We start from the raw sequence: 144,179 nt of genomic DNA, 5'->3' as shown, positions 1-144,179 counted from the left end.
TCACTTTCGCTTGTGGCCCGGCGAGGGTTGTCTGCCACCTAATCCCTCAGGTATATGGCCCGGTGACTGTCAGCTTGTAGGACTGGACGCTCCTGCACCCTTCTCGTCAGGTGGCACGCTGACGCTCCCCTTCTTGCAGATAGCCGATGATCTCTTGCTTTTGCTCCAGCTGGCCTCTGCATTGCCACAATCCCGTCATCTGCACAGTTCTGACAAAAATCTTATGCCTAACTTTTCCCCATGACCTTCTATGTTATAATAAATTTACATAACGATACATTAATGGTCTGTCATTTCAGACACTCTTATTTTAATTTTATAGTTATCAATCTATGGCTATCAATATAACAAAATATTGGTGTATCTAATCTAGACATGGAAATAATTTATCTTAATATTTGTGTAGAGACCGACCTCAGTACTGTACATGGTGTGTGACGCTATATTGGATGAACAACTAAATGTGCGGGCCCACACTAATATTGCTATTACTTATATAGATGGACAGTAGACATGCTCAAGAATTAACTACCATTTGCCAACGATCTACATTCTATGTCTTTTGAATAAATTATGTTTTTATGCAGGTTGAAGTTTTACTGAGCTATAAAGAACAAGCAACTATTCTACTTTCGCTCGCCCGTCCTCCCTCCATCTTGGGTCTGTGGTTTGGTGACCTGAAAAATAGCATCCCAACAGGCGCGCGCCAAACACTTGTGGTAGAAAACCCCCACAATATTAAGGATCTAGTTATTGTTAAATCCTAAAATTTAACTTATCCTAGTATATGGTACTCTCCTTTTTTTCCTTATACAATACTCTTACATAATTCCTGTTACGCTGAGATGTCTCGCTGCTCGCCGCTATTGACGACGACAGTGATGTGCGCGCCGTACGACACGGCCTCCGACTTCTCACTACGCCTCACTGAAACTCCAGAGACTGGGTTAGCCATGGCTATACAAGACAATAATTTACAGTTGCAACTTCTTTTTCTATGTGACGCTGTTTTTAGCGATCAAAGGGCACCTTTCCAGAGGCAATGTAATATGACCCAGCCAGGACTGGTTCCTGTTGAGGATTCAATCGCCCACCACATGCCAGCTACACGGTATGTCACGAATCTCCAAGTATAATTCCTTGGCTATTCATCTGTTACACTCACGAGCAGCACGCTAAATCCCCAACCAGCACATTGGCGTGGTGGGGTTTATGCCCGCATTTCTACCGTCTACCATTGGAGTCAAACGCTCACAGGTTCACCCCGACTTGCAAGACAACGATGCTGGCGCATCACTGTAACAACTATACTGCCCATATTCATCCTCGAAATCACGCAATATACCACAATCTTGCAGTGCACTGACGCGTGTCTGCAAGCATTGGTATGAACGTCTCACGAACTGGTTGTGGCCACTATGGAGCGTATCACGACTTCTCAGAACGCTTCTAAGAGCACGTTCTTGTATGCGCCCGTTTGTGCGACATCTCCTCACTCATCATTATCCCTCAACATGGATACCAGACAGGAAAGGACAAAAACATTGCTCATGGAAAGGTTGTGTCTCCTACTCCATCGACATCGTAAGTTGCGAACATAAACCAAAAAAAAAAGTTAGCAGTAGTAAATTCTTATGCGAGAAAACGCAGCGTGTTAATACTTTAACAGTCTTAATCTATTAATGCAACGATTATTGTTCCCCGAAGAAAGGTTCATATATTAGCCCATTCTACTATGGACACCACTTAAACTACTATTATTCCACGAACTTCTTTGTGTGAGAGATGTGGTGGAGTCCTATGGACTAGCGCCAATCCCTTGATAGACTCCCCCTCCTCTGACGTGCATTAGGATTTGCAGGTCTAATTTCAATCTCCCGGTTCTCCTGTTGTCCTTGGTTTCGCTCTCTCCAATTACGGTCGCTTTGCCGTTCGTTATTCCTCCTGTCCCAGATTCCTTGTCTAGATTGACCCTGTTCCCTGACGTTCTGGTTTCCGTGTCTCTGGTTTCCATAACCTTGAATAGCGTAACCTTGATTTCCGTAACCCTGGTTTCCTAACTGACCAGTGCGATTATGCGATCTGTTGTCGTCTTCCCTTGCTGGCCCGTGGTATTTGTTATTTTGCGCCTTCTTCCTGTCCTTTGCGTCTTGTTTATCAAAGACTACTTCGAGTACGCGCAATAGACTCTTGAATGTTTCTATGTCAGATCTACACTTCCCGACAGGTTTCTGTTGATACCTAAACGGCAATTTGGAAAAGAAAAATTTAATGATTTCTTCGTTGCTATATGGACTATCTGAAAACTGATTCTTCTTGAGTAAATCATCAAAAAATTTGGTTGCGCTCCTATGCCCGGACACTTCCAGTTCAGGACAAAATATTATTTCCTCTTTAATCCTGTCTTGCGTTTCCTTTGACCAGTAGGTCCGCAGGAATGCACCAACAAATTCCTGATAAGTCCAACATGTCGCTGCCACACCCCGCATCTTTTCCACAGCTTGCCCTTCGATGTGTCCACACATGAATTCTAATTTTGCCTGGGTTGGCCATGACGACGGTAATGAATTTGTACACTGCATCACCCAGCTCTTCGGATGCATCGACCCTCCATTGTCTTGGAACTTCTGGAATTTTAGTATCGACAGGAAGTTATTCTGATCAAAATCCTGTCCGATCCTCGCACTGGTGTTGTCACTCGTTTCCGATACTTGCACGTCTGCTGAGTGTCCTGATCTATCTTGCTGATAACTGTGATGTGCTACCTCTGTATCAAAGTGGAAGTGGCACTCCGAATTCACTCTCCTAAGTGGGCTACAATTATTGGAGCTATTACTCGCTGTTTCTGCGTGTGCATTGTTAGTTCCCTACTCTGTCACTGGGCTAGTGCACGGCGGGCTTTTCCTCGGAGACACAATTCTGTGTACTCCATCATTGGTATTCGAACGTGCAGTGCTCGTGTGCCCGTTTCGCTCTAGTTTTGCTATCCGACTCTCTACTTCTTTAATTCGTTTCGTGATGTTCGTAACCGCAATATTACCTTGAGTTTTTAAGACCGTTAGGGATTTTGAGTGGGCTTGTGTCGCACGTCGCTAGCGCCTTGCGAGAAGTTACTTTTGCGATTTTCATTGCCCCTGTTGTTGCCGTTTTGGCTAGGCCTGCTACTTTTTGTGCTACTATTGACATTTGTTATGCTTCTCCACATTCTTTCTTTATTGTTAGTAATTCCCCACGAATTTCCCCTATATGCGAAATTATAGTCTGAGTGTCCTTCTTACGCTGTTCGTCCGCTTCTTCCTTCTCCTTCTTACATTGTTCGTCAGCTTCTTCTTTCACTGATCGTATGAAGCTCAGTATTGGGTTAATATCATCTTTTTGATCCTCGTCACACATGGGCGATGTAACTCTGGACACCTGGGCGCTAGAGCTCTGACGTGACCGAATTGGCCTCTGTCTGCCCTCGTCCGTTTGACTATAAGCTTCTGCTACCGTTTCTACCTGTGTACCTGTCTCTATTTCATCCTCTAGCTCACTATCATAAACACGGCCGCGACGTTGCTCTAAGATCTCGTCCAAATCACCTTCCTCATCAATTAACCTGCCACCCTGTCCCGCTAAAAATGTGCCCATCTCATCTCCGAACCTATCACCGGCAATAACTAGCCCCTTATCCATTATGCTATCCACTTTTGTTTTAGTTTCGCTCGCTAATAGTCGTGCCTTACTTCTCGTGATCATGCCACCTCTCAACCTACAACGTGCTGGCATGACGAAAGTTTCCAACCGATTTCTCATACACAAACAGCAGCTGACCAGCGTTGCCTGGTGAAACGTTGTGATGCCTCGTGTAAGGAGGAGAACTGCGTACCATCACGTTTCCGACTTCGATAAACGTCGGATTGTAGCCTATCGCCATTGCGGTTTATCGTATCGCGACATTGCTGCTCGCGTTGGTCGAGATCCAATGACTGTTAGCAGAATATGAAATCGGTGGCTTCAGGAGGATAATACGGAACGCCGTGCCGGATCCCAACGGCCTCGTATCACTAGCAGTCGAGATGGCAGGCATTTTATCCACGTGGCTGTAACGGATCGTGCAGCCACGTCTCGATCCCTGCGTCAACAGATGGGAACGTTTGCAAGACGACAACCATCTGCACGAACACTTCGACGTCGTTTGCAGCAGCATGGACTATCAGCTCGGAGACCATGGCTGCGGTTACTCTTGACGCTGCATCACAGACAGGAGCGCCTGCGATGGTGTACCCAACGACGAATCTGGGTGCACGAATGGCAAAAAGTCATTTTTTTTCGTATGAATCCAGGTTCTGTTTACAGCATCATGATAGTCACATCCGTGTTTGGCGACATCGCGGTGAATGCACATTGGAAGCGTGTATTCGTCATCGCCATACTGGCGTATAACCCGGCGTGATTGTATGGGGTGCCTTTGGTTACACGTCTCGGTCATCTCTTGTTCGCACTGACGGCAGTTTGAACAGTAAACGTTACATTTCAGATGTGTTACGATCCGTGGCTCTACACTTCATTCGATCCCTGTGAAACCCTACATTTCAGCAGGATAATGCACGACCGCAACTTGAAGGTCCTGTACGGGCCTTTCTGTATACAGGAAATGTTTGACTGCTGCCCTGGCCAGCACATTCTCCAGATCTCTCACCAATTGAAAACGTCTGGTCAATGGTGGCCGAGCAACTGGCTCGTCACAATACGCCAGTCTCTACTCTTGATGGACTGTGGTATCGTGTTGAAGCAGCTGTACCAGTACACGCCATCCAAGCTCTGTTTGACTCAAAGCCCAGGTGTATCAAGGCCATTATTACGGCCAGAGTTGATTCTTCTGGTTACTGATTTCTCAGGATTTATGCACCCAAATTTCGTAAAATGTAATCACATGTCAGTTCTAGTATAATATATTTGTCCAATGACTACCCGTTTATCATCTGCATTTCTTCTTGGTGTAGCAATTTTAAGGCCAGTAGTGTATTTAGAAGTGAATCTGATCTGAAATACTATGAGTGATATATGGACGTACGTAACTCTTATTTGGGTAAACACCCATTCGACTTTTCCTGCCGAGTAGTGAGGCCACTTCTCGTGATCGGACGCATTGTCGGCATCATTGGTTCACAGGCGAAACTATCAACTCGAAAGAAGCAACAAGGAACTACAATCAGAGGCAAATAGACGTTGTTTAAACATTCATAAGATAAAAATCATAGCCCTACATACGAATGAGGCACCAAGAATAATGTAAATAACTTAAATCAGACGACTGAAAATCAGAAAAGGTTTTACTTTAAAACTCACTGACAACAATGACGGTATATATTAGAAGTAGTCACACCACTTCTTGGCAGGTAACACCACTGTTCAGGGGAACAAATATGCATTGACAACTTTTCCCGCCCTGGTCATTTTACCTCACCTTCTTCTGCTTGTGTAGTAGAAGGACACGGTGCGGTTGTTAACAGGATAGTTTGACTGCAGAGCGAGTGTAACAGAAATGTAGAAAAAATATTAAATGGCAGAACTCAAAACACGCCGCCTTGATACATACACAAAAAACGTGCTGTGAGAGAGGAAGTATGGGCGATGTTTCGTTGACTTGAGAATGGGGCAGCTGCAGGGGCAGGAGGAGGAGGCGACCCCATTCTTGAAACTTACTCTGGGGCCCCCATGAGTGTCGTTACGATCCTGGCTATGCGGGAGATCGTCCTAGGATGGGGCCCCCAGGCTAGTGGCGTTGTCTAAGGGCGCCTTGCCACGGTTCGCGCCGCTTCTCCCGTCGGAGGTTCAAGTCCTCCCTCGGGCATGGGTATGAGTGCTGTCCTCAGTGGAAGTTAGTTTGGTTTAAATTACGTAGTGTGTAAGCCTAGGGACCGATGACCTCAGCAGTTTGGTCCGCTAGCAACTTACAACAAATTTACAAGTCGGCTTCGGGAGAGCAAAGTACATACTTCGAGGTGAGACTCGATAGTAGAGACTTCACTTCACTATTGTAATTAATAATGAGCATACTGTTATTTCATTCAATTATAAATGATGTTCTGTAAAGTATTTAATAGTGTGGCATTTATTTAATAAATGAAGAGTGGAAGTCCGCAGCTCGTGGTCGTGCGGTAGCGTTCTCGTTTCCCACGCCCGGGTTCCCGGGTTCGATTCCCGGCGGGGTCAGAGATTTTCTCTGCCTCGTAATGACTGGGTGTTGTGAGATGTCCTTAGGTTAGTTAGGCTTAAGTAGTTCTAAGTTCTAGGGGACTGATGACCATAGATGTTAAGTCCCATAGTGCTCAGAGCCATTTGAACCATTTTTTGAAGAGTGGAAATGGAAAGCATTTGTCAGTGAAATTATGAGGAAGGTCAGCGTTGGCCGCAAATTTGATGATTTGTTAACAACAAAATTGATTTTCGATCACATAATGATCATCTTCAGTGCTTTAGCGTACAAATTAAAACTCGTAGGCACTGGTGTCTAGTTATTAGCAGTAACAGAAGCTATGAAAAGATTATTGTGATCGTTTCATAGCTTCTGTTACTGCTAATAACTAGACACCAGTGCCTACGAGCTTTAGTTTGTACGCTAAAGCACTGAAGATGATCATTATGTGATCGAAAATCGATTTTGCTGTTCATAAATCATCAAAATTATTGCTAATGCTGACCGTCCTTCTAATTTTATTTATCGTATGGTCGTTGTGCACTCAGCACTCTATGGAGTCGCCAATCAGTTTGTCAGTGACATTTTTTTAAAAACGCGATTTCAGTTCTATTTTGTTCTTGGTACTCCGATGCATGTCCCTAGGCTCGATTCAGGTTCCAAACCACGAAGGAAGGCTTTCAAACATACGTTAGAGGGTCGTGCGCGGTCTTTGTGTCAAGTTGTGGTCCCCTCTGGAGTTCAAAAATTTAAAACGTGTGAGAAGTGGTTTTTATTGACTACAGTTCTAATAGCTAAAAATCTAATGCTGTACTTCTGTGCTTCTATTATCGTTACACAAACGTAGTGTCTCATTTTGATATTTGTAACTTCTTCCTTATATTTTGTCGAAAACTGCATTTTGAGACCATGGATGCGAAAAAAATACCAGTTGATTCTTGCAAAGTACGAGGGCTGTTCAGAAAGTAAGCTCCGATTGATCGCGAAATGGGAACCACAGTGAAAATTAGAAATGTTTTATTTTTAACAGTTAGCTACACCATCCAGCTACTTCTCTACGTAGTTGCCGTTCTGACTAAGACATTTGTCGTAGCGTTGTACCAACTTTCCAATACCCTCATCATAAAAGACAGCCGCCAGTGCTTTCCGCCAATTCTCTACGCTGGCCTACAGCTCGTTTTCTGTGCCAAAATGTTGTATTCATAGCCAGCGGTTCATGTGAGCAGAAATTAAACGCTGGGGGAGTCAATTACTGGCTGTATTGTGGGTAGTCAAACATTTCCAACTGAAAACGATGCAGGAGCATCTTCATTGCCCCTTCAGAATGCGGCTGAGAATATTGCCTTGTAGAAGAAACTGCACGACAGTTATGTAATGTTGGCTGTATAGCTTCAGGCGAAATTTCTCACCAGGTCCTCGTACTTGGCGGGAGACACTATTCTCTAGCCAACTTTACGCGATCACTGTGAGCTCAGAAATGAGAGGAGTGACGTGATGCTATCTAGGGTCATACTAGAGACACTGCCCAACACATCTGTGCAAAGCTTTATCTGATTATCATAGTCGTTTCCATTTCGCGGTCAATCGGAGCTTACTTTCTGAACAGCCCTCGTAGAAAACAGCAACCAGTCACTGTTAATAAAGCTATTTACTGTATTTACATTAGTAGCGCCATTACCGATTTCAAACCGACATGAACATCTTCAGACGTCTGCCCACGTTTATATTACGTTTCTTGTTGTGTACATCAGTTGTTGGAACAAAAACTGAGAGCAGCTGACGTAACCTACAACTCAAGTAATATAAACGTGGATAGCCGTCTCAAGATGAGTTCGTCGGTTTGAAACCGGTGCCGGAACTATTAATGTAAATTAGTGGCATTGTTAACAGTGGATGATTCTCTTTGTAAGACTCAGTTTCTAAGAATTTTCTCATTGGCACCCAGAACCAGTCAGTTTCTTGGTCTAGCACTTAGGATCTTCTTAATAAATTATTTGTTTCCTAATTTGTCTCATAATTCTTTTGCGGTGGTGCGGTGAGCAACATAAGCCAGTCGTATCAGAATACCTTCTCAATGTTTTTTTTTATTATTATTATTAAGGAAATTGTTTTCCGTCCTTCTGACATTTGTGAGATTTGTCACTTACAGCCTTTTCACTGTCCGCTCTTCGTATATTTCCGTGATTCTACTTACATTCTTGTGGCGGGCACTCCCAGCCCCTATCTTTCGTACGCAAATACCGCCCCCACGTGGAAATAAAAGAAATGGTTCAAATGGCTCTGAGCACTATGGGACTTAACATCTGAGGTCATCAGTCCCATAGAACTTAGAACTACTTAAACCTAACTAACCTAAGGACAGCACACACATCCATGCCCGAGGCAGGATTCGAACCTGCGACCGTAGTGGTCTCGCGGATCCAGACTGAAGCGCCTAGAACCGTGGAAATAGAATTAAATAATAATTAATAAATGTCAATAACTCAAACTCAAGTTAGTCGCTACAATCTTTACGACGAAGACTGCTTTGAAATTCACAGTGCTTTAATAGGCACGTTTAGTTGGAAGCTGTAAGCCCTAGCCTTCAATCCATCAACTGAGGACCACGAACAGTGCGGAAAGTTGGCGTTTCTCACATTAACAGATCATTACCGGGGGTGAAAGAAGCAACACATGAGAGAAACGTTCCTAATAGAAACAGATGATTGAACCCAGAAAGCCGGCCGCTGTGGCCTAGCGGTGCTAGGCGCTTCAGTCCGGAACCGCGCTGCTGCTATTGTCGCAGGTTCGAATTCTGCTTCGGGCATGGATGTGTGTGTTGTCCTTAGGTTAGCTACGTTTAAGTAGTTCTAAGTCTAGGGGACTGATGACCTCAGATGTTAAGTCCCATAGTGCTTGGAACCATTTGAACCATTTTTTGAACCCAGAACGTCTGAATTCATATACACCACGTTTGCACTGAGTCATACACAGTAGCGGAAATATTTTAATGAAATAGGAAAATTTTGAGGAGTGTGTCAAACCAGTAAGAAGATTGATAATTTAAAAAAAAAGTATAGCCGCTGTACGGTTAAGTATAGTTTTAATAAAACTGTTCTATAATAGAATCACATTCATTCTCTTTATCTTCTGCCACTCACGTCTTCTGTCGGTGTTCTTCAATTAAGAAAAAACAATATTTCATATATGTTAAGTTTGTTTGCACGCAATCATCGCAATCATTTTTATATGAACGTGGTAATCCCTAACAACAATGATATATCACGTTATTTTAGCTTTACTCTAGAGAGATGGAAATCAATTTGCAGGAACATCAACAATTTTTATTCAATAACACTGTCCTGTCACATTAATGTGACCTCTTGCCAAAAGCCTGAATAACCACCTTTTGCAGAGTGAGACATGTACGAAGGAGGTGAATCAGGTTCTGAAAGGTATCGACAGGGATGAGAAGCCATGCCGACTGCATGCCGTGGCCTGCTGCATTAGGTTTCTTGGGTAAGGATCCATGGCACAAACAGCCTGATCGAGGTGATCCCACAGATACGTGACTGGATTTAAATCCAGAGAGTTTGATAGCCAAGTGTATGAACTAAACTCAGCTCTTCGAACTACGCATGTACAATGTGAGCTGTGTGGCACATAGGACTAAAATAAATGGCTCTGAGCACTATGGGACTTAACATCTGAGGTCATCAGTCCCCTAGACTTAGAACTACTTAAACCTAACTAACCTAAGGACATCACACACATCCATGCCGGAGGCAGGATTCGAACCTGCGACCGTAGCAACAGCGCGGTTCCAGACTGAAGCGCCTAGAACCACACGTAGGACTGTTCTGCTGGTAGATGCATTCTTACCGAGGAAAAGAAATAGCGTGTAGGGGAGGACGTGGTCACCAAAGACAGATGCACACTTGTGCTGATCCACTCTGTCTTCCAGATAACCCACGGAATGCCACGAAAACATAATCAGACCATAATGTTCTCTCCTGGTTGCAAGGTGTTTGGTTTCAGACGTTTCACGCCGTCCACTCTAATGGTCATCTGTCCAATGGCAATCGTGTGAGAGTTGCGTTTGCGTGAGTGTGTGTGTGTGTGTGTGTGTGTGTGTGTGTGTGTGTGTGTGTGTGTGACCGTATGTCTATTGTTGACGAAGGCCTTAAAGGCCGAAAGCTACAGTATAATTGTGAGAGTGCGACTCAGCATCTCCGTCATATGGTGAGTAGCAATTTCCCTTCTCATAATATTGGAGCACAAAACGTGATGCACAGGACAATGCCGCCTGTCGCCACTCAGTTGTGGTACTGGTGTGTACATTCTAGTTCAAATGGCTCAAATGGCTCTGAGCACTATGGGACTTAACAGCTATGGTCATCAGTCCCCTAGACCTTAGAACTACTTAAACCTAACTAACCAAAGACGTCACACCATATCCAGTAATCACGAGCCAGAGAAAATCCTGACTCTGCTGGGAATCAAACACAGGAACCCGGGCGCGGGAAGCGAGAACGGTACCGCACGACCACGAGCTGCGGACCGTGTGTGTGTGTGTGTGTGTGTGTGTGTGTGTGTGTGTGTGTGTGTGTCGTCTCTTTTTCACATAGGCCTTGCTGTCCGAAAGCTTAACTTATTTTCTGACAGTCTTTTTTTTTGTACCTATCTACGACTCAGCATCTCCACTATTTGGTGAGTAGCAGTTAATAAACTTACGGTTTTCAGAAATGGTTCCACTCTTGGCCTAAATCCATCCATCATGCCCGTCTGAATGTCAGATAAATTGCTCCATTTCTGCACTCTGACAATGACTACACTGTTTTCCGCGTCTCCCCCCCCCCCCTGCCGCCCGTGTCACGCTTTATAAATCCTCCACTGATAGTGCCACTACCTGCCATCTGCAAATGGTTACTCCACGATGACGTCGCTCCTAGCCGGTGGTCACATTAATGTGACTGGATCGTAAACTGAGATGGTAAGACTATAGCTGTGCGAAACTTCAGGGTTTAAATTAAAAACTAAACTGTTAATATTGGTATTTTTAGGGATAAACAGTACCGTTACACGTCCCGAACTCGAAGCTGCTTCCTCGGACAGCTGGTCGCATTTGAAATTACATTTTGATTTACATGCATTAGCTGACTGTGGTGGAATTCTCTGAGGTTGGTGTCGCTCTACAACAATACCTGGTCACGTACAAGCGGAGCTCGCGCACTTATGGTTCACTTAAAACTTAATTATGTACACTCCTGGAAATGGAAAAAAGAACACATTGACACCGGTGTGTCAGACCCACCATACTTGCTCCGGACACTGCGAGAGGGCTGTACAAGCAATGATCACACGCACGGCACAGCGGACACACCAGGAACCGCGGTGTTGGCCGTCGAATGGCGCTAGCTGCGCAGCATTTGTGCACCGCCGCCGTCAGTGTCAGCCAGTTTGCCGTGGCATACGGAGCTCCATCGCAGTCTTTAACACTGGTAGCATGCCGCGACAGCGTGGACGTGAACCGTATGTGCAGTTGACGGACTTTGAGCGAGGGCGTATAGTGGGCATGCGGGAGGCCGGGTGGACGTACCGCCGAATTGCTCAACACGTGGGGCGTGAGGTCTCCACAGTACATTGATGTTGTCGCCAGTGGTCGGCGGAAGGTGCACGTGCCCGTCGACCTGGGACCGGACCGCAGCGACGCACGGATGCACGCCAAGACCGCAGGATCCTATGCAGTGCCGTAGCGGACCCCACCGCCACTTCCCAGCAAATTAGGGACACTGTTGCTCCTGGGGTATCGGCGAGGACCATTCGCAACCGTCTCCATGAAGCTGGGCTACGGTCCCGCACACCGTTAGGCCGTCTTCCGCTCACGCCCCAACATCGTGCAGCCCGCCTCCAGTGGTGTCGCGACAGGCGTGAATGGAGGGACGAATGGAGACGTGTCGTCTTCAGCGATGAGAGTCGCTTCTGCCTTGGTGCCAATGATGGTCGTATGCGTGTTTGGCGCCGTGCAGGTGAGCGCCACAATCAGGACTGCATACGACCGAGGCACACAGGGCCAACACCCGGCATCATGGTGTGGGGAGCGATCTCCTACACTGGCCGTACACCACTGGTGATCGTTGAGGGGACACTGAATAGTGCACGGTACATCCAAACCGTCATCGAACCCATCGTTCTACCATTCCTAGAGCGGCAAGGGAACTTGCTGTTCCAACAGGACAATGCACGTCCGCATGTATCCCGTGCCACCCAACGTGCTCTAGAAGGTGTAAGTCAACTACCCTGGCCAGCAAGATCTCCGGATCTGTCCCCCATTGAGCATGTTTGGGACTGGATGAAGCGTCGTCTCACGCGGTCTGCACGTCCAGCACGAACGCTGGTCCAACTGAGGCGCCAGGTGGAAATAGCATGGCAAGCCGTTCCACAGGACTACATCCAGGTTCTCTACGATCGTCTCCATGGGAGAATAGCAGCCTGCATTGCTGCGTAAGGTGGATATACACTGTACTAGTGCCGACATTGTGCATGCTCTGTTGCCTGTGTCTATGTGCCTGTGGTTCTGTCAGTGTGATCATGTGATGTATCTGACCCCAGGAATGTGTCAATAAAGTTTCCCCTTCCTGGGACAATGAATTCACGGTGTTCTTATTTCAATTTCCAGGAGTGTATATAGATTGTTCATCCACCCCGGGAATCGAGAATTGCCTATTACGATTTTGCCTATTACTAGTACCGACACTGGCAAAATATGGGTTCAGGGAACCCCAAGAGTGAATCAAAATCTCTACAGTATTCCCTGATAGAAACCTGAACTTGTAAAAAGAAGCGAGCAGGGGACTTCATTTTATATATGTAGAATGGGAAGAGTTGATAAAATATTTTTCTTTACTTACTAAAATACGACAGCAACTTACATTTTACGCTTCCATGCTGTAATAATTTTCCCTTATGCTTTTGATGGATGATGACTGCAATGTAAGCTCTAATGGAAAACAGATATTTTTACGTATACAATTATAATTTAAGAATTTTAAGTTATCTTCCGCTTACTTGCACAGTAAAACTTAGCTTTCTGCTAAATTTTTTGATTGTAGATCAGTGGGAAGTACCCTACATATTTTGATGAGTGGGTCTGCGAGTATCAAGATATGTGACGTAAATGGCTGTATCTTTTAATAGCATTGACTGAGAAGGTTAAATTTTTTACACAGTCAAGGGACCGTAGACTTTTTGACATACTAAATTTCAATTCGATACAGTACAACCGGCCGCTGTGGCGGAGCGGTTCTAGTCGCTTTAGTCCGGAACCGCGCTGCTGCTACGGTCGCAGGTTCGAATCCTGCCTCGAGCATGGATGTGTGCGATGTCCTTAGGTTAGTTATTTGTAAGTAGTTCTAAGTCTAGGGGACAGATGACCTCAGATGTTAAGTCCCATACTGCTCAGAGCCATCTGAACCATTTATGATACCGTACCCGTTACTGAGAAAAAGGAATCTTAGCAGTCGGACATACAGACAGGCAGACATACGGACGACTAAGCGATCATATAAAGGTTCCGTTTTTATTGGTTGAGTAAGGTACGGAACTCAGAAGGAGCCATTTTCTTGTGAACTCCTTCTAACAACTTATTATAATAAGAGGCACAATTTCCTAAAGTAGGAACTGAAATTGTATACGTTACCACAACTTATTTGAGATCTGTTTGCACGGAATTATTTTTTTGTTCCATCGTTTTGCTACAGAGTGCTACCACACCAAGACAAATTCGCAAAATCAGCGAACGTCACATGCACGTCTTAACACAATCTAACTGTGATCAGCCATCTGGAGAGGAACCGTCAGATCAAAACTGTTAAAGACGCTGTTTCGTCTTGATAAAGCAAATTATTAACAGTGACTGGTTATTGTTTGTATTTTATTATAAGGATTAACGTGTACCATACCTGAACCTGTGTTCGTTGTTCGGTCCTATCCTACGGACATAAACACGCGGTTGTATTTGGACGGATGTCGTTAACTGTGCAGCAAGATAACTGACGATAGCCAAAGACGAGACAAAATAAAATGTCGCCTGTGGAGGAGGAGGATATTGGTGTTCAACGTCCCGTCGACAACGAGGTCATTAGAGACGGAGCACAAGCTTGGATTAGGGAAGGATGGGGAAGGAACCATTCCGGCATTTGCCTGGAATGATCTAGGGAAATCACGGAAAACCTAAATCAGGGTGGCCGGACGCGGGATTAAACCGTCGTCCTGCCGACTGCGAGTCCAGTGTGCTAACCACTGCGCCATCTCGCTCGGTGTCACCTGTAACGAGAAATACCTTACAATTTAACATCAACTTAAATGTCAGGCAGCCTTTTCAGAAGAATTTATCTGGAATGCAGCCTTGTATGAAAGTGAAACGTGGACGACAAACAGTTCAGATAAAAAGAAAACAGAAGCTTTTCAGGTGTGGTGCTACACACAAATACTAAAGATTACATGAGTAGATTGAGTAAGTGATGAAGAGGCACTTAGTCTAAGTGGGAAAAAAAGAGATTTGTGTAATTTTTTAACTCTTCCTATGCAATTTTGTAAAATGTAACAGCTTGTAACAGTAGCTATAGATTTCTACAAAATCTGGGAAGCTACAGTTTCAATATCTCTATAAAAAGTCTGTGCTTCAGCCAAGCACAGACCTACTCTGCTGGCACTCACCAGGATTGGTGGAAGTGGAAACGAGCTCAGGGCAGGACGCAGTGACTTGCAAAGCTCACCTTTTATTGCACTTCATCACACACTGCTCTTTTTCTGGTGGTACAGTTTTTCACTGAAAGAAAACTGATGGGTCAGTGTAGAGGTTTGCTAGTCTATTAGTAAGTACCACCTACGTTGTTTAAAAGAAAAAAACTATAGTGTTAAGACCTTGTATTCTTCAGTGAAGTTGGTTAGTGTAAATTTCCCATTTCGATCAAGGTAATTCGTCCTTAAAACTAGAATCCAATGAACTTTCACTGAAATGATTTCTTTTTCTTTTTTCTAGACTATTCACGTATCATCCTGTGGTTATTCTGGATTTGCCAATGTTAGTGGTAGAGATTGTCGGGATGCAATTGCTAACGCCACCCCATCCACCCCCCCCCCCCCCCCCCCAGGATGGTAATTGTGTACCCCGTCTGTTTTCGTGTAGTAGCCAGTGCAAATGTGAGAACTTTTTCGAGATGATTGTGAATCGTGCAAATGAAGCGGGACTTGGCTGCCAGCCTGGCGTTCATCTAGTTGTAAATCGCCTAAAAACCAGATCCAAGCTGGCTGGCGCACTTTGCCCTCATCGCTAACCCGCCGAGAATATTCGATCCAGCGCCTCCCTGAATCCCGCAAACGGCGTCCTAATGTGTGCAACTATCTGTGCTGGTCTCTCACTGAAGTCTTTATTTCAGAGCAATAGTCGTATCATGTATCGATACCAACCCACAGGCGTCATAGAAAAGTAATTATAAGTTTCCATGAGATGCCGATAGCGGTCGCGCGGGATCTGGTGGACCCAGTGGAGCTCGCCCGCTTCGCCATAGCACGAGTGGCTCTGTACCAGGAGCGCCCTCTGCCGCCGCAATATAGAAGGCCCGGCGGCAAAGACGCGGGCCACTGGCGCTTGTAATCAGTTCACTACGGGAGGCCACACTGACGCCGCATATCGGGGCTCTCACATCATCGTTTTTGCTATTGTACTATATAGACTCTCTCTCTCTCTCTCTCTCTCTCTCTCTCTCTCTCTCTCTCTCTCTTGCTGCAATATTAGTTGTGTCTTCGTTCGCTTGGAGAAACACAAGTTAAGTAAATCTTCTGTTTCCTGTGATTGCTTGTCCGCTGATCATTTCTACTCCTGTCCAACTTTCTTGCGATGACAGCTGCTCCAACACTCTGTAGCCCACCTCTCCTTACTGTTCTGTACGAATTCGTACGCAACAGTAATCGTCTTCGCAACGTACTCTCCGAGTACCCATGAAACCCGCAGAAAACATACAGGTTGCTACAGTCGCCTGTTACAATATTCTTGCCACCTTGGACTTTACTCATAAAATACGATGATATTGAAACACTGCTTCGCCAACATGGCAGTACTAAATTCTGCTGCTGAGAATTTTTCCGGGTTTTATGGTCGTGGTCCGTGGAACTCTTCAGTTCCTGACGTTTCGTCCAGGGCTGCCTTGGACAGCTTCGGAGGTGCTCCTGGTTGTGCTGAGTCTTGCCGACTCGGAAGGACTCAGCACCTCCGAAGATGTCCAAGGCAGCCCTGGACGAAACGTCAGGGATTGAAGAGTTACATTGACCACTGCCTCACAACCCGGAAAAATTCTCAGCAGCTGAAAAATACGGTAGTGAAAGCCTTCATTGTATGAATACTAAATTCTCCCCATTTGTGATGTCTTATACCCACATTCGCAACCAGTAAATATCTACATAGCACTGAGAAAATCGTGCATCAAACTAGCGAGCATAGCCCAACTTACCATCACAGTAGTGAGAAAATACGCAGATGCATGGAGTAGTAATCATTGTCTACTGACGTCCAAGTCTGGAAGTAATATCATTATGAATGCCAAACATTTCTTCACAAGGTCAAATGCCTTTTCCTCAATGATTCAAGATATTTCATTCTTCAGACACAATCAAACTTCTATGACAAGTTACTACGCCATCCACAAGTGGACCGAGCCTACTCGTCATCGCTGATTTCGTCCATATTTATGGCATATACTGGGTTTGGCCAAAAAAAAAAAAAAAAGTGACGAGATGGCCAAGCGGTTAGAAAACAATAACATTTTTGCCTGAGCGAGACATGAGGCATTTATTTTAGCGTAGTTCCGAGGCAGAGGTTTACGCAAACGGGAAGACTATACAACGGTGAACCGAGGCTCGTCAGTTGGCGTACCCACGTCATTTTTTTATATTCAATTTTTGTCTTATTTACACGCAAATAAACGGAAATAATGGTCAAAATATTATATTCAGTTATATTTTCATAAAATGGAAAAAATGAAACGCAAAGAAAATTTGGGAATGGAAATAAATTTCGAGGAATGGATTCTAAGGCGTAAAAAAGACCTTCCTGTATAAAAATTTATAGTTTTATTATTTTACTTTTGATGATTCACTCATACTGGTGTAATATTCAGCGCAAAAACAGGAGAAGCAATAATTTTGCGGCATCTTGCACACATTATAAACGCTGCCAATTTACAATTACATGGTTGTTTTAAGGTTTCTATAAAACGCAAACTTCGTTCGCATCATTAAAAGGTTCTCTATTATCGCAAGTTTTGCCAGAAAACCACGCCTAACGTATCAAGTCGCCGAATATTGGCGAGGCTAGTTGGTGATGTACAGTGGAACGTACTTTTATGCAGTCTTCTCGGGGTGTGATTCTCTCTCTCGATGAAATAAGAGCAGGTTTGAAGGTTATCGATCAAATTCTTTAGCTGGCGATAAAGACAGATATCAAAGTGTTGCTCTGGGGTTTTGCGTTTGGGGAGAACGATGGCAATTTGGGTGGTTTGTTTTGGGGGAGGGGATCAAACAGCGAGGTCGTCCGTCCAATCGGATTAGGGAAGGGCGGGGAAGGAAATCCGCCGCGCTCTTTCAGAGTAAACATCCCTGCATTTGCCTGCAGCGATTTAGGGAAATTACGGAAAACCTAAATCATGATGACAGGACGAGGGTTTGAATCGTCATCTTCCCGAACGCGAATCCAGTGTGTTTACCACAGCGCCACATCGCTCGGTCGATGGCAATTCTTCTTCATCTTGGAGAATCTCCGTATAATTGTGGATTTGTTTGCCATTACTACAAGTCAGTTAACAGAAGTAATTTGTTCTTCTGGATACAGGGTTTGCTCACATCATGTGCAATACACTGAGCATCAGCTCTGTTTAATTGAAAACAGAAGAAAGGTCTACAAATAGGGAATCGAACCTACAAGCTTCATATTGCCGTTCTGTACTCTTCCCGTTGCGCTAAATGGTGCATGGAAACTACGTTAAGATAAATGACTCATGCCTCGCCCGACGACGCCAAGTATTCTGTTTTCACTCTCTCTAACGCTTGGAGCTCATACTTCAGTCTCTTTCATTTCTGAATAAGCCTTCCATATACCATAAATTTGGACGAAACAGGTGATGACATATAGTCGTGGTTCCCTTGTCGAATCGGACCGGCACCGGCGACATTACCTGCTCTCTATCGATCGCTTTCACGATCTCATCTGAACAAGCGCTGCTACTACTGCACGTTAATTGTATTTAACGTCCGTGCTGTCATACATGGCAGTTTTCTTTGCTTACACAACCTGAACATTTTTACTACTACAAATTGTAACGAATGTTTACTCCCACTCGATCAGCGATTAGGAAAATTTTATTATGTCTGCTTGCCTTTCAAATATTACGTTCCTTGAACGCACTATCCTGTATCATTGCCTCTTCGAGGAAATAGGCGAGTCAATCTGCCCCGACCCAAAGACTTTCCCTTTACTTGTGCTGCGTTTTATAACCTTTAAACCAAACTGTACACATACGTCAAATATCTAGAAGATTCTAGGAGACATTTTGGTACCGCCATGTGGAACTTCATCCTGCAAACAATTTACGCAATCCTGTACGCCATCACCTCTGCTCGCCACGTAGGTCTTCTCGCTACCCTTCCGAACGCTGGAAAATATGGCTCTCGTGTTCGTATCTGAATTTTGCTTCTTTGCTACCGATCAAATAGACTAGGTATTATTGGGATATGGATTGGAGATATTCAGCTAAATATTATTAAACAACAGCATCAGTTACCTTTCGAACAATCTTAAGTATTACGAATATATACATTCTAGAATGAACGTGGCCAAGGAAATAGCAAGCAGTCGTAAGCTTTGTAATGGAGTTCAGTGTGTGAGTGTGTGTGCGGGGGGGGGGGGGGGGGGGGGCCATCAGTCCCTAAGCTTACACACTACTGAATCTAACTTAAACTAACTTACGCTAAGGACGACACACACACCCATGCCCGAGGGAGGACTCGAACCTCTGACGGGGGGAACCACGCGGACCGTGGAGGTGGAGGGGGTAGGCGGTGATTGCAGAGGGAGGCACAGGCTTGATCGTAGTAAGCGGGATGGAATGGATGTACGTAGCAATCGTTATGCACAGTTCAATAGTCTTGCACGGGATAGCCTTGTGTACGGAGCTGCATCATACCGTCACTGAAGTACACAACATTTCTAACATGGGTGGGAAATGAAATGAAGCAGTACCATAGTCGATACTGAGCCGTGTCGGCTCGTCCTACAGTTTTACATCTTTGCCTACTGGTGCTATCCGTCCCTGTCCAGACGCCGGGTGGCACTTCGGTCGCCTGTTAGTTGCGTGTTTGGTTCAAATGGTTCAAATGGCTCTGAGCACCATGGGACTTAAACATCTACGGTCATCAGTCCCCTAGAACTTATAACTACTTAAACCTAACTAATCTAAGGACATCACACAACACCCAGCCATCACGAGGTAGAGAAAATTCCTGACCCCGCCGGGAATCGAACCCGGGAACCCGGTCGTGGGAAGCGAGAACGCTACCGCACGACCACGAGCTGCGGGCAGTTGGGTGTTTGTTTTTTAGTTTCTTGGAGCGGGTTGTTTACCACATGAGCAGGCAGTCGGTCCCTGTTAGGGCGAGAGAGAAAAGAGGAAAATGTGACGTACAGTGAGGTGTTCGCGGAGCTTACGGGTGCGCGATTATCTAAGGAGCCGCTGGTCGGTAGAGTTGTGTTGGTCGGCAATACGTGAGCCTAATGTCGACGCAGCCGGTTTACTCTGGATTAAGGAGGCATAATAGCTGATGTGGGTGTTGGAGTGCCGTTCACTTTCTGGTACCGTCTGTTTTGGCCTGTGGGGGTAAACTATTATTTACTCGACAGATACGCTCCCGTGTTGAAGTTGCTCTCGCTACGCTGGATTGCCTATGGTTCTCTGTCACTCTGTCCCAAGTATTAAATTTACCTATTTCATCCTCTGTTTGGGATTGTCTGAATGTCATATTTGCTGTGTTGTAAAATTTCTTTTCACTGCAAAAAAAATGGCTCTGAGCACTATGGTACTTAATATCTGAGGTCATCAGTCCCCTAGAACTTAGAACTACTTAAACCTAACTAACCTAAGGACATCACACACATCCATGCCCGAGGCAGGATTCGAACCTGCGACCGTAGCGGTCGCGCGGTTCCAGACTGAAGCGCCTAGAACGCTCTTCCACAACGGCCGGCTTTTAACTGCAACTTGTTTAATATTTCTTTATCTTGTAACTCGGACCTGAAATAAATTGTCATATGTCCTAGGCCACCACGTGTATTAGTGACCAGTGAGGTCGTAATTGCGTCGTATTTGTACTGGACGTTGTTGCTTCACTGACTAATGGAACAACTACAATATTGTCTACGACCTTGGTAAGCAAAGGCTAGCAGCACAGTGAATCTTGGCTCACGTGGATTAAGTTCCATTACTCTGGTGAGATTTTGCCCCTTTAAAAAAAATAATAATAGTATTTGTTGTTCTAAATGTAATTATTATTGAAGCTGTTTGAATGCTAACCCACAGGCTTTGCTTGTTACCTTTTAAGGGATTTAAGTTAACGTGTTTGAGTACTTTGTGAGTTCTTGGTTATTACAGTAAATTGTTCTCGTATTTAATTGTAAGCTTAACTGGTTAATCCTCTTAGCAGTTTTTATTGTAATATTCTTGTTGTAATACATAAGAATATCCTAAGAAATTTTGGTCTTATGTCAAAGCAGTAGGTGGATCAAAACAAAATGTCCAGACACTCTGTGACCAAAATGGTGCTGAAACAGAGAATGACAGACTAATGGCCGGAATACTAAATGTCTTTTTCCAAAGCTGTTTCACAGAGGAAGACAGCACTGTAGTTCCTTCTCTAGATTGTCGTACAGATGACAAAATGGTAGATATAGAAATAGACGACAGAGGGATAGAGAAACGATTAAAGTTGGTCAAAAGAGGAAAGGCCGCTGTACCTGATGGGATACCAGTTCGATTTTACACAGAGTACGCGAAGGAACTTGCCCCCCTTCTTGCAGCGGTGTACCGTAGGTGTCTAGAAGAGCGTAGCGTTCCAAAGGATTGGAAAAGGGCACAGGTCATCCCCGTTTTCAAGAAGGGACGTCGAACAGATGTGCAGAACTATTGACCTATATCTCTAACGTCGATCAGTTGTAGAATTTTGGAACACGTATTATGTTCGAGTATAATGACTTTTCTGGAGATTAGAAATCTACTCTGTAGGAATCAGCATGGGTTTCGAAAAAGACGGTCGTGTGAAACCCAGCTCGCGCTATTCGTCCACGAGACTCAGATGGCCATAGACACGGGTTCACAGGTAGATGCCGTGTTTCTTGACTTCCGCAAGGCGTTCGATATAGTTCCTACAGTCGTTTAATGAACAAAGTAAGAGCATATGCACTATCAGACCAATTGTGTGATTGGATTGAAAAGTTCCTAGATAACAGAACGCAGCATGTCATTCTCAATGGAGAGAAGTCTTCCGAAGTAAGAGTGATTTCAGGTGTGCCGCAGGGGAGTGTCTTAGGACCGTTGCTATTCACAGTATACATAAATGATCTTGTGGATGACATCGGAAGTTCACTGAGGCTTTTTGCGGATGATGCTGTGGTGTATCGAGAGGTTGTAACAATGGAAAATTGTACTGAAGTACAGGAGGATCTGCAGCGAATTGACGCATGGTGCAGGGAATGGCAATTGAATCTCAATGTAGACAAGTGTAATGTGCTGCGAATACATAGAAAGATAGATCCCTTATCATTTAGCTACAAAATAGCAGGTCAGCAACTGGAAGCAGTTAATTCCATAAATTATCTGGGAGTACGCATTAGGAGTGATTTAAAATGGAATGATCATATAAAGTTGATTGTCGGTAAAACAGATGCCAGACTGAGATTCATTGGAAGAATCCTAAGGAAATGCAATCCGAAAACAAAGGATGTAGGTTACAGTACGCTTGTTCGCCCACTGCTTGAATACTGCTCAGCAGTGTGGGATCCGTACCAGATAGGGTTGATAGAAGAGATAGAGAAGATCCAACGGAGAGCAGCGCGCTTCGTTACAGGCGAAAGCGTTACGGAGATGATAGATAAACTCCAGTGGAAGACTCTGCAGGAGAGACGCTCAGTAGCTCGGTACGGGCTTTTGTTAAAGTTTCGAGAACATACCTTCCCCGAACAGTCAAGCAGTATATTGCTCCCTCCTACGTATATCTCGCAAAGAGACCAAGAGGATAAAATCAGAGAGATTAGAGCCCACACAGAAGCATACCGACAATCCTTCTTTCCACGAACAATACGAGACTGGAATAGAAGGGAGAACCGATAGAGGTACTCAGGGTACCTTCCGCCACACACCGTCAGGTGGCTTGCGGAGTATGGATGTAGATGTAGATGTAGATGAAGGTTTGGTTGGGGCTTGGGGGCACGCTCACAATGAGTTTCTTGCCTTGATCTGAGAATTTTCGTATGTTCTATGATTATTATGCATGAAATATATGTTTGTTTGTTTGCTCTCGGCTTTCCGGGTTGTTCGTAGCGTCCCTATATGTTACGTTACCCACCGGTTCATTGGGCGCAGCCTGTTCGCTTCGGCTGTGTACGCGCGGGCGGCGCGCCTCTTCCCGTCTCACTGTAGCCTCTGAGACGTTGCGGCCTACTGACTTGCTACGGCATCCCTCAAGAGTTGAGTTGCTACCTCTTAACAGTCGAGCGTCAGTTTAACCAGAAGTTTCCGTTATTCTACACCATCTTACACAGACCTGGCCGGGCATTTGAAGTTTGGTATTAAGATATAGTTTTAATATTCGTGTAACGCTCAATTTGTTAAATGATACTTCACTTTTCCACGTCAGTATCTTGATACTGCGCAACGGGCTTCTCTGATTGATCAAATACTGGATATTTGTGCTGAGAAATGTTCTGTGCTCGTTGCACGAAACATTAGTTGTCAACGGGCCTCAGCGCGCCGGATACCAGACTTGTGTAATTTTATGCTACTACACTTCTTGTAAATTATATTCATTAATGTCAGGCACCTCCTTTGGTCAGCCAAATGTTGGAATTGCTTGCCCTGCGTTAAGCTCCTGTTTGAGTTATAATTGATTTTACTACTTGCTCGTTAATCGTTACTAAGTCCGCAGCTCGTGGTCTTGTGGTAGCGTTTTCGCGTCCCGCGCAGGGGGTTCCGGGTTCGATTCCCGGCGGGGTAAGGGATTTTTCATGTCTCGAGGTGACTGTGTGTTATTGCGTCATCTTCATCATCATCATTCATCCCAATTACGGTCGGAGGAAGGCAATGACAAATCACCCCCACAAGGATCTTGCCTAGTACTGCGGTGCGGGTCTCCCGCATCGTCCTCTACGCTCCTCGGAGTATGGGACTTCGTCATCAATCGTTCCTAAATTGGGCATTTTATTCGTTTAAATTAATCATAAATTGGTTTAATTGAAGAAATTTTGGAGTGAATGCCTGAATTATTTATATGTTATTAGTGTGTTTGGTATCTGTGCAATAAGATTGTTGGATTCTCGTGAAGTAACAAATGTGAAAAATTGCCTGCACCTTTCCCAATGTCCGCTCAGTTGTTTCGTTATCCTGGGGCGTCACCTGACATTGCAGATACAGTTTTTGAATTGCATGTATATTCCTATCGCTCATTGTTTTAGCTTGTTTACCTGTATGTATTGGTTTTTCTGATGACGTTGAAGGACTTCGCCTCACAGTATCACTACTGCAGTCGTATCACATTGTTATACATTATCAGATGCCACGTGGACTAGGCACCTTGGCCCCCCCTCACCGGAGGTTTGAGTCCTCCTTCGGGCATAGGTGTGTGTGTTTTCCTCAGAGTAAGTTAGTATAAGTTACATTAAGCAGTGCATAGGTCTAGGCACCAATGATCTCAGCAGTTTGATCCCATAGTACCTTACCATAAATTTCCAAATTTCCATTATCAGATGAAAAGCATCCCGACCACCATTGCTGGACATAAATATGGGGTGTTTCGCCCTTCGCCCTTGTGACGTCTTCAGCTCTGCTGGGCACCCTTTCAATGAGGTTTCTGAATGTCTGTGTAGACAGCCCATTCCTATTCCAAAGCCGAAACCAGAGAAAGTACTGACGTTCAATTTTGGGGAATGAAGCGAAGTCAGCGTTCTAATTCGATCCAAAATACACTACTGGCCATTAAAATTGCTACACCACGAAGATGACTTGCTACAGACGCGAAATTTAACCGACGGAAAGAAGACGCTGTGAAATGCAAATGATTAGCTTATCAGGGCATTCACACAAGGTTGGCGCCGGTGGCGACACCTACAAGGCCCTGACAGCAGTAAAGTTACCAACCAATTTCTCATACACGAACAGCAGTTGACCGGCGTTCCCTGGTGAAACATTGTTGTGATGCCTCATGTAAGGAGGAGAAATACGTAACATCACGTTTCCGACTTTGATAACGGTCGGATTATAGCCTATCCCGAATGCGGTTTATCGTATCGCGACATTGCTGCTTGCGTTGGTCGACATCCAATGACTGTTGGCAGAATATGGAATCGGTGGGTTCAGGAGGGTAATACGGAACACCGTGCTGGATCCCAATGGCCTCGTATCACTAGCAGTCGTGATGACAGGCATCTTATCCACACGGCTGTAACGGATCGTGCAGCTACGTCTCGATCCCTGAGTCAACAGACGGGGACGTTTGCAAGACAACAACCATCTGCACGAACAGTTCGACGACGTTTGCAGCAGCATGGACTATCAGCTCGGAGACCATGGCTGTGGTTACCCTTGACGCTGCATCACAGACAGGAGCGCCTGCGATTGTGTACTTAACGACGAACCTGGGTGCACGAATGGCAAAACGTCATTTTTTCGGGTGAATCCAAGTTCTGTTTACAGCATCATGATGGTCGCATCCGTGTTTGGCACATCGCAGTGAACGCACATTGGAAGCGTGTATTATCATCGCCATACTGTTGTATCACCCGGCGTGATGGTATGGGGTGCCATTGGTTACACGTCTCGGGTCACCTCTTGTTCGCATTGACGGCACTTTGAACAGTGGACGTTACATTACAGATGTGTTACGACTCGTGAGTCTACCCTTCATTCGATCCCAGCGAAACCCTACATTTCAGCAGGATAATGTATGACCACATGTTGCAGGTCCTGTACAGGCCTTTCTGGATACAGAAAATGTTCGACTGCTGCCCTGGCCAGTACATTATCCAGATCTCTTACCAATTGTAAACGTCTGGTCAATGGTGCCCGAGAAACTGGCTCGTCTCAATACGCCAGTCACTACTCTTGATGAACTGTGGTATCGTGTTGAAGCTGCATGGGCAGGTGTACTTGTACACGTCATCCAAGCTCTGTTTGACTCAATGCCGAGGCGTATCAAGGCCGTTATTACAGTCAGAGGGTACTGCTTTCTCAGGATCTATGTACCCAAATTGCGTGAAAATGTAATCACATGTCAGTTCTAGTATAATATATCTGTCCAATGAATACCCATTTATTATCTGCATTTCTTCTTGGTGAAGCAATTTTAATGGGCAGTAGTGTAGTTCCAATGGGTGCAGGTCGGTGATCCGGGCAGGCAAGTCCGTTTCAGAAGTGTTATTATCTACAAAGCATTACCTTACAGACGCTGCTTTATGACAGAGTGTATAGTGATCCTCATACAAACGACCGTCTTCTCCGAGCTGTTTCTCTGCTGGACACAGAAGGCAATGCTGTAAAATGTTGCGAAATAGATTCGCATTTTGCGATGATGCATTAATCACAACTGTTTGTGACACATGCCACTTTGTGCCGGAACGGGACTCGAACCCGGATTTCCCACTTATTGCTAGTGGTCGTCTTAACCAGTCGCCTATCTGTGCACGTTTCCAGACCAAACCAAACTTAAATATGATACCTAGTCACAACCCTTATGCTCCCTCAATTCGTTATTCCCACACAGGGAGAAAATTATTACATTGTCGTTTAACCGTTCGAGGCATGAACATATCGTTGATAATTACAATGTACCCATGCCTCGACAGGTTGAAATGGAAATATATTTGTGTCCCTGTGTGGGAATCAAGAAGTGTACCAGCATAAGGATTGTGACTACCTGTCATATGTAAGTCCTCCTGATCAGTTCTGGAAGCGTGCTTGGATAACAGAGCTTGTTAACGCGACCGCTCGCTATAAGCAGGAAATAAAGGCTCAAATCCCGGTCCTGCACAAAATTTACTTGTGCCGCAAACAGCTGACATCAATGCACAATCACGGAATGCGGGTCTATTTCGTAATGTTGACGTCAATTGTAAACGTTAGTGACAGTGTCATCCCTTCAGACACGGATGCCAGCCCGAAGAACATGTATTTTGGAGGTACAGACTGTATAAACACACACTGTAACCATGAATGCTGCAAAATTTTGTTATATACTTCGGAATTAAGATTTTTCTAAGTGCAATAATGGGAACAGATCCTACGCACGAAAAATAAGCTGATACTATAACACCACCTTCTCTGTATTTCATGGGTGGCATTACTTATGATGGACGGTAGTCTTCTCCAGCCATTTGTCAAACCAAAATCGATCTATCGAAATGTCACAGTGTACAGCGTGATTAGTCACTCCAAAACACTTGTTTCCAGTAACACTGTTCAATAGCGTTGCCTTTTACACCACCTCAAGCGTCGCTTAGCACAGACCACAAAAATGTTTGGCTTATGAGAAGCTGCTATACAATTGCACGCTACAGATCTTTATTTATGGAAATACAAAGTACAATCAGTTACAAATTTTACATATTCTCATACACCTTTACCTTTAACCCAAATAAATACAGACTCATTTTGATTAATTTTTCTTTTGCTACGAGTATACAAGACAAGTGGAGAGGTTGAGTCATAAGCTGATTTACCAAAATCTTTACTACCAATTTCAAACATATGATAGGTACGATAGGCAATTACATCTCTATCATTAAAACTTTCAAGACCAGGTACACTAGGAACTCCGCTAGCACCTCTTACTATGGCAACGGTGAACCATCCATTCCCATGAGAGAAAGTATCGTTCATATCCAAGCTAAAATTAAGAGAACATCCAAGAAATACACAGGGTCCACCGACGAGGGCGTTGACTGCAACACTCTTCACTGGAATGCGATTCTTCTTGGCTCCTGATGTTGTAAGTTCAATGTTTTCTATGGTTTTATAGACTGTAGTGCGAGTACGACGATACGTCCTGTAGGGCAGTCTATAAAACCATACAAAACATTGAACTTACAACAACATCAGGAGACAAGAAGGATCGCATTCCAGTGAAGAGTGTTGCAGCCAACGTCCTCGTCGATGGACCCTGTGTATTTCTTGGATGTTCTCTTAATTTTAGCTTGGATATAAACGATTCTTTCTCTCATGGGAATGGATGGTTCACCGTTGCCATAGTAAGAGGTGGTAGCGGAGTTCCTAGTGTACCTGGTCTTGAAAGTTTTAATGATAGAGTAACTCTGCTAGTTTGAATGCTGCTAGCAATTTGGAACACACAGTGATTCCTCCGATTGATTTCGTGACGTTTTTTGCGACCACCGTCACTGCTCGATCATGACCTATCCGTCAGTAAGTGAGGTCTGTCTGGTCTTTGTTCAACTGTGATTGTTCGTTCGAGATTCCACTTCACAATCACATCACAAACAACCGACTTCAGCAGCTTTGCAAGATGAGAAATTTGCCTGATAGATACACTATGCGATCAAAAGTATCCGGATACCCCCCAAAACATACGGTTTTCATATTATGTGCATTGTGCTATCACCCATTGCCAGGTACTCCATATCAGCGAATCAGCGACCTCAGCATTCATTAGACATCGTGAGAGAACAGAATGGGGGGCACCACGAAACCCACGGACTTCGAACGTGTCAGGTGAGTGGGTGTCACTTGTATCATACGTCTGTACGCTAGATTTCCACAATCCTAAACATCCCTAGGTCCACTGTTTAAGATGTGATACTGAAGTGGAAACGTGAAGGGACACGTGCAGCACGAAAGCGTACAGGCCGACCTCGTCTATTGAGTGACAGAGGCCGCCGACAGTTGAAGAGGGTCGTAATGTGTAATAGGCACACATCTATCCAGACCGTCCGCCGCTCGTGGTCTCGCGGTAGCGTTCTCGCTTCCCGAGCACGGGGTCCCGGGTTCGATTCCCGGCGGGGTCAGGGATTTTCACCTGCCTCGAGATGACTGGGTGTTTGTGTTGTCCTTATCATTTCATCATCATCCAGGAAAGTGGCGAAATTGGACTGAGCAAAGGTTGGGAAATTGTACGGGCGCTGATAACCACGCAGTTGAGCGCCCCACAAACCAAACATCATCCTCATCTATCCAGACCACCACACAGGAACTCCAAACTGCATCAGGATCTACTGCAAGTACTATGACAGTCAGGCAGGAAGTGACAAAACTTGGATTTCATGGTCGAGCGGCTGCTGATAAGCCACACATCATGCCGGTAAATGCCGCCCTGCTTGGTGTAAGGGGCGTAAACATTGGACGGCTGAACAGTGCAGAAACCTTGTGTGGAGTGACAAATCACGGTACACAGTGTGGCGATTCGATGGCAGGGTGTGGGTCTGGCGAATTCCCGGTGAACGTCATCTCCCAGCGTGTGTAGTGCCAACAGTAAAATCCCGAGGTGGTGGTGTTATGGTGTGGTCGTGTTTTTCATGAAGGGGGCTTGCACCCCTTGTTGTTTCGCGTGGTACTATCACCGCACAGGCCTACATAGATGTTTGAAGCACAATCTTCCCACTATTGAAGTGCATTTCGGTGATGGCGATTACATCTTCCAACACTATCGAGCACCTGTTCATAATGCACGGCCTGTGGCGGAGTGGTTACAGGACAACAACATCCCTGTAATTGACTGGCCTGCACAGAGTCCTCACCTGAATTCTACAGAACACCTTTGGGATGTTTTGGAACGCCGACTTCGCGCCAGGCCTCACCGACCGTCATCGATACCTCTCCTCATTGCAGCACTCCGTGAAGAATGGTCTGCCATTCTCCAAGAAATCTTCTAGCACCTGACTGGGCGTATGCCTGCGAGAGTGGAAGCTGTCAACATGGCTGAGGGTGGGCCAACACCATATTGAGTTCCAGCATTACAGAGGGAGGGCGACAAGAACTTGTAAGTCATTTTCAGCCAGGTGTCCGGATACTTTTGACCACTTAGTGTATGTTGCTCAGGTGACATCCAGTGCCTATACTGAGCTCCACGACCGACCCAATCTGATGTTACTTCTCCTCTGTTGACAATACAATTCTCCCTGACCATTTTTATACTGGTGGGTCAGCCCCTCGTGCATCTAGGGGACAGATCCGCGTTATATAGGGGTGTCCGGATACTTCTCATCACATAGCGTAGACTCCTCTCTTGTTTAGCTTGTATCTATACATGTACTGTGCCGTAATTGATATTTTTTCTTCACACTGGAGACAGTTGAAAACTGACGCAAAATATGAAACATGCCCTATACTTTGAATTAAAAATAGAAGTAGGAATGTTTTGTCACTTCAAGGCGTGGAACGTGCTAGAGATTCGAGTTACCAATGTGAAGGTCTGTTTATTGAAGCAATACTTTCTCGCTTTCTGGGCCCACTAACGAGAGTAGCGACCAAGTGAGCTCCCCAGCCCAGCCGGACGGCACGCCACTTGTCTCACTGAGCTACGGTGTGACGTGTGCTCCGAGAGCTCCCGTGGGCCACGTTCTTGCCAAAGTAATTTGCGCTGGTGGCTGCACTCTTAGCCGCGCTAAGGGTGATTTGTACGCGTGCCCTACAGTTTCCCACGTCGTAAATCTACTCTTGACGTTATACGTCTCTCCTACAAACATGCTATTTCCAGTATCTCAAGATGTGTAGCCGCCAGCCTTATTTAGAAAGGGATGTCGCTTGTCTTCGGAAACCTTGGTGGAAATTGAAACTGTTGCACGATGAAGCACGAGTCCAGTATTTATCATACTTTCTGGAGATATCACATAACGAGTATTATATGATTAAGCCCTTTATTGTTTTATTTTATTTGATTTCAGGCGCAGCCTATTATATCAGATACAATTATTGTCCATAATGATACAAGCAGAACATTGCACCGGTTTCATTACAAAATATAAAACATAATTAAACGAGGTATGGAATCAACAAAGTACGTTAATGTGACTGCTCCGTAACAATAAAAGCAACGAAATTTTGTCATAAAATCCAATTGTATACATACGTAATGGAATATAAAAGATGTTCTTAAATTTTAAAATTTCCTTTTACATCCACGTCTACGTCTACGTGATTACTGTGCAATTCACACATGAGTGCGTGGTTGAGGATTCATCGAATCACTTTCACACTCTTTCTCTACCGTTCCACTCTCGAACAGCTGGCGGGAAAAGCAAGCAGTTTGATATTTTCATGCAAGCTCTGATTTCTCTTATTTTATTACAGTGATCGTTTCCCCATATGTAGGTTGGTGTCAACAAAATATTTTCGCATTCGGAGGAGAAGGTTGCAGATTAAAATTTCGTGAAAATATCTCGCCGCAAATGGTTGTTATTCCAACTCGCGTTTCATATGCATGATACTCTCTCCTCTTTTTCGCGATAACGCAAAACGAGCTGCCGTCCTTCGAATTTTTCGATGTCCTCTATTAATCCAATCTTGTAAGGATCCCATACCGCACAGCAGTACTCTAGCGGAGGATGGACAAGCATAGTGTAGGCAGTCTCTTTAGTAGACCTGGCTGGCGCGTCTTCTAAGTGTTCTGCCAATAAAAGGAAGACTTTGGTTTGCCTTCCCCACAACATTATCTATGTGATCTTCCCAGTTTAAGTTGTTCGTTTACCAAATTCCTTGATACTGAGTTTAACTAAAAGATTTGTGTGATTTATCACGTAGCTGAAATCCGACGCCCTCCTTTTAGTACGCATGTGGATGACTTTCCACTTTTCATCACGTAGGGACACTTGCCACTTTTCACTTGTCTGTATTATTCTGCAGTTGGTTTTCATCTACGAATGACTTTGCTAGGTGGTAAATGGCAGCAACTTGTGCAAGCATCAAAGACTGCTGCTCAGATTGACTACTAAAACGTTTATATAGATTGGATACAGCAGATGGCCTATAACACTGCCTTGCTGAACACCGGATATCAATTCCGTTTTACTCGTTGATTTTTCCGTCGTTTGTTACGAAATGCGATATTTCCTACAAGAAATCACGATTCCAATCGCACAACTGAGGCAATACTCCGTAGTTACGCTGTCTGACTACAAGCCATTTGTGAGGAACAGTGTCAAAACCCGTCAGGAAATTTAGAAACATGAAACCAATTTGAGATCCCCTGTCGATGTCACTCATTACTTCGTGACAATAAAGATGGGGCTGTGTTTCGATATTGCCTGATTCCGTGATGACTGTGTGTCAACAGATGATTGTCCTCGATGTAATTCATAATAAAATCAGTGAAAAAATAGTCTTGATCGCGATAGTTATTTTATTAAAATGACCAGTTTCGGCCTAGGCTCAGGCCATCTTGGGACAGCACCATCAGCTGAAGTTGACGATGCGTGGAACAATCAGTTAGCCTCAGTCGCTGAAACTGACACAGTATACACTCCTGGAAATTGAAATAAGAACACCGTGAATTCATTGTCCCAGGAAGGGGAAACTTTATTGACACATTCCTGGGGTCAGATACATCACATGATCACACTGACAGAACCACAGGCACATAGACACAAGCAACAGAGCATGCACAATGTCGGCACTAGTACAGTGTATATCCACATTTCGCAGCAATGCAGGCTGCTATTCTCACATGGAGACGATCGTAGAGATGCTGGATGTAGTCCTGTGGAACGGCTTGCATGCCATTTCCACCTGGCGCCTCAGTTGGACCAGCGTTCGTGCTGGACGTGCAGACCGCGTGAGACGACGCTTCATCCAATCCCAAACATGCTCAATGGGGGACAGATCCGGAGATCTTGCTGGCCAGGGTAGTTGACTTACACCTTCTAGAGCACGTTGGGTGGCACGGGATACATGCGGACGTGCATTGTCCTGTTGGAACAGCAAGTTCCCTTGCCGGTCTAGGAATGGTAGAACGATGGGTTCGATGACGGTTTGGATGTACCGTGCACTATTCAGTGTCCCCTCGACGATCACCAGTGGTGTACGGCCAGTGTAGGAGATCGCTCCCCACACCATGATGCCGGGTGTTGGCCCTGTGTGCCTCGGTCGTATGCAGTCCTGATTGTGGCGCTCACCTGCACGGCGCCAAACACGCATACGACCATCATTGGCACCAAGGCAGAAGCGACTCTCATCGCTGAAGACGACACGTCTCCATTCGTCCCTCCATTCACGCCTGTCGCGACACCACTGGAGGCGGGCTGCACGATGTTGGGGCGTGAGCGGAAGACGACCTAACGGTGTGCGGGACCGTAGCCCAGCTTCATGGAGACGGTTGCGAATGGTCCTCGCCGATACCCCAGGAGCAACAGTGTCCCTAATTTGCTGGGAAGTGGCGGTGCGGTCCCCTACGGCACTGCGTAGGATCCTACGGTCTTGGCGTGCATCCGTGCGTCGCTGCGGTCCGGTCCCAGGTCGACGGGCACGTGCACCTTCCGCCGACCACTGGCGACAACATCGATGTACTGTGGAGACCTCACGCCCCACGTGTTGAGCAATTCGGCGGTACGTCCACCCGGCCTCCCGCATGCCACTATACGCCCTCGCTCAAAGTCCGTCAACTGCACATACGGTTCACGTCCACGCTGTCGCGGCATGCTACCAGTGTTAAAGACTGCGATGGAGCTCCGTATGCCACGGCAAACTGGTTGACACTGACGGCGGCGGTGCACAAATGCTGCGCAGCTAGCGCCATTCGACGGCCAACACCGCGGTTCCTGGTGTGTCCGCTGTGCCGTGCATGTGATCATTGCTTGTACAGCCCTCTCGCAGTGTCCGGAGCAAGTATGGTGGGTCTGACACACCGGTGTCAATGTGTTCTTTTTTCCATTTCCAGGAGTGTATATTCTATAATCCTACTGAAAATCGACTTCAGCTATATGGGTTTAGAATTCATCGCGTTACTTCTGGTTCCTTTCTTGACTATTGGTTTTATCTGTGCTACTTTTCAATCTTCCGGTAAGAATCTCTTGGCGATCGAGCGGCTGTATATGGTAATTAAGTATGGAGCTATTACATCTGCATTATTTGAAAGGAATCTAATTAGTATACAATCTGGACTGCAGAACTTGCCTTTTTTAAGTGATTGCTTTGCTACACCGAGAAAATCTGCTTCTATATTACTCATTTTGCCAGCAGTTGTTCCGAATTCTGGACATTTGCTGCTTCTTCTTCTTTGGTGACGGAATTTCGGAAAACTGTGCTTACTAACTCCGTTTTGTGCCACTGTCATCGGTAACATTACCTTCGCTGTCGCAAAAGTGAAAGTATTGCCTTTTTGCTGGTGTACTTCACATACTGTTACAATATCTTTCGATTTTCTCCCAGATCTCAAGAGAAAGTTCCGTTGTACAAACTATTTAAAGCATCTCGCAATTAACTACGCTCTAAATTTCAAGCTTCTGTTAAACTTCGCTATCTTGTTGATTTTGCGTTATTTTGAATTTGGCATGCTCTTTTCGTTGCTTCTGCAACAGTGTTCTGACCTATTTTGTGTACCATAGTGTCAGTTTCGTCTGATATTACTTGGTCGAAATCTCTCCATTACTATCGATACTATTTCTCTGAGTTCAACTCACATCTGGTCTACACTTCCATACTTATTGTGGAAGGAATGGGGACTGTCTCTCCAGAAGGCGTCAAGCAAACGTTTTTATCAGCTTTTTTGAACCGATGCATTTTTCGCTTATTTTTGGTGGGTTCGGGTGTCGCTGTATTCAGTCTTGTTACAACGACCTTGCCGTCATTAATCCCTGAATCCATCATAACGATTCCCATTTGTCCGGCGGTTATTTGTTACTGAGAGGTCGAGTAAGTTTTTGCAACCATTTTACACTTCGAATGGAATCCTGAATCAACTGTTTAAAATAAATTTCGGAGAAAGCATTTGTTACGATTTCGGACGATGTTTTATACCTACCGCCGACTTTAAACCTGTAATTTCGCCAACATATCGAGGGTAGATTGAAGGCAGCACCATGTATAGTTGTAGGAATGAGGTACATATTTGAAATGAGACTCAATTCATCTTTTAACTGTCGAACAACTGTATCGTCTGAATCTGGAGGCCTGTAAAAAGAAGGTCTGTCAAATATAATCTCTACCCAGACTAACTCACTGGAACTCTCTACTTCAATTTCGTTACCGTACAGATTATTCTTATACGCCACCAACTGTATTTAATGTAGCCTTTCTGTACGCCGTCAGGTCCTTTGGAAAAATTTCGGCTGGACTTATCTCCGTTTTAGCCACCTTTCAGTACCAATAACGATATGTGCTTCAGAGCTTTCTATTAGCGACTGGGGCTCTATTTCTTTCCCAAAGCAGCTACGAAAATTTACTACTGTAATGCTTATGGTTCCTACATCAACCCTTGTCCTGTATTTGACCAGTACCCTTTGAGACTGAAATTATGTTCCTTCTTGAGGCACTCTAACCTAAAAGCCCGCCTGTCTACTCCACACAGCCCCCGCTGACTTTTAAGCAGGACCTGAAACGCCACCACCCTATGATAGAAGTCGATTAATCTGCAGATTACACGGTCGCAGAACCATCCGAGCCTCTGATTCATACCCTCCACTCGACTCTGTACCAAAGTTCCACAATCGGTCGTGTCGAAGATGCTACAGATGGTGAACTCTGCCTTCATCTCGCAAGCAAGACTGGCAGTCTTTTACCAGTTCATCTCTCCGCCCGAAATCAGAGAGAATCTCTTCCGACAGAAAGCAGCCGACGTCATTAGAACCTATATGAACCACTATATACAGTTGGCTGCACCCTGTGTGACCATGGCAACCGGAAGGATGCGTTCCACGTCCTGGCTGAGAAACATTCAGTTTGATAGAGATGATCCCGCCATTAATGGATTCCTTACCGAGAGCTCAGTTGTTCAGGTTTCCAGAAACAACAGCTATTGAAAACACCACTACTGTTTTGGTCTCTACTCCCTGGAGCGTACACAGCCTTCCTTTCTTGGGTTACGAAATGGCCACCTCCTCTCCAGTGAGTCTAACTAAATTCAAGAATATCCAGTTCATTCGCTCCCATTTCTCTTTCATCGTTTATTTTAAAAATGTGCAGCCTCCGTCCATCCGAATGTCCATTAGAGTACAGTATACAAATGTGAAGCAAATCGGTCAAGTCCATTTCGAAATGTTTGGTACCATTGTCGATGGACTGTGATAAATCTTACAAATAAAAAACTGGATGATGTCACGGTTACAGTATTGGAAAAAAGTTTAAACTTTGCACCCAGGCCTAGAAGTGTTCCCGCCATACAATTCATTGAGTAAACAATGTCACGTTTTCCAGAAAAACGGGCGGAAGAGATCAGACAGGATGTTTCTCACCTTTTGTGTCGGGCTCGGCCTCCACTGAGTAACGTTTCCTCTGCTGAACGGATAGCTATTCGGTCTATTATAGAAGATCCTGAATTATTAATTTTACCAACAGACAAAGGCAAGGCTATTGTTTTAATCGCAAAGATCGCTTATGTGAATAAGATGTATGATTTACTTAAGGATCAGTTGTGTCGCATATTACAGGAGGATCCCACGGATCGCATAAAACGGACGACGATTTCACTTCTGAAGAAGAGCTTGTTACCTGAGAACACTATTAAAAAACTTCATTCTAATGCGGCCGGTTCCCACATAGATTATATGGACTGCCGAAGGTCCAAAAAAGATGGAGTCCCGTTACGTCCGACTGTCAGTAATTTGGGTGCGCCGACTTACAACTTGGCAAAATATTTAGCGTCGGGCCTCAGCCCTCATATGGGTAAATGTGAACACCATATTTCCAATTTCATGGATTTTATTCAGTGTTTAAAGTCGCTTCGTTTTGGTCCCTCTCCTTTACTTGTCAGTTTCGATGTGGTGTCTCATTTTACTCGGGTCTTCCTTGAAGTCATTGATTTTAATTAATCGAGGAGGTTTTGAGTTTTGACAATTGCCTAAACCAGCTCTGTGGCTTTCCTTCTACGTGCTGAAAACATGTCTGCCAAGATAGGCAGATATGGAAATGACAAGGCTCTGCCACCCATGTACTTACGCCCACCTATTTTTTATTCAATGATAAATATTTTGAACAGACTTTCGGTGTGGGTATGGGGACTCCTATATTCCCCTTAAACGCCAGACGTTTTATGGAAGACTTTGAGGATACATCCTGGAAAGGTCTGTTTCAAGTCTAATTCCTTTTTGAGGTATGCGGAAGATATGATTCTTGTTTGGCCACATGGAGTAGATTCTTTGCATCGAATCTTTTTAATTGTCTTCATCCTAACATCAGATTCAGGCTGTAAATTGAAAAGGAGGGGAAGTTACCGTTTTTGGATGTACTGGTTTATAACAAAGATGTCGGAACTCCTGGACACAGAGTTTATAGGAAACCGGCATATGATAGACATTTACATGTTATCAGCCGTCATCCACCATTTCAACGTACAAGAGACCTACGGACCTTGGTCAAAAGAGTATACGCTATCTCGGTGCTGACAATTTACCTCAAGAGCTGCTACAATTTAAGGTCGTGTTTAATCATAATAGCTATATGGACAGACTGATTCGATGTGCTTTTGAGTTTTCCATTGTCTAAACCAACTCAGAGCTTTTGGCTCTGTAGCTTTCCTTCTAGATGCTGGTAACGTGTCCGCCAAGATAGGTAGGGTTTTGAAGAAACATGAAATCAGATATGAATTTCGTCCGCCAGCTAACATTAGAATACTTCTTAGCTCCGTTACGGACGATATAGGTTCGAGGAAGTGTGTCGTTTACCAAATAGCATTTGAGTGCGTTAAAATATATATTGGCCAGACTACTCGTACCATCTGACAGATGTGTTGATCATAATTGTCATGTGTGATTATTACAACTTGACAAATCTGCGGAGGCTGAGCACTGTCTTGCAGAGGAACATAGGATACAATACAATGAGACAAGTGGCTGGAAACGCCTCGCGTTACTGCGATTGTGTTTTGAAAGAATCTGTCGAAATCAGACTGACAGATAATATCGCTAACGGTAATAATGGATACCTGTTATGTAAAACTTAGAATCCTGTTTTATGAGATATGCAGAAACAGCGGCATCTGAATCGGCCGGCTATGAGTAAATAATCTTTAACGATATATCGTTTTTCGATAGTATTCACCACTGAAGGATCTCCAAGTCTTCTTGGGCCAGGGGCCAGCAGTAGCGATTATCCGCTTGCACATTTTACCTTAGCGCATGCGCTTTCGTATTTTTGCTGCATATAAAGGCTCCGTTGTTCACGGTTTGAATCAATGATCCGCGAGAGCGCCTTAGCTTTTCTCACCTGATGATGGCGGCCAGGTGGACTGCGGAAATATTGTGTGCAGATGAGGGTTTGATCCGGTTGATGACCCGACAAGACTCTGATCTGTTTGGTAACAACGTTAGAAAACGACTTGTCTTTATACAGTAATAAAGAAGTAGGGGTCTATATTTCTTAAATATATTAGAAATAGGTAGCCTACGTTCTTCCGAATATTATGTACATCATTTGTAAAATTCGAAGGAAATCGGTTAGGTACTTTTCGAGATTTTTGATAAGAACATTAAACAACTACTTGCAGTATATAAGACGTGCATTTTAGTTAGTACACTCCTGGAAATTGAAATAAGAACACCGTGAATTCATTGTCCCAGGAAGGGGAAACTTTATTGACACATTCCTGGGGTCAGATACATCACATGATCACACTGACAGAACCACAGGTACATAGACACAGGCAACAGAGCATGCACAATGTCGGCACTAGTACAGTGTATATCCACCTTTCGCAGCAATGCAGGCTGCTATTCTCCCATGGAGACGATCGTAGAGATGCTGGATGTAGTCCTGTGGAACGGCTTGCATGCCATTTCCACCTGGCGCCTCAGTTGGACCAGCGTTCGTGCTGGACGTGCAGACCGCGTGAGACGACGCTTCATCCAATCCCAAACATGCTCAATGGGGGACAGATCCGGAGATCTTGCTGGCCAGGGTAGTTGACTTACACCTTCTAGAGCACGTTGGGTGGCACGGGATACATGCGGACGTGCATTGTCCTGTTGGAACAGCAAGTTCCCTTGCCGGTCTAGGAATGGTAGAACGATGGGTTCGATGACGGTTTGGATGTACCGTGCACTATTCAGTGTCCCCTCGACGATCACCAGTGGTGTACGGCCAGTGTAGGAGATCGCTCCCCACACCATGATGCCGGGTGTTGGCCCTGTGTGCCTCGGTCGTATGCAGTCCTGATTGTGGCGCTCACCTGCACGGCGCCAAACACGCATACGACCATCATTGGCAGGCACCAAGGCAGAAGCGACTCTCATCGCTGAAGACGACACGTCTCCATTCGTCCCTCCATTCACGCCTGTCGCGACACCACTGGAGGCGGGCTGCACGATGTTGGGGCGTGAGCGGAAGACGGCCTAACGGTGTGCGGGACCGTAGCCCAGCTTCATGGAGACGGTTGCGAATGGTCCTCGCCGATACCCCAGGAGCAACAGTGTCCCTAATTTGCTGGGAAGTGGCGGTGCGGTCCCCTACGGCACTGCGTAGGATCCTACGGTCTTGGCGTGCATCCGTGCGTCGCTGCGGTCCGGTCCCAGGTCGACGGGCACGTGCACCTTCCGCCGACCACTGGCGACAACATCGATGTACTGTGGAGACCTCCCGCCCCACGTGTTGAGCAATTCGGCGGTACGTCCACCCGGCCTCCCGCATGCCCACTATACGCCCTCGCTCAAAGTCCGTCAACTGCACATACGGTTCACGTCCACGCTGTCGCGGCATGCTACCAGTGTTAAAGACTGCGATGGAGCTCCGTATGCCACGGCAAACTGGCTGACACTGACGGCGGCGGTGCACAAATGCTGCGCAGCTAGCGCCATTCGACGGCCAACACCGCGGTTCCTGGTGTGTCCACTGTGCCGTGCGTGTGATCATTGCTTGTACAGCCCTCTCGCAGTGTCCGGAGCTAGTATGGTGGGTCTGACACACCGGTGTCAATGTGTTCTTTTTTCCATTTCCAGGAGTGTATTTTAATGTTGACAAAGTTGAAAATGTTACATTCTTCATCTTTAATAGTTATTGGGTTGGTGATTGTGATTGAAAACTAGAGACAGTGATTGGAAGTTAAAACTAAATTGTAGTTTATGCCCTTGCAGTTTTTACTAGCCATGTACGTCTCTGTTTTAGCAAAGGCGATAATAACCTCGTTACAAGTAGCCGTTTCGAGTCGTGTGGTGAAACAAAGCAGTACTTGGCCGGAAAGGGGATGAGAGATGGCCCTGTACAGTTCCTGATTACCAGACTTGGCTTCAATGTCCCGCAATGTCGTCCCTGGGGTTCGTCATGATGTCAAGCCTTGTTGATGATGATCCGTACGTCGGATCAGGACGTCGAATGGTGTCAACCTTGATGCTACTGAAGAGCTGTAGGTTACGTTACGGCACCGACTTTCACTCTTGCCCTTCTCTCATCATACAACACAAACATGACACCTCACCCAGTACAGTCACCTACACGCGTCATATAGTATAGTTACGACACAACTCACGCACCGAGTGAAAAGTGGCCATTGCGCTCGCAGCTCGCTGGTGTGTGTGTGGAGGGGAGGGGGGGGGGGGAGGATACTTTCCCGATTAGGTGCCTGAGGCTACCCCTCGGAGTATCTCATCAACAATGCTTATCAGAAACGTTTAGTGACATATCGTTTTACATCGTCAGAAGCAGTGAACTACACGGAATGGAACTCAGTGACAACTGCCCAAATTTTACAACACGTCATACAGATTCAAATTTGTTCCCTGTCTGTTGACATTAGAAGACAACCTTCTGATTCCTGTTTAGCTTATAAGAAAGGAACCATTGTTAATTCCATGTCACTCCGAGTTGTTAGTTACCTTCATTTCTTTTGTGTTTGCGAGTGCAATTCTGAAAAATGTACACACGTGCACGTGACGCGAGGAGATGTACAACACGTTAAAAACAAGTGTTACTCGTTTTGAGAGGTTGTAGTACCATCTAAGTCGGCCGAAGTGCTAATCAGATGGCGACATGGATATTATGCCCCTTAGAGAGCACAGTCTCACGAGCTGCTCCTATTTGTTAAACTGTAGTAAATAATATATATGAAGGTAGTATCTGTTCCCGAAAGAGCAGATACAATTGATGACAGAATGAGATGATAATTAAACCGACACCCTAGCTGCAAAGAGGCGTTGTATACATCATTGGGGACATGTTGAAAATGTGTGCCCCGACCAGGACTCGAACCTGGGATCTCCTGCTTACATGGAGACGCCTAATAGATGTTTGTTCATCACACTCATTACTCGTGACACCACTGACCTTCTTGTGCGAACGCGCACACCATGCCCCAACTCTTATTAATGTGCCACGAGTAATGAGTGTGATGGGCAAACATCTATTAGCAGCGGTACGAATGTAGTGGTGTTGACATGTTGGGAATGTGGATCTCAAGGGGAGCGTGCAAGGGATAAGTCCCTGCAGGCGCACTATCCTCTGTGCCCTCGGTGGCTCAGATAGATAGAGCGTCTGCCCTGTAAGCAGGAGATCCCGGCTTCGAGTCCCGCTCGGGCCACACATTTTCAACGTGTCCCCAATGATATATATCAACGCCTCTTTGAAGCTAGGGTGTCGATTTAATTATCGTCTCATATAGTAAATAAATTTCACTTGTGGAGATGTAGCGAAAATAAGAAAACAAAATGTGCTGAACCATACGTATGTGCAAGTAGCTCAGTAACAGTACAGACAAAAGTAACGTCATTTTTATGTAAGAAGATAGTATACTACGGTACATAAACCAGATTTACGTGTAATTTTGTGTAAAATAAAACGCACTAACACTGCTGAAAGTACAGTACGACTCAAACCGCATAAGAGTTCAGACATCTTAACACATACACTAATGTGTACTAATAGTTCTGTGATAAAGACATCCAAACATTGATTGTGTTCACAGGTCGCAAATAAAGCGACTGTGATCATATCAGCAACCAGACGACTTTCAGTGCCGATGATGCCAGCTGGGCTGCCTGTCCTAAGGTGTGTGGAATATTTTCCTGGTCAGTTTTGTCTTCCACACCGTATATAATTACAGAGCCCGGCGCCATAGCCGAGTCAGGGCCCTTGTCTTTTAATATTAGCTACTTTCGCCAGTGTTTTTACGAAAAATTCCGACGTCAACAATAACAAGCGTTATCACTTTCAAGAGCTTTCGAAAAGCGCTTTGGTTTGTTTATATCTTATAAAGTATGTGGGAGTCGCCATCGACGTAAAAGTGCCTGTGTCACTTGATATTTAACGATACGGGTAAGCACACATTATGTTTTCCAGAGCAGTGCCTGCCACAAGAAGAAAAAAAAAGCACGACCCCCACAATAGTACAAACTAAATTGTATCATCTGATGATGAATCGCCAGACGATTCGAATTCGGTCATGAATAAATAAAAGTTGAAGAAAAAACGGCGATTTGTTGCAGTAATTCCTGAAACCCTTAACAAGACAGTCGCAATGTTCCAAATCAAGAATGGACAAAAGTTTTATTTATTTCAAATATCATTTGTCACAAGAGTTGAAAGGACTAACATGAAACAACATCTTGCGCCCTTCTGCACACGATCAGCTAATGTCGTTTCGATATCTTGAGCTGTTCACGAAGTAAAATAGGTGTTATATCTCACGCGAGACGCGCCTTATAAATCCCGTAGAGGAGGGGTGAACGACAGAGCTGAGCATGCGCGAGGTATCACTGCCGCTCGTCGAATCCTAAGAGCTGTGGCACGAGTTTACGAAGTCTGAGCAGAAACGAATGGATCCCGAATGTGGTCGGCATTGTCGTGAAACCACTGACCGAAAACAGAGTAATGCCACTGCTGAGATGAGACTATGGCAGTCGCGTGACGCGGAGAGCGCCAGCAGTCGTTAACACGGCAGTTGCCTGTGTAATGTGACGTCAGTGGGGGATAATAAACACCTCATAACATGGCGGACACGGGCTGTAGAGCGCCATCTTTAGAGAGCGGACACGGTGATGAAGCTCCATCTGCGTAGCTCTCACGCAGTGCGGTTGGTGGTGGTTAAGTGACTTTTAACGTCACTGCTAATACCAGTAGGTCTTCGGTTTTGTTATTTTATACATGGTGATTCCGTGATTATGTTAAAAGCTTTCAGGGATTTTAGAGAAGGGTAAATGTATCCGTTTGAGATAAGGTACCCTGATCCGGAAATGACCGAGTCGAGCGTTATAAGCGAAAATCTTTCTGATATCTCTCCCTCTCCCGAGGTGGCTTCCGCCAGCTCCCCCTCCCTGATGATGTCCTCCTCCCCTCCATCTACCCCTCCTACCAAATTTGATCCTCCCTCCCTCTTCCTGTATCTATTCCTTTGGGCACCCTCCATCCCTCTCCCCCCTCCTCCCCACTTCTCCCCCGGGCCTCCCCTCCCCTCCCCTCCCCTGTCCTTCTACTCCTCCTCCCCTCTCCTCAGCCACTGGCATCTCTGTTCTCCTCTCTCCTCCCTCTCCACCCACCCTCACCCTGCTTCCCCTCTTGGCAGGTCCCCGGACTCGCACACGCTACGTGGACTTTCGCGCCATCTGTGTCTCGTGTGTGTGTGACGTCGTTTCGTGTTTTTAGTGTCCGCCGTCACGCTTCTCCGTTCACTTGTGCCATCGGATTCGTCAGTGTTCTGTGCGCCGTGTCAACGTGTTTTCAGTGTCTTTCTCGTCGAGTGTGTACGGCTCCGTGTTTTTTGTGTGACTGTGACCACTGTTTTTTGCCCGTCACTATGTTCATTTCATTCTCCATTTTTTGTACTGTGATTGTCAACTCTCTGGCTAAAGAGCGGCGTAGCATGCCGCTGTCAGCCTACCTGTTTTGTTCAGGTGTTAAAATAACAATAAAGTAAAAAAAAAATGATATCTCTAGGAGTGGAATATCGGTACCGTCACTGCTAACATTGTAGGGTAACCAACTTTCAGATGTGGTAGTATGAACCAAAACAAGACAAAAATTTCTGGTAAACATGAATTCTCAGCCAGAAACTATGAGCATTTGTTAATCTTCGATACTGTTAAAAACATCTCTTGGATTACAAGCTCTTTGGTCTCCATGTTTTTGGAGAAGGTAATATGGACCGAAACAAAAAAGGTCACTAAATATTGGATCAAATATGTGTGGTGTCACCGCCAGACACCACACTTGCTAGGTGGTAGCCTTTAAATCGGCCGCGGTCCGTTAGTATACGTCGGACCCGCCTGTCGCCACTATCAGTGATTGCAGACCGAGCGTGTAGAGAGATTCCCTAGCACTCGCCCCAGTTGTACAGCCGATTTTGCTAGCGATGGTTCACTGACTACATACGCTCTCATTTGCAGAGACGACAGTTTAGCATAGCCTTCAGCTACGTCATTTGCTACGACCTAGCAAGGCGCCATATTCAGTTAGTAATGATAGTATCTTCAAGAATGTATTCTGAACAGTTAATATTGTGAACCATGTACCGTCAAGAGCGACTTTCATCATTAATGGATTAAAGTTAGGTATCAAACTAATTACACCCGCTTTCCGAATTCTCATTCTCTCACGTCAGTATAGTTCTTCCCTCCTCATGCCAGCCTGCGTGAGGTAAAACGCGTGCACTTCGGCCTCCACTCGTAACACTGTGTTGGCTCGTCTGCCAACACAACAATATGCATACCTTAAGAGCTATGAGCTACCTCCACTATTGTGAAACGTATCAGTTTTAGTGAACAAGCTCTTAAAGTATGCGTTAGCCCATATTTGCTGCACTTTTTTTTCTCGTTTTGATCCATACTGCTTCCTCTCATATATGGAAAGCAATGAGCTTCCAGCAGAAGAGGTCCGCTGTCAGAGGTATCGGAACGATTTTCGCTTATAACTTCCGAATCGATCGCTTTGGGGCCAAGGTACCTTCCTTCAAATTGGTGTATTTATTCTTCTCCATCACTCCCAAAGTTTGTAACATCACGGAATCACCTTGTGTAGCAACACTGATTTAGTTTGCAGACATCACATTGAAACGTCCCCTTAGAACAATTTGTACATATGAAACGTCCACTTATAACAATTGTACAAGACTGTGCTTAACCTGGCACACAATAATTTTTAGCGCAACGCAATCTGACTTTCAATAACCCCTACAAAACAATGGCCCTGACTAACTTTAACCTATACCTTTTACAAATCACTTACCTCACAAAAATCTTGGTTGCTCGAACTACTGCAATACAGCGAGCGCCACTACTGCCAGCTAAATAAAAGATTCAAACTACTGAAGGTACTAACTACTGATAGGGATAGTTAGCAAATGAAAGATATTAATAGAGAACAAACACTGTATTTACCTTAATAGTCATCAATAGTCATAATATATACAGCAGCTCATGACATCAATTTTTACAAATTTCAAACTCCGCCATCTCTGTCCTCACATCCGCCACTGCTGGCGGCTCCCCTCCAACTGCCCGACGCTACGCGCTGTTCGCATCCAGCTATAGCAGTTCATGACAACAATGGCAGACAACAATTCAAACTTTTCATATAGAGAGTGCTACGTAACGTTGCCAATAAAAAAACATAAACAGCAAACTTACATAAAGAAAACATAAACAGCCTACTTACATAAAAACATAAACAGCAAACTTACATAGCCCCCATGCTCCCCACAAAAAATTTTTACAAATGGTGTTGGGCACTGGCCAATACAGATTTGAAAAAATTTTTCATAATTACAATCACAAAGATATCAAATGCACACACTTATTAATACAATGTTGGTCAACAGCTAAAATTTTCTCACAGTCCATAAAGACAGTCCAGATTGTTCATCATAATAGTAATTACAGTTTCTCATTAGTAAAAGAAATTGCACACAGAAGTAGTGGATTTCCATGTAGTATTGAAGAAGTAGTGTTGTCCTTCCAACGGAAAGACAGTGCTGACTCCTGAAATGCTGACAGGTAATGGGCCACAATGGAGCAAACCCACAGCAGAGTCATTCGAAGTTCTGACGAATATTGGTAGATAGGTCATCACAGAGCAGACCAACTGCAGTCCTGGTAGAGAGTATGGTATTGGTGGGCCACCAGAGGTGCAGACCCACTGCAGTCCTTGTAGAAACTGTGGTACTGGTGAGTCAGCAAAGGTGTAGACCCACTGTAGTCCTTGTAGAAACTGTGGTACTGGTGAGTCAGCAAAGGTGTAGACCCACTGTAGTCCTGGTAGAGATGGCCAGCAGCCATCTGCTGCGACTGTGCAGGTGCACAATCACCATCGAAGAGTCTTGCAGAGAAGATAGCAAGTCCATAAACCACCACTTGTGCACGCACAAAGTTTTTGGGAATTGTCCTTAGAACCAGCAATGCTGTTATCCAGTCCCTTGCTGAATTAGTAACACACGTGCAAACACTAACAGTCCCTACTTCTCACATATTGTCCATATACTATGACCAACAGAATGTGTGCAGTGAAATGAATGCTGACAAGTTAATAATATGATGAACTGGTGTCAATTACAATTATATAACATAAGAATACAATTACAAAGATACAAAATACATCATTAAAAACATAACAATACAGATAATATTTGTAGTAATAGGGGCTTTACAAAAGAATAGAAATAAACATATACATCAGTGTTACAGGAATGATGACATGAGTACATACATAAAAGATCAGAATAACTTTTGAAACGTCAACTTCACACATGAGCATTAAAACAAAGCAGAATAAATAAAGTCTAAGCATCTTTACAAAGAAAATAACAGAGTATTAGAAAAATTCTACAACATAGCTCTCATCAGCTAAACACATAAAGACAGGAAAAACACAAATACACACGGGTACCCAAACACATAGTGGGATAACACCAAAAGGAAAGGACAACACACAATTACATATTGGGAAAAAGCAGCAAAGAGGAAAGGACAGGGTTTGTTTTACTGCAGTATTTTGCTTGGAGATCTCCCTTCATTCCATAGATCGTTCGTCTTATTTCAACCTTTGCTTCCACCAAAAAAATCCTATCTAAGCATGCTTTCTGTATTTATATGTTCACATATTGCTTACCCCATCATTTATTTACAAGAAAATCCTACCTATACCTCGTTCCTGTATTCTATTCATATTTCTTTCAAAATAATTATTTCTGATTGTACAATACTCATTGGGGCCCAAATCTTCCTTCGCAATGCATTCTTTACCTTTTCTCCATAGTCAGTTTCTTATATAGTCTACCCCCTCTTAAGCTAACTTAAATCTACTGAGCTCAGATATATATACCAAGGGACGAGGCAATGCAGCAAAAAAAAAATAATTAACACAAACATCAATGACAAAAAATAGAAATGGCAAAGCAAGCAGCATAAATTAGCAAAGCAAGTGCAATATCACAACTAATATAAGGCAATGCAGGAAACAAGAAAAACTAGCTTAGAAGAGTAACACAAAGTCAAATTCAGTAACACTATGCCTGACAAACAGCAGCAACTTATACCTAAACATGACATAGCGCAAGCAGAAAAAATATTACAGTAAAAACAACAATGCAGACAAGGGAAATGCATATTCACATCTTAATGTCTATGTAATTAAAGTGGTCATCTTAATGTCTATGTAATTAAAGTGGTGCACCATAACAACTTATTGTAAAAAAAATATTACCATGTACCTGAAAAGAAAATTAAGTGTTACTGTTACGAGTTACTTCTTATTGTTCTTTCCTTTCCAAGTGCTCCTTTTTTAAAGAATGTGGATTACAAAATTATCATTTAATAGATCTGTTGACAGAAAGAGTTCACATTAGCAAATGCATCTCATTTTATAAAAGCAATGCTGCAACACAGCTGGAAACCAGACATCAAATGAAATAAGCAATTACACAAACCAAAGCATAAAAATGTCATTCAGTAGTCATGTGACATTTCATTTCATAAGTTAATTGCTCTCAACTCTCGTACAAAGACTCTTGTCATAATCAGGTGTGCAGATGTAAAAAATATTTCTTGTCATTTTGTTAGGCATTTCAGTAAATATCATAAATTTTTAAGTAACGAGGGTGTCGCATTAGCGATGAAAGGCACATCCTAATGGTTTATTCTCCAGGTGTTTGACACAGCTGTGTGCCCACAACGCATTACAAAAATCATATGTTTTCAAGTAACGAGCGTGTCGCATTAGCGATGAAAGGCACATCCTAATGGCTTTCTTTTCTACCTGAGCGTCTGAAAAGGCTTGTTCTCCAGGTGTCTGACACACCTGGGTGCCCCCGTCGCATTATGTGCAGGTGGTCACTTAACTTTCTTACGGAAATATTTACGACAGCAGTTTCTGCTACAGTGACAGTCTCATATAAAAATATTTCACAGGTCAAGAATTTGCGTTACAAATCTGTAGAAACAAAATGCTATTGATATGACAGTGTCCAAAAAATTTTCGCTTGCATTGTGATACATTCACGCATTTACACACACATTTCATAACTCTCAAAGTACGATTCTTGGTTTCCAACATCCTTTTTCACAAGTCAAGAGTCCCTAACCACTATTCATTACTCCTTACCTAATTCGTCGACACTTTTTTTTATATTTCATCATAACAGATACATAGCATAATCAAATAACTCATATAGCATTAGCTTATTGATCATAAACATACATCAGCAGCATAATACACATCGTCGTCGTAAAAATAACATCATAAAACCTCAGTCAAATCTCAAAATCGTCGTAGCTTCCTCCAATAATTTCAAAACCTAACAAAATTCTCTGTTCATGTCAAAGGTGTCATCTGCCTCAAACGTACTTTAAAATCATACTCCCTTACCAAATACATCATTCAAAGTTCTCATAGTATCACAATGGTTCCAAAAAAATATGAACAGTGCACAAAGTACAGACAAAGTACAATTTCTTAAGTGTGAAGTTATCCAACGGTGTAATCACGTAAACATCTGTCACTGACGAAATAAACAAGTTTGCCTCTCTCAGTTAAATGATCAGATAGCTGTGTAATTTATGTGTTAGAGAAATATGGTACCGATGTGTTAAATTGTATAAGCAAATACCATATTAGCTAGGGCTCCTTGTGCTTGCCAAACACATAGTACACAAAGTAGGCGTGTACCCCCCTGAGGTTTATTGTAATTATACCCTCAGGTGTTACAGATTACAGCAATGGAATGAAATGTATTGCGAAAAACTTTCTTTGTAATTCAAAAATCTGTAAAAATAAATGTTTTAAGTACAAAATTAATCACTCAAATACGTGTCCTGTAGCGCTAAATGTGCGTCTTGCTGTAAGATAATCTCTGGGAAGTGTCGTAGTTATTGTCCTCCGAAAGCTAAGTTCTGCAGAAGTCAATGTACTTACCTCATGATAAACAAAGTGAAATGCTTTCCGTATAGATAACTTAGTTATTACGCTTATTGCCGTGATGAGGAAAGTACTGTGCTGTAACGTATTGTTGTCCTACGGAAAAGGCTGTCTCCTTGTAGCAATAGCACAAAAGTCACCACTAAAACATGTCTCACTTTATAGAAGAATTCAGAAAAACTGTGCAGATATCAAACAGATACACCGCAAAAGCAACATTGTAAATTGTAACTCATTAGTAACGTCGTGATATAATCGTGTAGCTGTCACACAAACCAACCACTGTGTCATCTGGCATTTCACAGAAAGCACCTCAAATCCAGAATCCACTCGTAAGCAAACCAAAATGTTGCATGTTAACAGTTTCTTAACTCTGACAAATTGTACAAGTAGCGTGAAGTGAAAATTGCAAAGACTAAGTTAAAAAGCAGATTATCTGTCAATAAATGGTTTTACATGAGAAATGTGGTGTAAACCTTTACTCTTCCTAGTACGCAGAGTTTCAACTTCAACGCAATTATCATGTGGCATACGTCGGATTCTGTAAGGTCCATTGTAAACTAGAAAGAATTTGTGACTCAAGTGTTTCTTCTTATGTGACAATGAATGAGCTTTAATGAGAACTTTCTGACCAATATATAATTTCTTTGCATTTGCTTTACCATGTAGTTTTCTCCTTTTGTCTGCTGCAGATTTTATATTTTTTAGAGCCAAATCAATTATGTCTTTGTGTCGAAGTTTACGTGTATTCGGGAAAGGTACAAGCTCTCTGATTCTGTTCGGAGGTTCTACATTCTTCAGTACAAGAGTAGGTGGTAAAGCAGTGGAATCATGAGGCATTTCATTCAGCACATTTTGAAATAAGTGTAAATATCTGTCCCAATGCTGATGCTTTCTGTGACAATAAAGTCTGCAAAGCTTATTGATTTCTTTCATAATCCGTTCAGACGGGTTACAATGTGGTGAATACAATGAAATAAAAACAGGTTTGATTTTATGATTCCGAAGCATGCGTGACCAAACAGCAGATCTGAATTGCGGTCCGTTATCTGAAATGACTTTACTAACGTGTCCCACTTCACGTAAGAAATTTTTAACAAAGGCGTTGGATACAGACCGTCCAGTGGCTTTACGTAACGGAGTGAAAGAAACAAATTTTGAAGTAAGTTCAACAGCGACTAGAACGTACGAAAATCCATTCGATGTTCTGACAAGGGGTCCCAAGAGATCAACAGCAGCAAATTCTTTTAATTTAGAAGGAATAATAGGAAACAACGGAGCACGATGTGAGATAGTAGATGGTTTCGCCTTTTGACAAAGTTTACAAATAGACAAGACTCTTCGAATTCGCTTTTCCATATTGTTAAAATAACAAGTCGTTCGAAGAATATGATAACATTTTCGTGGGCCAAAATGTGCGTAGCTGAAATGAATGTACCAGATGAGCTTATTAACAAAATCGTCTGGAATGCAAAGTACCCATAGCTTGTCATCAACAGTGCAGCGTTTGAAGAGTATGTTGTTTCTAACCAGGTAATAATGCCGAATCTGAGTGTGTGTCTTTTCATGCCATTTACTTTTGATGTCTTTCCAAATCGGATCTTTATCTTGTTCATGAGCAATGTCCTTTAAAGATGTGGTGATGAAGTTTTCAAAGGCGACTTTCTGAATGTAAAGAATACTGAAATTTTTCTCGAGGTTGCCTTCTGTGTTACTTTTCTCAAGCCCAGCCGGTGCGCGTGACAGCGCGTCCGCAACAATGTTCTCCTTGCCGGGAATGTAGACTATTGTGAAGCGGAATTCTTGCAGAAACAATGCCCAACGTTTTAACCTATCATGATTTAATTTTGAAGACATAAGAAATTGTAATGCACGGTGATCACTGTATACTTTTACGTGCTTACCAGAAAGAAAGAAACGGAATTTGTTAAATGCCCAAACGATAGCTAAAGCTTCTAATTCAGTAACGGAATAATTTTTTTCAGATTTTGTTAGCACTCGGCTAGCAAAAGCAATGGTTTTCTGAACAGTAATGTCATCTTCTATGGCTTCTTGAAATAAATGGGCACCAAGACCAACTTTGGAAGAATCAGTGCTAAGGCAGAAATCTTGTGACAGATCTGGATGAGCTAGTATTGGCGCGTGAAGTAACGCTTCTTTCAAAGAATTGAATTCCAACTGTGCTTGTTCGTCCCAGTTCCAAATAGTATTTTTTCCAGTGAGAGAACAAAGTTTTGGTGTAACTAGAATTTGCATATTCAGAAAACGACGGTAAAAATTTACGAGACCTAGAAAACTGCGGACTTGTTTTTTTGTGGATGGAACTGGAATGGCTCTGATTGCTTCTAACTTTTCTGGATCCGGCTGAATGCCTTCAGAAGAAATAATATGTCCCAAAAACTTCACCTTTGACCTACCGAATTCTGACTTTTCCAAGTTAACTGTAATTCCAGATTCTGCAAAAATACGTAACAAACTGTTGAGGATGCGGTTATGTTGTTCCCATGAAGCTTCTGCTATTAGAATATCGTCCACATATAAAGTGATGTGACGTTTTAAGAACTCAGGTAATATGGAATTTAGCCCCCGAATGAATGCCGCTGAAGAAATGTTCAAACCAAAAGGAAGTTTCCGAAACTGATAACAAACGCCGAAACAAAGGAAAGCTGTGTATTTTCTGCATTCTGGATGAAGTTCGATCTGATAAAAGCTGGATCTGAGATCAATGGAAGATAACACTTTTACACCATTAAAATTTTGAAGAAGTTCTTCCATCGTCTGCGGCCTGTCTGTTTCAGGAATGATGATAGTATTGATTTGTCTCGAATCTAAAACAAGCCTGATCGATCCATTCTTCTTCTCAACAACATGTAATGGGTTGTTGTATGAGCTTACTGCAGGCTCAATAATGCCCTCGACAAGCATAGATTGTATTTCTGTTCTAACACGGTCCCTATAATGCGCCGGAATTACGTATGGTCTAACACAAAATTTAGTATGCTCACGAACACGAAATTGGTATTGAAATCCCTTGATTGTTCCTGTTTTGTGAGTAAAAACTGTGGAATGTGCTTGTAAAATCTCAAAAAGGTCCTGCCTATCAGTGTCATTACAATTCTCAATTGTCTGAATTTTATTCTGAATTAACTCATTAATTTCAAATATGCCGTCGATGTCATCCCTGTCAGTACTTGCAGAGTGATTGTTGGTGTCTAGTTCCGTAGAAAATTCCGAACTGTTGTCTAACAGAACGTAAAGCCGATTAATTTCCTCATCATGGTTTGAGAGCCAGTCTTCAAATTTCAAAGCTATTGACTTACCTTCTTTCTCTAAACTTATTTCAGCATCGTGAAACCTTAAGATTGCTTTATATTCATTCAAAAAGTCTACTCCCAGTATAATTTCCGTCGACAATAATGGAACAATAAGGAAGTTCATAGAGAAGCTGTGGCTTTGACAAAAGAATTCTAAATTGGTTTGTTGGCGTACATCTACACTTTTTCCAAAGATTGCACCTTGTAATTTAATCTTACGTAACGGAAGTGTGGGGCAATCGTTCGCTTTGTTGCATTTGCTAAAAGCTGTTTCGCTAATTACTGAAATGGGACTGCCAGAGTCAAGTACTGCCGTAAATTTTACGTCATTTACAGTAATGTGAATCACAGGATATGCAATGGTGTTACGTGTTACGTCGTGTTCCTGGAGTAAGATGTCCCTAATGTCTTCCATTTTTACGTAATTACTAGCTACGGCAGCTGCGTCATCAGTTTCATAAGTACGTCTTGTGGCTGCCAGTGGTGTGAGTCATCGCCTATTGTCTCTTTGTTGGCGCGCGTCGTTATTGGGATTTGGAGACCTAACTTCTACAAATTCATCGTGACGAGAGTGCTCTGCTCTGTTTAAATCTCGCCAGTTCTGATGCAATTCAGGTCTGTCGTTACGATCATATCGTCTGTCGTCATGTCGGTAGTTTCCATAGTTTCTTTCTTGTCGGTCACATGGTGGAGAATTTCTCCTTGAATCGTAACTACGCGCTGGACCGTTGCGTCTAAAGTTATTCTGTCTCCCTTGATAATAGTTATTTTGGTTCCCATATTGTCTGTTTCTCTGATTGTCTCTGTGATAGTCATTACCGCGGAAAGGTGATCTTTCCCTGTAGCTATTACTCTGCCAGTGGTTATCATATGGGTGGTGTCTGTTTTGGTCACGATTTACGTTGTAAGAATAGGTTTGTCGTGGCCATTTATTGTTTCTGTCGTCACGGAATTGAGACGGATGTGACCTGTAGTGATTGTTTTCCTGTTTTCGCATTCCGCGACTGTCTGTGTCAATTTCCAGTTCTTGTAACAGTCCCTGAAAAGCTTCAATGTCATCTTTGCAACGTCCTGCTAAAATAATATGTCTCAAATGTTCAGGCAGTTTGATTAAGCAAATGCGGATGAGTTCTGAGGGGCTGTATGGGTTTGACAGGTATTGATTCTTGTGCAACATGTCTTCAAAATATTTGACAAGACTGGAAAATTCAGATTGTTCAAAGTGTTTCATCATCATGATGCTATGTTTTACGCGGTCTTGTGTGGCTTGAGACCAATATGCTGAGAGGAAGGCATGATAAAAATCTCCTTCACTGTGACAATCGTGAATGACCGATCGCATTCTTACAGCTGGTTCATTCTCCAAATAGCCACACATAAATTCTAATTTGTGTTCTAATGACCAGTTGGGAGGAAAACAATGAGAGAATTGATGGAGCCATGCTTGTGGATGAATGTCGTTGCCAGAATTCTTAAATGTTTTGAATTTACGTGTAGTAATGAACAGCTTATAATCAAAATCATCGTGTCGGCGAGTAGCATATCGGTCATTGTTACGTCGTGTCGGCGGTTCCATCTCAAAATTCGGTGCACCTTGCCAGTTCCTTTCATAATTACCGAAATGCTCTGTGTTATTATTTTGTGGCTTTTCCGTATTTATATGTCCCTCTTCCCTTATTGGGGCGCGAGTGTCCTCTGAAATACGTAATTCTTGTATTACCTGTGTCAGCTGATCTTGTACTTCCCGCATTTCTCTTTTGTATTGCGTATTAATTTGATTCTGATTTTGTTTGAATTTTCTTATTTGTTCATACTCTTCTGTGTCCGTGAAGGCTACGGGTCTTGTGTCATTCAGATCATCATCTACCTTTGTAGATAAGTTAGTGACCTGATCCGAAAGTTCAGCTACTTTCTCCGATAGTGAACACATTTCCTCAGTGTGTTTTTCTGAACCAAGTTTCAGAGTGTCCATTTGTGTTGCAATCGAATCTACTGTGTTCTTTAAGTTGTCCTGAGTTTTTGCCAGTTGCGTAACCGAATCGGTAGATGCAACTGAGTCAATTTTAGCCCACAAGGTCTCATGATTTTCATGAACAATGGTTTGCAGCTCTTTTATGGCTGCTTCGTGATTCTGTAATGCATTTTCATGCCGCGAAAAAATAGGCTGAAAATGCTCACAAATTTGTGTTTTTACGTCATTACAGACTTTTTGACATTTCGATTCAATGTTATGTAAGTCAGTAGTTAAATCTTCACGTGTTTGTTCAAGTGTGGTGTCTAACTTCCGAAGATTTTGTTCCATTGTGTCTAACTTTTGCTGTGTTTGTCTCTGGTGTTGTTCCATTGTGTCTAACTTTTGAAGATTTTGTTCCACTGTGTCTAATTTTTTAAGATTTTGTTCCATTGTGTCTAACTTTTGAAGATTTTGTCCCATCTGTCTCTGATTTTGTTCCATTTGTTGCATTAATTGCAATAATAATGTATTAGTGTCTGGAATCTGTTTCTCTATGCTTTTTAGCAGTGCATTTTGACCGGCAACATTCACATTTTGACAAGCAGAAAATGTGTCTTGACTCATTTGAGAAAAAGGTGAGGACCCAAAACCTGAATCTACAGTATTTGCAAAATTGTGTCCTATCATTTCGGATTCCTGAGGCGAGCTGTTGCCGACCGATCGATCGATAATGCTTCCCTGTTCACTACCTGTTTGACTGTCTACGCCATTGTTTGACGCCCGCTCCATTTCCCTATGCACAGTTACCAAATTACTACTTTGAACATTAGTTAACTCATTACACAGTGGCGCTAACACATTGCTTTCGTCTTCACTGTCGTTTCTTAGTTTACTTTGGAGCCGAGTGTTACGTTTTTCACACGCCATTATTGAGACAATATTTCACACGATAACACACGAAAACACAATTTGAAGAGCAAAAATAAGAGAACACATTAACATAGCACTGAAAATAATATGTAGTTAATTACAAGCGCAGCTGCGAAATACTTGTTGCAAATCTACATGCATGCCACAACTGTTTTACATTACAACAATGAAAGACTGCAACTACAAAGGAGATTCTCTCTACAATTACGCGCTAGCAATAAACAAAAGCTACACTAAATACACAAACTACAAGAAAAAATCAGAAGATTCCAGTGAGGTATCCTAGGCTAAGGGTCGACATATGAAACGTCCCCTTAGAACAATTTGTACATATGAAACGTCCACTTATAACAATTGTACAAGACTGTGCTTAACCTGGCACACAATAATTTTTAGCGCAACGCAATCTGACTTTCAATAACCCCTACAAAACAATGGCCCTGACTAACTTTAACCTATACCTTTTACAAATCACTTACCTCACAAAAATCTTGGTTGCTCGAACTACTGCAATACAGCGAGCGCCACTACTGCCAGCTAAATAAAAGATTCAAACTACTGAAGGTACTAACTACTGATAGGGATAGTTAGCAAATGAAAGATATTAATAGAGAACAAACACTGTATTTACCTTAATAGTCATCAATAGTCATAATATATACAGCAGCTCATGACATCAATTTTTACAAATTTCAAACTCCGCCATCTCTGTCCTCACATCCGCCACTGCTGGCGGCTCCCCTCCAACTGCCCGACGCTACGCGCTGTTCGCATCCAGCTATAGCAGTTCATGACAACAATGGCAGACAACAATTCAAACTTTTCATATAGAGAGTGCTACGTAACGTTGCCAATAAAAAAACATAAACAGCAAACTTACATAAAGAAAACATAAACAGCCTACTTACATAAAAACATAAACAGCAAACTTACAACATTCCCAGTCTTGTGATTATGATTTATATGAATTGACCACCTCACACAGTCATCAAGGAATCGGGTCGCTAAGAACCTTTCACCAGGCCTGGCCTAGACCTCATGATCGACAGCTTAAGGCAGAAGAATGTAATGATTCTGCTATTTTTCAAAATAATATTTCTTCCGTCAAAATTTACCCTGTATCGTTCAGTAGTGTTGATGGTACAAAGTTGGGCGCCTTTGGATCTTTTGCACAGCAGACAAAGAGATAATGAGATGAGCGTTACTAAGATCAGAAGAGAACAAAGTCATTGGCGGAAAACATGAGAGATTAATTCGAACAAAAACATTTTCTCTTATTTTAAAATTACCATAAACAGTTTCGACCGCAAGAAACCTTTATTCTTGTGGTTACCATGTTGGTAGGCGGTGGCGGGGAACGGAACTGTTGCAGTTGACGTTCGTGGAGCTCGTAGCACCTGCTCCGTTCACCGCAACCGCCTACAAATATGAAATGAGGTCTGAAAATGGTTAGTAACTGACCGAAACCGGTAACCGCAAAAATAAAAATTTCTTGCGGTCGAGAATGTTCACAGTTCAAATGGCTCTAAACACTATGAGACTTAACATCTGAGGTCATCGGTCCCCTAGACTTAGAACTACTTAAACCTAACTAACCTAAGGACACCACACACATCCATGACCGATGCAGGATTCGAACCACCAGCGCGGTTCCGGACTGAAGCACCTAGAACCGCTCGGTCACAACGGCCGGCATGAATTGTTTATTTTCATTTTAAAGTGATAAGAAAAACCTCTGTTCTCCACGAGAAATGTTCTCAAAAATTACATTTTCTCTTAGGTGTATAACCTATTATAGTATAATATGTATTGTTATATAAGATAGTAACGGTTTATTTCGGCCAGTGAGAATAAGTACTGAATGATTGTACACTACTGACCATTAAAATTACTACACCACGAAGATGACGTGCTACAGACGCGAAATTCAACCGACAGGAATAAGATGCTGTGATATGCAAATGATTAGCTTTTCAGAGCATTCACACAAGGTTGGCGCCGGTGGCGACACCTACAACGTGCTGACATGGGAAAAGTTTCCAACCGATTTCTCATACACAAATAGCAGCTGACCGGCGTTTCCTGGTGAAACGTTGTTGTGATGCCTCGTGTAAGGAGGAGAAATGCGTACCATCACGTTTCCGACTTTGATAAAGGTCGGATTGTAGCCTATCGCGATTGCGGTTTATCGTATCGCAACATTGCTGCTCGCGTTGGTCGAGATCCAATGACTGTTAGCAGAATATGGAATCGGTGGGTTCAGGAGGATAATACGGAACACCGTGCTGGATCTCAATGGCCTCGTATCACTAGCAGTCGAGATGACAGGCATCTTATCCGCATGGCTGTAACGGATCGTGCAGCCACGACTCAATCCCTGAGTCAACAGATGGGGACGTATGCAAGACAACTACCATCTGCACGAACAGTTCGTCGACGTTTGCAGCAGCAGGGATTATCAGCTCGGAGACCATGGTTGCGGTTACCCTTGACGCTGCATCACAGACAGGAGCGCCTGCGATGGTGTACTGAACGACGAAACTGGGTGCACGAATGGCAAAACGTCATTTTTTTCTTGGATGAATACAGTTTCTGTTTACAGCATCATGATGGTGGCATCCGTGTTTGGTGACATCGCAGTGAACGCACATTGGAAGCGTGTATTTATCATCGCCATACTGTCATATCACCCGGCGTGATAGTATGGGGTGCCATTGGTTACACGTCTCGGTCACCTCTTGTTCGCCTTGACGGCACTTCGAACAGTGGACGTTACATTTCAGATGTGTTACGACCAGTGGCTCTACCGTTCATTCGATCCCTGTGAAACCCTACATTTCAGCAGGATAGTGCACGACCGCATGTTGCAGGTCCTGTACGGGCCTTTCTGGATACAGAAAATGTTCGACTGCTGTCCTGGCCAGTGCATTCTCCAGATCTCTCACCAATGGAAAACGTCTGGTCAATGGTGGCCGAGCAACTGGCTCGTCTCAATACGCCAGTCACTACTCTTGTTGAACTGTGGTATCGTGTTGAAGCTGCATGGGTAGCTGTACTTGTACAACCCATCCAAGCTCTGTTTGACTCAATGCCCAGGGGTATCAAGGCCATTATTACGGCTAGAGGTGGTTGTTCTGGGCACTGATTTCTCATGATCTATGCACCCAAATTGCGTGAAAATGTAATCATGTGTCAATTCTAGTATAATATATTTGTCCAATGAATACCCGTTTATTATCTGCATTTCTTCTTGGTCCAGGAATTTTAATGGCCAGTAGTGTATTATTCTAAATTCTGCAATAGCTTAATATACAAAAGTAGGACTGATGACGAGGAACGAGGGCGTTTCTTGGTAAGGATAACGAGTGGTGGAAGATACACGAGAATGAGACAGAAGCATGTGGGACGTTGGCCACTGTGCGTGGGCGAAACAACGGACGGGTGTGGTGGCCAACAACGTTTCTTCGGCAAAGGTCGGCGAAGAGTGGCGCGGAATCCATTTCTGCTTGATTCTGCCATCGTAGAAGACACGTCCGTCGCTCTTTTGGAAACTCCATCGTGAGTTACAGGCTAATTTAGCTCGTAACTCCTAGGCTCTAAAGACTGTATGGATACTAGCCTCGAAAGTAAAGGTTGCCCTCATTTGGTGCACCATATAAGGGAAAGGGACCATCGCCGTCTTGTGTAACGACCCCTCTAGGTTCAAAGACTGGGTAGAATAAATATGTTAGTAACTGATCTTAACGCTGTAGCGATGATTCAGAATTGAATTAGCATAACCTATAATGTTTACTTAAATACGTCATTCACAAAAGATATTTGCAACAGTGAGTTATTACATCCCTAGTTCATTGTAAATTACTGACTCTGACTCCATTGCAAACCTGCTTTCAGAAGTTTTAGCGGGAACGATATCAGGACAAATAGGGAGCAGCCTGGAATCTTCTTGTAGAAATCATTGCTATGAACGCATGGGAAATGAGTGAACATTCCGAGTACTTGGAAGTGTGACCAGAATAATTTCAAACATACCTAACTCCTGAATTACCTTGGGCTAAATTAATTGTCACTGTTGTAGCTTATTGCTGGAACGGTAATTACAATTTTACTTCGTTAAAATCTCTGCAGTAACATTAATAAGATACTTTCATATCATCCATGTACAGTCGTGCTCAAATGTATCTAAATATTCTGAAATGCATATCGCCTGAGTCACATGCAACCCGCATAACGCAGCTGTCTAGCAGGTCATCTAATCGCTCATCGGTACAATCGTGTTACTATTGAAAATGGTTCCAACAAGTCACCACTAGAAAACACTGCTCTGTATCGCAATAACCCAAGATGGAAAGTAATACCACGATACTACAAATATCAGGGAACACCTTATCACAGATAAGACTGTCCTTAAGCCTTATAAGCTCACATTTATTACAATAACTGATATACCTGAAATGTTACCACTCTCATTATTACGTCAGATAAGTAATGCATGTAGTAAGTTCGTCGTATTCATGATTTCCTCTTCAAAATAACATACCGTACTTATTAATTAACACAAAATGACATTAAAAATTTACGTTATTCACGAGCATCTGGTTGAAAATACGTATGAACTTCAAATTACACGACGAATCCTCTCCTTCTGCATGTGGATTCAAACCTAGGTCATGCAGACTGAGCAAACATTTCGTGACTGACGGAAACTAGCAGTCATTCCTTATTAGGCATACAGAGAGTGATATACCTCGATTTTAGACAGTATCAGTTAGCAAATATCAACTTTAAATTACATAACATAAACATTTTTAACGCACGGGAATTCCTACCCAGCATGTATTGTCCCTGTTAACGAACTACAAGAAATATTAAATATTGCTTCTTCACAAGTAACTTACTTCAAATGCCTTGAGGTAAAACTTTGTGTTGGACAGGGATTCTAGCCCAGAACCTAATCGGACTGATATCGAAGCACAATCAACTGTGACATATCGGATTTTTCGGCAGTAGCTACATGTTTTAACTGAAATGACGAGACTAAACATTAATTTTTTTCCTTCCCATGACTCCAAGCCGGCCCCGATCACTTTTATATTCTAGAGAAAACGAACGTTAAATATGGGTTTGTTACACCAGCAGCGGCATGAGAGCATGTCTGAACTAGAAATAATATGGCAAAGAGTTCAGTTCTGACTGGAATCGAACCCCACACTTGTCGTTGTTGACTATACAGAAAGAGACGTCAGCTACCGGATTTTTCTCCACCAGCAGCTCGGAATAACATCCATGAACTTACAGTGATCTCGCAAATAGTTCTGTGTCTCACTGGGAGTCAAGAACGTAAGATATCGTTAGTGTTGACAACGAATGAAAATACATTAAAACTCAAAATTATTATCCATCAGCAGATAGGTGTTCTCATGCTAGAGCTTCATAATACATAATGAAAACTTCAGTGCCGGGCCCGGATTGGGACCCATTCACGCGCGATATGTGGGGGATGTTGAGGAATCTGCAGTTTTGAGGAAACAACAAATTGAAGTCGAGCGTAAAGGGCGGTCTGAGTTGCATTCCCAGTTCAGAACCAATTTTCTCGACATACAGAAGCTCAAATAAAAGATAGAATAAGGGTCCTGTGACTGAACATAGCGTTTGATTCGTCACTAGAAATAAATAATTAGTATAAGAAAGGTTACTGGTGATAGAGTTTCTGACTTTATTGCGGTTCAACCTAATGTCTACTTGGGATAGAAGGAATATATTGTTTAATGTGAATTTCAGACCACAGTGCCATTATACCTTCTTCAATTGGCGTAGCCAGAAGAGAATAGATCTGTCTCTCCCTATCAAAAATCATCGGGAGAAGTTGGAATCAAACCCAGACCATAAGTATATGAACCTATCAATCCAACAGACCACCAAATCCTCGGCTCTGTGAGTCAATTTTCTTTGGTAACGCCGTTGCGCCAAACTGCATGAGAATTCTGACACACAGGCTCCCTGTAGTGGTTTGCAGCATGTTCAGTACATTCATTCACTTGCTTGACCGTATCGCCATGAACTAGCTGCCTCGGCTACCCAGTACATATATTCGACTCAGTTTTGTAATCACCTAAATAAAATCACGTAACTGTCACCTACACAGAACTGCCAAGAGTGTAGGATGCAGAAATTTAAATAGGAAGTGTTCCTTTCCACTTGACCTACTGTATTGCGCTATCTGTGTTTTGAAAACAGTGCAAAAGAAAAGCTGTAACTGTCTGTCTCTCAGAAGTCTAGATACGGCCATATGCATTATCTCACAGCACTGTTTTCTGGAGCTGCTGTAATTGTGTGTCAGTTAGTAGCGTAACGATAAGCGTCCCGCACCATGGATAAGACGTCGCGAGTTTGAGTACATTAACTGCTACATTTTATAAAACGCAGTTCTGCTGTCTGCAGAAGTTATCAATCTAATAGAACTTTAAACGTAATTCCCTTCACTTCTCAACCCAAAATAATCGCATGTGGAAGAAGGGCTAATTTCTGCGACATTTTGTTCCTTTCAGATTTAATAGATGACCAGGCAGCAGATGTTCTCGAAACTTTTGTGTTATATATGGGGAGAGCGCATCGAGTTAAAATACGTCAGAAAAGTATTTTCTACATTAGCTGTCGTGTGGTAGTGGCATTTTATTCTTCTCCAAACCTTGTTTGACAGCTTTAACTCAGAACAAGTTTTCTACATGCATGTAATCAATAAACTGCATGTGCATTGTCAGACTGTCATAGATAACATCAGAGAATTCGCATATATCGTTGATGATCAATTTCTCTCTCATGTTTACTATTGTTTTAACAACACTAAAAGAAACCTTACGAAAATTGTGCACTGTATTATAATAAATGAAATAAAACTACCCACGATAACCTTACGACGAAAGTCTGTTTAAATAAAACTAAGTATCTGTACACAAGCGTGCTTCAGTCAGCACAAATTAGTCACATACTACTCACTTAGGTTTCGATCGGGTCTGTGTTTAACTGGTATGCTGTGTCATATTCAAGAGGTATGCAAATGTGGCTTTTCATAAATAAAGTTATGCGTTCCTAGAAACCCAAAGTTTGCTTGTCAACAGCGGAAAGATTCGTTACCTGTTGGGAAGCGTAGTAAGATTTTTATCATTACCTATATGATGTAAGTATTTTCTAGCGATTTCCTTCTCGATGTTTGATCTGATTGCATCTAGCTCTTTCAAAGAAGGGATAAAAACGTTATAGTCAGCAAGACTGGAACCGCGAACGATAACAGATGCTTTTTAACAGGTTACCACAGAGCTAGCAAAGAGATGTGTATTTTGGCTTCCTCTTACGAGATCAATAGTTGCTAGAACTCGTCAATCGCATACTTAAAGGACGAAATTAGTTGCGTTTTCCACATGCAACGACTATCCTGGGCTTATCCTGGGCTGAAAACCGTAAATTTACAATCTTTTGTTACACCTCAAGCGAAAATAACTCAGATTATTCAATGGAAATGACAGGAAAAATCAAGTGAACTTTGAGGCTTATTCCATGCACACCAGAAAGCAACTCGTCGATCACAGAGCTGCCAAACATACCCTGCCTTGTTGCCAAATCTCAGTTACAGTACCAGCAGGAAGAAGACGAACCGATGTGATCCTACAGTGGGCTGGGAAGTGATCATAGCTGGTGTCTCAAAGAGGAGGCTGCTACAACCGGGAATACGTAATGCGTCTGATGCGCATTTCTGCAACTAGGTTTAGGGACTGGAGCATAGTTCCTAACAATACTCAAAACCGACTGCAAACCAAGCATCATAAATCAGTAACTCCCATAGTTGTTTTTATATTTCTTTCGTAAGTGTACATAAAACTAAGAAACTCATTCACGGACGTTTTCATGGCTCGCGGATAGTCGAGCAGAAGAAATAATTCAAAATAAAAAAGAATGTGTGTGTGTGTGTGTGTGTGTGTGTGTGTGTGTGTGTGTGTGTGTGTGTGAGAGAGAGAGAGAGAGAGAGAGAGAGAGAGAGAGAAATAATAAAGGATGAGAGAGAGAGTAACAAAGTGTGCATACATTTAAAGATGAAGCCCATGATGTGAAGTTCTGTGACGGAGATACGAACCCAACACGTAATCGGATTGTTAACTAATTAAAATCAAATGTTATGTATCGGCTTTTCTTACTAGCTGATAGGTTCTGAATCTAAAATAAGGATACAAATTTTTGTGCCTGAGCGACAATCGAACCGCACACCTACCGTCCTTCTTTATCACCCACGAATATGGCTTAAGTATCAATTGCTTATTCACCAACAGTAAGATATGTACGTGTTTGATCAGAAATATTGCGATTGTTGGCAACACATGAACAGACATTAAAAACGCACGTTAATTTTCACTAACAGGTCAGTGAGCACGTGATAAGGCTTGAAATGAAATTATGAATATTTTTCCACTGGATCAGGATTCGGACCCACATACTTACCTTTGGAGATAAGTATACAATATGCCTGAGCTAAACGGACCCTTTATTTTTCTACATTCTCGTGCAATTCATGAAATTCTACTTGAATGACTGCACATAGATGCAATCAGTTTCGAGGTGCAAAGTGTTTGTTATCTTACTTTTCGTGACAGGTGGGCAAAGTTGATTTCCAAAGACTTTTTATTGTACTGAAATAATATTTTGCCACAAAGTAACAGGGTAAGTGTTTTATATGTATATACTTTGTGGTAAACTGTAATCGTGATGGAAGATTATACACCTGAATGTTTGACACAACTGGTAGGAGAAAACGCTGCATATTAACCAAATCCCGCGCCTTCCCTCCGTTTCCTCCTATGACTCGAGCACGGGATTCTCCTCGCATACCTCTACAGAGCTGTTCCTAGCACAGCTGAGAATTGGCAACATCGTCACAAACATTTGGCAACACTGTGACAGTGTAATCACATCCACTTATGGTACTGAATTGACTCTCTAAATTCACTTGATATTCCCTTTCCATTAGAATGACTCGTGCTATATAATCCTGATGTAAACTAAGACACTGAGACAGAAAATTCAATTTTTTGGCTAAAGAAATACTGTTCTTCACCTAAGTGACAACTTTTATTATCTTTCACGATGCGCTATGAGGCTGGGCGACCAATACCATGATGAGAGTGGCGTGTTAGCAGCAGTGTGTCCGTAGCCCCATGGTACCGCCCGTATCTCATGTCGCAATGGCTCAATGAGTCGTCAGATCTAACCGTTATAGGGGTCAACGAGTGTGAGCTTTTTATACCGATTTATTTTTGGAGCTCCGAATTTCCAGAAAAAATTCTGTAACGAAATCGGAAGAAAACTTTTACACATCAACTCCTCTTGGTAGCTCAACGCAGTGAGTTGTGTTAATGGTCATAGATCTCGGCTTTCCGACTGCCAAGGTGCTTCACAATACAAGTGTCTCTCAAGAAATTCGAATCGACCGTCAACGATACGAATTTCAATATTGTTCTTCACTTAAGACTTACATGCCAGGGTGATAAGTATGAAGGACATGAATCTCTTGATTACTACATTTCCACAATAGCAATTAGGAACTCTCTGTAGACATTTGCTAACAGTGGCTCTAGCAACTTACTTTTTCTCTGGGTAGCTTCAAATATGGGCACTTTTCTCGCCTTAAATCAAATTGAATATTTTAAATATCACTTTTGAACAGTGTTCACTTCCCCATTAATTAATGTATGGACCTCGAAACAAGCAAATTGCATGAGTAGCTATAGAGCAGGTTCTGAAAGGTATTGACACAATGTTTCGCATCCATTTACCATAGAGAATTAAAGAAAAAAACCAAACACATTACGTTGCATTTTCTTTTTGTGCCTTGGCTAACACCTATGAATCCATGACAAAAATAAATTATTTGAAGAATCTCCTTTGAAAGAAAAAAGAACAAGATGTGAGCCTTTAATTATAGCACACTGGATCAGAAACAATGAAATTAATTCTGTACCACATTGATGTATTGCACACTAGTGTAATAAAATACTCATCAAATAAAAACGATTTTGTGCCTCCATTGCTGTCGAGTGTGAAACACAAATTGTAGACAGATTTTATGGGTCACCACTCAACAACATTAAAGCATTTTACACCATCGAGAGTGAGGAGTGTAGCAGACGTTGTCGGCAGAAGGCGAGGCAGCGCAGTGCCTCAGCCCCCGCCGGTAGGCAGCAAACGGGTCCCAGAGAACTCAGACGCATGCGGTGTTCAGAGGCAGATGGTCGGCCAAGAAATCTCTTGCTAAAATATTGTTGAACCAAACCGGTAATACCAATGTGACAGAAAGCGAAATATATTGTAGATTAGCTTGAATTACACTAATAGCTTCAGCACCGAGAGGAAAGGGGCGATAAAAATTTTGTTGACATGTGCTTTCGGTTGCCAGACGTCGTATTAACTAGTCTCGCGTTTTAACTCAAGACTATGGTCATAGTCAAGAGTGATGCACTGAGACTGCAGTCAAGATCTCCTCTGGGAAGTGCCACAGTCTACAATGTTGCCAGATCGAGCATATTGCTGGACATAGAATTCTGAGGGGAGCACGACTGTATTGTCCACCTTAAGTGAACGACTCGGCGGTCAATTTTTTTGTCTAAGACTGAATCTACAACACATATTGCGCGCTGAAGACCCAGAAGATTTAAAAAAATTAGTTTATGATAGCAACGTTAACTATAGTGTTCGAAGTATTCATAGTATTGTAAACGTGTGTGTAAACGCCTTCCAATGCCCACTCAAGGACGACAAGGATACACAGTCTAGCATCAATATTATAAATACGCCTCAGTTTGTGGATGAACTCAAACTTAAGGTCTATAATCGTTTTGAATATTTACCAGTACTGTACTCATTGGATTTAAGAAGAAACTAAATTCCTTTAGCTATGCCAATGTTTAAAGAAATCGTCTTAACGGCACTAAATCGTGGTTTGAGAATCGTTTACCGGCCATATTCTGCCGTATTTTGCTGGTTGGAAGGCAAAAAAGCTTACTGACAAATTTCATAGAAGAAAAAGGGGACGAAATGTGTCCCACTGGAAGGTCATGTTGTTTTATTTAAATGATTACAAAATCAGGTAAAACGAACAATGAGGTTGTCAGTATAAGCACGTTACTGTTGTCAGTATGATGTGCACTGCCCATGGCCTGTAATGATAAAGGGACCGTTTACGTCAGGCATATTGTATACAGAAGTGGAAGAGAGAGCACCACTAAATTCTACAATCCGTATGCATTGCATACAGACAGCAATTACTGTTACAGTCGGCTTATGGAGCCCAATGAGTGAATGTCGTATTTTCCGGTGAGAAAGAGCACTGGCAAACAGTCTTCGCTACATTAGGATACTGGTGTCACTCTGAGCTAGAATATATGGTCAGCGACGAAGTGCAAGGTCAATGAGTCGGATGCGAGTTTCGCAACTGTGAAATACTTTCCTATATTATAGAAGCGAATATTAAATTTGAACTAATATTGCGAAAATTTTGAACTTGGATAGCTTAGAATGAAAATCTTTCTGTTTTTTGCAAAGGAAAACAATTGAATTTCTAAAACATTCTCTGTCATACACAATTTGAAACGGGTCACGTCGACCAAATCATATGGAAGAAGTGACAGCAACGTGTATCGAAAGGCAGTAAGATCGCTTGGCTTTTGGTTTGGCAGTATTAGACAGCCATTTCTAGGCGCAAACAAATGAAGAAAGGCAGCGCGCTTTTGTTATCGGGTACTATGTTCATCAGTTACTTTAGTTTTAATGTAATCTGCGAGTAATCGCTGATGTTTTATATTAACATGACAAGGATTCCGTAGACAGGGAAAGAACCTGTTCTTGGGCAACTACTTCTATAATGACCAAAAGGCCCACTCCGCCATCTCGCCCAAGTACGTCTTACCAACGGACTCTGGCGTCATGAGTGCCGCCGAGACGTCCTCCGCTCCTACGGATGACGTGGAACAAATGAACGACATAACGACAGCGCCCTCAATGCCGTGGAGTGACGGTGTCGACGATGACCAGAACCACACTATGGGGACGGAGTTACCCCACACGCCAAAGCCATCAGCTTGTGTAAGGCACGGCCTGCGCCGCTGCCTCGCCCTTCCTCATGTCTCCCCCCCCCCTCTTCCGCTGATGGAGTTCCCCTCCACGCTGGGGCTCCAAATCTACCAAACAGCAACAATCAGCACTATTAGCATAAACAACATTAGCTCCCATGTGAAAATTCAACTGCTGCAAGAGAAGATATGAGCATCGGACGTCGACATCGCACTACCGCAGGAAGCGCATTTGGCCACGCTTCCAGCCATCTACGACCGTGGGGGGCATCCCAGTAGCTGACGTCACATACCTTCCGTTCAACAGAGGTGTGGAGATCGCCATCATAGATAAGCGAATTGTCAAAATCTATGCCCCATCAGGCCCCACTCGTAGACATGACAGCGCACGATTCTGGTCAGAAGATAACGCCCCTTTATTTCTCGGGCGCTGTGACCATCACTTGCTAGGGGGTGGTTTTAATTGCGTTTTGCACCTTAAGGATCAAATACCTCACTAAAGTACCTGTCAAGAACTGCGCCCTGTCTTTCGTGATCTGCAACTCTTGGGAAGTTAGGCACAGCGACGCACTTGGGCATTCTTAGCAGGCAGGTCACTCCACTAGCCACCTTGACAGGATTTTCTCCTCTCGGAAATCCACACCTGCGCAGAACGTTCGCCATTGGCAGTTCTGGACCACTGTGCCTATACTTGCAATATTCTCCTCTCACAACCAGTGGTCTGGCGCAGTCGTGCACCATGAAAGTGAAACACCTCCCAACTCCACGATCCCGAACGTCTTCAACGCGTTACCATGATATGGGCCACCTGCGATCGTCGCTTGCCTAAGTATTGACTTGGTGGCTGCCATATGCCAAACCTGCCATTCGACATACCATGATTCAACGAGGCAAGAGGTAGCTGCATGGCGGGGGCACACCACCGACTAAGCTGTTCTCCATGACCCAGACGCCCAGCCGCCCATCCCTGAAACTCAGAGGAAATGCTGGAGGTTTAGGGCTCAAATCGTGACATTGACACGGCACAGAATGCAGGTGGTGGTGGTGGTGGTGGTGACGTCAAGATTCAGCGGAACAGGTACGCTGCATCAGGCATCATATCGCCTCCAACGGGAACAAACATGACAACCACTCATCACTGAGATCCTCAGCTGTCGTGCACAGCACGTCACTTGATAGGCCGAAATCGTCTGTCGATCACTACCTCACAATGCCCCAGGAGGAGCCTTCGAACACCAGTGCTGAGGTGATTATGTTACGACACGTCACACGCGCCCACGCCGCGACGAGGCAGATGAGATGATGAAAGCGGCTATATGTCAGGAGGTGCACGATGCAATCAACTAAGGTGCTTTGAATAAGTTGCATGGCGTCCACGGACTACCAATAGCATTTTATCGCACCTCCCTTGCGCTAATGGCGCCGTGGTGGACGGCAATGTTTCATGAATTGTTGACGACGGACAACGCCGTACCACCAGCCTTTGTCACGGGAATTGTTACATCCATCCACAAACCGACGCCGGGAGCGTCGACTGCACATTACTGCCCCTAACCCTGCTTAACTTCATGAATGGCGACGCGTTGCCGCAAAACATTCTCTTGCATTCTATCGCTGGACCAGACAACTCAGGGTGACCCAGATATTATACAACCGACCACATGGGAAGGTCGCGATTTAATCGCACTGGCAGCAGCGTGTAGACTCTGCGCCACGGTGATTTCCTTTGAATTTGATGGTGCATTCGACAAGGTGCAGCATCGTTTTCTATTCTCTGTAATGGGCTAAATGGGTTATCCACCCCCCTTTTGCTGCTATCATCCGGCGCCTGCGTGGTAACGCCGAATCCCTGATTCAGGTCAATGGCCGTGGGGCGGTACCAGTCACCATCTGCCACTCCATATGGCAAGGTAGCCCAGTTTTGACACTACTGTATGCCATAAACCTGCAGCCACACATTGGGACCCTGACGACCCACCCTTCTGGTCTCATGTTGCGACTTTGTGTTCTCGTGCATATGATCTCCTCCTCTCAGTCCACTCACAGACCGAAACACAGAGGGTACTCGATTTGGTGTCAACAAATGGAACAGCAGAGGGCTCTCCATGAATGTGGCTAAATCCTAGGCGATCACAACTGGGTGCGGCCTCTCACACGACGACTTAGCACGCCTCCAGTGCGTATAGAACTTACCATACCCTGGTATCATTTTCGCCTGCACCATGCGCCGCTCTACTCTCATTAATTTTCGAAGTACGCTACAACTCATCCGCATGGCGGTGTGACAAAATCTGCCGGCCGCGGTGGCCGTGCGGTTCTGGCGCTGCAGTCCGGAACCGCGGGACTGTTACGGTCGCAGGTTCGAATCCTGCCTCGGGCATGGGTGTGTGTGATGTCCTTAGGTTAGTTAGGTTTAAGTAGTTCTAAGTTCTAGGGGACTTATGACCTAAGATGTTGAGTCCCATAGTGCTCAGAGCCATTTGAACCATTTTGTGACAAAATCTCGTGTGCCGACTCGATTCTTTACAGTGTGTTGAATACCTTAATCAACATGTGGCGTCCAAAATGATCCACTTAGAATAAATGCTCCCACTGCCCTCAACTATTGGACACAACATTCAGCACGCATTCAGATACTGTCTTACGGCCAGTACGCTGTTGAAGGTCCGTTAGAAAACGCTCGGCCTCCCGTCGCCCTCCAGGTGACGGTTCCAGATTATAAGTAGTGCGGTAGGCGTGTTTACCAACTAAGCTCCCTGGAATTGTCTTCCAGGTCGCATTTGTTACTCTGCGACTCCAAGACATCTCATTTGTAGGCAACAAATGTCAACTGCAAGGGACACATCCCTGGGAAGGAGTTCGTAACACAAAACACCTTCTTTGTGCCTTCGGATGTGTATCAGTAGCTATAAATTTTTTGGGCGTATACAGGTCATCGTTTGAGATAATGTTTGGTATGGCTTACCCACTATTTTCTCCTTATAAATCTCTAATCTCGTCTTTGATGAGACGTTGCGCCGTAATCCTCCTTCCTTTCTCTCTTTGACCACAGTAGTAAATCGCAGAAACGTCCTTCCTCAACACTTGCTTGCCTTCCTGAGTGTGGTGATTAATTTATCTCAAAACGACCGTACTTGAAATGATACAAATTGACTTTCTCATCAGCTCTCACTTCGTATTGGGAACAGGTGTTTTGAATTGCCTCCACAGCTTTCATCCTTAACATATTGTCACAAATTTTATACAGTAGTCGCTTTTAGACTCCGTTTTCTGATACATAAACGACGCTCATCATAAAGTCAAAAATTAGAAATATTCAAGTTGTCGAGGCACGAACTATACTGCAAACATGAACAAAATAAGACCTTAGTTAAATACACTTATAGCAACATGCTATAAAAATCGTCACAGAGAATGCTGAAACATATTATACCATAACAATCCTACATAATCTTATATCTGCTAATTCAAGCACTGAAAAATCTGCTAGCGATCACAGGTTCTAAGCCCGATGCGTTGTGATCAGTAAGACGGACGCTGGTCTTTGTCAAGCGCCCGCTGACTGATGGCCTTGAAACTGGTCTTACCATGACAGACACCCACGAGCCCTTTCATATACATATTTCTGCAACCTTTTTTCTATTACTGGGACCGAGCGAGGTGGCGCAGTGGTTAGACACTGGACTCGCATTCGGGAGGACGACGGTTCAATCCCGCGTCCGGTCATCCTGATTTAGGTTTTCCGTGATTTCCCTAAACCGCTCCAGGCAAATTTCGGGATGGTTCCTTTGAAATGGCACGGCCGACTTCCTTCCCCATCCTTCCCTAATCTGATGAGACCGATGACCTCGCTGTCTGGTCTCCTTCCCCAAACAAACCAACCCTCTATTACTGGATGGTTACAAAATGAACGAAACTGTCTCTGACCTTCTGTCAGCCTGATGCTCTTAGCAGAGAGACGGGATGTGGCTTTAAAAAAAAAGGAGATGGATGGATATCATAGCTTTGGGTTCGCATTGCATACGTTGACTACTAGACCACGAATACGTTATTAACAACAACAGCTCAAGTGTAAGTCAACACTTCTCGTAAAAAAATGCTGCGTACGCCATCGTGACAAAAACAAGATGCTAACACGTGAAATTCGCTGGAATTAGGCTAGCTTGTATTGGTAATATATGAGTACCAGTTTTTAACAGCCACAAACATACTGTCTTCACCCCCAGTAACGAAAAGTAAAGAATTTAAGATTGTGCCATGGTTCCAAATGAACATTAAACATGTCCATTCGCTAGTGACTGGAGCACAGTCGTCAGAGGTGGAAGTCGCTGCTTGCAGAACCTCTGTCTCTAGTAAGCTTTCTTACAGTAGTAATGCTATTTTAGTTCACGAATCAGTCATCATGTAAGGTCATAGGACCTTCATATTTTATTCTAAGTGACTTTGACATCTTGAGAATATTGGCAATGAACTGGGGTTCAAGCTCCGGTTGCAGTTCTTCTCTGGATCTAAACCGTTCACGATGATACTGTCCGATCATTTCGTTGTTTCCTCACAATGCCATCTCCCCCAGGTCTCTACGAACGGCGCGATCCTAGCTACTAGTGAAAGAGATTATGATAGCTGAGACTTCTTCATGGGGGGGGAGGGGGGGGGGGAATCAATCTCAGTCAGCACAGAACTACTCATTGCTTTACCTCTAGCCGAACGTGTTCACGTCTCGCTACTGGTGAAAAAAAAATTATAAATATTTCAGATCTATTCGTAGCTATAGGACAATAGCGAGTGACGTGAGGTTAGAATCCCAGCCAGATAAAAGTCATTTGTATCATCGTTTAAAGTTCCAGTATTGAGGAAAGTATTTTATATCTGACAATTCATATAGGTACTGAGCTCTACTCTCCGTCTATCAACACACTTTTACTTCATGGCGTTTCACACTTGCGAATTGCACTTTATTATATACAATTCGTGGTTACTTCTCGGGGGCAATATAAGCTTCTTGGTGTTCCTGGTTCAGTGCTAAACGAATCGACATTTGTTTTCAGGTTTGGACATTTGTTCTTATAAACTGGTATTGGTGAACACTTCGATATTTTACGTGTCTTTATGCCTAGTCGTGTCCCGATCAGACACCAAGCCTTGTTTGATTAACGGTGGGTTCAAATTCGGACAACGAACAACAACTCGCCATTTAATGAGTGTCACTTATTGTAATGAAGTTTAATTGACAAGCGTTAAGGACAGTCTCATCTCTAATAACGTGTTTTCTAGTCTTTGCTATATGATGTTATTGGTTTACATCTGGACTGACTGCGATAATGAGCGGTGTTCTCTAGTAGTCTCTTGTGGTATCCATAGTATGTAGTCAGGATTTAGAGGACCTGCGACACAGCTGCGCTATGTTGGTTGCATACAGTCAGGTTCAAAATGGTTCAAATGGCTCTGAGCACTATGGGACTTAACATCTGAGGTCATCAGTCCCCTAGAACTTAGAACTACTTAAACCTAACTAACCTAAGGACATCACACACATCCATGCCCGAGACAGAATTCGAACTTACGACCGTAGCGGTCACGCGGTTTCAGACTGAAGCGCCTAGAACCGTACGGCCACTCCGGCCGGCAGTCAGGTGCAGCCTACAAACTGGAATTCAGGGGTGGCCCAGTTTTTGTGCTGTCGAGTGTACATTTCTCAGCTTTGTCTTACGCTGCATTCTTATGCCATAAATCTAATGATGAAGTAATACGAAACGCGTTATGAAAGAAAGGAAAATTTGGCGAAAGGATATGTGAATAATCATTGATCTCATGAAAATTGAGTATTAGTGTTACTGAATAAGCCAGTGTTTTAGACACAGAAATTTGTAGTTGTTTCATAAGTTGAAATATTTATGTGCAAGCGTGCCTGATACTGTTTGTCGAGAGCACCACCCCTGCTCCCGCAGGTCTATCGGCATCACGTTGTACACTGTTGTCAAAGTGCGGAAGTCACAGTAGCCACACCGATTGTCGACAAAGTGAAGTTATAAAAATTCTTGACATATAAACTTCTTAATATAACACTTTTTTGAAACGAACTGAAAAGTATAAAATGATATCTGGTTGCCCCATACAGATTCCTAACCCCATATAGATAGCCAATGAAACTTTCCCTAGTATCTGTTTGTGATTAGGAATCTGCATGCGGCTAGGGAAATTGTTTTATACTTTTTAGTTCGTGTAAGGAACGTAATTTATCAAAAAGTCTTTTTATGTAAATAATTGTTTCCTGATTTTTATTCCTGTGTGTGTGAAGCTTTTGAATCGATTTCAGACACTTCCATGAGACTAAAACACAGGCATCTGATAAATTTCAGGTTTATTTCAGTTTCTCTTCTCCTAAGGCAGCCAATATATTGCTTCCTCCTACGCATATACGGTTCAAAAAGTCTCTCCGTAGTGCCGTATGATTGTTAATCGCGCGTGCCGCATGCCGCAGTGAATATACCGAAATGTAACTCAGTGAAATGCAAGTTATTAATTTCATGAATATTCATTTTTACTTGCAGATTTTCACATTAAATGTTGAAAGTGTCCCCCCTGTTGTTGAATACGCAATTCAATTCGTCTAATCATGTATCCAAACACAAGCTGTAACATTTCTTCTGTCACAGAAGAAGTGAAACTAGATATTTCAGTTTTCAGTTCATCGATAGATTTTGGACGGTTTTTATAGACAGTTGCTTTCGCTGCACCCCAGAAGAAAAAGTCAGGCGGTGTTAGGTCAGGCGATCGTGGAAGCCAAAGTCCTTGTGAAATCATGCGATCACCAAAAACATCAGTAAGCAGTGACGTTGCAACGCGATCTGTATGCGCGGTTGCACCATTTCCTATGAATGGGTACAGAATATCACTGCAGTATCGTTGTGGGTTTATTGTTTCGTTGAAAAATATGGGACCCACAATCCGACGTCTAGAAATTGCAATCCAGACTCCTACTTTCACAGAATGAAGTGGTTCCTCATGAATACACAATGGATTTGCAGTACTCCACATACGAGAATTTTGCGAGTTCATGTACCCGGATAAATGGAACCATGCCTCATCAGTGTAAAGCGTTTCATTAGGAATATCCCTTCCATTTTGTTGAACGAAATTTTTGAACCATTGACAATAAAGCAGTCTCTTACCATGATCAGTATTTTTCAGTTCTTGCACGACTGTCACTTTGTATGGGAAAAGTTCTAATTTTTACCTTACAGCTGTGTGGGCCGTTCCGACACTAACATCGATTTCCTGGGCGAGTTTTCTTACTGACTAGTTCGGAGTCATGGACATTTTATCGGAAATATCGAGGAGTTTATCCTCGGACAATACGCTAGGCCGACCACTTCTCGGTGCATCTGTCACTGAACCCGTACTTCGAAATTTGTTAAAAAAAAAAATCTCGCACAGTATCGCGATATGGGAATGTTGTCTCCGGGAAAACTGAATTAAATGTTTGACGAAATGAAACTGTGTATTTACCGCCAGCTTCGAACACTTGTTCGACTAAAAACACACGTTCTTCAATGGTTAGCATTTGAACGGTGACAAAAACGAAACAAACGGACATAGGAACTAAACTTAAACGTTCACGTCAAACAGTGGAATGTTGGGAGAGTCCACTTGAAGGGAAATAACCCATGCAGGCGAACAATCATACGGCACGCGCGGCTAACAATCATACGGCACTGCGGAGAGACTTTTTGAACACCCAGTATCTCACGTGAAGATAAAAATTTAAAGTGAATCGAGCTGATACGGAGGCTGAACAACGATCATTTTTGCCGCGAAACGTTCGCGACTAGAACAGGAAAAGGGGTAAGTATCAGTGGTACTCAAAGTATTCTTCGCCACTCATCAGACATAAAAGCGAGTTAATATTGTATTTTCATTCAGTTCTGAGCTCTGTTGAAAGTTTAAAGTCTATCTCATCTGTACCCTAGTTTGAAATCAGTTGCAAAATTTCTACTGAACTGACAAACAGCAACCTAATGGTCAGCAGTGTATTTTGTCCTTAGTTAAGTTGATGAATAAAGGTTTTGTCTCGCTAGCATCTGAGACAATAAATAAGTAAGCCACTAATTCCCATGTACTGCTGCGCCTTGTTGCCGCCAGCTACTATCCTTTGCAACCATCGCATTCGCCTTTTCTCCCCGCCTGTCGGAATTCGTGTGTCCTTGTCTCGCGAGAGCTCTCCATCGTCGCAGCACACACAGCGTCTCTGTCCGGCTGAAGAGGAAACGTCCAAAAGCGACTTCCGCGCCGTTAGCCTTCTGCGGTGAACGGCACAGTGCCGCAGCGTCGGATGTTTCCCTCTGGCCGCCAGCCTCTAGACAAAAGACTCCCACAAATGAATTTAGCACAGACCGTGATCAAGCGCTTTGTCTTCGGACAGACTGTGCATATTACTTCAGTGATTCGGAGTGTACACATCTTGTCGCAATTATTCCACGATGTTAACGATTGCAGAGAGGGTCGATATCATTTCCGCGTACTTTGAGCCTCATAGAAATGTTGACGAAGCTCGTCGAAGGCATGCTACTCTGATCCCCGACATAAATGTTCCGTCTGCAAAGACGTTTCGCAGTATTGTTCACTTGTTTACTGAAACGGAAGCTGTTAAACCTAGAGAAAGAGTCCGGCCGTGGCCTGTGACAAACGAAAATAACACAGTGAATGTTTTAGCTGCGGTTGCTGCAGATCCTCACATTAGTTCTCGGCAAATTTTGCGAGATTCAGGAATTTAGCAAAGAAGTGTTCTACGCATAGCGCATGTACACAAATGGCATCCATTCCAATTATCGCTGCATCAAGAACTGCATGGTGACGATTTTCACAATCGCCTGAATTTCTGCAACTGGATACATTAACAACTGGAAGTCAACGATAATTTCTTTTCACAGATACTTTTCTCCGATGAATCAAATTTTACGAATTGTGGTCAAGTGAATCGACATAATATGCATTATTGGCTAGTGGAGAATCCCCGTTGGGTAAGGCAAGTTGAATATCAACGCCCATTGAGTGTCAACGTTTAGTGCGGTATTTTAGGTACGCAGGTAATTGGTCCATACTTCATAGAAGGTAATCTGACTGGTCAAATGTACAGTAACATTATGGTGTTTTACCCATGCTAATGGACGACTATAGTGGAAGTAACCAGCGCAACTGAAATTCACAAACATAAAATATCACTTGAGCGAGTCCATTTACCAAAGTAATATGATTCTATTACACTTTATGTGTAACCAAGAGGACTAGTACACCTGTAAATAATATAAGTTGGGATTTTGTATCAAAAAACTTCCACCAGAAGCTAATGTTCGGGGATACTAACATGGGGGACGTCGGCTTTAAGTTTGTTGCGTCATGACAACACCCTTTGTTATACCTCCATGGTTATATGACCACAGAAAATCTTCTTGAATAATAAGCCGCTTGGCTGCTCTTGTAAATAAATTATTTAACGACACGTTTCGTCGGTTAGATGGCACATCATCAGGTTAGATATGTTAAACCGTGACATTAAATCTGCGACGTCAACAGGACCGAAAATTCCTTGTCTATGAATTAATAACACAATCAGCGATTCGTCAGGAAAGCAAAAAGCACAAGTCCACAATTCCTCAATCGTGACATGAGTCTGGATAGGACGATAGTAGCCCGAGCATAAATGGTTGGCCATTACGTTGAGGGTCACAATGGCACATCCGAGTAGCGATAATAAACTGTTTCTTATTTAGTGTTGACGTGTTTCATCAAGCACCAGACGAAAATTATGTTAAGTGTAGTGTGTCATAATTAACGGACTATTATTTCATCTACTCACATTCATGAACGGAAAGTAATTTTCTTCAGATTATGTTTCCCAGAGTTTCCTGACCTACCAAACAATATCCTTAAAATCAAACCCTTTGAAGTCGATGAAACTCCAGACGGCGCTGACTAACTGACATCCGCTCATCTACTTTACCAGGATTATTTTGGATGTCAGTGCCCCCGAAATTGATCACATAAGGCGTCAGCCACGCTACGAGATCAAAAATCCTGTATCTTAGCAAGATTCTGAGACGATGGATGAAGGAAGACTGTAATATCAATCACGAATAGGCTTCCCGCTTCCTAGGTCATCTGGCAGCAAGTGAATATCGCAACCACAGATAAAATGATATGCGACCCAAGTATGCGACTTACATAGATATTATTCACGCAGTTACAGAATATGATGGAGGTAAAAAAAGGAGAGGTGTCATTACGTCACAAACTTCAAGCCGATGTCTGCCATCTTAAGTAGCCCTAAACATTAGATTCTCCGCGCCGATACTTCTCCGTGACATCACTCTGATGTGCCCCTACCTTTCACAGGTTAGGCTACCATTACTATCAAGTTACTCATATATACGTTAAAGCAAAATATCCATTTTAAGAGGTGTTAAGCGATTGAGACCACTCCCTAAATCGCATTTATAGCATTTCACAATGCTGGAAGATGTTTAAAAAATTATATCTTTTCTACCCTGTAAGTTGCTATTATTGGCCACACACTGAATGACACATCATAGGTAAGAATTCAAAGACATAATATGGCTGAACTACAGTGAGACTAATGCATTGACAATCTAACAAAACAGAACTCTATTCTGCATGGAGGTATACCTCTACGGAGTTCTGTTTCTTTGACATTTCAGTAATCATTACTCTGCTGACATGCACAAGGTACGATAGCATGCGTTGCTTCTTTCTCATTGCACACGTTTATGGGCTAGCAAAGAACACGAAGTAAGTTTTTTGTAACTGTGGACACTAAAAATGTGCGTACGAGTTGAAAGCTGAAAATGTAACGAACATGAAGCGGTACCAATAACAGTAAGCAAACAAGCATTGGTTTCGGAGTTCCAACTTCATTTTGTATCAATATAAATACAGTGAAAGTGGAATTAAATGGATTGCGGAAACATGTTTTACACATCACTTCCTTCCGATTCTTGTCATCCGAAACAAAGCAGCAAAAAACAAGTCACGTTAAAGGGAAATAATGTGTCATATTACTAGAGCAAATGCGCATTCAAGAGCAGAAAAACGCTCGAAACTGCCTTCATGACACTATGTTATTCGTGTAAGCTCTATAATTTTTATTATTTAAAAAAGATGTTGCGCGCACACGACAGAAATAATGAACAAGAAGCAATCTTAAACAGTCGTTTGCTAATATTTTGGGCTACATAAAATGGCAGCAGGTACTCTGGCTTCAAATCAAGGACAGCGTAAGTCTCTAGCGCCACCTCGCTTCTTTTCTTTTTACCTCCATGCAGAAGATATATAAAAACATAAGACACAGAATGTTAACAAAGGATAGTTTGTGTCAAGCGAAAATTTTATCATTCAACTAAAACTGAAAAATAAAGTTATGCTGATATCGTTAAGTTTTACATGAAATGAAAATTGCAGCTATAACGTGACATTTACATAACCGGAACATAATTAATTTTTATAATTTATGATACTATTTTCATTCTGCTTTCGGTGAAGAGCTGAAACGGCAGAAAACTGGAATAAAATGGAAACAGAGCACTTCTCTTTGTAGAAATTCGAATGAAGTGCTTGTATCATGCGAACACAAAGGACTCAGTTATACGCTCCTGGGCTTAAGGCAATGTCGAGCAATAGAATTCCGCTTGGAATCGAGCACGAACGCCAAGAGGAAACTTCAAACGAGAGACTGCTGCACGGTTCTCTCTACTCTAAATGCATCTGCCTACCTCGTATGACCAAAGCATTCTGCGCAGCGACCTGTGAAATTGAACTTAACGTTGTGGATCAAATTAGCCATCTACTAATAAACAGGTAGAGCGGATGGGAGTACAAAATTTTTGTAAATGTGTCGTCATAGGACACTGATTACCGTCACGACAGCTGAACCGAAAAGCCAGAGGCATTACACGGAATTGACCTAATTGGCAACAATGAAATTACTATAAAGCAGAAATCACGGTTATCATCAGTAGTGTCAGAATGGTAAAATGACGCACAGCGTTCATAGTAGGCACTGTTAGTTCCAAGTACCGTTCATCTAGCACTGTCCATAACATACGGTTTTGGCGTCTTTAATTTACACTGCGTTGATGGCACTTTTCACTTATAATAGATGGAAAACATAGTAAAATAAAAGCATCTATCTCTCAGTCAACAACTTCAGCTAAACAGTACTGTCCGATTTTGGATTCACTAAAAATATGAAACAAGTACATTACACTACTGGTCATTAAAATTGGTACACCACGAGGATGACGTGCTACAGACGCGAAATTTAACCGACAAGAAGAAGATGCTGTGATATGCAAATGATTAGTATTTCACAACATTCACACAAGGTTGGCGCCGGTGGCGATACCTACAGCGTGCTGACATGAGGAAAGTTTCCAACAGATTTCTCATATACAAACAGCAGTTGACCGGCGTTGCCCGGTAAAACGTTGTTGTGATGCCTCGTGTAAGGAGGAGAAATGCGTACCATCACGTTTCCGACTTTGATAAAGGTCGGATTGTAGCCTATCGCGATTGTGGTTTATCGTATCACAACATTGGTGCTCGCGTTGGTCGAGAACCAATGACTGTTAGCAGAATATGGAATCGGTGCGTTCAGAAGGGTAATACGGAACGCCGTGCTGGATCCCAACGGCCTCGTATCACTAGCAGTCGAGATGACAGCCATCTTATCCGCATGGCTGTAACGGATCGTGCAGCCACGTCTCGAACCCTGAGTCAACAGATGGGGACGTTTGCAAGACAACAACCATCTGCACGAACAGTTCGACGACGTTTGCAGCAGCATGGACTACCAGCTCGGAGACCATGGCTGCGGTTACCCTTGATGCTGCATCACAGACAAGAGCTCCTGCGATGGTGTACTCAACGACGAACTTGGGTGCACGAATGGCAAAACGTCATTTTTTTCGGATGAATTTTACTGCATCATGACGGTCGCATCCGTGTTTGGCGACATCGCGATGAACACACATTGGAAGCGTGTATTCGTCATCGCCATACTGGCGTATCACCCGGCGTGATGACATGGGGTGCCATTGGTTACACGTCTCGGTCATCTCTTGTTCACATTGACGGCACTTTGAACAGTGGACGTTACATTTCAGATGTGTTGCGACCCGTGGCTCTACCCTCCATTCGATCCCTGTGAAACCCTACATTTCAGCAGGATAATGCACGACCGCATTTTGCAGGTCCTGTACTGGCCTTTCCGGATACAGAAAATGTCCGACTGCTTTCCTGGCCAGCACATTCTCCATATCTCTCACCTACTGAAAACGTCTGGTCAATGGTGGCCGAGCAGCTGGTTCGTCACAATACGCCAGACACTACTCTTGATGAACTGTGGCATCGTGTTGAAGCTGCATGGGCAGCTGTACCTGTACACGCCATTCAAGCTCTATTTGACTCAATGCCCAGGCGTATCAAGGCCGTTATTACCACCAGAGGTGGTAGTTCTGGGTACTGATTTCTCAGGATCCATGCACACAAACCGCGTGAAAATGTAATCACATGTGTAGCAATTTTAATGGCCTGTAGTGTACCAGATTGAGCATATTATTAGCTTAACCACTCCGAGAATTCGAAAATGTTGCAGAGTTCTTTGCAAAGATGAACACACGGGACAAAAAATTTCTCCCCTCCAGAAACACCGTGTAATCCGCCTCTAGCCGTGATAATGACCCGCCTTCGGCGAGAAAGAGTCCACAAGTTCCTTAAAGCAACCCATTAATGATTAGATCTTGAAGAGCTTCTAAATTGCGGGGATGGTGTTTACTACGTTTCACTGCTGTCCGAAATAGTTTGACATTTTCTGTAGGACATACCGAGCCATCCGAAGTCGATAGGATGCCTCAGCGTCAGTCAAACCAGGAACGGTTGCGCACGGCTCTATGAATACTGTTATTGTCGTCTTGGCAAACACAAATCTCCACAACATTCTCATCACAATGATTTAGAAGAAAACACCTGATCACGGACAACCTTGAGATAAACAAGCTGATTCATGTCCATGGTAACTTGAATGATTCTATAACAAACAATCTCTGGCCTGTCTTGAAGCCGCCACACATTGTATATTAATTGAGCCTTCTGGGCACTCGGCGCATTTTCTCACTTGGAAAAAGGCAAAATCACGATTCGTCCGACTACACAACACGACTCCAGTTAGCCACTGTGCAGTTTCTATATTGTTTGGCCCACTGGAGGCGTGTAACTTTGTGTACCGCTATCAGAAATGATCTTTTGCGAAGTACTCGACTTAAAATCCCAATAGCATGCAGTCCCTTTCGTAATATTCGCTGGAAGAGTGGTTGAGATGGACGTGCCACTGACAGAAACAATTCTTGCCAGGTTAGAAACGGATCCTCATTGATAAGGTGTGACATTGCTCTCCTATCCTTCTCCGTTACGATATTTTTACGCCGACTGTTCTTGCGCATGGGTACATGGCTGCGAGTGGTGTACCATTCCATGTAGACTGCTTGGACAGCCCACTTTCATACACCAGAGAATCGAGAAGCCATATCCTGTGTGCTCCAAACACGACAGGTCCTTTCTCTCATTCTATCTCATGTCGACGCCGATCCATGTTAGTATGCTGTTCCCATACAACCGTCTAGCGGCTTCACCGCCATGAATTGGAAATTTGTGATAAGGTCTTATGGGACCAAACTGTTGAGGTCATCGGTCCCTAAGCCAACACACTACTTAACCTGCCTTAAACTTACTTACACTATGGACAACACACACACCCATGCCCGACGGAGGACTCGAACCTCCGACGGGGGGAGCCGAACTGACCGTGACGAGGCACCCCAGACCACGCGGCTATCCCGCGCACCGCCATGAGTTTCGTCAGTGGCGGACGGTACCATTACCGTCTCGAACCAGCTCTACACCACCCGCAGTACAACAGAACAACCAGGAATGAATAAGATTTTGTTCGGAGGGATTGTATATTTAAAAAAAGTCACCCATGACACAAATTTCGGACAAATTTAAGGAACTAAAATAAAACACTAGTAAATTTTGTATTTTCTTTTCCGCCGGGCCCGGTACAACATAATTAATCTAAGTTCTTGTCACGCAAAATCGCAAATATATGTCTATTTTAACTCAGTAATCAACAGAATAATCAATTTACCACTCCAACACCAAACATTACAAAATGAGCTTACAATACTCCAATATAAAGCTCAACAAAATAATTTCAATCCTAATATAGTGCACAAACTGTATGGAAAACACCGAAACCTAAAAGCCAAACCATACAAAAGGACATAAAATTAACCGAAGAAAACGAAACTAAACAAAAAGCAACATAGCAACCGACAATATACATGGGACAAATACCAAACAAAATAAACCAAATCTTAATGAAAACAACCGTAAAACTAGCATTCACAACAAACAGCAATAAAAAGACGAAAAATCGATCTGGAAAAACCAAAATTTCTGCTTCTGCCTAGTCAGAAATATGCAAAATTTCATGTAATGACTGCGCTAAATTCTATTTCGGTCAAACCTAACGGAACTTCACCATTAGTTTTAAAAAACAAGAAAGAAATTGCGACAGCAATCAATCAAGTTTTTACTTACATCTAAAAAACTAAAATCGCAAAGTAGAACATCTCGAAAATTCGTTACATGTTCTTCACAAAATGCCAAACGGACTTCCTATGGACATTACGGAAAAATATAGATGCACACGAAAAATCTCCATACGATATTCTCTACAAACAAATCGTTCTTAAACATAACAATTGTCTAGAAAATTTTGTTGACATTTTCGAAAACGAGACCCGATCGAAAGAAACAGTAAACGAAAACAAAGATAACAATAGAAACAAATAATAACAAAATTATAAGATCAATGACACATAACTAACATCACTGACTAGCAAAGATTACACTGTAGAGATAAATCATCAACGAAAATAAACTGTCAGTCTAGCTGTCAAAAGTCTTTCACAGAAAGATTATACACAAATAGAAATTACGTGACGTAACCCTCTAGTAACAAATAGACAGTCGGCAGTTTACTCACTGATGCCATATGGTCGTCTATTCCAACTATATGTAAGTATATATGTAAACTGACCTTTATGTACAATTTTTACAAACGTAAGTAGACTCACCACTGTAACACTTACAGGTTTACTTGAGAATGGCGCTATAGCCGAAACAAGCTTGTAGTAAGGAAGAAGTGCTACTAATTACACTATATGCAGTCTGCCTGGAATAAATCATCATAAAGCTAAATTTGTAATTTCGTGAAAAACCGTTAATATAGGCCTGAAAACTCAGCAAAGTTACAAAATTTTCGATTTAAAGAAAATAGTTACTTGCTTAGAAATAAGTACAATAATTTTAAAAACATTTTCAAATGCTGTTGTGTCTATGTATGATGATATTTGTGGTGTCCGACAGAACAGACGCCATTGTTTTGGACAAAGTGGCCGCAGATATCAGTATTTGGGGGAGATACCGACGCCAGCCGCAGTGGGAGACTGAGATATTCAGTGCCGAAAGTTGAAAATTTGTGCCGCATCGGGACTCGAACCCGGATTTCCGTCTTATTGCGAGCGGTCGCCTTACCGTTCTCTTTGTTTTCTTTTTTTTTCTTTTTTTAAGTGTTTGCCTTAAATGCCTTTTCTTCAGACAAGTGCTCTACCGCCTTTTTTCACATTTAAACAGGAAAGATAGAAAACAACAAAACTGCCTTTCTGTTGGGAATACAAAATGAGATTCACAATTTTTTTTATTTTAAGCTGAACAGTATAATTATAAACCAAACTGACATAAAACTAGCATTGCAATAAGTAGTAATCTTTGGAAAATTATGCATACATCATAAATTAAAAAACAATAAAATTATGCTAAAAAGAAGTACTTCCCCAACTATGCTTCAAATTTTAATGAATACACCAGTCAACAGTGGTTTTGGTACAGACAAAGTACATATAAAACTTAATTCTATATTGTAATGTGACATAAAATGTGAAATCAGAATGTGTCCATCACGTCAGAATTAAAAGTTATGACCTGAAAGTTACATAACATAGTTGAATTTACTGTATAATTTTAAGTGCTTTGTGTTTGAAAGGAATGTGATGAAAGTTAGTGTAGTGATCTTTTTTGTTCTTAACTTTAATGTGAACTTCTTTTTAAATGTAATATGTAACATTAGTGTATTTTACACTGTGTATTTAAACCCCTCAGTCACTTACATTTGCTTACTCTTCCTTCTATATTATCTCAAGTCTTTGCATTTTTCTTTTCTTTTTCAGGAATTGATCTGGCTAAGTTCATTCCACGGAAAAGTGTTTTGTAGGCATTGAAAATACAGCATGAAGAAATCAAAACGTGGATGTACAAACCACCCCGATTTATTTTGTTATATATGTGATGAATTCACGACAAGGAAATAAAGACGACCAATTTCTAACTTACTGAAGACTTCAAAAGCCAACTGGGAGATCAGGATGAAGATTGGGCACCTCACATAACTTGCACGAGGTGCTATTCTGAACTAACAAAACGGCTGAAAGGAAAAAAAAAAGATCACTTACCATTTTGCATAACAATGATTTGGCGACTGCCTCAATATCATTTTGATGATTGCTACTTCTGTTTGACTAGTGTAATTGGCTTTTCATCAAAGAATAAGAAACAATTAGTCCTGTTTCCGACGGTGGAGACCTGCCAGTTTCAACTCCTCCACTAGTGTGGGAAGAAGTCCCTAATTCCGATCATGAATCTACAAACGCTGAGGAAGCACAATGTCAATCAAGTGAAGAGGAGCGCTTTCCAGAACAAAGACCACATTTAATTACATAAGCAGACTTGAATTACCTAGTTTGTGATTTATACTTAGCCAAGGAGCATGCAAAAATTTTATCTTCACGTCTTAAGGAAGGGAACTTACTTCATGAAGAAACAAGAATTACTCACTTTAGGCAGCGTAATAAAGATCTGACAACATATTACCGTATGGTGGGCAAAAACATACCATACGATGCTGCTGAGTGGCGCTTGTTTATTGACGTTCTCAAGACAAGTCTCAAGGCTGTACTAGTGCATAATGGTAATACGTTTCCATTTGTATCTGTAGGGTACTCTGTGACCATGAAAGAGAACTATGTAACTTTGTCAGAGATACTTGAAGCTATTAAGTGTAAGGAAGAAAATTGGAAAGTACGTGGTGATCTTAAGGTGATTTGTTTACTAAGTGGTCTCCAAAGTGGTTTCACAAGGTATTGCTGTTTTTTTTTTTGTCTTTGGGACAGCCGTGTAACAGATACACATTATACAATTAAACAGTGGCCATCATGAGAGAAATTGGCTCCAGGGAGAGAAAATGTGAAATATGTACTTTTGGTGAATTCTCAAAATGTTGTCCTTCCCCCACGGCATATTAAGCTCGGCCTTATGAAGAATTTTGTCATGGGAATGGACAAAAATGCTAATGGTTTCATGTGTCTACGTGAAGTGTTCCCTGAATTAAGTGACGCCAAATTGAAAGAGAGGATTTTTATTGGGCCAAAAATCAGGAAGTTAATGCATGATAAGAACTTCGAAGAAAAATTAAGTCACTTAAAAATTGCAGCCTGGCGTTCTTTTAAGGATGTCGTTAAAGCTTTCCTATGGAATATAAGAGCGGAAAACAGTGACATATTAGGGGGAACTCTTTTAGAGAAATATAAAAATCTTGGACGCAGAATGTCGCTAAAGATGCTCTTCCTTCATTCTCATATAGATTTCTTCCCCACCAATTGGGAGCGGTTAGTTACGAACACGGAGGAAGGTTCCATCAGGACAGTTTGCGAATGGAAAGCCGCTATAAAAGTAGATGGAACCCTTCAGTGTTAAGTGACTACTGTTGGTTTTTGAAGCGTAAAGGATGTCTGTCCCGAAGAAGTAAGTTGTCAACAAAAGGACTTAACCCTCCACCATCAATAACATCATAGACCAAAGAAATCAAAACGTGGATGTACAAACCATCCCGATTCATTTTGTCATATATGTGATGAATTAACGACAAGTGAAAATGTACATTAGGCCCAGGACACTTGAGTAAGATAGTTTTACGGCATTATGTTATATATTGTCTAAATTTAGTGTAGACCACCCTAGTCTCTGTTTTTAGATATAGCCATTTAAAAACATCCTTAATAAAAAAAACTGGAGGGTGATGGCGAAAATCGAACGGAATTTTCAGATTCAGCAAGACCAAATTAGTTAAGTCCACCATGTTTTATCTCTGTACCTGAAAAAAGTGTTTTTTTTCGTATAGTGATATCTTTCACAAATTAAAGCAAATCCTGGTACATGCATAATACCAGGGTTGGAACTTACATAGTGGCAACAATTTATTCACAACCGATACAAAAGAGTTACATGTTTTCACCTGTTACTGTCCTTCAGAGCAGTCACCAGCGTTGTATAGAAACCGTTGCCAGCAATGTGGAAGGTGTAGTATACCGTTATCAGAGCCTGTTATGTTGATGGTGCGAATGGAACTACTGCCTATCGATTCTCTGGAAGTCTCTGAAGCGAATGTCACGAAGTGGTTCCTTCATCTTCGGAATCAAATCAAAGTCACAAGGACTCATGTCCGGGGAATATGGTGGATGGTACAGTACTTCTCAGTCCCATCGACAGAATAGAGCAGCCACAGCTTGCGCAGTATGCACCCGCGCATTGTCGCACAAAATGATGGGTGGGTACACGTTTACGTGTACTTTCACTCCCTCTCCCTTACCCTCTTCCAGTTTCGAAAAGTCTGCAAATGAAATGGTGGTTGGGAAACCAAAGCGCTATCTCGAATCTCTCTATTTCGGTCTCTAGAAATGTAAGAATACACGAGAATTAAAATGTGTTACAAACTTCTGCAATAGATTGACGTCAGAGATACAGTAATTAGGTTATGTACATCTGTTCGACGATCCTTCTTGGAAACAGTAATGGTCTGCGCATTTTTCCACTCACTTGGTACACTTCGTTCCATCAATGGCCTACGATAGATTGCTACTATAAGAGTAGAAAGTTCTTTCACAAATTCGGTGTAAAATCGTACGGGATACCATCAGGTCCTGTCACCTTGGCCTGTTGAGCGATTTAATTTGATTTTCTAGCCAAAGGTCACGATTAGATTAGATTAGATTAGATTAATACACATTCCATAGATCATGAATACGACACTTCGTAATGATGTGGAACGTGTCAGGTTAATAAAAGATGTCTGTACAAGATATTACACTACAAAAATATTGCATTACACTAATGTATCTCGATATCTGTCATTTTTGCGTCCCTGCGACGATGGAAGCTGAATGGAACATTTTCGGAAAACAGCGTAATATTGTAGCCTGTTCTCTATCATCCTCCGTTTCGATAACATCCCTGATTTACTGGATAGATGGCTTTGACCAGTTTACCATTCGCGCGCCAAGGAAACTCGCAGCACCTTCCTGGCTCGTTAGATGGCGCGGACGGTAAAGCCTTGACTACCAACATCGGTCTATTCACCACGTTACTGCTAGTAACAATGAGACAGCTGATGTTTGTCGCAAGGACTTAATACTCGTGTTGCGCATACGCACAGGGCTCTTTCTTCTTACCACGTCCCTCTCCCTTCTAAGAGTGGACTTTTCTTAGAACGGAGATAGTACCCTGCTAACTCCCAACGCTGTGACGTGCGTCACATTAGGCCAATGTGCTTCTGACACTCCATAAGTAAATTGATATAGGGAGGTTTTTGAGGTTTTTCTAAAAATGGAGACAAATTGCAGGAAACGATCCGTGACAGGATATGGAGTGAAATAGATCGTGTGGGCATATGCCTGGAAATGCCATTCAGCTGCTTGAAATGGCTCAAATGGCTCTGAGCACTATGGAACTCAACATCTGAGGTCATCAGTCCCCTAGAACTTAGAACTTCTTAAACCTAACTAACCTAAGGACATCACACACATCCATGCCCGAGGCAGGATTCGAACCTGCGCCGTAGCGGTCGCGCGGTTCCGGACTACAGCGCCTAGAACCGCTCGGCCACACCGGTCGGCTACAGCTGCTTTAAGGTGATGATAACAGACCTATTACAGTGACCCGGTAACAGCATCAGAAAGTGGGTTTTCCAGCATGGGGTAAACCAGACGATCGTGTGGAACATTCTCCTCAGCAGCTGCCACTATCCGTATCACTTACAAAACGTTCAAGCCTTATTTCCTACGGACATGCTCTTGTGAAGTCGATTTGGTTGCTGGTTCATCGCACAGGCTATCACAGTGTTGGGATTTCTGCCATCCACGTCATTCACAGATGAGGAAACTTTTACGAGGAGCAGGTCTATCAGCCCTTTGGGCTACGGAGAGTCGTCGTTGTATGGCGGCCACGAACCATCAGCATCGGTTCTACCTGACCGTGTGGGCGGGGATTATTGGCGACCGCCTCGTGGGACCCAACATCCCTCCACAACACCTCACATGCAAGGTATATCTGCCCTTACTGTTGGTGACCCTGCCTCCCGTGCTGAAAGCCGTTCCTCCGGTGGTACGAATGGCAGTGCGGCTACTCCAGGATGGTGCTCCAGCGCACTGCCCTCTTCACTGTGGAGCTCAAATACTAGTACTTGCTGCGGCCCGCGGTCTTTGGCCATATTTTATACAAAGGGTGATCAAAATGTGTCCGCCTGAGGGAGTTGCTGCAGCGTATATGCAACGTACCGCGATTTCTATGCGGGTATATAAGCACTGACACGTAGGCAAGGGATTAGTCTGGCATGCGTTCAATGCGGAAACGTTAACTGTGGCGACGTTATTACCGAATGCGTCCGAACAGGACCAACGTGCTCTTATTCTATCCTCGGCTGCCGAAGGACAAACACCAATCGACATCCACCGCAGGATGAGGAATGTGTATTAGACAGCATGTCTGTCGAAAACTGTGACACTGGGTACTGCTACCCTGGAGGTATAATTGGGGAGTTGGCGCTAAAAACTTAGCTGCATATAGCTTTGAAGCCGGCGCCGCCATGTAGGTGGCCACTGAACATTACGATTACTTCTTGTTCTTAATTTCCGTGGTGTTCACGTAACACTTGTTTTAAGTAGCAAATATTACTGTGCGTTTGTTAAAAACATTGTGTCAGGAAGGCATTTTCAGACGTTTCTTTTATGTTAGCGGAATATTTCATCCAGTAATACGACACATTTGGATTCGTTAATGTAACCGCCTTTTTGATATACGTTTCGAATAACAAAAAACCCAAGTATGTGATGTCAAAAGGCTGCTTTCGTAATCCAAGAATTTCCTTAATACGGAATGACGAAACATTAATTCTTCACCCTGAAAATACTGGGAACGTCTTGCTACCTCTGAACGGTTTGTAATATTTCCTTCCGAGCGGTCTGAGGCGCTGCAGTCATGGACCGTGAGGCTGGTCCCGGCGGAGGTTCGAGTCCTCCCTCGAGCATGGGTTTGTGTGTTTGCCCTTAGGATAATTTAGGTTAAGTAGTGTGTAAGCTTAGGGACTGATGACCTTAGCAGTTAAGTCCCATAAGATTTCACACACATTTTGAACAATATTTCCTTCTCACAGTGTTCATCCAAAGCGCACTCCGAGTTGTGTTGCTAGGCAAACTGAAGTCAAATTTCAGAAATAAAACCACCACACTAAAAGTAGCCAGCGAAACTAAAATTCATGTACATACTTTAACGAGTCCACTTATGACTGAAACATGATTCTTTTACGCTTTAGACTGCAATCAGGACGACTAGTACAAGCTGGCGTTTTTTGGCAAAACAGTTCCACCGTAAGCTAATTTTTGGGGCTGCTAATATAACGGACGTTGGATTCAAATTTGTGGCTCCCCTTATTATACACTCCTGGAAATTGAAATAAGAACACCGTGAATTCATTGTCCCAGGAAGGGGAAACTTTATTGACACATTCCTGGGGTCAGATACATCACATGATCACACTGACAGAACCACAGGCACATAGACACAGGCAACAGAGCATGCACAATGTCGGCACTAGTACAGTGTATATCCACCTTTCGCAGCAATGCAGGCTGCTATTCTCCCATGGAGACGATCGTAGATATGCTGGATGTAGTCCTGTGGAACGGCTTGCCATTCCATTTCCACCTGGCGCCTCAGTTGGACCAGCGTTCGTGCTGGACGTGCAGACCGCGTGAGACGACGCTTCATCCAGTCCCAAACGTGCTCAATGGGGGACAGATCCGGAGATCTTGCTGGCCAGGGTAGTTGACTTACACCTTCTAGAGCACGTTGGGTGGCACGGGATACATGCGGACGTGCATTGTCCTGTTGGAACAGCAAGTTCCCTTGCCGGTCTAGGAATGGTAGAACGATGGGTTCGATGACGGTTTGGATGTACCGTGCACTATTCAGTGTCCCCTCGACGATCACCAGTGGTGTACGGCCAGTGTAGGAGATCGCTCCCCACACCATGATGCCGGGTGTTGGCCCTGTGTGCCTCGGTCGTATGCAGTCCTGATTGTGGTGCTCACCTGCACGGCGCCAAACACGCATACGACCATCATTGGCACCAAGGCAGAAGCGACTCTCATCGCTGAAGACGACACGTCTCCATTCGTCCCTCCATTCACGCCTGTCGCGACACCACTGGAGGCGGGCTGCACGATGTTGGGGCGTGAGCGGAAGACGGCCTAACGGTGTGCGGGACCGTAGCCCAGCTTCATGGAGACGGTTGCGAATCGTCCTCGCCGATACCCCAGGAGTAACAGTGTCCCTAATTTGCTGGGAAGTGGCGGTGCTGTCCCCTACGGCACTGCGTAGGATCCTACGGTCTTGGCGTGCATCCGTGCGTCGCTGCGGTCCGGTCCCAGGTCGACGGGCACGTGCACCTTCCGCCGACCACTGGCGACAACATCGATGTACTGTGGAGACCTCACGCCCCACGTGTTGAGCAATTCGGCGGTACGTCCACCCGGCCTCCCGCATGCCCACTATACGCCCTCGCTCAAAGTCCGTCAACTGCACATACGGTTCACGTCCACGCTGTCTCGGCATGCTACCAGTGTTAAAGACTGCGATGGAGCTCCGTATGCCACGGCAAACTGGCTGACACTGACGGCGGCGGTGCACAAATGCTGCGCAGCTAGCGCCATTCGACGGTCAACACCGCGGTTCCTGGTGTGTCCGCTGTGCCGTGCGTGTGATCATTGCTTGTACAGCCCTCTCGCAGTGTCCGGAGCAAGTATGGTGGGTCTGACACACCGGTGTCAATGTGTTCTTTTTTCCATTTCCAGGAGTGTATTTCCATGCCTGCTGCTTCATGATAACACACGACCACATATCCCAAATGTCGAAACGCACAAGCTTCGCCAGTTCCAGTGGGACACTCTCTAGCACTATGTAATCTTGATCTCTCACCACGCGATTATCACGCCTTCGGTCCTTTAAAAAAAGGCCTTGAAAACGCGACGATTCCTGTCGGACGCGGATGTGCAGCAGGTAGTTATAGATTTCTTCACGCAGCAGGACACAGTTTTTTAGCAAACTGGTGTTTTCATGCTGGTGCGTCGGTGGGATGGTTGCCTCAACGCTCACCGCGATTTTGCTGATTGGCATACCGATTCTGGACCGTACGCCCTTCGAACAGAAAGTTTTTGATAGCGCCTTATAATAATATTCATCTAGTAACCAGCAGCCCAATCTGAAAACGCCGAACAACGTATAGAGCGTCTTAGGAGTGTAGTTTTTCCTGCTAACTGTACTAATTTAGGATCTCCTTCACTGTAATTGACGTTGGTGAATTTGACTGAGTTAACAAAGGAAACTTCCCATCGCGACCTCCTCAGATTTAGTGGTAAGTTGGCCAAGTGGATAGCCCGTGAAAAGCTGAACACAGACCGTGTCTGAAAATAGGAAGAAGGTGTACTGAACTGTGAGAAAAAAGCAAAATCTAAACAGTGAACGGCCCAAGCTCAAGATGTGGAACATCGAGAGAATTTGAATAGCCATGGCATCGTGGCTATGGGGTCATGGTGTTGTAATCCGTGTTCAAGACCTCTTCGTGCCCCATATTTTTTTCCCAAAATTATGAACTGTGCGTCTGTAATGTATTCAGATTTGTGCCTGTGTCGTAGTGTAACGTCCTTTTGCAACAGCGCAGTGTAAGGAAGAGAACTCCTGAGTTTTTATTTGTTATACACTAGTATCACATGTTACCACTCCTGCATTCCTTTTTGGAAATTTTGACTCTTCAATTCGTTGGTTGTAACACATATCACACGATTTTATTTGTAGTTTTTATTTTCTGTAAGAGGTCTATGCGGCATCTCGGCTACACTCACTATTCATCACATTTACTTGAGACGGTAATACATTAGTACCACATGAGTCCTATTGTATAACCAATGTATAGTACGACACTTGCCAAGGTTACATAAGACCAGTTAAATCAATGACCGGACGGAAAGCTCATAATTTTTTGAAACACTATAAGACACGAAGGAAATTTGAACACGGACTTTCCGCTTTGCATTCAGACACTATGGCCACCCAACCACGACACAGTGATTGCGCAATTCGCTCGATGTTGCACATCTTGAGCTTGGACTGTTCACTGTTTGTGCCATGCTTCTTTTTTCATAATTCAGTATACCTTCTTCCTGTTTTGATGGTTTAATGGCTAACGCTCCTGCGTAGTAAGCAAGAAACCCGGATTCCCGGCCTTGTCGTAAATTTTCACTCGCTGTTTTAGCCCATATTCATAAAATATGGTATAAATATTGACAGGAAAGTAATAACAATTAGTGAATTCGCAGTGCAGTGATTGCCATATTCAAATGCAGTACTTATCTGTAGCAAGTAATATTAAATTAAATGACCGCGCGACTGCTACAGTCGCAGGTTCGAATCCTGCCTCGGGCAAGGATGCGTGTGATGTCCTTAGGTTAGTTAGCTTTAAGTAGTTGTAAGTTCTAGGGGACTGATGACCTCAGATGTTAAGTCCCATAGTGCTCTGAACCATTTGAAATTAAATGAATGCTGTTGTAATAAAACGAATTCACTAGAACAAAAATTTCATTCAAAATATTTACTAAACCTCTATCATCTTTTCTCGTATTGCATAATGCATTTCAATAATTTCGACGACCCCTGCTCTAAGGTATACACTGAAGAACCAAAGAAACTGTTACACCTGCCTAATACTGTGTAGGGCCCGGAGAGCACGCAGAAGTATCGCAACACAAAGTGACATTGGCTCGACAAATGTCTGAAGTAGTGCTGGAAGGAACTGACACCATGAATCCTGCAGAGCTGTTCATAAATCCGTAAGAGTACGAGGGAATGGAGATATCTTCTGAACAGCACGCTGCTAGGCATCCCAGATATGTTGAGTAACGTTCATGCCTGGGATGCTTAATGCCAGCGCAAGTGTTTAAACTCAAAAGAATGTTCCTAGAGTCACTCAGTAGCAATTCTGGACGTGTGGGGTGTCGCATTGTGCTGCTGGATTGCCCAAGTCCGTCGGAATACACAATGAACATGATTGGATGCTGATGATCAGACAGGATGCTTACGTATGTTCATCTGCCAGAGTCGTATCTAGACGCATCAGGGTTTCCACATCAACTGCACACGCCCCACACCATTACAGAGCCTCCAACAGATTGAACAGTCCCCTGCTGACATGCGAAATCCATGGATTCACGTGGTTATCTATATACCAGTACACGTCCATCAGCTCGATGCAATTTGGAACGAGACTCGTCCGACCAAGCAACATGTTTCCATTCATAAACAGTCCAATGTCGATGTTGACGGGCCGAGGCGAGGCGTAAGGCTTTGTGTCGGGTAGTCATCAACGGTACACAAGTTGGGCTTCAGCTCCGAAAGCCCATGTCGATGATGTTTCGTTGAATGTATCGCTCGCTGTCACTTGTTGATGGCCTAGCATTGAAATCTGCAGCAATCTGCGCAACTGTTGCACTTCTGTCAGGTTGAACGATTATCTTCAGTTGTCGTTGGTCCCATCCTTGCAGGATCCCTTTTCGGCCCCAGCGATGTCGGATATTTCATGTTTTGTCGGATTTCTGATATTCACGGTAAACACACGAAATGGTTCCACGGGAAAATCTCTATTTCATCGTTACCTCGGAGATGCTGTGTCCCATCGCTCGTGCGCCCACTATAACACCAAGCTGAAATTCACTTAAATCTTGATAACCTGACATTGTAGGAGCGTTAACCGATCTATCAACAGCGCCAGACACTTGTTGTCTTATATAGGCGTTGCCGACCGCAGCGCCATATTCCACCTGTTTACATATCTCTGTATTCGAATACGCATGCCTATAACAGTTTCTTTGGCGCTGCAGTTTATCCCCATTTTGGAAAATCTCCCTCTACACACGGAAAACTATCGCTGTTGCTGTGATTACGTAGGCTTTCCCGGCGTAATAAGTCTTGAAAGTCTCTTCGGGTTTGCTGCCGGATCCTAAAATCGATCCAACTGGTCGCCATCTTCAGGAAAAGGCTGCTTCTGCTGATGAGTCCCGCTGAGAACTTCTCAGCTTCTTACCGTAGTACTTCTCGTGCTTGATTTATACCAGCCATAACGAAAACATTGGTCACTTATCTTTACCGTACCGAAACCACCGCCAAAATCAGACCTAAATGTTCTATCTGCACATCGCACGCTACGGGGTGTCCATTAAATCCGGGTACATACGGAATTCTAATAAATAATAATTAAGCAGAATTTAGCCATTTTAGTGTTAATGAATAATATTTTCAAAATGAACTCCGTGCTTTTTGGTGCATAATTTCATGCGCTTTGCAAGATTAAGGTTAACTCGGTGTAATAGGTCTGAATTGCCGTCGCTTTTAGTACACTGACTGGCAATGAGTTTCATCAGGTGATTTAAATTTGTAAATTGTCATCGAGTAAACTTTCTCTTTCAGAATACCCCAGAAGAAGAAATGAGGGGAGAAAGGTCTGAGCGGTTCTAGGCGCTACAGCCTGGAACCGTGTGACCGCTACGGTCGCAGGTTCGAATCCTGTCTCGGGCATGGATGTGTGTGATGTCCTTAGGTTAGTTAGATTTAAGTAGTTCTAAGTTCTAAGGGACTGATGGCCTCAGAAGTTAAGTCCCATAGTGCTCAGAGCCATTTGAACCATTTGGCAGTATAACAAATAGCATGAGGATGAAGGTGTCGAAGGTTAAGTGTTTCGAAAATTTTGCGATACGACCATCCTTCTCGTGCACTTAAGAGTACCTGCTCCACTCTAGCTTCTTTAGACAGAGTCATCATTCAATCTGGAAAAACATTATTAGAATTATTAGAATTTATTTTATTATTATATATTAATATTTATAGAATATTAATTAGGATTCCCTATGCACACAGACTTTGTGGACACCCTGTACAGTCAGACGCGCAGAACGACGGCATTGGCTGAACCGCCACTAGGCAGACAGCCCACCGCCACTGCGCTTCGTCCCAACACTCGTCTACTCTTATGCACACCACTTTACGAAACGAATCTGTATACCGTGCACCTACCTATAGTACATAGTGGCACCCTTCAAAGGAGGACTGTAAATATCACTCGTGAATACTGCAATTACGTTATAGAGATAAGAGGAGATTTTGCTTTGTCATCTGCAGAATGCGAGACACTTGGTTTCAGAACGGAACCTCGTGGCATTGAAGCTAACTTATTTTCAGAAAAATATATTATGAACAAATCACCCGTGAGGTAAACATTTTGCATCTGTTAGCAACAAAAGACTCAAATTTCTTATTCCGGAGAACGAAGAGACAAGAATCATGGACCACAAGGTCGTTGTCCCTGGCGTTGAACGAAAAGAAAAGAAATATATTTCTCCTTAATAAATGCCACTAGCAAATGATCAAAAACTGAGCAGCAGCAGCAAACATTCGGCTCTAAAGAGGAGTATGTTGAAGATCTCTGACACAAATTCAGAAGTTTTAAAGGTCACGTGTTAAATACGTTTGTACAGTGAGGGATTGGGTAGGCCTCTCCATGGTTCAGTAGCAATATTAGGACGTTATAACGAATGCAAGGAGAACTGCAACCAGACGAAACTGAATCCTTCCTAACTAAAAAAAATCTGGACGGAGTGAATACAAGCTAAGTTTTCCATGTATTCGAAAGTAAGATGCTACCTACACCAACTCTAACGCAGTATATCTGATCTAGTGTCCACTGGAATGGCAGACTGGAATTTTATCCTGGCCTGAAAAACTCCTACTGCCGTTTGTAAGTGAAAGTACTCAGTTGGCGCAGGCACATCTCGCCACAAGATACAGGAATTAACTCAGTCGCAAAGTCACTGTGTAGGGTACAACCATGAACAAGCACCTGTCTACCGTGAAGTGTCCACGTGCAAAGGACTTGCATAAGGAAACTGAAATTGTTTAATGGCACAACAAGTGGCAAAAGGCGACACATATTTTCATTGCTAAAACATACAGAAAGAGAAAATAAACGAAGGATGATTAGGGTTTTATTCCCAGCCAACAACGAGGTCATTAGAGACGGAGTTCTAGGTTGAATGAAACAGAAATGAAGAAAATCGGCTTTGTTAGTTCCAACAAACTCACATCACACATATACGGAAACTCTATATTTAGATGGTCGGACGGTACTGGACCCTACACATCCCTGTTTCAAAGACAGTGCGTTTATCACTACCTCACCTCCCTCGGCTAGTATTAGTGAAACAAATATCCTGACTTATGCTGTCATATTTCGAAACAGTAGTTCCTTCGAACCGTATAAACAAGTAAACGGCCTTGCGTATAGCCTCATCTACAGCAATAATATTTCATTCGGTGGCACTGAAGCAGTTATCAACCTTTCCTAAGAAAACAGAGTAGGCCTTTCTTAAATTGTCTATGGACGTCCTGTGACGCCAAGAATATGGATATCAACGTTTGATCGAACACGAATTGTTACTTATGTTAACAACGACTGTCAGCAAGAGAATTTGCGAGGCGAATATCAGTGAGGCAGATGATGTGATGGTGTTTTTAATTTGCCTCATACTGGTTATCTCAGGGCAAATACCGCGGAAAATGAACGCTATCTGAAACTCCTAGCTCCCAAGAACTCCCACCGTACTGCCACCATAAGAACCAAGGCACACGTCCAACCAAACTGCACTAAACAAGACTCTACAGCGCTTGTCTTTATTCTAGACTGTTACGGAGAGGAGCAGCCCTTAAACCTAGACACCGTGCTGAACGGTACAGTTGGACACAAAATCGCCAAGAATGGACTATGGAAACATGGCGCGATGTTTTCTTCGCAGACGAATGCTTCTCATCTTTGACAACAGATGACAGTCGTCACTCTGTTTGGAGACAGTCTGGTGATATTACACGCCAGAGATAAGCCCTCAGTCGAATACAGCAATGGGGCGGCTCCATGTGGGAGATCCCAGTTGCCATGCTTGTGAAGCCAGGGAAAACACAACGCTCCACTTTACTGAGATAACATCCTCCGACTCATCGGTGAGCTGTTTACTCATCACTTCTGGGAAGAGGTCCAATTTTGTGGATAAGAACTGAAAAGAATATGTACATACAGGAATAAACTTTTATCACACAATATTTCATCACGCTGCTGGTACTGCTTCAGCATTCAGCATACGAAACGTCTGTTGAAGCAAAGGTACTGCTTGACTCTATCGATTGCGGGAAAGTGTTTCGGCCCGGGACGTAGGTGCGTTGTATTTTCAATGGTGAAGTTAGACGGGGAATACGATGTTCGTATCCGTTGACGGAAACGGTAGGAAATGTCCTTGTGAGGAAAGGGACCACTTTGCTGGTGAGTGAGGTGGTGAGAAGAACTGTTGTGGATGAGGTAGGCGGGCCGCACATGTGTAGTGAAGTTGGTAATGAATTCCTTCACTATTCTTGTGCTTGTTTCGAAAAGTCATTCAGCTTACCTCTCATTTAAAAGAAGTGTGTAAATGCCTACTTTTTTGTTGATACCAACGCGTTACTGTTATAGACTTGTAACCTCCCCCTCACTTATCGACCTTAATGACAGTGAAAAATTAAACCGCGTGTACCTAATGGAAATTTGGGAAAAGCAGTCGTCACCGAAGTTAATTTGTCGGTAAAGAGGGAGGAAAGGGTTACATCTAAATGAAAGGAAAAATGGTAATTAAACTGGTGGAAATTAATTTTGAAAAGGGGTAAAGTTAATAAAGAATGTAAATGTGCGGCCATTACGTCAACAATTAACTAGTGGTAATTAGATATTTGAGATTTGGAGGAAATTACGGTCGCCAGTCCTAAGGACAATTACTATAGTAACTGAAAAAGAAAGGTTATTACACACATAATTAGCACTAGAAGCGTGGCAACTGAAGGTTGACACGTGCAGTGTGAAAACTGAAAGTTTGTCAGAAGTAATAAATTTCGCTACACTCTGAATTAATTTAGCAAAAGAATTAATAAAACAGGAAAAGCGAAAGTTAATTTAGTGACTGAAGTTAATAGTGAGCTTTCTTTCTGAAGCACATCGAAATTCAGTAAAATACGGGTAGTCTTGGACTACCTCAACAATCATTTCAAAAGCTACTTGAATCTACGCAATTTAGAAATAAGAGATTTAACTTTGAATTTGAATTAAATTTTTCTGAACAATTAACAATAGTAAAATTTAGTACGTACCAAGCTGAGCTGCAGTCACAGGTAAGCTAAAATATGGTAACAAAACTCGCACTCTTAATTTGTAATTGTAACCAGCTGTGAATACCTTAACTGAACTTTGAAATTAAAGCATTGAAATCGAATGATGCTGGCGTTTGAATTTCAACGACACTCGAGTTCATTCCGGAAAAGGAAGGGACCCTGCTTGGTAATGCAATTGGGACAATGAGCAACAAACGTTCATGCTACGTTGCTGTAATTTTGTGATGCAACAATTTTAAAAGTTTGAAAAACTGAGGTCTGCCATACAGTTCTAAAACTTTACGTGCTTCCAGTCTTCCTTGTTGGTCGATCGAAGTTTTGAAGCCGTCGATCGAGGAGGTGGCGACAGTCACCCATTGTCGGCCGTCGCTGTTGCAGAAGCTGGATGTGGCGCGCCTTCTTCTCGACACGGTCACCAGACGAAACGGGCTCTTGATGTGCGCCAGCTAATGCTTCCCGTCCGCGACACCATATCAGAAACTATCATCGCAAGTCGAGCGCAATTACATTCTGCCAAACCCCTAGAGCGCGGCAACTCGCGGGAGCTTCACACAACACACCTGCTCCACTGCACCACCCCAGCCAGACTCTCTCTCTGCCCGCACTCCACACGACAGAGTTAACACTACCAAAGATCCTAAACACTTTGGTTCTCCACACGACCTATCGATGTATTCGTTCGATAGCATAGTTTTCCCTAGGCAAGACCCAGCGTAAAAATACAAATAATATTTACAAAACAACCAATTATACATCGACATAAATGCATATATATATATATATATATATATATATATATATATATATACAAACAGTAAAACAATTACAATGTATAAAGAGACAGAAATGTCATATCTTGAGGTAACAAAACAAGGAAAAAAATTATAGTACAATAGATGGAAATAGGAGGATATGCATTTCCGGCGTTACAGACTTGTTGTCGATGCTTGAAAGCAAACACGTGTGTTTACGTAGAGAAATTATATGTTTCACAAACCCATAACCTTCCTTAGTCAACCGCACTACGTACGTAAATCATCACTCCAAGTTGTCAGCAACAATTAGGTCCTATTATGATTGCGGAATTTTGATCAACTGCTTTTTGCGGATCGTACACTTGGATCTTAAAATGTATAATGACCAACGCGTGTTCTGTTCCACATGGATGTACTTGCTTCCTTCTTAATACCAGCTTCTCCTCTCTCTTTCTTGGTGTGTTTTATCTGTTCTTTTGCAGTTATAATTAATGAATAAGTTTGTCAGAGTTGTACTGTGAGTTAAAAGTGGACTTACATGATTGGGTTTGAACTATTGTAACGTCTGATTGTAACCCCCATTTTTCTTCGTTCTTTTCACTCAACACTGGCTTATGGGAAGTAGCTATTACTAATTTTAGCAATCTTTGCATAAATTTCTGTAACCTCCGACCTATCTTTCCCAAGATTACAACCTCACACTTCGTATAGACTGAACTGACTGAGCTGTGTACGTTGCACATACAGCAGGTACCATTCTTCCTTTTTTTTATTTCAACGCGTGAGGTAAACAGTTCGTTGCTGTAAGAATCTAAGAGTTGCAGGACAGACAGGGCACAGATTAGTCGTTGCGCATAATCACAGATCCCAGAAAAAAGGTTTTCAGTTTCTGGGCACAATGCTGTCAGTAAATTCAAATTAAATCTTTTTCAAGGAAAAAGTGAAATGAGCGTATGGCATTGCTGCCCGGGAGGCCCCATACGGGGAAGTTCGGCCGCCGAGTGCTTATTTCCGTCGGTGCCACATTGGACGACTTGCATGCCGGTGATGAGGATGAAATGTTGATGAGGACAACACAACACCCAGCCCACGAGCGGAGAAAATCTCCAACCCGGCCAGGAATCGAACCCGAGCCCGCGGCATGGGAAGCAAGCACGTAACCCCCTTTTTTATTCATTTTGTCCTATATTGTTCATTGAATTCGTTCAGGGCGGACGTCCGATGACACCCGTTCAGGCTCTACGTTGATCCGTTCGCATAGGTTTTTTTTATTTTTATTTATTTTTTTTTTATAGAGGGTAGCTAACCCTCTGACCGAACACGATGAACTACCAAGCCGGCACCACTCAGCTAAGCAGGCGGACTTTTCCAAGGAATAAGTTCGTGCATTCTAATAATGCCGAGGTCAAGTCAGTTTCTTGGAAAAGTGGAAGAGTAACTTACAAGCATTATCCTAGGTCCAAGTTTCAGATAGTCATTTTCATTCAGCGGTAGGCTCCAAGAATTCTCACAAGTACAACTGGCCAAAGGCACTCCACAATTGCCGAGTCCATCGTGCAAGCATCGTCAATGATAACATCAGTCGTGCCGGTACTAGCCGACTGGATTCGCCTGGACGTTCACCCGACATTAATCTCGTGGAACTTGCTTCGTATCGATTGAAGAGAGTTGTGCGAGTGCTTTCTGATCCATCACGAAATCTATGGGAGTCACGCATAATTGTCACTGACGAAATCCAAAAGAAATTAATCTCTCTTTTATTGACATCCAAATCCAACAAATTACTTGTATCAAGAAGCAATAGAAACAAAAACCACTTTTCCTCATCTAAATACATTGTGTGCCAGCCTCATTTAATACAGAGTAACATGCATCTTGCATGGCCAGCAGTGGGGAACCATCCCATGTAAGGTCACGCTTGTGCTCATGCAAGAGGCATGTTACTTTGTATTAAATGAGAAGATTAATTTCTTTTAGATTACTACTTCGACAGTGTACAGAAGAATGCATTAGAAAGTTTGTTTGGCGAGTTTTTGTTGTGTGAAGAAAAATACAACAAAAATCTCATGCCGCTTCAGTTGTCATGAGTTCTGAACCACTAAACCCTCCTATGAGATAATGCCTGAAAATAGTTGGTATGTCAGACTACCATGACATTTGTCCAGCTAAAAAAAAGAACCAAAAACATGTTCATGGAGAATGTTTAACGCATTTTTCTTAGAAAATGCCTTAGACACAAACAAGCTAGCTTAACAGAAAAGATTACAGTATTTAAAGCGGTTAGTCCTGGATAAAGTCTTGCCCAGAAAGTAGGTCTTTCTTAACTTCAATGCGATCTGTTACAATGGTAATAGTAGCATATAAGTATTACTTCCTGAATACGTTTTCCTATAACGTTATCTTTGTTCAGTCGCACTAACGAACCATAACACGAGGAGACGAAAAGATATTTGAGAGAATTAAAAGACGCTACGTTTCAGATGATAAAGACAGTCCTTATTGAGAAATCCGAAAGAAGAATGGAATGAGAACGTTCAACTAAACCTTCGTCATTTTGTATTTTGGATTTTCTGTTTTCTCTTGATGCCTACTTATATGAAATAAAAATCTCCGCAATTTTTAGAATATTACCCTCAATCCCAGGACTAACTAGGCAGCAGTTGTCAGTTACATAAATTTCTTTGCCCAGTAACGTTTCAAGGACAGTCCTCTGGGTCTGACAATTTCAACCACATTTAAAACTTGGTATTGCGCTTTAACACGTGTAAGTAGGCTGTTCATGTTTTCTTATTGGCAACGTTACGTAGCGCTCTGTATGAAAATCACTGGCTGTGCTGTGTGCAGTCTGTGGCTAGTTTGCATTGTTGTCTGCCATTGTAGTGTTGGGCAGCTGGATGTGAACAGCGCGTAGCGTTGCGCAGTTGGAGGTGAGCCACCAGCAGTGGTGGATGTGGGGAGAGAAATGGCGGAGTTTTGAAATTTGTAAGACTGGATGTCATGAACTGCTATGTATATTATGATTTTTCAACACTATTATGGTAAATACATTGTTTTTTCTCTATTAAAATCTTTCATTTGCTAACTATGCCTATCAGTAGTTAGTGCCTTCCGTAGTTTCAATCTTTTATTTAGCTGGCAGTAGTGGTAGTTCAAGTAACGAAGATTTTTGTGAGGTAAGTGATTTGTGAAAGGTATAGTTTAATGGTAGTCAGGGCCATTCTTTTGTAGGGATTATTGAAAGTAATATTGCGTTGCGCTAAAAATATTGTGTGTCAGTTTAAGGACAGTCATGTATAATTGTTCAAAGTGGACGTTTCACACGTTTCAAATTCATGAAGTCGGGTGGACTAACTTTAGGGGCACAGATGAAATTACAAACGGTTGTACCTGTGCTCCGTCGCGGCATGACCTCATAGCAAACATGTGTGTTGCAAGGGCCGTGTCGCCAGTCGATTGGCGGATTCATTAGGTTTTAATCACCTGTTAATCCTATTACGTCACCTCGTGTGAAGGTCGATCATCGATCCCGCAACCTCACTGTGCTGTGCTGCACCTTCGACGACCAGCCTGATGACGCACAGACGTCAGAAAGACACAGTTCAACAAAAATACACTAACAGATTTCCCATCGTCGTGAGCTGTTCGTTTTCTACAAAATACACCAAAAATGCCGAGTATTTTAGCTCCACAGTAAAGCTGGCTAAGCATTCTATTTTTTATACTGTTTCCGAAGTTCTCTGAGGTCTATTTCTTATCATGTCGTCTACTGCAGGGGGCAGGAGGGTGGTGCCACCCCTCCCCCAATGCATGTTGACCAAGTCGGGATGGGGGAGGGGAGAATATTCATTTACTACTAAATTACAAATCGCTTTCATAAAATATATTTTTTAAAATCTCTGTAACGGTCGAAACATAAATTTTGTGCGGAACACCAGTTAATTCCTGCATACGTAATCTGGAAAGCCGAAAAGGCTCTAAAAATACTCAGCGATTATGAGTAAAATTAGACACTCAGTTCTTCAGTTCGATAAGGATGAAAGCTGAAGTAATGAATTTAAGTTTGCGACGAAGCCGGAACGTGAACCTAAGCCTCTTGCTTACTAGGCAGATGTGCCAACTGCTACACCACCATGGCATTGGGGTTCGCACAGCTGGACGGCATACACTAGGCCAGTGCCCTTCCTACACCAAACCTCATTCATCCCAGCTTTTTTCATAATGGGGAACTCCTGCCTGTGCCTCAGGGGTAGGTGGTATATTGATCTGACGGAATTACATTTTCTTGGAGACATATGAGTCTCAACTATCTTCAATAAATGTACAGGCAGGATTTCAGCGTTACGTACAAAGCTAGGGTGCTATTCCAATATCAGAGGGACCCTCAGCAGTATTAACGATTTAAGAAGGGGAAATCGGTCGAAGGTGTGAACTGATGTTTGTGTTATGTACAGCACTGAACTAGAGTAATCCGCGGAGCTCTGTGAGCTATAATGTCACAGTGGTGTATTGGTTAGCACATCTGTCTAACAAGCCGGAGACCCAGGTTTCGTCGAATTTTAATTCATTACTTCACTTTCTATCCCTATCGAAGTTAAGCTGAAATTCATACGTCCCCAGCAAAATCTAATTCCGTCCGTCCAATTCTAGAGTTAGTACAGCATTTTGAAACAATATTCTAAATTTGTCTCGAATAGATATGTGATATTGCACTTTCGTACGTGCAAATAAAGTTGCGAGAAAATAAAGTTGCAGTTTAGTCAAATACTAATAAATGAAGGATAAATTCTTCGAAAATTGTGAAATACACGTAGAAAGACGGTTGAAAACATGTGAAGTTAATAAAATGTTATAAATAATACGGCCGGAAGAGCGTTGTGCTGACCACATGCCCCTCCGTACCCTCATCCAGAGACGCTTGTGGGGTGAGGATGACACGGCGGCCGGTCGGTACCGTTGGGTCTTCATGGCGTGTTCGAGTGGAGTTTAGTTTTTAGTGCGACTGACTTTCCAAGAGTCGAGGATATATAAAAAAATCTGAGAACATGTTATCTACTGTGATCAGAAAAAGGTGAAAAGTATAGTTATATGTACCAGAAGAAGAATAAGGAAAAATTAACAATATTTCTTAGCGTTTGCAGAGCCAAAACAACCCTTCAACAGAGAAAGGTAGAATAACATGTTCCAAATTCTGAGAAATCCAGTGAAGGTTGAGCAAGTTTAAATGTCTAAAAAACTAAGTGGAAGTAATATCTCGTGGAATGTGAATGAGAAGCACTTCGTGTTAACTTATAAGTCAAGCTCATAGCTTATGACCACTTACTAACTAACTTATATTTCTAAGAAGAAAAAAAATTGTGGTTGGCAAGGATAGATTTAGAAAAGTGGAAGGGGAACAAATGGCAATATTGAGCTCAACACACAGACAAGGGCCACACATAAGACGCAACAGACCAAAAACCCACAAACAAAAATTAACGATACATACTTACCTACAATAATTCAATAGTTCACAGAATGGGCAACATTTTAAAGTAACAAGGATTTCCAATAGGATGCGTAATAAATAACATAACACAGAAAAGACTCAGAACACAGGAAACATCCACAGATACGTTCAACCGATCAGGCATACATGAACTAACGTACAATTCTTGTCATTTAGTTTACATAGGGCAAACATGCAGGAACTTTTAAGCAAGGTATTCACAACGCCTCAGAGCTCTAAACAGTAATAGCCTCCACAGTAAATTTCCAGTCCACTTCATAGTGCACAGCCATTATCCATCTGAAATAGGAACATATTTAAAAATACTAAAAATACAGCCACAATCTATATTACAAACTTAGAATAGAAGAAAGCATTCGTACACAGCAGGCATTAGCAGAAGGAAAACAGATTATGAACGACTATACAACAGAAAGCAACGCCACTCCATTTAACACATTAAAGGACTGTACAGAAAAGACGACACAAACAGAAATACAGTCACGCAAGCAGTGAGAGATTAAGAACGTTCAGATCTGCTGCTAAATTGATAGAACAAGTAAACATCAATAGGGGCTCGATACGCAGCAATTCTGTTTTTGTAAAGTGAAAAAGTGTTATTTGTGAGTGAAATTTGACAAAATACGTATGACGATTGTGTATTTCCACAACAGATGAGAAGGGATATTTCGCATTTACTGTAAGTAATCGCAAAATTCAGTCGTCAAATACTTTCGCACAAAAAACTTAAATAATCTATTTGTTCACTGGCAAACAAAACTCAGAACGGCATCACTTAGTTGCAGATAACAAGCTACTAATATTCAGTAATGTACATAGTTCAATGCCAACGGCCTTGCCTCAGTGGTCACACCGGTTCCCGCATCTCACCGAAGTTGGGCTGGGCTAGCACTTGGATGGGTGACCATCCAGTCTGCCGAGCGCTGTTGGCAAGTGGGGTGCACTCAGCCCTTGTGAGACAAAACTGAGGAGCTACCTGATTGAGAAGTAGCGGCTCCGGCCTCGGAAACTGCCAAAAATCCGGGAGTGCGGTGTGCTGACCACATGCCCCTCCATATCCGCATCCAGTGACGCCTGTGGGCTGAGGATGACACGACGGCCGGTCGGTACCGTTGGGCCTTCATGGCCTGTTCGTATGAATAACAAACGGTTCAAATGGCTCTGACCACCATGGGACTTAACATCTGAGGTCATCAGTCCCCTAGACTTAGAACTACTTAAACCTAACTAACCTAAGGACATCACACACATCCATGCCCGAGGCAGGATTCGAACCCGCGACCGCAGCAGCAGCGCAGCTCCGGACTGAAGCTCCTAGAACCGCTCGGCACAGCGGCAGGCTGGAATTGAAGAAGTCGCAGTAGTGGAAGAGACGAATGTTTCCTTTGTCTAACAAGCCACATTGTGCATTGTTAACAAAGTGAACAGAGTTGAATAGGTGGACTGATAGTTGAAGCAAGTGTTCAACTAAAAATATTTACTAGCATCGATGTTGGCCATGGCACTGTATTGTTTTACAATTTGCTTTTTTTTTTACATATTTGCTCCGTGTTATTTTATGGATGTGCAGGACACAGAATTTTACCAATCGAGTGTGTTCGAACGGGTGCGTCGGTGAGATGATTGTCTCAATGCCCACAGCGATCTTGCCTGACTGGCATCCCGATTGTGAACTGCATGGGCTTCAAACGGAAATTTTTTGATAGCCCCTTATATTCATAGTATCGAACTTACGCGCAAGGTCCTTACTGTTTTAACTGTAATGAATTTCTGCAGTGCAGTTGGCCATATTTACTCCATACAGGGTTTGATAATACGAGAAAACTGAAGAACCCACATGTTCAATCATGCAAAACATGCATCTCATCCCTTCCGTTTATTGAGCTTTCCTTACAAAAAATATACTATGTGTCGAACTTCGCTAACTTGGATTCTCTGTCCATATTCAGCTTTAACCAAATGCCGACAATTCACAAAATACACCTAGCTTTTTCACTACCTTTATATTGAACCATGGTTTTTAAGAAATAGAACCTAAATTAACTTAATACCAGAACTATTAAGCCTCCTAAAGTGCACCAAACATTCTTTGTTACACAGTAAGTATGGACACAGTCATCGAAAGCTCCTAAGCCAGTCTACGCTGGTCGTCGTAAAATTGTTGACACACATTAAGAGAAGAATTCACATAGTTCATGGTCACGGCCGTCTGTTGGCGTCTGAGTATTCGCAATCCATAGAGTTGTCAAGTGAGATCCACTAAACAGCCCGGTTATGAATGCACAGCTCAATATGAAGTGAGTTCGTGCTGGCAAGACGGCTGGTTTTGTTTTCTGCATGACGTCAGAGATCAGGCCCTTTTGATTGCTCACGAAGGCCTTTTATCAGCCACAGGTGAAGTCTTCGACAACTTGTATCGTTGACTATCGACCTCGCTGTTTGAGCGTATAGATATAGCACCCCCTTCACCCTTTACCTTGCCCTTTGAGTCAAAAGTGTCCCTGACGGTAGCTGGATCGCCGTAGGGTGGTTGTGGGGTTGGGAGGGGGGTGGGGTGGATGTGAGTTGTAGGCTGGCAGGATAGATAGGGATTCGAGGTCCATCTTGACTTCGGAGGGTGTATGTGGTTGGAGTGTGTCTTCTACTTCTAGCATTGGCGCCGATGTTCCAATCCCTGGGTACTTGCTGGGCGTCATTGGTGCTGGAGGTGGGACCACCTTCGACGACGGTTGACCTGGGGGTTGGTCTGTCTCTGCCTGGTTTCTAATGTTGTATCAAGCCGACTCTGGGGCCGACGGTACTTGACCCGAGATGAAAACCGCTAGGTTTGGGCGCAGTTCCCACATGCCGCTATAGTCTTCAACGGTAACATCTGTCGTCCTTGAGTGACTCTGATGACGCCTCGTAAGCATATTGTGACTCTCCTGCAGGTGCGAGCCGACAGCTCTGTGCTCAGAGAGTAGCGAGGGTGTGGCTGTTTTGTGATGTGCAGGAGTTTCCAGAGTGTCCGCTGTCGGTGTCCGTGCAGCGGTTGCGCCAGAGTGAATCCCTGGTATGGTGTGCTCCTGTAGGAGGCCGGCATCTGGGCCAGGAGGCCGGCTTAGGTCGCGACTGACATTATTTCTCACATCTACCGGATAGAATGGCACTGTTTTCAAGTGTGTTCGTAGGTTAGAAATCCTGAAACATACTAGACGAGGATTGAGGCACATCGTCGGAAACGATTTTTTTTCTGACGAAATTTTCTGAAAGTCGATTAAGGTTTCCTTCCAGTGATATTCGTCATTCAAATTTCCTGTGGGATATTTGAGTATGCACTGATGACAACGAGCCATATCTGTCAAAGGAATGGGACAGAAAATTCCATGGGGACAGTAGCACTGCCAAGTTGCAGTGAATCAATTGGAAAGTCTGTTTCATCTGTAGTACGTAAGCCACCTATGGTGTGTGGTGGAGGGTACTTTGTGTTACTTCCCCATTCCAACCACGAATAGTTTGCGAGAAGAATGACTGCTGGTAAGTACCCATGTGAACTCTAATCTCTCTAATGTTATCTTCATGGTCTTTCCGTGAGATACGATGCACTTAGGAGGAAGCAATACGGGGTGCATCAAGAAGAATTATCCGATTTGGCATGTCTATATTTCTGAAACTAGTAAACATATAAATGAATTTTGTTTTTTGATAAAAGGGAAACTCAAAAAGCTTTTTCATACCTTTTCATAGGTGTTTACTATGTCCCCCTTGAGATGCACAGCGTGTGTCACTGCGGTATTCAAACGGTCCCCACACAAGCGAGTATGTCTTGAGTTACAAGTGCTTCAAATGGCTCTGAACACTATGGGACTTAATATCTGACGTCATCAGTCCCCTAGACTTAGAACTACGTAAACTAACCTAAGGACATCACACACATCCATGTCCGATGCAGGATTCGAACCTGCGACCGTAGCAGTAGCGTTTTTCCGGACTGAAGCCCCTAGAAGTGCTCGTCCACAGCGGCCGGCTTTGAGTTACAGCTTCTTTTGTGTTGACAGAAGAGCCAACACCGTGTTACGAGTGGAGGCCGAAATGCACGCGTTTTAGTTCACGCAGGCTGGCGTGAGGAAGGAAGAACTATACTGACGTGAGGCCTGGAACATGACAAGGAATGAGAATTCAGAAAGCGGACGTAATTGATACTTAACTTTAATCCATTAATGATGAACGTCGCTCTTGACGGTGCATAATTCACAATATTATCTGTTCAGAATACATTCTTGTAGTAACTGAATATGGCGCCTTGCTAGGCCGTAGCAAATGACGTAGCTGAAGGCTATGCTAAACTGTCGTCTCTGCAAATGAGGGCGTATGTAGACAGTGAACCATCGCTAGCAAAGTCGGCTGTACAACTGGGGCGAGTGCTAGGAAGTCTCTCTAGACTAGACCTGCCGTGTGGCGGCGCTCGGTCTGCAATCACTGATAGTGGCGTATACTAACGGACCGCGGCCGATTTAAAGGCTACCATCTAGCAAGTGTGGTGTCTGGCGGTGACACCACAGCTTCCACAGCTGCTCTTGTGCGATGTCTCAGTTCATGCATTGTTGTTGGTAATGGAGGCACATAAAATGCCTTTTATAAACCCCACACAAGAAATGATCGCATAAAGTCAGGTCCTGTGACCTTGGAGGCCACTAATTTACGGCTGAATCAATTGGTTCAGTGCTACCGATCCAGCGTTTAATAATCCGCACTTCCAGATACTGTTGGTAAGTGAAGTTGTTCGAACAGTTTCCCACTGCGAGATATGTGTTTCCTGTAACAGTATTCTTGGCAAAGAAAAATGGACCATACATCCTTTCTTGTGAAACTGCGCAAAACGCATTAAATTTTGGAGAGTCCGTCTTGTGGGGCGGCGGTTAACTTGTGAAAATTAAATTTTGCTGTATAAATGCTTGCAATACAAATGTTTGAATGTTGAATCAGTTTCAGGCTTTTAGAATGTTGTTAATGCTGTCTTTCGCCGTTCTCAACACTGGCTCTCTATTTACTTTTTAGCACCCAGAAAGTGATTTAACAAAACGTGAAGCCTGTAATTAGAGTTCCTAGTGCCCACTTCATCTGAGAATACCATTATAGCTGCAGCTTATAGCTCTGAGGAATTAGGAGATTGTCCGGGATTTCTAATCAAAAACGATTTTCCAAAATAGTTGAGTATATTCTGAAATTCACTGATAACAAACACAAGTATCCCTACAACCTAACTAACAGAGCAGTTCAGAGTCTAATGCGCTGATGCAACTATAAATGTCCGAATTAAATGTCATAAAGAATGCTCGCCAAAATTTGATGAGAATATTTCATCAAACGTCACGCTAAATAATTGGTAGAATGTCTGTCCCGCGACGGCACGTGAAAATACGACAATACGCAAACTGAAGCTAGATAATGAAAAACATCCCAGAATTAACCCTTCACTTGAAATGATTTCATGGTTCCGCGTATCTCTAGTAACTTACTACGGCACCCGAGGCTGTTTGTAGCAGTGATACCGATGCGACGCGACTCCCGACACAGCTGACGTGCTATTCAGCGTCTGGAGAGAACTGGGGCCTTCCTTCCTCGCGCAGCGCTCTTATATACACTCCTTGAAATGGAAAAAAGAACACATCGACACCGGTGTGTCAGACCCACCATACTTGCTCCGGACACTGCGAGAGGGCTGTACAAACAATGATCACACGCACGGCACAGCGGACACACCAGGAACTGCGGTGTTGGCCGTCGAATGGCGCTAGCTGCGCAGCATTTGTGCACCGCCGCCGTCAGTGTCAGCCAGTTTGCCGTGGCATACGGAGCTCCATCGCAATCTTTAACACTGGTAGCATGCCGCGACAGCGTGGACGTGAACCGTATGTGCAGTTGACGGACTTTGAGCGAGGGCGTATAGTGGGCATGCGGGAGGCCGGGTGGACGTACCGCCGAATTGCTCAACACGTGGGGCGTGAGGTCTCCACAGTACATCGATGTTGTCGCCAGTGGTCGGCGGAAGGTGCACGTGCCCGTCGACCTGGGACCGGACCGCAGCGACGCACGGATGCACGCCAAGACCGTAGGATCCTACGCAGTGCCGTAGGGGACCGCACCGCCACTTCCCAGCAAATTAGGGACACTGTTGCTCCTGGGGTATCGGCGAGGACCATTCGCAACCGTCTCCATGAAGCTGGGCTACGGTCCCGCACACCGTTAGGCCGTCTTCCGCTCACGCTCCAACATCGTGCAGCCCGCCTCCAGTGGTGTCGCGACAGGCGTGAATGGAGGGACGAATGGAGACGTGTCGTCTTCAGCGATGAGAGTCGTTTCTGCCTTGGTGCCAATGATGGTCGTATGCGTGTTTGGCGCCGTGCAGGTGAGCGCCACAATCAGGACTGCATACGACCGAGGCACACAGGACCAACACCCGGCATCATGGTGTGGGGAGCGATCTCCTACACTGGCCGTACACCACTGGTGATCGTCGAGGGGACACTGAATAGTGCACGGTACATCCAAACCGTCATCGAACCCATTGTTCTACCATTCCTAGACCGGCAAGGGAACTTGCTGTTCCAACAGGACAATGCACGTCCGCATGTATTCCGTGCCACCCAACGTGCTCTAGAAGGTGTAAGTCAACTACCCTGGCCAGCAAGATCTCCGGATCTGTCCCCCATTGAGCATGTTTGGGACTGGATGAAGCGTCGTCTCACGCGGTCTGCACGTCCAGCACGAACGCTGGTCCAACTGAGGCGCCAGGTGGAAATGGCATGGCAAGCCGTTCCACAGGACTACATCCAGCATCTCTACGATCGTCTTCATGGGAGAATAGCAGCCTGCATTGCTGCGAAAGGTGGATATACACTGTACTAGTGCCGACATTGTGCATGCTCTGTTGCCTGTGTCTATGTGCCTGTGGTTCTGTCAGTGTGATCATGTGATGTATCTGACCCCAGGAATGTGTCAATAAAGTTTCCCCTTCCTGGGACAATGAATTCACGGTGTTCTTATTTCAATTTCCAGGAGTGTATATAGCCGCGGTGCGGACGGCTAAGGGAACGACTAGCCACTGGGCTAGTAACGCACCACTTCAAGTTACATAATAATTTATAGCTTCTTTTGCTGATGGCCGATGACGCTCTTAATTTAAACGTGCATTCCGCACGCAGGTAAGTATTGATAACAAAATTTTGACGTGGCTAAGTTAAATATTTTGGGCGAGAGAATTAATTAAATTACACTGCACGCAGTAGATGAGCTCTGAACTGGCCCTTTTGAGATCCGCTATCGCTATAATTTTATAGGTATTCAAAAGAAACTTTTCACATCTTCACAGTCATAGCGGACCTCCAACCTATTTAAATCTAAACATCCTAGCCTTATTTATTAGCCTACTTAATCTATCTTGCTTCCTTCAGTTTTGAGCGAAAACCAGAAAATCATGAATTTCCACTAAAGTCTCAATTTGTGAAATCCAAAGTACTGTTTTTATTAAATCATTATGAAAGATGAATCTAAATATAAATTTTGAAGTCTCTAGCTCTTTTCTGTTGTGACAACGATTTTTTTAGAAAAACGTCCAAATTTCGAAAATGGCTGAAGTTATCGAACTGATATTTAACACACATTAATTTAGTATTATTACTGACATACTAGAAAAGTTTTAGGTCATTTGCTTGATTTTTAAGGTATTGCGCAACATTTATGACGTCAGAGCTAGTTACAGCAGACTGGCTGGCACACAATGGAAACTGATGTGAATTTACTACAGCGTGAGTAGGCTGCTTCCCTACAGTCTCATGTTGTACAACTTCATGTTGTTGTTCTGTATCCCATATTCTCCCATTATGAAAGTTCTCCTTTCCATTTAAAAGGAATGTTGCCTCGTACTAACCATTAAGTGTGGAAGAAAACTGTCATTCTCCATTTTGCCAAGAACGAAATTACAGAACTCCACACGTTGTTGTTTGTCACCTTCACGAAGAACTAGCAGTACCTGAATTTTGTATGTTTTTATGTGTAAACGTCGATGCAACACACGCCAGGCGGACATCAGTGACATGTTGAGGTTTCGAGCTGCGCGGTGAACAGATTTGTGCCGGACTGCTTTTGAAACTACGACGAGTGCGTTCGACGTCTGTGTCAGACACTCGGGGACAGCCCGGCGATTTGCCTTTACACAAACAACCTGTTTCTCGTAATTGTTCATGCTATCGCCTAATGCTCTGTGTTGTAGGAGTATCCACACCATAATTAGTACGAAAGTCACGCTGAACAGTTATTACTGACCCGCACTGCGCAAAACGAAGAACACACAACGCTTTCTGTTGTCCCAACACCATTTTCACTAGAACTGAAGTGGGCGCACAGTGCTGCTGCCGAGCGGGAACGATGTAAAACTCGAGAGTTTGCTCTTTCCAACAATATCTCGTTCACGCACATGTCTCAAATAATATAATAGTTATGATTTTTTTAAAATCGGATGGTTCTTTTTGATACACCTTCTATATTGGTTGACTGTTCTACAAATATATGATCTGGGAACTTTAACAGCAACCCACACCGCGATGTAGAACGCCATTCGATGACGTATCTGCCACAGGAGTTGTCTGAGTACTTCTGTGATCCTTTCGTGTATACTAAATGACCCTGTAACGGAATACGCTATCTTGTTCGAATCTTCTGTTTTCCTCTATCAATCCCGTCTGGTATGGATCACAGAGGACGTGCAATATTAAAATGTTGGTGAGACAAGGATTTTTTAAGTATCTCGTTTGTTGATGAAGTACATTTCCTTAGGATTCTTCTAATGAATCTCAGTGTGGCATCTGCCTGGTGAGCGGCTCAGCCAGCCGACAAAATAAGCTATTTTTACGATATTTTTTAGAAAAACTAATGAAGCAATGAAAGTAAATCTTTTTGCACATTTTTTACTGTTTCTTGGACAAAGTTTCTGGATTTTTTAAACAAATTCAGTCATCATTAACCCTCAATACGAGTTCGAAATTTGACGAAATAATAAAGTAAGGGACGTTTGAAACAAAGATGTAGTTTGGTGCTATGTTCTGGTCACGTTTTTTGCAGTAACTAATGAACAAATTACAATAAAAAATATCCTATTACTCCTTGTGAACATATCTGAGGAGTAATTCAGCCATATTTCAGAAATATATCTTTATTAGTATGCCCGTTTTTCTACAGTTTGGGTGGAAATATATTAACAAAACCTTACCCGTTCGGGAAAAATCTGAAGTGAACAACCTATTTGAATTACCCTCAGTACATACAGTACAATCCTTTGTGGGTGTGGGTGTGTGTGTGTGTGTGTATGTGGGTGTGTGCGTGTGTGTGTGTGTGTGTGTGTGTGTGTGTGTGTGTGTGTGTGTCTTTGAGACCAGTTGTCTCTTAATTCGTATTACAAGCTTCTTGTGATTGTAGAGGGGACTTACGTGTTAGTACATTAAGTTTTGGCAAGGAATTTAAGTCCGGGAACCTACCGTTTGGATATAAAATCACTTTCAAATCCGCAGCCTCGCGATACGACACGTACTGCTAGACCTACACGACATACGCACCGAGAACTTTTTCCGAATCGCCTCAGTCCATCACACCCCATTTGCATCCGACTACATCGGTTGACAGAAATCCGTACGTTCACAGCAAGTAGGCTCGTTCAAGGGACGCGCACCAGGATCCGTGAACGTTGTGTATGGAAGCGTGCGTCACAGATACACCTCTACACTCTGTCCAACGGACAGAAGAGTCGCCATGCGGAACAGCTGCTGTACGCCACATAAGTCAGAGCTCATTGTATTCTCTGCATACGTACCGTGATGCGGGAGAGTTAAAAGTGATGTGAGCTGCAAACTTATTTTACCTTCAAACGGTACATTTATGCACATGAGTTACTCACCGAAACTTAATCATGTTAAATATTTTTATATGAAGTTGGGTTTTCTTGAAACCAGTTACTAAAATTTAAATTTAAAAAAATACGCAGAGGTAGAATAACAACCGGTATCAATCACAGTAATGTCTAATAGCGGATGTTATGCCACACACTATAAAGGAACAGCTACGGAGCCGGCCGCGGTGGTCTCGCGGTTCTAGGCGCGCAGTCTGGAACCGCGCGACTGCTACGGTCGCAGGTTCGAATCCTGCCTCGGGCATGGATGTGTGTGATGTCCTTAGGTTAGTTAGGTTTAAGTAGTTCTAAGTTCTAGGGGACTGATGACCACAGCTATTAAGTCCCATAGTGCTCAGAGCCATTTGAACCATTTTTGAACAGCTACGGAGTTCAAATGTTTCCAGCATCGATAAAATTCTTGTACACTGTGTTTCGCTCCAGCGTTGGCATATCGTGGGTGATTGTGTATAGTTTTTCTTGTTAGCTCCACCAGCGTCGATGCGGCAGGCAACTGAGTGTTACGAAACGTCTTCTGTTAACAGACTTATTATTTGAAAGGTCACTTCGCACACGTGGCTCGTGATATCGTCTCATCTCTCTGTTTCTGTCTTGACGATGAACGATGGGACTTGGCTCTAAGCAATCATTTTGCCATGGCACGAATGTTTAAAAGAGTTATCACTTGAAGACGCATCTCTATTGGTGCGAAGACGGTAGTAACTTTTTGATAAAAGTATTTTAACAGTCTGTGCCGAAGATTTTGTTCTCCAGTTTACTGAGTAATTTCAGTGAGACCCTTCAAGTAGTTACCTCGTTAAGGCCACATACAACAGTTGCCGAGAAGTTCGTTGTTATTTTATCTTACAGCATGACCTGATCATATAGACGAAATAATTTTAGAGAATGTTTGGAATATTATTCAAACAATCAACTCAACGGCCATTCCTTTAATGATTTGTTACGTTTAAACTTGTTGTGTAGACAGTGGTTGTAGGAATACTTTTATACTGTAGCAACGAAACATTTCTATTTATTCCTAAGTGTATTTCGCAATTGCTTTTCTACAAACAAGAACAAAATGCTAGGAGATGTTCATTTCTTTCGTTGTGCTCTCAGCAGAATTGCTTTCCGTGAAATGATACAGCGAGAATAAAATGAATGGAGTGTCATATCGGGTTTTTGCGAGATGAAAGCACGGCGTCAAATACACCATTCGCTCTACTAGTAGCTCTATGAAGTTCAATTCTGTGAAAACGACTGTTTCGTAAGTTTACTTACAACACAAAGTCAAATTTTCTCGTGGCTATTCAGTGTTCATCTGTTATTGCCTTTCTCCATAATAACTGTAATTTATTCGGCAGCTATCTAGAAAAGCTTCATAAATGACACAAAATATCCAGCGTACCGGCCTGCAGAAATTTCATCGATACGAACACTCTCTTTATGGCCAACTATTACTTCAAACACGAACTATGGAAACATTTTCATTGGTGTTAGCGGTTCTTACGCTTCTGGCCAATAAAACTGCAACACTAATAGGGATCTAAAAGAACGAAATTTTACTTATTGGGCATATAAACGAACCCTCCAATCTCATGTGCTCTCAATTTTCCGCAACAAATCGCGGGTAATCGAGCCAAATGCTTTCATAAAAGTATCTTATTTTGCTATTACGGAATGATGCATGTAACCTAGTACATTTCACTTCCTTTGACTTAATGTTGTGCTTAAATACCACGTCTAACGTAATTCTACAATATGTGGTGCACACAACTGATTAGTTATCTATTACACTCAAAAGCGGTCGCGTTGCGTGCAGTAACGTAAAATTCTGTCGCGGGACTCTTGCTCACTAAGCAGATGCACTAACCACTACGCCATCCTTGCATAATGGCTCCGAGCAACTATGGACTACCTTAGCGCCCCTCCCTTTTCAATCCAAATTCCAATTCATGCCTCAGACCACTCAGAGAGATTAACAAAGTGCTGGGGCGTGAATCTGAATTTAGGCTGAGGAGAGAGGCGTGGTAGGGTAGTCCATAGTTGTGCAAAGCCAGTGTGCCAGAGTGGAGCAGTGGGAGGTGCATCTACCTAGTGAACAGGAGACGTAGGTTCGAATCCCGGCCTTCGTACAAATTTTCATGATCGCTTCAGTCAGTATATATATCATAAATGTCTGAGACTTGAAAAGGTCTCTGGAACCGTAAAGTTTCATTTGAACAGTATTGTTGTTAGAAGTTTGGTTGAAATCTGGTATAACCTTACTGTAAGACAATCCCTGTACAATGAATGTTATTCTAAAGGAGCAAAAGTTATTGGGAAGAACAGAAATTTTATAAATGTTTCTGAACTTTATTTTGAAATTCTGAAATCCGAAGTTTTATTTAGTGAGTTTACTCGAAACCAACACGAATGCAAGCAGTACAGTTGAAAACACATATTCAACATAAAATATTAAATATAAAAATTACCAAAAAGGCAGGATAAGTAAATGACTGGTAATGAATTAACACAAGAATGTACTAAGTTCTTTAAACTGGAAAAATGAAAAATTTTTGACTGTAATACCCTCAAATATTACTAAGAAAGTTGGTCACGATGAAGTTCTTAGCTTGAAATGTGCGGTGTCGTCGAAAACTATGGCGCCAGATTTAATATACACCAGCTCTGCAGGTCTCTGACCGCGTAGATTAACAAAGGCACACCATGATGCCTGAAGAAGCCATTGTTCGACCTGCAACTATGACTCAAACACTCCAACAGATATTATGTTTGGAAAATCTTGCGATCCGCGACCGATAATTTTAGGGACGACTGTTATGCATTCTCTCAATAACCATATCACAATGAATGAGATTCGAGGGATCTTTTCTACGCTTTATAAAATCACAACAACAGCAATGGAAACGACGTTTAACCCGCACGCGAGGCTACACGTCTGTGACTCCTCTCGTTCTGCCCACCACGTGGCACTACTGACAAGGAGAGCACGCCTACTCTTCATCGACGAATTCGTCCAAATTCATGGTACATGTAAGGCGTGATCAGACCTGAAAGTGCCTTAAGTGGAACTTCAGATGGCCAAGCGTTTAGGAAATAAAGGGAATTTTGATACGGACCTATCACCATGTGCACTTTATCGACTGTCCCTGTGAAAACGCATTTCGGAAGCACTGTTTGGCTCAGCGGGAAGAGAACGGATTTCTCTAAAATGGATCGCGAGTTCGACTCCGGCTATCAACAATACTTTTTGTGCTCCTTCTTCCAAATCCGGTAAACTGACAACAGACTTATACAAAAAATATTTAACTGATGTGATGAAGCCCTACGTGCAAGAGAATAAATGTCTTCTGTTGACCTACTCGTGGGAAGCATAAACAAAACCACAAATATACGACGAACAGTTTCAAGATGAAGACGGATTGCTAACGTGTAGTATCAAAGTAATTCCCGCCAAATGTACGTCACTAGTGCAACCTTGCGACGTATATTTTTATAGTCAGGTAAAAAATCTAATTTTTTTTTCTCATTAGTCTATTGACTGGTTTGATGTGGCCCGCCACGAATTCCTTTCCTGTGCTAACCTCTTCATCTCAGAGTAGCACTTGCAACCTACGTCCTCAATTATTTGCTTGACGTATTCCAATCTCTGTCTTCCTCTACAGTTTTTGCCCTCTACAGCTCCCTCTAGTACCATGGAAGTTATTCCCTCATGTCTTAGCAGATGTCCTATCATCCTGTCCCTTCTCCTTATCAGTGTTTTCCACATATTCCTTTCCTCTCCGATTCTGCGTAGAACCTCCTCATTCCTTACCTTATCAGTCCACCTAATTTTCAACATTCGTCTATAGCATCACATCTCAAATGCTTCGATTCTCTTCTGTTCCGGTTTTCCCACAGTCCATGTTTCACTACCATACAATGCTGTACTCCAGACGTACATCCTCAGAAATTTCTTCCTCAAATTAAGGCCGGTATTTGATATTAGTAGACTTCTCTTGGCCAGAAATGCCTTTTTTGCCATAGCGAGTCTGCTTTTGATGTCCTCCTTGCTCCGTCCGTCATTGGTTATTTTACTGAGTAGGTAGCAGAATTCCTTAACTTCATTGACTTCGTGACCATCAATCCTGATGTTAAGTTTCTCGCTGTTCTCATTTCTACTACTTCTCATTACCTTCGTCTTTCTCCGATTTACTCTCAAACCATACTGTGTACTCATTAGACTGTTCATTCCATCCAGCAGATCATTTAATTCTTCTTCACTTTCACTCAGAATAGCAATGTCATCAGCGAATCGTATCATTGATATCCTTTCACCTTGTATTTTAATTCCACTCCTGAACCTTTCTTTTATTTCCATCATTGCTTCCTCAATGTACAGATTGAAGAGTAGGGGCGAAAGGCTACAGCCTTGTCTTACACCCTTCTTAATACGAGCACTTCGTTCTTGATCGTCCACTCTTATTATTCCCTCTTGGTTGTTGTACATATTGTATATGACCCGTCTCTCCCTATAGCTTACCCCTACTTTTTTCAGAATCTCGAACAGCTTGCACCATTTTATACTGTCGAACGCTTTTTCCAGGTCAACAAATCCTATGAAAGTGTCTTGATTTTTTTTTAGCCTTGCTTCCATTATTAGCCGTAACGTCAGAATTGCCTCTCTCGTCCCTTTACTTTTCCTAAAGCCAAACTAATCGTCACCTAGCGCATTCTCAATTTTTTTCCCCAGTCTTCTGTATATTATTCTTGTAAGCAGCTTCGATGCATGAGCAGTTAAGCTGATTGTGCGATAATTCTCGCACTTGTCAGCTCTTGCCGTCTTCGGAATCTAATAAAAAATGTTAAAACTGCTCTTACCTCATCCAGAACGAAGAAGAAATCACTTCCCCGAGAGGCTTGCATCGAACTGCGTTCCATTACATCACCAGCTATCCTGGGCACGAATTCAGCGACATGCTGCGTTAGGCGTGATTCGCGGCTGGACTGTACGGTGAAAGAAGCAGTTTTCAGAATGTCAATCAAGTTTGTTTTTCTATGGAGGCATTAAAAAAACCATGTCGCTGCAAAAAAGCGGCGTTTATAACGTGCGCAAGATGCACTCAAAATTATTGCTTCCCCAATTTCTTTGTAGAATATTACCCCGGTACATTAAATTGATCAACCGCAAAAGAATGGAAGTATCGATTTACATGCACCACGTTCCCGTGTAGCCGTTAATTACCATCCCTTTTTAAATGTTTGCAGTCCCGCATTCCATCCTATGCCCATACTTTTTGTGCTTACATAAATTAAGAAATTAACCTATGAGATGTTGCGGTTAAAAGTGTACCTTCACAGCGACAATTTACTCCACATGGTGATTACTTTTATTTCCTAAACGCTTGGCCATCTGGAGTTTCCACTTGGGGCACTTTCTTGTCTTACTACGCCCTACATGTACCATAAATTTGGACGAATTGGGAGATGACGAGTAGGCGTCCTCTCCTTGTGAGTCATCAAAATAACCGGAAAAGTAAAATCCTGTAGTAGATCCCCTCCTTGCGTTACTAATGGTCTAGAAATTTACAGTTTTTTTGAATAATTTACTTCCGTTTTGTGCAGAGCCGAGTGGAGGGTCTGAATCAGAGGCTCAGGCGGGTCTGTGACCGTGCAGGTTGCAGATTCCTTGACTTGCGCCATCGGGTAGTGGGTTCCACTTAATAGGTCGGGAGACCACTAGACACAAGAAGCGGGGGTTGTGTGGAAGGGACAGGGCGGTTTTTTAGGCTAGAGGGTCTCAGGAAACCACAGAAAGGGTGACCGTCTAAAAAGGAGCAGATGGAGCACAGTAACGTAGTTGCAGAAGCGCTAAGCACTCCGTCTTCAGGCCACGAGTGGCCTACCGGGACCATCCGACCGCCGTGTCATCCTCAGAGGAGGATGCAGACAGGAACGGCGTGCGGTCAGCACACCGCTCTCCCGGTCATTATGATGGTATTCTTGACCGAAGCCGCTACTATTCGGGCGAGTAGCTCCTCAATTGGCATCACCTGGCTGAGTGCACCCCGAAAAATGGCAACAGCGCACGGCGGCTGGATGATCACCCATCCAAGTGCCGGCCACGCCCAACTGCGCTTAAGTTCGGTGATCTCACGGGAACCGGTGTATCCACTGCGGCAAGGCCGTTGCCAGGGTAGTTGCAGAAACGATAGGTATTGTAGTTGTAAATTGTCGTAGCTGTGTTGGGAGAGAACCAGAGCTCCAAGCCCTAATAGAAAGCACTGAAGATCAAGTAGTTATAGGTACGAAAAGCTGGCTAAAGCCGCAAATAAACGATGTAACAGTGCCCCGAAATGATAGACTAAATACAGTTGATGGTGAAGTATTTATTGCTGTCAGAAGTAGTTTACCTTGTAGTGAAATTGAAGTATATAGTTCCTACGAAATAGTATGGGTAGAGGTTATACCTGACAATCGGACTAGACTATTAATTGGATCGTTTTACCGACCCCCGACTCAGAAGATATAGTTGCTGAACAGTTCAAAAAAAACTTGAGTTTCATTTCAAATAGGTACCCCACTCATAAAATTATAGTCGGTGGTGACTTCAGTCTACAATCGATAAACTGGAAAAATTGTACGTTTAAAGCCAGCGGCAGGCATAATACGTTATCCGAAATTGTACTGAATGCTTTCTCAGAAAATTATTTTGAACAATTAGTTCATGAGCCTAGTCGAAGCGTAAATGGTTGCGAAAGCATACTTGACCTCTTAGTAACAAATAATCCTAGACAAATAGGGAGTATCATGACGAATACATGAATTAGCGACCACAAGGCAGTTGCTTCTAGGCTGAATACCGTAACACCTATAGCCATCAAAAAGAAACGAAAAGTAAATCTATTTAAAAAGAGTCGATAAAAATGCCCTTAATGCCTTTCTAAGAGACAGTCTCCACTCTTTCCGATCTCATCATGTAAGCGTAAGAAAGATGTGGAATTATTTCAGAGAGATAGTATCGACGGCAATAGAGAGATATACACAATATAAATTAATAAGTGATGGTACTGACGCCCCATAGTACACAAAACGGGTCAGATCGCTGTTGCAGAAGCAACGAAAAAAGCATGCCATATTTGAAAGAACGCAAAATCCCCAAAATTGGTAAAGTTTTCCAGAAGTTCGAAATATATCGCGTACTTCAATGGGAGATGTTTTTAATAATTTCCACAACCAAACTCTGTCCCGGTATCTGTCAGAAAACCCAAAAAGATTCTGGTCATACATAAAGCACATCAGTGGCAAGACGCAATCAGTACCTTCACTGCGCGATAACAACGGTGAAGTCACTGATGACAGTGCCACTAAAGCAGTGTTATTAAACACGGTTTAGGAGACAATATGTGTAGCCATCTTAAATTGTTTGCAGATGATGCAATCATTTACCATCTTGTAAAAAATAATTGCAAAATGATTTAGATAAGGTATCTGTGTGGTGCGAACTGACCCTGAATAAAGAAAAGTGTGATGTTATTCACACGAGTACTAAAAGAAATCAACTAAATTTCGATTACGCGGTAAGTCACACCAGTCTGAAGGCTGTAAATTCAACTAAATACTTAGGGATTCCAATTAACCTAAATTGGAACGATCACATAGATAATATTGATAATATTGTGAGTAGAGCAAACCAAAGACTGCGATTCATTGGCAGAACACTTAGAAGGTGCAACAGGTCTACTAAAGAGGCTGCTTACACCACGCTTGTCCGGTAGTATTGTTGTGCCGTGTGAGATCCGCGTCAGGTGAGTGTGACGGATGACATCGAAAAAGGTCAAAGAAGGGCGGCTCGTTTTGTACTATCGCGAAATAGGGGAGATAGTGCCACAGACATGATACGTGAATTGCAGTGGCAATCCTTAAAACAAAATCGTTTTTCGTTGCGACGGGATCTTCTCATGAAATTTCAATCACCAGTTTCTCCTGCGATGCGAAAACATTATACTGGCACCCACCTACATAGGGGGAAATGATCATCACGATAAAATAAAAAAAATCCGAGCTCGCACAGAAAATTTTAAGTGCTCATTTTTCCCATTCGAGAGTGGAACGGTAGAGAGACAGCCCGAAGGTGGTTCATTGAACCGTCTGCCAGGCACTTTACTTTGAATAGCACACTGGTCACGTAGATGTAGATGTACTCCTAAGAGATTGCAATAATTGTAAATAACTGTACGAAAAATGTTATAAATTTTATGGTGATTATTTGTTAAATAAAGGTGTTACGTTACAGATCTATGCACTTTAATAGGAAGAATACATGATTAAATTTGTGCGTCATTGGAGGGTATACAGCTTACGAAATTTAGCACATTTAGCTGCCACCTCTGGTAACAATAATGGCTCTAATCAGGCAGAGCATCGAGTTAAAGCGAGCTTCGATGACAGATACGGACACGTCAATCTGTGTTGCTCATTCTTCGCCATAGACCTTACACTCTGCTCGCATACCACTGTAGACGCTGAATGTGAACTATGACATAGGGTAGCAAAGCAAAAGCAGAAATGCAGGACTCCATTTTCAATTGTTCCAGGAGTGTCGCACCAAAGCTCAAAGATAATCTGGAGGTAGTACGGTGTATTAGGAAGTTGTGACGGTCGATATCTTTGCCCGCCATATTGGTGACCGTCTATATCTGTCTCTGTTCAGTTGTCAGTACACAGCTGAATCGCAAGTAGACTAGAAAATTTTGCTTACCGATATCGTACGCATAGTGTATCGCATTTTGTGTGAAATTCGTATTTTTGACATTCGTCACTGTTCAATCGAGCAAATACCTGAACATTAAACACCCATAACAAATAAAGAACTATTGATATATGCTCTTCACGTTGATCGTTTCATTATTTGATAAACTTTAAAGTAGAAACTCCTGGAAGACGTAATATTTCTGTAACTTCGTTGCAACATTTATATGATGTCAAATTACAAATTAAAATACCCTCATTGCATTATGTGCTTACAAAGAATTTAACGTTCTGGAATTTCTCATCTTTTGTTCTAGTTTTGATTGTCACACCGAGTTTTTCAACTGGTTGGAAATGAAAAGCAGTGGAAAACCACTAAAATTAAATCTCACATGATTGTACGCATCAGTGTTAGGATGTCCTTTTTTCGTAAGTTTGTCAATCAGCTGGGTCATCGTTGAGATCTTTTCGTTTCTTCGGCTTACAGCCATTTGTAGTATTCTTATATTTTTCCTCAAATTTATTTTTGTTGGTGAACAGAGAGCTGTCTGCGTTCCTCTGTTTTCACCAAGTACTTCAAGAGACGTTACCAAATGTATATCCGCCTGATTTACATCTCGCAAAAAATATCATTACAATATTTCATACACAATAGTTCACAATTATAATAGTTTCTTAGGCATGCTATTTTGTTGAAACAATTATAAATTCATGTAATATATTTAACGTACTTTAATGTTTCTCGAACCAGTTGTCTACTTGTATCAGGAATTTAAGAATGTCATAGACAGACGGGACAGTATCGTCTTTTAACAATCTTATCAGTGCTTTTGGTCTCGCTTTGTAGCAATTTTCTGTGAAGTGTCAGGTGAGTATTGTACCGTACGCAGAGGGGGCCAGTTATCTCTGCGAATTGCTTATCCATAACTTCAGAATTTCCGGCCAAGAAAATGGAAATGTGCATAAACAAGAGGCAAATATAAAATTTAATACGATAATTACAGAAATGCAATTTATATATTAAATACAATGCGGTAGAAAAACTAGTTCTGAGCAAAAATATAAATTACCTATGAAACTGAACTAAACTTCCTTTCCTTGGAGATCTCTAGAACCATGATCTACACAATAATTCACCATTATACACTGCTGGAAAAAGTTAGTACACCCCTTTAGAAGTTACCAATTCACTCAAGATTCACTGCTGCAACAGCGTGTGGATTACATGAAATGATTATATTTACATCAATAGCATAAGCGGTTCAGAGATACCAGGTAGTGAACTACGCAGCAACACCCGTGTTAGTACACGGTGTAACCTCTACGGGCGGCAATGCAGGCGCTGACGCTAGCATTCAGTCGACCGCACAGATGACGAAAACTGTCCTAAGGATACGTTATTTCGCGCCTGTTCGACCTGTTCAAGTATTTTTGTAATAGTTGCTGAATCACGAGTCACTTCTTGTGTCATCATATCCCGCATGTGCTCGATTGGAGACGAGTTTAGAGATCATGCTGGACAGGGAAGTTGCTGGACTTCTTGCAGAGCACACTGAGTTTCACGAGCAGTGTTTGGGTGAGCATTATCCTGTGGAAAAATACATTATCTTCCTGTTGCGATAACGACAAGGAACGGGTCTGACAACATTTTGCATGTACCGAGCTCTAGTTAGCGTCCTCTCCAGAAACACAAAAGTTGTAGCTTATCGTACACCAGGTTGGAGCCAGTGTGTCTTGGACGAATGCATTCTACGAAACAGCGCTTACCAGGTCTACGTCATAAGCGTAAGCGACCATCACCTGCGTGCAGGCAGAATCTGCTTCCATTGCTGAAGGTCATGGCGCACCATCCCATCTTCCAAGCGATCCTCTGACGGTACCAGCCGAGCCGTGCACGTTGATGGTATGGCGTGAGTGGAAGATGGGCTAGAGGTGTGCGTGCCCGTAGTCTCACTGCTAATAACCGGTTCTGAACAGTTTGTGTTGACTTGCCTGGGCTCACAAGCCCTGTTTTCTGTACTGTGGTATCTGCACAATCTGCTACTGCTGCCCTCACAACACGACAGTCCTGGCGGGCGTCTGTGCAATGTGGACTTCCAGAACCTCGTCTAGGAGTGCGAGAATGTTCATGTGACGACAGATACCTGCATCGTTACACGACTGACGCAGTACGTCCAACTTCTGTGGCAATTCTCCAAAATGACCATCCCGCAATTCGGAAGGCCACAAAGTGACCCCTTTCAAATTCGATTGTCTGTAGGAACCACAAATGGGTCTCCATGGCATAGTTGCCTGCTTGCTTCTCACGTTTGCATCACACTGAGCCTTCCGGGTGTGAATATCCCATGTTATAGGCTAGACACAGATGTGTTAGCTATGCCACTGCGCTGTCTGTTGGCGGACGACGTTGAAACTATTATCAGTACATCTGCTATCCTCCCAAGTGAGATACGCCGTCATCGGGTTAAAATCGATGTCGTCTTTCCAGGTGTATTAATTTTTTCTGACAGAATGTATTTGTAAAAGTAATCAATTGTTCACACCTTATATGAGAATGCAGAGTTTCTCGGCGAATCTAAATGACAAAATCTTCTCGGGTTGACAGCCGAGTCAATGTGTTGTTCTCCCGCAACGTTTCAGCAAGCTTCTTACTTGCCATCTTCAGGCCTGAAGTAAGAAACTTGCTGAAACGTTGCTGGAGAACAACACATTGACTCGTTTGTCAACCCGATAAGATTTTATCATGTTCACACCTTATTTTAAAACGTTAGAAAGCACAAAACAACAACATGACCCACACTACGGACTTGCCAACCTACCAATAATTGACCTTCACGATTTACACAGATGCAAAGCACAACAGTTCTGTATCATTTTTTGTCTGAGCTCACTGACCCCAACCAAGTTCTCGCATCACTGCAAATATGAGTGACGTAGGTGTTATTGTCAGTGATATACACTGACCCGTGCACTGTTCGATATACACTCCTGGAAATTGAAATAAGAACACCGTGAATTCATTGTCCCAGGAAGGGGAAACTTTATTGACACATTCCTGGGGTCAGATACATCACATGATCACACTGACAGAACCACAGGCACATAGACACAGGCAACAGAGCATGCACAATGTCGGCACTAGTACAGTGTATATCCACATTTCGCAGCAATGCAGGCTGCTATTCTCCCCTGGAGACGATCGTAGAGATGCTGGATGTAGTCCTGTGGAACGGCTTGCCATGCCATTTCCACCTGGCGCCTCAGTTGGACCAGCGTTCGTGATGGACGTTCAGACCGCGTGAGACGACGCTTCATCCAGTCCCAAACATGCTCAATGGGGGACAGATTCGGAGATCTTGCTGGCCAGGGTAGTTGACTTACACCTTCTAGAGCACGTTGGGTGGCACGGGATACATGCGGACGTGCATTGTCCTGTTGGAACAGCAAGTTCCCTTGCCGGTCTAGGAATGGTAGAACGATGGGTTCGATGACGGTTTGGATGTACCATGCACTATTCAGTGTCCCCTCGACGATCACCAGTGGTGTACGGCCAGTGTAGGAGATCGCTCCCCACACCATGATGCCGGGTGTTGGCCCTGTGTGCCTCGGTCGTATGCAGTCCTGATTGTGGCGCTCACCTGCAAGGCGCCAAACACGCATACGACCATCATTGGCACCAAGGCAGAAGCGACTCTCATCGCTGAAGACGACACGTCTCCATTCGTCCCTCCATTCACGCCTGTCGCGACACCACTGGAGGCGGGCTGCACGATGTTGGGGTGTGAGCGGAAGACGGCCTAACGGTGTGCGGGACCGTAGCCCAGCTTCATGGAGACGGTTGCGAATGGTCCTCGCCGATACCCCAGGACCAACAGTGCCCCTAATTTGCTGGGAAGTGGCGGTGCGGTCCCCTACGGCACTGCGTAGGATCCTACGGTCTTGGCGTGCATCCGTGCGTCGCTGCGGTCCGGTCCCAGGTCGACGGGCACGTGCACCTTCCGCCGACCACTGGCGACAACATCGATGTACTGTGGAGACCTCACGCCCCACGTGTTGAGCAATTCGGCGGTACGTCCACCCGGCCTCCCGCATGCCCACTATACGCCCTCGCTCAAAGTCCGTCAACTGCGCATACGGTTCACGTCCACGCTGTCGCGGCATGCTACCAGTGTTAAAGACTGCGATGGAGCTCCGTATGCCACGGCAAACTGGCTGACACTGACGGCGGCGGTGCACAAATGCTGCACAGCTAGCGCCATTCGACGGCCAACACCGCGGTTCCTGGTGTGTCCGCTGTGCCGTGCGTGTGATCATTGCTTGTACAGCCCTCTCGCAGTGTCCGGAGCAAGTATGGTGGGTCTGACACATCGGTGTCAATGTGTTCTTTTTTCCATTTCCAGGAGTGTATAATCGAAAGCCTGTAGCCAAGTAGTTGTCTGTTTCATGTCTCAGAAAGAGGCATCCGCGGTCTGTGCGGCGCTGACTCACTCAGGTGACAAAAGTCATGGCATAGTGATATGCGTGTACATAGCTTGTGGTACTATCGCATACACAAGGTGTAAAAGAGCAGCGTATTGGCGGAGCTGTCATTTTTGCTCAGGAATGGTAGTTAGGGCTACACTCATGGGACATTCCATTTCGGAAATCGTTAAGGAATTCAATATTCTGCGATCCACAGTGTCGAGAGCGTTCCGAGTATATCAAATTTCAGGCATTCTCATTGTATTCCGTCTCCCACGAAGCAACGGACACAAGTTGTCAACGAGGCACTGTGCAAGCTGGTGGTGGCTCCATAGTGGTGTGGGCTGAAATTACACATGGAATGAACTGGGTCCTCTCGTCCAGCTGAACTGATCATTGACTGGAAATGGTTATGTTCGGCTGTTTGAAGGCCATTTTCAACCATTCATGTGTAAGTAGGCTGTTTAGGTTTTTATATTGGTAACGCCACGTAGCGCTCTGTATGAAAATCACTGGCTGTGCTGTGTGCAGTCTGTGGCTGGTTTGCATTGTTGTTGGCTATTGTAGTGTTGGGCTGTTGGCTGTTAACAGCGCGTAGCGTTGCGCAGTTGGAGGTGAGCCGCCAGCAGTGGTGGATGTGGGGAAGTGAGATGGCGCATTTTTGAGAGCGGATGATCTGGACGTGTGTCCATCAGAAACAGTACATTTGTAAGAATGGATGTCATGAACTGCTGTATATATATTATCATTTTTGAACACTATTGAGGTAAATACATTGTTTGTTCTCTATCAAAATCTTTCATTTGCTAACTATGCTTATCAGTAGTTAGTGCCTTCAGTAGTTTGAATCTTTTATTTAGCTGGCAGTAGTGGCGCTCGCTGTATTGCAGTAGCTTGAGTAACGAAGATTTTTGTGAGGTAAGTGATTTGTGAAATGTATAGGTTAATGTTAGTCAGGGCCATTCTTTTGTAGGGATTACTGAAAGTCAGATTGCGTTGCGCCAAAAATATTGTGTGTCAGTTTAAGCACAGTCATTCATAATTTTTCTAAGGGGGCGTTTCATATGTCGACCCTTAGGCGAGGATACCTTACTGGAATCTTCTGATTTTTTCTTGTAGTTTTTGTAATTAGTGTAGCTATTGTTTATTGCTAGCGCGTAATTGTAGAGAGAATCTCCTTTGTAGTTGCACTCTTTCGTTGTTGTACAGTAAAACAGTTGTGGCATGCATGTAGATTTGCACCAAGTATTTCGCAGCTGCACTTGCAATTAACTAGATATTATTTTCAGTGCTATGTTAATGTGTTCGCTTATTTTTGCTCTTCAAATTGTGCTTCTCTGTGTTATCGTGTGAACTATTGTGACAATAATGGCGTGTGAAAAACGTAACACTAGGCTCCAAAGTAAACTGAGAAATAATAGTGATGACGAGCGTAGCTTATCAGCACCACTGTGTAATGAATTAACAGACATTCAAAGTAGTAATTTGGTAATAGTGCATAGGGAAAAGGAGCTGGCGGCAAATAATGGCGTAGACAGTGAAACAATTAGTGAACAGGGAAACATTATCGATCGATCGGTCGGCAACAGCTCACCTCAGGAATCCGAAATGACAGGACACAATCTCGCAAATACTGTAGATTCAGGTTTTGGATCCTCACTGTTTTCTCAAATGGGTCAAGACGCATTTTCTGCTTGTCAAAATGTGAATATTTCCAGTGAAAATGCACTGCCAAAAAGCATAGAGAAACAGATTCCAGACACTAATACATTATTATTGCAATTAATGCAGCAAATGAAACAAAATCAGAGACAAACACAGCAAAAGCTTCAAAAGTTAGACACAATGGAACAAAATCTTCGGAAGTTAGACACCACGTTTGAACAAACACGTGAAGATTTAACTACTGAGTTACATAAAATCGAAGCGAAATGTGAAAAAGTCTGTAATGACGTAAAAACACAAATTTGTGAGCATTTCCAACCTATTTTTTCGCGTCATGAAAATGCATTACAGAATCACGAAGCAGCCATAAAGGAACTGCAAACTATTGTTCATGAAAATCACGACACCTTGCAAGCTAAAATTGACTCAGCTGCATCTACCGATTCGGTTACGCAACTTGCAAAAACTCAGGAAAACTTAAAAGGACACAGTAGATACTCTGAAAATTAGTTCAGAACGACACATGGAAGAAATTAGTTCATTATCAGAGAAAGTAGTTGAACTTTCGGATCAGCTAAATAATTTATCTACGAAGGTAGATGATAATCTGAATGACACAAAACCGGTAGTCTTTAATAATACAGAAGAGTGCGAACAAATTAGGAAATTCAAACAAAATCAGAATCAAATTAAAACGCAACACAAAAGAGAAATCCGGGAAGTACAAGATCAGTTGACACAGGTAATACAAGAATTACATATTTTAGAGGACACTCGCGCTCCAATACGGAAAGAGGGACATAGAAATACGGAACAGCCACTAAATAATAACACAGCGCATTTCGGAAATTATGAAAGAAATTGGCAAGGTGCACCGAATTTTGAAATGGAACCACCGAAACGACCTAACAATGACCGACATGCGACTCGCCGACACGATGATTTTGACTGTAAGTTGTTCATTACTACACGCAAATTCAAAACATTTAAGAATTCTGGCAACGACATTCATCCACAAGCGTGGCTTCAACAATTCTCTCATTGTTTCCCGCCCAACTGGTCATTAGAGAACAGATTAGAATTTATGTGTGGCTATTTAGAGAATGAACCAGCTGTAAGAATGCGATCGGTCATTCACGATTGCCACAGTGAAGGAGAATTTTATCATGCCTTCCTCTCAGCATATTGGTGTCAAGCTACACAAGACTGAATAAAACATAGCATCATAATGATGAAACATTTCAAACAATCTGAATTTTCCAGTCTTGTGAAATATTTTGAGGACATGTTGTACAAGAATCAGTACCTGTCAAACCCATACAGCCCCTCAGAACTCATCCGCATTTGCTTAATCAAATTACCTGACATTTACGACATATTATTTTGGCAGGACGTTGCAAAGACGACATTGAAGCTTTTCAGGGACTCTTACAAGAATTAGAAATTGACACTGACAATCGCGGAACGAGAAAACAGGAACACAACAATTACAGGTCACATCTGTCGCAATTCTGCGATGAAAGAAATAATAACTGGACACGACAAGGCTATTCTCACAACATACATCGTGACCAAAACAGACATCACCCATATGACAACCGTTGGCAGAGTAGTAATAATTACAGGGAAGGATCACCTCTCCACGGTAGTGACTATAACAGAGACAATCAGAGAAACACACAATTTGGGAACCAAAATAATTATTATCAAGGGAGACAGAATAACTTTAGACGCAACGGTCCAGCGCACAGTTACGATTCAGGGAGAAATTCTCCACCATGTGACCGACAAGAAAGAAACTATGGAATCTACCAGCATGACGACAGACGATATGATCGTAGCGACAGACCTGAACTGCATCAGCACTGGCGGGATTCAAACAGGGCAGGGCCCTCTCGACAAGGTGAATTTGTAGAAGTTAGGTCCCCAAATCCCAATAATGACACACGCCAACAAAGAGACAATGGGCAATGACTCACACCGCTGGCAGCCACAAAACGTACTTATGAAACGACCCCTTAGAAAAATTATGAATGACTGTGCTTAAACTGGCACACAATATTTTTGGCGCAACGCAATCTGACTTTCAGTAATCCCTACAAAAGAATGGCCCTGACTAACATTAACCTATACGTTTCACAAATCACTTACCTCACAAAAATCTTCGTTACTCGAACTACTGCAATACAGCGAGCGCCACTACTGCCAGCTACATAAAAGATTCAAACTACTGAAGGCACTAACTACTGATAGGCATAGTTAGCAAATGAAAGATTTTGATAGAGAACAAACAATGTTTCCAGAATGAGATTTTCACTCTGCAGCGGAGTGTGCGCTGATATGAAACTTCCTGGCAGATTAAAACTGTGTGCCCGACCGAGACTCTAACTCGGGACCTTTGCCTTTCGCGGGCAAGTGCTCTACCAACTGAGCTACCGAAGCACGACTCACGCCCGGTCTCACAGCTTTACTTCTGTTTTAACAAACAATGTATTTACCTCAATAGTGTTCAAAAATGATAATATATATACAGCAGTTCATGGCATCCATTCTTACAAATGTACTGTTTCTGATGGACACACGTCCAGATCATCCGCTCTCAAAAATGCGCCATCTCATTTTCCCACATCCACCACTGCTGGCGGCTCACCTCCAACTGCGCAACGCTACGCGCTGTTAACAGCCAACAGCCCAACACTACAATAGCCAACAACAATGCAAACCAGCCACAGACTGCACACAGCACAGCCAGTGATTTTCATACAGAGCGCTACGTGGTGTTACCAATATAAAAACCTAAACAGCCTACTTACATAGGAAATGTGTGTAAATGAGTGAATGTATCACAATGCCGACGAAAATTTTTTGGACACTATTATGTTGATAGGATTTTGTTTCTACACATTTGTAACGCAAATTCTCGACCTGGGAAATTTTTATATGAGACTGTCACTGCTGTCGTAAATATTTCGGTAAGAAAGTTAAGTGACCACCTTCACATAATGCATCGTGGGCACCCAGCTGCGTGACAGTCGCCTGGAAAAAAGCCATTAGTGTGTGCCTTTCAGAGGCACAGGTGGAGAAAAAAAAAGAGGCCATTATCCTCGCTATTGACATTTCTTTGTAGAAAGCATCACAAATATGACATGCTCAAACTTGGAAACATATTATTATACTGTGAAGCATGTGCTTTGTGCTACTTACTGAAATGCTTATGAACTGATGGGAAATATCCTTACATCTGCACACCTGATTATGACAAGTGTCTTTCTACGAGAGTTGAGAGAATTTCTACTAACTTATGAAATGCCATATGGCTAGTGAATGACGTTTCACGCCTTGCTTTGACTATTTTGTTTAATATCTAGTTTCTAGCTGCACTGCAGCACTGGTTAAAATAAAATTTTATAGATGTACTAATATAAATATTTTCTGTCTACAGATCCAGTAAATAATAATTTTATGATTTACTCCCAAGAAAATGAGGGAGCACAAAAAGACATTTCCCTTCACAGGAACTGCATACATAATTTTCTTTTCAAGTACTTGGCAATTTATTTCATAAAATAAGTTTTTGTCCTGCACCACTTTAATTACATAGACATTAAGATGTGAATATACATTTCCCTTATCTGCATTGTTGTCTTTAGTGTACTATTTTTTCTGCTTGTGGGTTTGTCATGTTTAGATATAAGTTATTACATTTACTGCTGCTTGCTTTGCCAATTTGCATTTCTTTGTCATTGCTGTTTGTATTAATTGTTTTATGCTGCTGCATTGCGTCGTCCCTTAGTTTAGCATCTGAGCTCAGTAGATTTAAGTTAGCTTAAGAGGGGGTAGACTATATAAGAAACTAACTATGATGGATTGGAAGAAATGCATTGAGGAGCTATAAGAAAATGATTTGGCCAAAAAAGTAGTGTACAGTGGAGAAAAACTATTTTTGAAAGAGGATGTGAACAGAATACAGAAACCATGCTTGGATAGGATTTTTTTTTGGCTGGAGCAAATGTCGAAATAAGAGGGACGATCTATGGAATGAAGTTTTGGGTTGGACTGCAGTACCAAATGTTACACTGAAAACTAACCCTGTCCTTTCCTTTTGTGTTATCCCAATATGTGTTTGTGTACCCTCGTGTATTTGTTTTCTTCCTGTCTCTGTGCACTGTTTCATAGAATTTTTTTCTCTTCTAATACTAAGCTACATTCACTATGATGAGGAATACTGTTATCCTCAAATATAATTGGCATTAATAATATGTTATTTACTTTGTAAAGATGTTTAGACATTATTTATTCTGTTTTGTTTTAATGCTCATGTGTGAAGTTGATGTTTCAAAAGTTACTCTGATCTTTTATGTACTTACTTATGTCATAATTCCTGTAATACTGATGTATATGTTTATTTCTATTTTTTGTAGAGCCCCTATTACTACAAATGTTATCTGTATTATTATGTTTTTAATGATGTATTTTGTACCTTTGTTATTGTATTCTTATGTTATAAAATTGTAATTGAGACCAGTTCATCAAATTAAGTAACTTGTAAGTTACATTTCACTGCACACGTTTCTGTTGGTCATAGTTTATGCACAATATGTGAAAAAAAGAGGACTGTTAGTGCTTGCATTTGTGTTAATAATTCAGCAAGGGACTGGTTAACAGCATTGCTGGTTATAAGGACAATTCCAAAAACTTTGTGAGTGCACAAGTGGTGGTTATGGACTTATTATATTGTCTGCAAGACTCTTCGATGGTGATTGGGCACCTGCACAGTCGCAACAGATGGCTGCTTGCCATCTCTACAAGGACTGCAGTGGGTCTGCACCTTTGATGATCCACCAATACCATTATTTCTACAAGGACTGCAGTGGGTCTGCACCTCTGGTGGCCCACCAATACCATAATCTCTACCAGGACTACAGTGGGTCTGCTTTGTGATGACCTACCTACCAATATTCTTGAACTTGGACTGACTCTGCTGTGGGTTTGCTCTGTTGTGGCCCATTACCTGTGTGCATGTCAAGAGTCAGAACTGTCTTTCCGTTGGAAGGACAACACTACTTCTTCAAGGCTGCGTGGAAATCCACTAGTTCCGTGTGCATTTTCTTTTACTACTCAGACTTTGAGAAAAACACTGCAATTTTACTCATATGAATGATCAGGACTGTCTTTATGGACTGTGAGAAAATTTTAGCTTTTGACCAACATTGTATCAATAAGTGTGTGCATTTGATTTCTTTGTTATTGTAATTATGAAAAAATTTTTCAAATCTCTATTGGCCACTGCCCAAAACAACTTGTAAATTTTTTTTGTGGGGAGCATGGGGGCTATGTAAGTAGGCTGTTTAGGTTTTTATATTGGTAACGCCACGTAGCGCTCTGTATGAAAATCACTAGCTGTGCTGTGTGCAGTCTGTGGCTGATTTGCTTTGTTGTTGGCTATTCTAGTGTTGGGCTGTTGGCCTTTAACAGCGCGTAACGTTGCGCAGTTGGAGGTGAGCCGCCAGCAGTGGTGGATGTGGGGAAGTGAGATGGCGCATTTTTGAGAGCGGGTGATCTGGACGTGTGTCCATCAGAAGCAGTACATTTGTACGAATGGATGTCATGAACTGCTGTATATATATTATCATTTTTGAACACTATTGAGGTAAATACATTGTTTGTTCTCTACCAAAATCTTTCATTTGCTAACTATGCCTATCAGTAGTTAGTGTCTTCAGTAGTTTGAATCTTTTATTTAGCTGGCATTACTGGCGCTCGCTGTATTGCAGTAGTTCGAGTAACGAAAATTTTTGTGAGGTAAGTGATTTGTGAAACGTATAGGTTAATGTTAGTCAGGGCCATTCTTTTGTAGGGATTACTGAAAGTCAGATTCCGTTGCGCCAAAAATATTGTGTGTCAGTTAAAGCACAGTCATTCATAATTTTTCTAAGGTGACGTTTCACATGGACTTCATGTTCCCAAACAGTGATGGAATTTTTTGGGATGACAATGCTCCTTGCCACATGGCTCAATTGTTCGCAGTTGGTTTCAAGAAGGTGGACAATTCGAGCGAATGATTTGGCCACGCAGATCGCCCAACATGAATCCCATCGAATTTTTATGGAGCGTTATCGAGGGTCAGTTCCTGAACAAAATCCAGCACTGGCAACACTTTCGCACTTATGGACGGTTATAGAGGCAGTATGGCTGAATAATCCTTTAATTCCAACAACTTGTTAAGTCCACGCCACGTCCAGTTGCTGCACTACGCCTGGGGAAAGGAGGTCCGACAAGAAATTAGGAAGTATCCCACAACTTTTGTCACCTCAAAGTCCAGCGAAGGCCCGCACTAGTTTTTACAGTTTTACTATGTCTGGAGGAAGGCGCTCCAAAGACTGCTGACAGTCATATGAGGCAAGGACGCTATGAGCAATTGCTGGAAGTGAAAACTACTTCGAACGAGCGGGTGGCGCTATTCTATAAACTTGTATGTCAGAGAAGCACGGTGCTCTGATTTGATAGATGACCACAAACGAACTTAATCTGTTGTTTATGGCTACTCAGTGCAAAGGAAAAGTGGAATTACTGAATTACAGGATTGGGCCCAGTTGGACTAACTTGGTGAAGACCGTAGGGTATAGACTGTACAAATATTCGGAACCATCGACTGTGTTGTAACGATTATCACATTATGTGTTTTAGGTTTCAACTACTTTGATTCCTTACCGGTGGCTAACCTACACTGCTCACTGCTATGGCTGGCTGTTAGTGGCTTAGGCACCTTTTTGTGACGAGCTTGAGTTAGATTTTTAATCTATCAATTTTTGTGCTGCCTTCGCGTAATTTAATTTGATACTCAGGCCTAATGCAATTGCTTTTGCGGAAGTCTTCTGGGCGCTGTTGTTCGCATTTTATTTACACATTCTAATATGAAGTAAACCTGAGTCGTTTCTGTTTTATCTAAAGAGTTCAAGTAGTGTTTCTTCCGAATTAGTTAAGAGCCATAAGTTACCATTGCCCATTGGTTGTTCCATTTGCTGAGCTTACAGCTCTGTTGTGTTTACTATTGAAGTATTCGCTTTGGAATATGTATTAACTAGAAAACTGCTATTTGTTCTAGTAGTTCTAATGTCTGAATTTTCAGACTGAGCTGTTGAAATAACTTTGACAGATAGTCGACATAATGAAATGTTTTCAAATGTTAACCGAAAATCGTTTAAATTTCAAACATTAATGATTCATTGTTAATTTTCTTCTATTTGTCCAGTTTCATGTCTCAAAAAAGAAATTTGAACCGTACCATCTTCATCTTTGCCTAAGTGTGGTGTGTCGTCTTCCGGAGCCTTGGCTTTGCTCTGCTGCGATTGGTCCGTTTGCTTTTAAATTTCGGAGGGCGCTGCGTTCCTTGGAGAGACCTGCTGACGACGATAGTATCGAGTGCTGCTGCCGGAGTGAGACGGGGAGTTTAGTTTCCGGTTGTGTGGCAGCGCAATGTTGTGGGAAAGGTGGTATAACTTCCTGTGAACGCACGTGATTGCTACGAGCGTTTGTACTCGGGACGACGGCAGTCGTTCTGGACGGGCTGTGTGATAAGAAAGCTCGGTGTGGTAACTGTTGACGCGGCGTGTCCGCGTTGCTATGGCGGAACTGGGGCGATTGACATAACTCGAGTTGATGCTGGTTGCAACCTGTCGCCGAATGCTTGTCTGCATTCTGGATTAACGATAAGAATTTCTTGACTTGATGTGTCTCACTCAATTTCTGCCCATGTCGTCGGGTGTGTTTTGCTCTAAGGTAGTGTGCCATGGTGTTTCGCAATTTTAGTAGGCTCAGGCGTGCCCGAAATTTCGATTCAATGATCTGCTGTTATTTTGTCAAGTGTAACTATCGCTAGACAAGAGTGTTAAATCTCTGTGCCTTAGTAACTGAACCTAAAATATTATCTGTGGTTGAAATTTTATTCTGACCCAAGTGCAATAACGATCTTGTATTTTACAATTTGTTGAGTGGTATTATTATTATTTAGTACTGACCGTCACACTTACTAAGTCGAAGATTTACGAAGGCTAGTGGGCGTCATTAACAGTTCCTGCCTAGATAGGCGTTATATTTTGAACCATGTGTTTCAATGTTTAGTAATTTTTATTTTATGTGTTATAGAGAGTTGCTGTCATGCCCTATGTGGACGATTCGCTACGTTGGTGAAGTTTCTAGTTGTTCTGCTGGTCTGTGCCATATTGCTAAAGCAGGCAGTCCTAGCACAGCTGATTGTAAATTTTTCCTAATGGTGAGGAGCACGGGCTGGTTTTAAGTGCTAACTCACTAACTTCAACCATTCTCAAATATTTATTACTACTGATATTCGGGCTCTTCAAGACGAGTGGCGACGTCACTACCCCGTTTTGGTTATTAATTTTATCTTGTTAGATTGTTTCATTAAAAAAAACCTTTGGTATATGAGTTGTCTTTTGGTCTTTACTGCTCCTCTGGACGAAGTAAATTAACTGTTGGTTTTGCATTCTTGTAGCATTATGAAAACAGCATTTGTGGTTATATTTGATTGGCCCTTCTGGCCGAATGATTAAAGTCATTCCTTTCAGTAACTTATTGTATTGGTCAATAATTAATCAAAAGTGTTGGGTCCTTCAGATCGTGATTATCTTGAATCTTAAGATTGTCATTCTGACATTACAGTTGTGAATGTTCAGCGGCCCTTCAGGTCTGGAGTTTAAAAAAAATTTATTGTGCTATATATATATTTGTAGAAGTGAACAGGTGTTTTTTTAATGTTTAGTAAAATTAAATTGTGTTTGAAGCTGTCACCTCATTTGGGTCTACACTTTCACTCCCTGCAGCCTTGGAGCTCTGCTTACCTTACGTTTTGGTTAAGTTTTCCCATACCACGACGTATCAAAATTCATAAGACTGTAGCAGAAAATTGTTAATAAATTACCTTTCTGGATTAAATGCTGTATTTTTGCGGCTTATCACTCAGTCACTCCCAGCTTCTTGCTAGCTACAATATTTCGCATGCCGTAGGTTCCTTCAACAACAAAATTATAGTATCTCGAACAGAATGACTTTCTCCAGCCATGGGTCGTGGCAGACTATTTAGTTAGCTCTTGATAAGATTTCAATGATTGACTGTGATTGGGACTTGCTTTAAATGTTTAAAAATGTAAAATAGCACACCTCACAAAACTATAAAACGTAGTATCCTGATTTATTAATGTTAATGAGTCTGAATTGGCTGCATTAATATTCATTCAAATCTTGATAAAATTTGAGTGATGTAACGACTGTCAATCCTTTTTAAATGTTCAGAAATGTAAAATTGTGCACTTTACAAAACAAAGAAACATACTATTTTATCACTGCCGAATCACAGTTGAAATCAGTCAACTCATATAAATACTTGGGTGTAACGGCTTGTAGGGACTCGAGATAGAATGATCACATAGGCTTGTGCATGGTGTATTTAAACCGGGGACCTAGAAACGACGGAGAGGCTTCGTCCCGCCATAGCCCTCAGTGGTTCACAACCCTACAACAGGCCACAGCAGTCCACCCACCCCACCGCCGCCCCACACCGAACCCAGGGTTATTGTGTGGTTCGGCCGGCCCCCAGTGGATCCCTCTCCTCCCCCCCCCCCTCCCCGGGAACGTCTCATACCAGATGAGTGTAACCCCAAATGCTTGCGTGGTAGAGTAATTATGGTGTACACTTACGTGGAATCAGTGTTTGCACAGCAATCGCCGACATAGTGTAACTGAGGCGGAATAAGGGGAACCAGCCCGCATTCGCCGAGGTAGATGGAAAACCGCCTTATAAACCATCCACAGGCTGGCCGGCACACCACCTCTGTTGGGCGCATTCGTGCCGGGGATCAGCGTGCCTTCCCGCCCGGGAAGCAGCGCGTTAGACCGCACGGCTTTACATGCATGCAAAGAAAGGCGCCACAAATGTTCACAGGTTCTTTTTACCCATGGGAGACCTTCATGAAGATTCTGGAAAAAAATGAAGCGGCAGATACTTGAAGACACATGCAAGCTACTTACAAAGTTACAAGAACAAATATTTAAAAAAGGCTCTAGGAATATACTACAATCCCTTATGTATCGCTCTGGAAGCAACGGCGAACACCAAATTAGACTATTACGGAGCGTACAGAAGAGCTTAAGCAGTCATTTTCCACGCTTCATACGTGAAAGTAACGAGAAGAATCCTAATAACTGTTCAACCGGAAGTACCTCTTGCCATGCACTTCACATTTGTTTGCAAAGTGTACGTGTGTATGTACAAAGGGCGTTCAAATAGTTTTCCACACTCGTCTCCATCTTTTTTTTAATTTTTCGCACGAGGAGAATGAAATTTTTTGTGAACGTACTTGGAACATTTAGCTATAAGTTGGTATATAAAAGTATTTTATTTACAGGTCAGCCATAATGGACAGTGAAGTAGATGTCAGGTTGCGACAACGGTCGGTGATGGAGTTCCTCTTCAAGACCGGCGATGACTCTGCCACATCTATTCACAGGAAGTTGATCCCTGTTTATGGGGAGGACACAGTGGATCACAGCAGAGGCTTAAAGAAGGTGACTTCTCTCTTCTGGACAATCCACGATGCGGTAGACCATCGACGGCAGTGAGTGATGTGAATAAGGAGACCATGATCAAATCATCCTCCCTAAAGTCCGGACTTGGCTCCGTCTGATTTTTACCTCTTTGGTCGTCTGAAGGCCCACCTGCAAAGTAAAACATTGGTAGTGAGATAGACCTTATTTCCTGTGTCAAGTGATGGTGTAAAAGTCAATCCCGAGAATTTTACCAAAGTGCATTTACATCATGGAAAGAACGTTGGACAAGATGCGTCACAACTGATGGAAGCTACATTGAGTAGGCTCAATGTATAGCTAAATGTTCCAAGTATTTTCACAGAAAATTTCATTCTCCTCCTGCAAAAAGTAAAAAATTTAAAGACGACTGTGCAAAACATTTTGAACGCCCATTGTAGATACATTCTCCTTCATCAGAGGGCTGTGCGATTTTGTTTGAGTTCCTCTAGCGGTGTGCTATAGTACTACGGCTCAGAGATTTCAATATGTACTAGAACATACATACAAAAATTAAGACATGAAAGAATCGCCTAACTTTCTCACTTGGAGGTGATGAAAGCTTCACTATTCTCATATATTCGAGGTTACCTGAAACAACCAGTTTATGTGGTATAAATCTCTAATGCAGAGGCGCTTCTTAAAGAAATCATGGAAGCCTATGGACATTGCGCCATTGAAGAGAAACAAGCGACAGACATTTTGAACATTTGTTTCTAGTTTCCCACTTGACAACTATGTTTTCTTTCATTAATACCTTAAACGCAGAAGGTTCTTTTCTAGATTCGTATGCATGTACTTTTTTGTTTGGGTGTGAGGTATCTGTCCCCGAAGTATGTAAAAGTATACCCAACATCCTATCTCTTATTGATCCGTAACAGTGAGATGTAGCTAGTGTTTGGTAGATTTGATAGTTAATCAGCAAGTGACTCAAATTTGTTCAGAAATGTCGAGTCATATAATTAATTAATTAGTTAATTATACCAGAGATCAATCTGCACGATATGTCAATGACAAACTATCAGTCAGTTTACAGAGTATTAACTGAATGGTCCTGTCTCACTCCTTTCTCAACTATTGCTTCCCTTTCGTCCCCCTTGACTGTTATAACTGCCATCTGGTTTCTGTACAAACAGTAAATAGCATTTCACTTCCTGTATTTTATCCCTGCCACCTTCAGAATTTGAAAGTCAGCATTGTCAAAAGGTTTCTCTAAGTCTACAAATGCTATAAACGTAGGTTTGTCTTTCCTTAATCTAGCTTCTAAGATGAGTGGTAGGGTCAGTATTGCCTCCCGTGTTCCTACAAATGGCTCTGAGCACTATGGGACTTAACAGCTGTGGTCATCAGTCCCCTAGAACTTAGAACTACTTAAACCTAACTAACCTAAGGACATCACACACATCCATGCCCGAGGCAGGATTCGAACCTGCGACCGTAGCAGTCGCGCGTTTCCGGACTGCGCGCCTAGAACCGCGAGACCACCGCGGCCGGCCGTGTTCCTACATTTCTACGGTATCCAAACTGATCTTCCCCAGGTGGTCTTCTACCAGTTTCTCCATTCTTCTGTAAATGAACTACAGGAATACAAAACACTTATTTAAAATGGGTGTGTCAAGAGTGCAAAGCGAGAATTACAAACAAGCGTTAGGACTAATGACGTTCAAGGTGCTGATCCGCCTTTAATGTGTCGGCCAAACTACGCCAGTAGAATGATCAGGCAAGTCCAACAAACAACACCTACAAGGGAAGATCTGACATGTGTATCAATTACTTTGATGCAATTTGCCAAGGAAGTTCTGAACTGAAAACAGAGAGGTTTCGGATTTTTAGAAAACACTCCCTAGTATCTGAAAAATCGGAAGCCGAAGTTGATGACAGAAAATCGTATTCTCAATACATCTAATGATTGTCTAAAAACAAATACCTCGGCACGAGCCACGATTCCAAGCACAGCTCCGTCCAACGGCGAACTCCCCGCCGACCTCCAACTAACTGCGCACTCAGCAGACTGCTCAGCCGCGCGCCGGGCGCACGCTTACATCGTACTCGCGTTGCTGCAAAACCGCCTCCACAGGGGACGCCCGAGAAGCTGTTACTTAGCAACGCAACCAAAGAGGGTCAACAATTACCAAAATCGATATCAGGACTCGCGTACGGCTCACGCACCCTAAGAACTATGAGCTCGTTCATCTTCAATACTGTGAAACACATCTCTTCTACTACAAGGACTTTGGTTTCCATATTTTTGGGGGAGCTAATATGGACCGAAACAAGAAAATGCTTGTAGCTCTTAGAGTATGCATTTTAGAGCCCTCATCAGTTGACTTTTTTCTTGTATTGCTCCATACTAACTCCTCCAAAAAATATGGAATCCAAGGGCCCTGCAGTAGAAGAGATGTGTTTCACAGTACTGAAGATGAACAAGTGCTCATAGCTCTTACAGAATGCCCGTTAGAGCTCATGGTTGTGGTCCATTCCTCTGAAAATTACCTGCCCTACGATCTTAGCAACAACAGTACTGGTTCATGTTTCTCACCGTCAGACGTATCAGAACTATTTCCGCTTATCACTTTCGAATCGGTCGTTTTCGGGCCAAGGTTCCTTAATCAAACTGATACCTTTATCCTCCTCCATCATTCCTGATAGTCTGTAACATAATCTCGGAATCATCCTGTATATGTGTAGGGAGCTGAGCATAAAAAGAGCTCTATCGTCGGATATATGCTGGCGACATGCACAACGTGTTACTGCTCAAGATGATGGGATGGATTGTAATAAAGTAAGATCAGTTGTTTTACTATTTAGAGGGAAGTTCAGAACAGCACTCACCCCAATCCAGAAAGTGTGCACTGACGAAAGTTTTTCGTCATTCAAGGTACACTTGGCTTTCAAACAGTACATTCCATCTAAAAGACGTCGTCTTGATACAAAAGTATTTGTTTCGTTGATTGTGAAACAGGATTTATACTTGACGTTTTCGTATGTACTAGTACAAAGTGTGACGCAGAAGTCAGTGAACACTACTAGAAAATTACCGGCAACATTGTGAAAACACCTTTGGAAGTTGATTCTGGGACAGTCTGTACAGGGTGACTCAGCTGCCCCTACAGATGTCATCTATGGAACCCCACATTACAGTTTAGTGTTGCTGGTCAGTTCACTCTGGAGGTGTCAAGCACATTGTCAAAAAGTCGGAGAATAACTGATCAAGTATACGAAGATTTCTTAGATCTATTGTACAAATTCTATTTGTGAAACTACTTTATTGTACGTATTAACGCAGCAAGTCACATATTAATCTTTTCGGTGGGTTATATAGCGGAAAGTTGTTACTTCCACACTTCTCATGTAAATATCTTCCGTTAATTTCTTTATTTCAGATGGTGAAGCAGACTTCATAAGCCACGTGTCTAAATCATTTACCAAAGATTAAGTACTTTAAACGAAATACAGACATCCAAAAC

Source organism: Schistocerca cancellata, chromosome 9 (genome assembly GCF_023864275.1).
Source record: "Schistocerca cancellata isolate TAMUIC-IGC-003103 chromosome 9, iqSchCanc2.1, whole genome shotgun sequence".
Taxonomy (NCBI): Eukaryota; Metazoa; Arthropoda; class Insecta; order Orthoptera; family Acrididae; genus Schistocerca; species Schistocerca cancellata.
This window is presented reverse-complemented; position numbering follows the sequence as displayed.